The following is a 114,961-nucleotide window of genomic DNA, read 5'->3' as shown; positions in this document are numbered from 1 at the left end:
TATATAGACTGTTTCTTAGTGGACCACTAAAGACTTAGGAATCTATTTAATTTAGTTTTTTTTATACTGAGTTGTAAAAAAGTTTAGTTAGTTAATAAGTGTAATAGTTACACCTAATTTATTTTTCAAATCACAAAGCCGTCTCATTTTTCAGATATTAATCTAAAAATAGTTTTTCCTTTATCAGTATTTTATTCTAAAGCGTGAACGGACATGAAACATTCTAAGCCCTTTACATTGTGGTATTTGTATTGTAGTCATTGCTATGGTAACTGCTACTATAGTAACAGTTATCGCGGCAACTATTACGATAGCAACGGTTACCATAGACGTTGACGTGGTAAACGTTATGGAATAAATTATGTTCCAATAACGTAAGTTTTTTTAGATAATTTAATATATTTAAATAAATTCAGATTGTTTATATTAGTGTGTTCAATAAGTGTTTATATGAAAGGTAAGTATTTAAATGGATTTGCAGTATTCAAAGAAATTCATTCAAATTTAGTTTTCCACTAATGAAAAAGATGTTATTGCCAAGATAGTGATAAAATCTATGAAGATTATAATGGTATTTTTAACAGTTTTAAGACTGAACTTGAGGATGAATGTTAAAAATAAAGTTAGCAATCAAGTTCTGATTATGACTATTGACAGTCTTCTACCAGATCCGTAGATTAGTATTAGACATATCAATCTAGTGATTTTTCTTAAATTTGATGTTAGATGACAAGTGACATAATTCCACTCCCACTTATTGTCATAGGTTTATACTTTTATTATTTTTTTTAACACAACTGTTCCTTTTAATGTTTTTAAATTTTAATGATCATCATGGTTTATAATATGTCCGTCCAAAATTAGTGTTTTGTGGCGAATTATTATTTTATTTAGCAAAGAAAATAGAAAGTATGGAAGTTAAAAAAAACAAATTCATTTAAAAAAACAACAATACAATAATTATAACCTGCCCAGGCTTTTTAGTTTAAAAGTCGATCGTTTTTTATTGTATTTTTTTTGGATGTTTGTCGAAATCGTATATCGTATATAGGATAGACATTTGTTGTCTGTCATTTTAATTCACAGATATATGGTATTTTCTGTCATTTTTTAAATTTTAATGATAATCATGGTTTATAATATGCACGTCCAAAATTAGTGTTTTGTGGCGAATTATTATTTTATTTAGCAAAGAAAATAGAAAGTATGGAAGTTAAAAAAACAAATTCATTTAAAAAAACAACAATACAATAATTATAACCTGCCCAGGCTTTTTAGTTTAAAAGTCGATCGTTTTTTATTGTATTTTTTTTGGATGTTTGTCGAAATCGTATATCGTATATAGGATAGACATTTGTTGTCTGTCATTTTAATTCACAGATATATGGTATTTTCTGTCATTTTTTTCTGGATTAAAGTCGATAATCATGGTTTATTTATAATATGCACGTCCAAAATTAGTGTTTTGTGGCGAATTATTATTTTATTTAGCAAAGAAAATAGAAAGTATGGAAGTTAAAAAAAAACAAATTCATTTAAAAAAACAACAATACAATAATTATAACCTGCCCAGGCGTTTTAGTTCAAAAGTCGATCGTTTTTTATTGTATTTTTTTTGGATGTTTGTCGAAATCGTATATCGTATATAGGATAGACATTTGTTGTCTGTCATTTTAATTCACAGATATATGGTATTTTCTGTCATTTTTTTTCTGGATTAAAGTCGATAATCATGGTTTATAATATGCACGTCCAAAATTAATGTTTTGTGGCGAATTATTATTTTATTTAGCAAAGAAAATAGAAAGTATGGAAGTTAAAAAAAAACAAATTCATTTAAAAAAACAACACAATAATTATAACCTGCCCAGGCTTTTTAGTTCAAAAGTCGATCGTTTTTTATTGTATTCTTTTTGGATGTTTGTCGAAATCGTATATCGTATATAGGATAGACATTTGTTGTCTGTCGTTTTAATTCACAGATATATGGTATTTTCTGTCATTTTTTTCTGGACATACTTTAATCCGAATTTTAATGTAGGATTAATATCTGAAATATGAAACAGCCTTAAAATGTTTCACTTAAATGAGAATTAATAGGACTTCTCTGTATTAAACTAAAGCATATTTATATTATAATGTATAATGTAACCCCATAGTTTAGTAACCCCTGTTCTACTATTCACACTGCCACTTTTATATGCTGCTGTTCAGAATTAAAATACAATATCTTAATATTGTGTCTGTATTTATACTATAGGCCTAGGTCATTTAAAATACATGGTCTGTATTTTAACATATTAATCTTAATGGTATATTATAAAACGATCTTAATGGATAAAGCAAACATGATATAGGCTTGGTGCATTCTCCGCTGGTGCTGCCACCATTGGAGAATATCGTAAACAACTAGTATATACAAATACACGGGTGTAAACAGCGAGTATACGAAAAAATTATATAATTATTTTAAAAGTGCTAGGAAGTATAATTTGTGAAAATTCTAAAAATAAAAATAAAAAAAACTAAATATTTTGATATCTTCAGAAGGTCTAATTTGTATTATAATTTATTATTCCAGCTAAAAAAACTTTTTAGATGAGTTCAACTACGGTAGCGAGCATAGTTTTAATCACCGGTTTTACTAGTGGAGTCATAATTTCTATTATTTCTATTTCGGCTATAACGAAATTTTTTAAAGGCACGTAATTATAATTTTAGATGTTCATAAAACATTTAATCACAAGTTGATTAAAAAAAGTATGTCATTAATATTGCAAATTATATTTTATCCTCTCATAGTATATGTCTATTTAATTTTTTGATTATGTTACAAGCACTTTGTTTACTCACTTGTTTCATCGAACTGCTTGAATCGATTTTTACTTTTGACCAAATCGGTGTGAGAATCTATGAAGCTATAAAATGTTGTTTCGGGAGTTACTTGCCGCTTGTAGGAACCGGCAACCCCGCACCTCTTTGTGTCTTTGTCTCTCAACTGGTTATAAGTTAAATTCTTTATCTTACACTTTAAATACAGACCATAGATTTAGAATAACCTAGTCTTTATAGTTATAGACTTTTCTATAGAACATGATGTGTTCTTTGTGGGTTATGTTATGTATTAATAAAGGTATTAATACTTTAGATAAAATAGATTCAAGATGTTGTCACTTATCTCGCAGAAAATTCGTAATTTTGTACGTTTATAACATAAAAAATGTGTTTAATGCGAGTGATGAAATTATAACCAAAAGCAGTACAAATTTGTACCATCCTGAGCGTTTTATCAACACATACATCGAATTCGAATTCTAGTCCAAAATTTGAAAAGTAAAGCATTGTTACTATAAAAGGATTGCAATAAATAAAGTCTTAGCTTCTAAAGTATCTAGTCAATCAGTGTTTTTTTTTCTAAAAAGTAAATTATAATAAAAGGCATTAGACACTTTTTTCACAAGTACATAGCTACCAGTTTGTTTATAGTATTGAATATAAACACTAAGGAAGGAGTTGAATATGACCGACTTGACTGAAGGTTCAATATGGCTGACTTGTCTGAATGTACAGAGGGTACACTTTATAAATTGACATATCCGAATTATTCTTGACTTGGAATGATCCCACGCAAAATAATTATCTGTTTTTGCAACCCCTTTCTAAGATTTGCAATAGTTTGGTATAATTCAAGTCCTGACACAATGTGTCTACAGATTTATACACTTTGCATAAAACATTAAATTCAACAAAATACAAATGAACTTGCAAAAATTCAAATTTGTCAAAAAAGTCACATAAAAGGTGTTCCAATATGTCTAATATGACGTCTCTTCTGTCATTAATATGTGAATATATGAAAATAACAATGACTCCTTTAGTGTTTTTATTCCCAGCGGTTTTTAGGATAAGTATAAAAACATTAATTTAGAAGGCATTATAAGTTAAGCAACATTTTTATATATAAACTGTTAGTACTTAGGATGACTTTTATACCAGCCCTTTTAAGCGAAAAATATGCCAGCTTCTTTTAGTGGCAACTATCTTTAGCAGCTCAATTCTTGGTTTTTAAGATGTAAAGAAAAACATATTTCGGCAATGTAATTCTTACGGTAAATTCAAGAATTGAGAAAACAAAATCATAATATACCCTCTTAATGTAAAAAGGGTGTGATATTTATGTCAAGGTATTTTCCATTATAGTAAAAATTAATATAAATTTTTGTATATAATTGTTGTGTGCTTCGCTTGATTTTGATTTGTTTTTTTTTGTAAATGTGTGAGTGAGTATTTATTAACGCAGACGATGTACTAGTTTCACCCTTTACCTAAACTATATTTTATATACATTTGTAAACAATAATAGCAATACAAATATAGAATAGATGTTTTTCCAAAATAGTGTTTTATTTTACTTATTATATTTTTCCTTAAAAATTGTTTTTAAATTTATTAACCTTCCAATAAGGGGCTTGGACCCAGTGGCACCTCGTCAGGGTAGGCAAGGTAGGCGGCGCCTACCCTAAGATTTTGGCAGAATTTAAGCGATTTATTACATTACATTATTTACTGTTAATTTTGCCAATACATCAAAATACTGTTAATACACGGAAGTGTGTTTTAATAATCAATATTATTTTAATATTTATGGTCTTGTATATTAATATATTCACTACCTCTGGCGTACGCTGACCGCTGACTGTGCAGCTGCGTTAGAAAACAAAATAATTTTGACCGTTGGGGTGCCTTTGTTCGGCGATTTCTACATCGCCTGTCAGAGTCGATGCACGACGTACGGCAGTCTTCTGTCTCTGTCTAACTCAACGTGCGGTAGCTACGCGACGTAAGTCGGAGTTGTATCATATTAAGGCGGGGCTTAGGCGAAATCTCCGGTCGCCTGCGCATGAAGTCGTGGAGACTCGGTAGGCTTAGATGTTAAGGGGATATTCCGGATATTTGATAAGGAGATATTATATCACATTTCGTTAAGGGGATATTTCATATGATTCATTATACGTACCGGGTATATTATACGGGTCACGAGCCGCCACTGGGAACACCCCTAAAAAGAAAATTCCACTTCTCCAAGTCCCAGTGGATGACATACCTAGAATTTACAACTTTGACAAACACCTTACTGTATATTGAGTAATAAAAAGGTTTGAAAGGGAGAAACGTTTGCCCAGCATGTAAAAGACCATACCATAACGTGGTATACTGATGCTTCCAAAACCAAAGCAGGGACAGGGAGTATTTAGGCCGAAAACAATACTCCGAATTAATGGGCACAGCATCCTTCAGGCAGAAATCTATGCTATCGAAAGATGCGTACCATTTATCTTAGATAGGAACTATCGAAAACGAGAAATAGTCATCTTATCCGATAGTTAAGCAGCACTAAACGCAATCAACTCAGTAACCATCAATTCGAAATTGGTCAAAGAATGTCTAGAGAAGCTGAACAAATTCTTCTTCTTATCACGCCCTCTCCTGCCGAAGGTTGGCGATCCAAATGGCAATTGTGGCTCTGGAAACTGCAGCCCGGGAGATTTCCGTAGACGAGTGTTCAAACCATCTCCTGAAATCTTTTAGCCATCAGTTCTGGCGTCTTCCTACTGATCTTTTCCCTTGCATTTTGCCCTCTATTATGAGGCGCAGTATTTCGTATTTCTCACCTCTCATCACATGACCCAGGCATTTTTCTTTCCTTAATAGTGTTCAGTATCTCTTTTTGTTTCTGCATGCGCTGGAGTACTTCATCGTTGGTGATCCTTTGTACCCATGAGATTCGCAGCATCCGTCTGTACACATACATTTCGAAGGCTTCTATTCTCTTTTCGGTCTGTGAATTTAGTGCCCATCTCTCATATCCATAGAGTAACATAGAGAAGACGTAGCATCTGGCCATTCGAGTTCTGAGTTCAGCACGTCTTGTCTTGTAAAAAATGATTTCATACGAAGATTTTTCTCACTTGCTCAATTGTTGAAAATATTTCTCTTTTCGGGTCGCACTGACTATTGATGTTAGCTCCTAAATACTTTATTGAGGTCACTTGATCGATTGTTTGTCCCTTGACACGCAGATGTGCATTTATTGGAGTCTTAGAAAAGACCAATAGTTTGGTCTTGGAGGCATTGAGACGCAGTCCAAACATCTCACTATAGTGGACTACGGGATCTATGATGCTTTGCAGTTCTTGTATATCCTTGGCTATTATAACCGTATCATCGACATATCTGATATTGTTTATTGGGATTCCATTGAACTTGATTCCGCCCTGGATTCGATCCAGTGCTTCTCTAAATATACAGTCTCCGAGTATAGGTTTGAGACCAACTGAACAAATTAGGCAAAGAAAATAAAGTCCTCCAACTCTGGATGCCAATTTGTGTAATGCTAATCGGTGTAAAAACAATCTTCGGATTGTCACGGGGTTTCTAACACGACTCAACGAACACCTCAGTACGTTGAAGCTGAGAAACAACGTCGAATGCAGATTCTGTGGGGAAGATGGGTTGTAATACAAGAACCAGAACACCTTAATTATCACTGAGTGCGCAGAGACGACAACCGTTCGTGCCATAAACTTTGGTACGGCTGATGTCGAAGATGGAGAGCTGGCTTCTGTGGAGCCGTCTCAGATACTATCTTACGTCAAAGCTCTGAGACTGTATGATGAGTTATAACTCGTTATAACTCAAGAAAGGGGAATACACAATAAATCTGTAAGGTCGCGGTGATTAACTCCGATGCCTATAGTTTGGAGTTCTGAGCCTGAATAAGGCTCGGCAGGTAGGTGGTAATTTTTCCCTTGCTCCTCAGCAGAACGACCGTGATGTTTGCCTCTTTAAGGATGTTTTCTCCCTTCACTGCAACCAGTAAGTACCTATATCCTCGCTTGGAGTCCTCTATTATTAAGTAAGAAATATTCACATAATTTTTCATAGGTACATAAATAATACAAAATATTAGGTTTTAATTATTAAAGCTTTATTCTCATTTATCAAACAACAAATGTTAAAAGGTAACATACAAAAAGGCACGGTTTTAGTAAAATTAATGAAATGGCATGAAAGAATTTTAATGCCTATTAGAGATGAAAATGGCACATTACTTAATGCTTAAACTAACAAAAAACAGTTATAATTTTAAGCTTACGATTAAGATCTACCAATTAATTTTCTAATTCTAATACATCCATATAAATGTCATTCACCGGCTCATCAAAGTTTTCATGGCTTAAACAACGAAGTAAGTACGTTTCTCGGTAATACGCAGAACAAAAAAATAATAATACATAAGTAAAATTACACGTTTATGTACATCTTTAAGTATAGTATGTCCCTCATAACTCGTCGAACTTCCTAATGGCTAGCTCGAGTTTTTCTTCAAGACTCGCCACTCTCTTCCTGAGTCGTATCAACTCTTTATCGTGTTTTCCTTCACTTTCCGTGTTTCTTCTGCTTCTTGCGTTCAATCTGCTGATGGTGTTTAGTTGTCCGGTATATCTAGATATCAAAAAAAATTATTAGTATAATTCAGCACAGGATTAGCAGCGCCGCAAGAGCCTTCTGGAAATTAAAAGACAGGTTTCCTACAATCATGACTTGAGCACAAAAATGAAACTTGCAGTGTACCGAGCAATAATAATTCCCACCATGTTATATAGAAGCGAAAACTGGGTGCCGTACTGCCGACACATGAACGCATTAAACAAGTTGCAACAGAGACACCTAAGACAACTCTTAAGAATCAAATGATTTCATCATGTCTCAAACGTATCGGTCCTTGAAAAAGCTAACTATGATTACAAAATCCCGCTTAAGATGGGCTGGTCACGTATGCAGAATGCAAGATATCCGCATACCAAAATCTCTTCTTTACGGTGAGCTTGTGGACGGTAAGAGGAGGCCGGGTGGACAACTCAAAAGGTACAAGGATATTGTCCACGAAAATTTAAAGGGGTTGCATGCAGGATAAGTGGGAAGAAACAGCTCACAATAGAAAGCAGTGGAGAAGAATTGTAAACTCAGTTAACAGAGACAACCAGAGACAAAGTAAAGAGGCAACAAAGCAATGATATGTTTGAATGTCCGGAGTGCGGTAGGCAGATATCATCACGTATCAGGCTTTTCAGTCACAGAAAATACCCCAGTCAAAATAAACAAAAAAAGGGGGTTAAATAACAATAATTCACATAGAGCTGAAAATTGGTACAGGTCTTAAATACTCATATAATATCCCCACCCCTCCCCCACGTCTGCTAAAAAAATTATTTAAGGTCAAAAGTCAAAAATATGTTTTTTTGCTTTTTTCTCCTAAATGATAAGCGCTATCGCAAAAGTACCTTACACAAATGTTGTAGATCATTAAATTTTATACAATAATGGTTCTTATACTTTTTTCTTACGAACCACCATTCCTGAGAGATGGCGATTTTAAAAGTTGAAAAACTCGTATTTTTCATAATATGCACACATATCCGCACCCACAGGTGATGATGGCGCGTTTTTTTAACGTGGTTTCCCCTGTAGGGCCTAGTCCACGATCTATTGTGGTTAAGTTTTATTACACATTATACTATTAATTTTAAAAAACGGTGCTCTTGGTAATGATTATAGTCGAACGGATTATTGTTGATTTTGGGAGAATTTTAATCTGAGTGGTAATCTTCAAATGATACTTCAACAGTAATGTCTGCGCAGACGTATTCAAAAAGATTGACTCTTCTCCACAAGTCATCATCACAAGTGGAATTCACTTGCTTCTTGCTATATATTGTGCTCCAAAAAAATGATTCTATGTATAGACAAGTATAGATATTTAAGTTTTCTTAAAAATACTCGGAACAATAAAATGGTACAACTTCCTTGTACATTCACGTACTCCACATCATCTGCTTCTGCCTGTCAACACTTATATCGTGTATATACTATCAAGTTCAATTGTCGCTAGACAATCAACTGAACCCTGAAGACTGGGGTTATAGATAATACTTTGGAGCTGATTAAAACTTTACTTCCACCTGCTCCAGAAAAACCACTTAACACAATTTTTTGCAATTGCAAAAATGGTTGTAGAGCAAACTGTGGTTGTAAAAGAGTCGAATTGTTTTGTACACCAATATGTACTAATTGTCAAGATCAGTCTTGCTCCAATATTGACTTAAATACAGATGAGGATTTTAATGAGGAGACAACTGATGCATCTGTCATAGATCGATTTCCAGATATTCCGCAAGATGAGAAAGAAAAGAAGAAAGCGAAGAAGACATTACTGTTGAAGTATCATTTGAAGATTACTACTCAGATTAAAATTCTCCCAAAAGCAACAATAATCCGTTCGATTATAATCATTACCAAGAGTACCATTTTTAAAATTAATAGTATAATGTGTAATAAAACTTAACCAAAATAAATCGTGGACTAGGCCTACAGAGGAAACCACGTTAAAAAAATGCGCCAAGTACCTACACTACTTCACAGATGGTGCGGAAATGTGTGCATATTATGAAAAATACGAATTTTTCAACTTTAGAAATCGCCAAGGAATGGTGGTTAGTAAGAAAAAGTATAATAACCATTATTGTAGAAAATTTAATGATCTACAACATTTGTTTAAGGTACTTTTGCGATAACGCTTACCGTTTAGGAGAAAAAAGCAAAAAAACATATTTTTGACTTTTGACCTTGAATAATTTTTTTAGCAGACGTGGGAGGGGTGGGGATTTTTCAGATATCATTTATAATAGTGTATTTAAGACCTATACCAATTTTCAGCTCTATGCGAATTATTGTTAATTGAAATGTCTATTTTGACTGGGGTAAAAGCTCATGATAGAAAACGTCTTGCGTGACCATCTTCTGATGCGTGTCAAATACTCCCTCAGCGAGTAATTGCAGTATGTAGTACGACTGATTTCTCTGTAAAACCGCCTCAGACACTGGCTTTTGTCAAAGCTCTGAGACTGTATGATGAGTTATAACTCAAGAAAGGGGGGCACAATAGATAAGGTCGTGATGATTGACCTCCTCCTCCGTAGGTTGAATATTTAATTTATGTTAGGAAGAACGCATCACAATTATAAGAAAAATAAAATAAAATGCGCAAAAAATAGATATATTTACCTGCAATCAGAACAGCACTCACTCCACAGTCTTAAATCCACTTTCGGAACATCCTCACATCTTCCGATGCCTTCCTGCAATTCAGGTAATACAAAAACGTCCTTTGTGATTTTGGTGATATTATCTCCGTTATCACACAGTACTCGAGACAAGGAGTACTGTTTGATTTGTACCAACTGTTCTGGCTTAAAGACTGAAGGATTCTCGTACCTAGAGAAAGAAAAATGTTGTATTGGTATTATGAAAACAATTTTATTTATTGTTTAGTTAGTTTTAAATTTATATGACTATATATTTTATGGCTTATCTGCACCTCAAAAAAAACTAGTATCCTGATTACTACTAATAAAAAATAAAATAGCTAAAAACAAAATGATTGGGTCCAATACAGTAATAATAAAAAGAGATTAAACTATCAATTTTATACTGCCAATGGATCAAACTTGAATTGAACTGTGATTAAACTTACCAAAACCTGTCACCGTCTCTCAGTTTCTTAAACTGTTCCACAAGGAGACATCTAAACAAGGGTCCGACCCTGCCTCCTTCTACAGGGTCCTCCAAAATTCCTCCAACGAAGACGTCGATATTTTCTGGGTGACCGTACAGCTTCTCCATCTTTTCTCGGACTTCGTCGTCTGATATTTCGGAGGCTAGATCATCGAAGCTTGTGACTTTACGCATTCCGCAAAAATTGCGGAAAGCTACGTATCCTGGTAAGGCATGATCTCGAGACCTAAAGACGCCAACAAAATAGAAAAAATAAAATACATATCATTATACACAGCTATAAGAATTATTTTTAAATATTTTGAATTCAATCAATTCAAAATTACGTTACTTTAGAAAAATTAACGAGTGGAAGCAAAATGATAATAAAATTCGTATAAAATGGGTGGAGGTTTTCCATAATTTTTCTCTGCTTTAATATACAAAAGATTATTGCATTTTTTTTTTTCTCTAGGTGAAATTCTATAGGTACATCCCTAGATTCCTAGATTATGGTAGATCTGAGTCAAGACACACAAAATATTAATTTATGATAAAGCAATACATAGAACATAGTTTTACAACGCGGATAAAAAACGGTCAAAATTTAGTCAAAAGTAAAAATTCTCAGAAACTTAATATAAACTATTCTATATGTTTCCAGTTATCTTATTGAATACTCTGTATACTATCGATCTAATATACTACTACTATACTTATATGTGTATGATACTTATATGTATGTAGTAAATTACTCATCTGTACTATTTTTCAATTTTGTGTAATTGCAGTCAAAATTTTAAGGCTTCATTTCTCCAAGGGTATCAAAGTTTTTCATACTAAATATTTACTGAAGTTATTGTGTTGCAATAATACAAATTATACTACCTTATACAGAGTGTCTAAAATTTTATTTTAAATAATTACTAGCTTTAAACGGCAATAACTTGTTTAATTTAAATAGAACACCCTGTATATTTTATGAGACTCAGATGCACAATTTAATTGTCTATCAAATTGTATTACGCCATTTTTTACCTATCGCTTCAAGTTTCCGTAGAAAATGCATTTTCTTGTAATTTTAAATTCATTTATCAATATACCCATGGAATACTGATATTTTAGATTATTTTTAAAGATGTACCAAATTTTTAAAGAGTACAGATACTAATATTGTCGATATAGTTTGTTTATTTCATTAAAAAATAAAAAAAAACTGTTTAAATATTTGTTAAAGAGGACCAATTAATATGATTCCAGTATTCAAACTACATTAATTGACTGCGTTGATTAATAGTAATTGGTCCAAATACTAAAAAAAATAATTTTTTATGTGTATTAGACAGTGTGGTAAAAAGTAACACTTTAAAAATGATATTTCATATTTTGAAAAATGCTTATTTATAACAACAAAGACATCCATTTTTATAACTTATTATTATATTGATTTCTGATTCCAAATCCACATTTATTTAGAATCATTTATTAACGAACATAATTAAGTATGTAATTAATTAGTATTTGGGCGGAAATAATGGTGGTATATTTAATTAATGGTATATTCTTTTATAAAGATTTAAAGAGTTGTCTTTATAAATGGGCTAGTAATATTATCGTTTTTAGCAAAGCGAGCACTGCACATTTACAAGCCTGCACATTTTGTACATTTGTTGCTTTAAAAACAATCTAAAATGTCAATATTCCATGGGTATATTGATAAATGAGGTCTAAATTATAAGAAAATGCATTTTCTACGAAAACTTGAAGGGATGGGTAAAAAGTGGTATAATACAATTTGATAGACAATTAACTTATGCATCTGATTCTCCTAAAATATACAGGGCGTTCCATTTAAATTAAACAAGTTATTGCCGTTTAAAGCTAGTAATTATTTAAAATAAAATTTTAGACCCTCTGTATAAGGTAGTATAATTTTTATTATTGCAACACAATAACTGATCAATAAATAAACTTCAGTAAATATTTAGTATTAAAAACTTTGTTACCCTTGGAGAAATGAAGCCTTAAAATTTTGACTGCAATTTCACAAAATTGAAAATATTTCAAAAACGGTAAGGTTTAAGTGTAATAAACCTTAATCAAATTTACCTTTATTTTAATGGTAGAAACTAAAAATGTAATAATATACAGGGTGTTCCATTTAAAAAAATACAACTTTAATATTTTTTATTTATTTGGGACACTCTGTATCTTGTAAAAATATTTTTAAATTGTAGCTCTAATAGTCCTTCAACGAACCCAAAGCTTACAATTTGTAAAAATCTAATCATTTAGCTACAATACTCCGTGTCGTATGTGGTGAACAACCCTGTACAAAAGATTATTGCATTTTTTTTTTCTCTGGGTGAAATTCTCTAGGTACATCCCTAGATTCCTAGATTATGGTAGATCTGAGTCAAGACACACAAAATATTGATTTATGATAAAGCAATACATAGAACATAGTTTTACGCGGATAAAATAACGGTCAAAATTTAGTCAAAAGTAAAAATTTCTCAGAAACTTAATATAAACTATTCCCATATGTTTCCAGTTATCTTATTGAATACACTGTATACTATCGATCTAATATACTACTACTATACTTATATGTATGTAGTAAATTACTCATCTGTACTACCATCACTACTATCTACCTGTGTATATTCATTGCAGCTAAATCCAGAGCAACAGCATGGGCAGTATTGAATAACTTTTCGGTTAATTCGGTATTTAAGTTTTCTCTAGGCATTTTCTTCTTAGCAGCCGTAACAAACATGCCTCTGAGTAAAGGATCAATGCCTCCTTCTTCAACCAATCTCCAAGGAGAGAAGAATGCTTTGTGAAGCGGAAGATGTCCTTCTCTGATAGGATTAAAATTCGAGTCGTACCTAAAATGTTAATAAGCATATAATCGAACCTTATTAAGTAACGTTTATTACTTTAGTTATTGTGTGTACAGCGAAAGATTAATATATTATGTCATTTAAAGAACATTATTATTATGATTGCAAGTCAAAGTAGAATGAGAATATATCGCCACCTCAAAACTACAACTAGATAGCTCGAAAATTGGCTGTTTGTAGTTAACTCTACCAACCTTTGTTATTTTGGATTATCTTTCTATTTGAAACAACTATATAACTTAAAAGTCCCGCCATGCGCCATCCCCTTTATATTTGAAGTGTCAAACGTAGATATTTTCCCAATAAATTTGCAGGATATTACAAGAACTAGACAGCTCAAGTTGTCAAAACTATGATTTTATTGGATTTTATACAAGGATTTTATAGATATCTAGTTGTAGTTTTGAGGAGTTGTTATATACTTTTGCTGTACAAACTACAAATTATCATACACAAATACACCTACCTGTGTAAAATTGGGTTAATAAGAGTATGTCCAAATCTCAAAGCTGCCGTAGCAAATACATTAGATATGCTCGGGTTGATCAGGGGATCATATTCTTTATATTCTCCCAGCAGTTCCATACCTTTCGGTCCAACAACAAAAGGCAACCAATGTTTGTAAGTTATATGCTGAATGGCAGCTCCTACAATCTTTCTGGCTTCGTAGAATAGCATGTCTCCGTCCCAGTGAGGGTTTAAATATCTAGAGAAACAGTAAAAAGATAAATAAGAATATTTATTTCCAGCTACGTAATTTTTTTTATTATTAGGCAAGCTGCTTATGCTGCTTATCAATTATGCTTATTTTTTTCGTAAATTCGGCAATAGTTTTTCCATTTGTATTGTATGGCACACCCTGTACATAAAGTTGTACAGTGTTTGCAAAAAGTCGGCTTCATATAGGATTGTATTTTATTACCTATATTTATTACTAAAGACCACGCTAAAGAGAGATAAAAATTTGACACCAAAAGTAAAGTCGTGTAAAGGATACATATATGAAAGAGACTGTGTGATTATAAAAACTAAAACAAACCTTAATTCTTTGGCCAATCTATTGTGTTCTCTCATCCACAAGGTGTGCATAGCAGTGAGTCCGTTTTGTTCATTGACTCTAATATCACCAGCCAGGAAACAGTTAACGTCACTCTCTGACAAGTTTCTTCTACAATCCATTCCTTGTCCTCCTGCATAAGGTAGTAAAGGCTTTCTTCCCTCGAACACTGGACCTTCCTTTAGACGGCCTAAGGGTGCGTCTATGTCCCGGATTTCACGCGCTAGTTCATCAGAAAAACCATATATCTACCAGAAAAAAATATATGGCAGTGCTATCATAAATTAAAACAGGATAAATTCGTTCCTGGAATATTTAATAAAAACTAAATTATGGAAAATAGAATTAAAAATATACTATTGCAACCCCTATATACAGGGTGAGTCTTAAATATGTGCAAATATTTTCAGGGCCAGTAGATCTGGATAAAAGAAACGTATTTTCTCTTTACCGTTTTTCGGGTTATTTTACTTTGAAACTTTAAGAAATACAGGGTGGCGCACCTCATTCGCCTCGGTTGAGTATACGAGAACGGAAAGATGTAAAACAATTTTTTATGGGTATATCTAAAGAGGCAATATGCCATAATTTGCCAAGGCGACACCAGCCACATTGATTACAATTTTATTGCAAAATCGCTTTTTATTCAAAATCTGAGCCAGATAGGTATAGGAAACCCTAATATAGTTTGAAAGAACATTTAAATCTGCTTCGATTTATTTAAAAAAATGGAGGGTGTTGTATTTGAAATAGCGAAGTTTTTATTTAAAATAAATATTTAAAATAGACCAGCAATTTTTGATACCCCTGTATACATTTAAGGAAGCAATCAAATTTTTTAGTAAAGTTTATTTCTCTGGCTTGAAAGTCAGCACAAGAATTAATTCTGAAAAGAAATGTACAAGGTTTTGACAAACTTTTTTATTATAGCATGCATATTTAAATATCTTTAAATATCTCAAAAACCAAAACTTTTAAACATATTTAACCCTTATAATAAATGCTTTATTTTACGTCCAAGAATCTAAAAAAATATAAATTGTATGGATCTTAGATGTGACCATAGAGAAAAAGAATATAATTTGTATATTAAGATTTATGCACATTGCCTTCCCACATATACCCATAAAAATTTTTGTTTCTAAATCTTTCCGTTTCTTAGTAGATCATGTTTAAGGCAGCGAATGAGGTGCGCCACCCTGTATATATTTTTGTGTTTATATTTGATGAGAAAGGACTTGTTTTAAAGTTACTTGATATATTAGTATAACAGATTACCTATAATGAAACATTATGAAGAAATTACTGATACCGGATTTGTTCCACATTCTAATTACAATATTTGAACAAATAAATAAATTTATCTATCTATCTATCTATAAATTTTAGATGTTTCTGAGGTCGAAATATGACTGCCAAAGTAAAAGTAATTCGCACATATTTTATAAGACTTACCCTGTACAAATGTCACAGTGAATAAATATTTAAACTATTTAAACTATTATATTAGAAATTTAGATAGATAGAATATTAAAAACATACCGGTAATTGCAGACGCAGGCCCAAATTCAATAAAACTAAAATTTTTCCTGCGAAAATCGGGCTTTTTTCACATACAAGCACATTTTCTTGGCAGTCGCTGGCAGTCATTGGCATCAGTAGACTTTAATTATCAAGTTGACAATATACAGGGTCTTTTTTAAAGAAAATATATTTTCGCTTGGCAGTAAAATGACATTTTCAACAAAATTGATCTTTGAGTTTACCTTGTTGATCAAACTCTCGATTTTTTAAAAACCTAAATACAGGCAATTAAGAGAATTGTTTTATTGAGTTTTTAAAGTTCTTTTTATTTTTAGATATATGAAACACCCTGTATGATGCATATTCATAGGCAACCAAATAAACTAGTTACCTAAAAATTATTGTTCCTACCACTAGAGACACGGAATATTGTAGTAAACAAATTATTTTATCCAAATTGTCAGTTATAAGTTTCCAGGCAATGGATCTAATAGATCCTGTACATTTAAAAATATTTTTACAAGATACAGAGTGTCCCAAATACCTAAAAAATATCAAAGTTTCTACATCTTTCCGTTTTCGTATAATCAACCGAGGCGAATGAGGTACGCCACCCTGTATAAATGAGTTCTAAATTACAATAAAAATGCATTTTCTACGGAAACTTGAAGAGACAGGTAAAAATGGTATAATACAATTTGATAGTCAATTAAATTGTGCATCTGATTCTTATAAAATATACAGGGTTTACCATTTAAATTTAAACAAGTTATTGCCGTTTCTTTCTTGTAATTATTTAAACTATTAAATATGTTGACACTCTGTATTATGAGTAAAATTTTATTATTGCAACACAAAACTGATCAATAAATAAACTTCCAAATTAAATATTTAGTATTAAAAACTTTGATAAATGTGTTTCTGAAGTCGAAAAATTTATACTGCAATTTCACAAATTGAAGAATCACCAAAAATGTCAAAAGGTTCAAATGTAAAGCGTAAAGATAAATTGGTACCCTAGGCATTTTTTTTTAATCGTAGAAACTATAAGTAAATTTTATACAGTGGTGTTCCATTGATGGAATACAACTTTGATATTTTTTGGCAGTCGCTGGCAGTCATTGGCATCAGTAGACTTTAATTACATGGCAGACATAGGCAGTCTTCGTCTCAGTCATTGGCAGTCGCTTGGCAGTAAAATGACATTTTGACAGTACATGAACATTTTTTACCTAATTGAGACACTCTGTATCTTTTATACCTAATATTGTTAAATTGTAGCTCTAATAGTCCTTTAACGAACTCAAAACTTACAATTTGCGACAAATCTAATCGTTTGGCAAATTCATAGTTCCGTTCGTATGTGGTGAACAACCCTGTATAAAAAATTGTGTTAGGGGACCAAATATCGAAAAAGAGTCAAAGAGAAAAATTGTTTAGAGTATTATTGTAAGTAGTATACCCAAGTAGTGTTTTATAAATATACATGGACGCTAAAAGGGTAGCATTTATATATTTTTCGGCAATTTTTTCAAAAACTACAATTTTTCGCTAAAACATAAACAAAGTAATCCAAAAAAGAATTATTTCCAGCGTAATATTTTTTACTGTACTGGAAATAATCTTAAAAAATAAAATGTCAATTTTTATGATGTCAAAGTTCTTGCAATGGAATGAATCGATAGCTGGAAAATAGATGTCTATGAAAAGAAAGAGGGAACAGAAATATAGGAATCTACTTAAAATTGAATATTAATACCTCCGATTTGCACCTACTACAAGAATATATAGACAGACGTTATAGAAAAAAAATAATAGAGACCATTGATACATTCAGATAAGAAGTAAAGTTATGATTTATAATCTGTGTCCAACTTCGTTGAAAATATAGATTTTGATCGATAATTTCCAGATTGCGCATAGTCTTACAAAATCTATACTTATGACTTGAAAATGAAAAGATAGCAATAGAGCCTACACTACCACTGTTAAATTTAACCCTAAATATTTTTGGACTGTGTGAGTACCAAAGATATTTGTAACTACCTGTTGTTTTTTTGCTGGGCATAATATACATGCAGTGATTTTCTTTTTAAATCTAATTGATTATTTTTTCTATACCTATTGGTGATTCTTGGATCATCTTCTGGTACATCCATTGATAACAAGGAGCGGCATATTCGCAAGACTTCTTACAATCTATTCCATCCCAAGTTTCTGAACTGACACTAGGCAAAGCGTGGTCCAAATCGTGATCTAAGAACTGGCCCCACTGCATCACCATATGGGTTATTTCTTCGTCTTGGGTGATCTTTGACGTGGCAATCAAACTAGTAGATACCTAAACATTGTTTAAGAGCATTAACAACTAAGAAATGAAATCAATATAATCAATAAATTTCTCCTTCATACTCTATCTGTTTTGTACGAACCTTTCTAGATGCTGGTTTAGGATATCCATTGTAAAGTTTGTTCTTCTCCCATCCAACTGGTCTGGCAAATCCATCTTCGTAAATCGGTTTCAGTACTCTACGGAATCCTGTCAAACTAGCTCCCCAAGTGGGATGTTGGAGGTTGTTACAGGTACCGTCTATGCTGCGGTACTTCGAATGGAAGCACATGTCTGAACAATTTTTTGTGTGTCTGTGGGCGTTACAACCTTAAACAATACCAGAATCTTAGAATCACTGGATAATTTATACAGTATGTCCCCGGATTGTCTTTACAAGAGGAAAAACTTTTTTATTAATTTCATTTTGAGAAAAATGCATTCTTCATAAAAATTGTTGCTTGTTCTAAAATGGCTAATCCCGTTTATACTTTTCCAAATATCCATACCGTTTTAGAGAAAATTAAAAAAAACGTGAAAATATGTTTGAAGTCCTAAAAATAAAGAGGCGTTTCTATCATAATATAATTTCGATTTCATTCTTTAATAGATGGTTATTATTAATTTTGATTTATAAGTCTTTTATCTACTTTTTTTTTCTTACAGATTTTGATTAACGTCATATTTTTTGCCGTTGTTAAAGTATACAGGGTGTCCCAGAAATAAGTATTTTAAGGGGTAGTAGATCTCGATAAAAGAAACATATTTTCTCTCTATCGTTTTTCAAATAACGGAGTTATTTTACTTTGAAAATTTAAAAAAAAATATTTTTTGCTAAAATTTTGAGAACCACTGGATCTTTTCTGGATTTTCTTCTATGAGGAAAAAAACCTCATAGTCATAGACATATTTATATTTATATCATTGCAATTACCTATATATTACAAACGTTTGGGTACCCATATAGTACCCGCAAGCTCATAGTGCACGTGCGCATATGCATTTATTGTGTGAAACCGTAACTCACACTAGCTTAAGCGAATCAATTTCACATTTCCATCTACCAAAATAACCCATTAAAAATAACTCACCTGATAATCTAGCGATCAAATCCAGTTTTTCCTGAGACAGTATCTCCTTATAACTGAAATCTGTTGTATGAGTCATATTAACACTGCCTTTCTGAATATGCTTCCTGATATTCACCAGAGTTCTTTCATAAACCTCTGCAGCCCTGGCTAATTCCCTAGCTGGTGCATTGGGATACCGGATAATCCTGAACAACTCCGACGAAGAAGGATGTTTGTTGTGCAAGAAATTATCGATGGTGTTGTTGATGGCCTTGTCAATCTCGCTGGAAGCTTCGGTGAAGGCGATCTTGATGAACCTGTCGCTGATACTGCCCACCGCGCCTGTTGAAACTGTAGGGTCTTTGACGGTGATGTAGCCTGAAGCTGAGTCCCTGCCATGGTCGTTGTTGGCTATGCATTCGTATCGACCTTGGTCTTCAGCAGCAACCTGAAATAATTTTATTTATTTTAGTTACAAGTATTGTTGAAGTCTGTATATTTAAGTAGAGTTGTTCAGCAGTAGCACCCTTGTAGCATCATGGCAAAGAACAATCAATAGATTAATTAGTTAGAGAATGAGACTAGCCCAAGATATCGAGTACACACTCTGTATTAAAAGTAAAGAAAAATGATGGACTTGGCACTTAGCTGGACGAGTAGATAGATACATGGAACTTTGTCCATATATCTTCTTGTCTTGTCTAGCTAGAAACAGAATATTTTAAATTTTCAGCAAAACTGCTGGACATGAATCCTTGGACACATAATATTACCATCATTATACAGGTTGGTCTGAACTGTATTCCGGAAACTTCGGCAGCATATTCTGCAAATTAAAATATGTAAAAAAGTTCGTATAAATATATATGTCCTAAAATTCTTAGTTTCGGAAATACAGGGTGTAGAAGTTTCATTTTTATTTCGATTTTGTCCAAATAATTTCTCAAGCTACATCAATATTTGGAGGAAAATTGGCGTGTGGGAGTTTTTTGACATGAGAAATTTGATTTTGATGTCAATATGACTTCTACTTGCATATTTTTTTAATTGGTTTGAAGAGTAATAATCTTTCGTCCGTACATGTAGCGTATGTTCGAAAAAAAATGGCGTCCAGTTGGCTGGAAAATGACGATCCCATATAAATGACATTTCCCATATAAATTTACATATAAAATGACAGCGATCTTCATTTCATGGCCATCGCTGACACCGTTTTTATTCGATCATACGGTATAAAACTACTGAGTAAAGGAATATATATTTACGGCATTTTCTACGTAAAAAATGGTCTCTTGGTTTGAATCACTACAAGTAATGGTTCTCGAGATATTTGGAATCGAAATGATCAACACCCTGTCATTATTGACATAAATTAAACATGTTAACTAAATAGTTATTAGATTGAAATCAAAAAACATAAATTTGAAATGTTTGTTTGTGCCAAAACTTCAACAGAAACAGTTTTATCATAATTTTTTCGAAGGAAAAATTTTGATTATTTGAAAAAATTAAAAATTCCAAAATTTATTATTTCGGTCAAATAACTATATACTCAACGCATGTTTATTTTTTGTCAATAATGACATATATTGACTATTTCCATTCTTTCCAAATATCTTAGGAACGGTTGCTCCTAGGGATTTTTACCAAGAGATATTTTTTCCATAAAAAATCACGGAAATGTATATTTTTCACTCAAGTTACTATGTGAAAGTTATTACTCTTCAAAACAGTTAAGACACATGTAAGTGGCACCCTCTACAAATAGGAGTCATATTGACATCAAAATCAAAATTCTCATGTTAAAAACTCCCAACACCAATTTTCATCCAAATATATGAGAAATTATTTGGAAAAAATCTAAATGAAAATGAAACTTCTACACCCTGTATCTCTGAAACTAAGCATTTTTGGACATACATTTATACAAACTTTGTTACTTATTTTTATCTGCAGAATATGCTGCCAAAGTTTCCGGAATGCAGTTCGGACCACCCTGTGTATAACCACATATATTAAAAGCAAGGTTGAATGAAATAAGGATGAAATATAATAATTGTGAAACTCAATCCCATTAGGCAGTTGAGGCTGCACTGTAGAGTCTCAATCACGAAATTAAAATACAAACTTGAAAAAATCCGCCCCCATATGACCTTAATATCGCATTAAAGAATAGACACCGTAATGATTCATTCGAACTTTCGAGAACAATCGAGTTCCACTGAAATGGAGGAGTACATACGAGAACATTCTAAACCTTCTCTATGCACCTAATGATCTAATGGACTATTCGAGAACTGTTTAGCTGTGGGTATATAAGCCGACGCGACGCCTGGGGCCTGAGGAGGACAGAAACAAATAGAGGAGGACAGAAACAAAAATTTGCCGCGCTAAATTCAAAATAAATTCCTTCTAGATAAATAGTTATAAATAGTTTGTAAATAGTTCTTTGAGCATTTTATCGTTATTGTTTTGTTACTTAGTGTAAAATAAATTGTGTTTAGATAAATTAGACTTTCTATCCACCCGGAACCGATGAAAAACGTAACAATATATTGAAATTCACCTTATAAATATAGAGACCTCCTGTTAAGCTGATCTTATATCTCCCAGTTCTTTGCATACGAGCTCCGTCTTTCTGCCAAGTAATACCAGGATTGGGATCGCCCACTGCCTTGCAAGGTAGTTCAATAGTACTACCCACTAAAGCCTCGATATTGTACGGCTTATACACTAGCTTGGGTGGTTTGGTGTTAAAACCTGAAATCTATAACAGTTATGATGGATAAAGACATTTTTCAATTTGTGTAAATAGTGTTACCGTGATCCGTGCGCTGACTTCTCTGGTTCCTAGTGGATTTCTGGCTTCACAAATGTATAATCCAGAGTCAGATTCTATGGCATGTCTTATTTCTAAACGACTTCTGTCGCCGTTGTAAAATACTCTCTCGTCGTTGGGAAGAACCTTGAAAATGCCAAAGAAATAACTAAATTAATTGCACAAAGCCGAAACATATTAATATTTTCATTTATGATTCTTAAACATGATCTTTTTGACATTGCTGACTTGATTTTATTTTTCTTACTTTCTGTTGTTGCTTGTTGTTATTGTTAAACGACGGTAGGTAGATAACATTAGAGCAAAAATATTAACTTTTATAAAAATTACCTCCAAGTCATCTTTGAACCACGTGATTTCCGGGGTCGGAGTACCAGAAGCCGAACACTCCAGATTGATAGTACCACCTGTCAGTATTTCAGCATTCTCCGGTTGAATAGTAAAGATTGGCGCCACTGTAATAAATAGAAAATTGTGCAACTTATACTAAACAATTTTTTCAATTAATTTACCATTAATAAGTACATTGGCTTCAGCTGAAACTCTGCCATTGTCGTTGAAGGCTTCGCAGAGATAAGTACCATGATCTGAACCTTCGATGTTCCTAATCAGAAGAGTACCGCTGGGCAATATAACAGTTTTGGACGTTGAGGCTAGTTGACGTCCGTTATGGGACCAGATAATTTGAGGAACCGGATATCCTAACGCTTGGCATTCTAGTAGTACTTGTTGAGTACCAACGTTGACGCTGACGCTTTGGGGAACTTTAACAAGCTTTGGCATATCTAAGAATTCAAAATATAACAGAAAACACAATAAGAAGCTGCTAGCTTAAATGAATCAACACCAATGTTCCGAAGGATAGTACAGCACATTTTTATTATTGCTGCACAGCTCCTTAATGATTGACAATGTAAAACATGTTTTAAAAAAGAGAGTCGTAATACTTTCTCACCATAATCAATAGTATAGTAGTTCATTGACTACTTAGTTTAATAGAATAGAAGTTCATAGACTAATTTTCTACTTAGCAACGAAATATATGAAATAGAGAAAAAAATACATAAGGAATGTAGCTGACTGTGATAGCTATGTTCTTTCATTTGTTGCTGAAATAAAGAACTGAACTACTAAAATAATAGGAAAATAATAAAAAACATGGCCCAAATTATAGGCAATTACTGGTGTTGAGCAAATGAAAGACGAAGTTCAAAACCCATAATTATAGGGCCCAGTCTTTGTCTTGGTTTTGCTAAAAAACTCTTGGAATTATTGCATTTATTTCATAGATTTTTAACGAACGGTGTATGACTACTGTACGGTGTCTTACTACTGCAACTTGACTGCCCCACGTTGGGCGCCAAAAATTGCCGCACCTTGAAGTTTGTTTAACTGAGAGTGAGTCACACAAAGGTCGCTATATTCTTAGGTAAAAACTTCAACACTAACCTCGAACTGTTGAGTGTATCTACCCTGAACTTCAAATATTACTATAGCGGTAAATTAGTGTTTTATTATGCTCACCATAATCAATTCCTTCCTCGTTTTGACTGGGATAAACAACCATCCTGGCCGGTCTGGACCGAACTTCGCCCTCTGGATTCTTAGCCAGACACTCATAAAATCCATTATCACTCTCCTCGGTAAACTGTATCATCAGCGTTCCATTCTCCATCATTTTGTACTTGTTATCATCGGGCAAAATCTCTTTTTCACCCTTCATCCAAACTATGGTCGGTTCTTCTTCACTTTGAACCGCACAAGTAAATGTTGCTATTCCACCTAAAGTGATTTCCACATCCTCAGGGCTTTGAACTATTTTTGGTGGTTCTGGAAAAGCAAATAATTTCAAATAAACTAAAGTAGTTTGAGAGAATGTTACGCACGACAGTGAAAATGTCTGTGGTCCATTCCGACGATACTTTTCCCGTACATTTCGTTTGGTTGAGAGCAACTGGCTGATGCTTGTAGTACTGACTTGTCATTGGTCAGCATCTTGCTGAACCAGGCCATCTTGCAGTCGCATATCAGGGCGTTGTGGTCTAAGCGTAACCGTTGGAGTTTGGGTAGATTGTGGAAGGCACCTCTTGGTATTTCTTTAATGTGGTTGTTGTATAAATAGCTAAAAAGAAAAATATATTCAATTTGAAAGAGTGATAAAATCAAGATGGGTCGTAAGGTTATGCCTAAACTCTTACAGATTTTCGTACAGCCACTGACAAGCTGGAGACCGTTTGAATTCTAATTCCAAAATACCCAGACCTTTTGCAAGTGCAAGAAGTAAGTCAAAAATCTTTTAAAACAGATATTTTAAAAATAGAGCCATTATACAGTATTTTTAACAAGAACCGATGTATTGAATAAAAAAAAAGTAAGAAATTATTCAAATATAGTCTATAAAATGAATAACTTTGAATTTTGACCGTTATTTTTTACCAACATGGTAAATATAAAATCCCTCTGTCAAAAAAGTTACTGATATTCTTTAAATTGAGTGCCTGAACGAATCAGATAGGTAACTCTTTTTACTTTCGTGAAATAGAAAAGGAAAATAATAAAACAAGTGACAGTTCTTCCTCTTCTTGCAAAAAAAATCAACACAAAATGTCATAATTTCAAAAAGTAAAATGTCATCAGCTTTTTGACATTTCTATCAGATCAATGTTGAATAGATTTGAACATACAGTTAGATAATATGGATTAACAATACATGGAAAACATATTAGAGCTTGTTACCAAAAATGATATACAATATATATGCCTATTTATAGTAATAAATACTTTGGCAAATAAACTATGAACCATACAAATGTAGCAAATGTTTTACAATATACAAATAATGAATAGGGACATAAGATAATGGGTAAAATGTAAAATATATTTTAAATTTTGGGGCTGTTGACCAACCTTAACAAAAACATTCAATATTCATTTAATAGTGATGTATTATTTATTGCATTTCACAAATTTATATGTAGTTATTTTGCAAATATCAATGTTCGAAAAATTATATTTGCAAATAATACACTATCATAGAAAAAAGGCGTCAGTGATGGCCATGAAATAAAAGATTGCTGTCATTTTATATGTAAATTATTCTAAAATGTTTGAGGAAAATTTTGTGAATGCAAATAATAATACATCACTATTAGTAGATATTGAATGTTTTTTGTTAAATTAGATCGATTTTCAAACCCCAAAATTTAAAATATATTTTACATTTTACCCATTATCTTATGTACCTATTCATTATTTGTAGGCATACCTATTCATTATTATAAATATGTATATATATTGTATTTATTAACTGTATATTATGTATATTTCATGTAAACTATATCATTTTTAAAATACAAACCAAAAATACGAGGAATAATTATGTTTTCTATGTATTCGAAAACATATTTATTAATCCGTAGTATCTAACTAGTGTGACGTCAAAAATCTCGTTCCGAGACCGTTCTACTAGAGACGGCATTGCGTCAGCATGGCCGCAAGTTGCTAACCTAATAAAATTAACACTAGAAAAGCCCGCGGGAACTGTCAAATTCAAAGTTATTCGTTTCACAGACTATAGTTATTATTTTCATATTTATACATTAAAAACAGAAGCAACGTCAATGAAACTCTTTTTTTGTCAGTTTTGTTTAACTTTTCACTCGGCACTTTTGAAATTACGTGCATTTGAATTACGCAAATTGTGCTTTTCTCTGTTTATTTTTAATTATCTCTTGGTTATTTTAGAATTTGTTTTATGGAAAGTGTATAAATTTGACAATACAGGGTGGTCCGAACTGTATTCCGGAAACTTCGGCAGCATATTCTGCAGATAAAAATAAGTAAAAAAGTTCGTATAAATGTATGTCCTAAAATGCTTAGTTTCAGAGATACATTGTGTAGAAGTTTCATTTTCATTTAGATTTTTTCCAAATAATTTCTGAAATAACGTCAATATTTGGATGAAAATTGGTAGCGATTTTTACCAAGAGACATTTTTTACGTAAAAAATCACGGAAATGTATATTTTTTCACTCAATAGTTTTATTACAGGTACGGACGAAAAGTTATTACTCTTTAAAACAGTTAAAACACATGTAAGTGGCGCCCCCTACAGATAGGACTCATATTGACATCAAAAACAAATTTCTCATGTCAAAAAATTCCCAAACTCCAATTTTCATACAAATATTGACATTATTTGAGAAACTATTTGGAAAAAATCAAAATAAAAATGAAGCTTCTACACCCTAGTATGTCCGAAACTAAGCATTTTAGGACATACATATATACGACCTTTTTTACTTATTTTTATCTGCAGAATATGCTGTCAAAATTTCCGGAATACAGTTCGGACCACCCTGTATATGTATGTATATTTTTTATGTAAAGAAATGTCATTGTGTGGTATATTTTGAAATTGTAGTTTTAAAAGGCAAATACTCATAAACAAGCGAAAATGGCCAGCTGGTGCTGAAGAACCTGTGGTAATACAGAGTTATTCTTTTACAAAATGAAGTTACAAGTCTAAATAATTATTCTATCACGAGATACGCACTTATAAATTTATATTACATAATCAACTTGTAGGTATATTTTCTTTATTAATTATATACATTGACATAATGAACCATTACCAAAATCACGAGATTAACCTTTTGCCAAGAAATATGCCTCTGTATAAAGCTTCTTTTATTTATTGTTAACGATTCAAATTAATAATTTAAACAAGCAAAGTCTTGGTTTATTAAGTATAAGAAATACAATACAGTTCAGACAGGAAATTCATAGTATTATAAATTGTGATTCTCAGTAAACTACATACATATATAAATAAGTATTAAGTAATATGATAACTCATATTTCCTGTAACAAATTTTTGTTAACAACTATAAAATACATTTAAATTGAACGGTAATAACTCGCAAAATTAAGTCACACCAGACGTAATAAACGCCCCAAAAGAATTTTATTGTTTGTAAATCACAACAGCATTGATATTTTTGGATTATATGGCGCACTGAGTGCCAGCTTTTTTAACAATATTAAAATTCTCAGTATTTAGCTTTTCAATATGATTTTGGATATAAAAACTTTGGCACAGACTCCAAACATATAGGAGTTGTATATGGTTCTAAAACCATAGGTATAATAGATGATTACATAAAGATGTATTTACAAAATAAGAATTAACCTCATCAACAAGGATTTCCAGAAGTTTATTAGCAAATACAAAATCAAATTTTCCCTGCTTCAAATTTCAAATATGTTAATAGCAAATAAATTAATAAGATCTGAATAAATGATTTATTATCACTCCAAAAATAAAGTGTATTGCTGGTTTTACTGATGTACTTCTTATTTTGGTATTCTCAGTAAAATATATCTACTGAATTCACCTTGAAAACTGATATATAAAACAAAGTACAGACAACGGTACAGACAATAAAATCTATTGTTATGGTCGAATATATCCAACAATATTGTTGAAATCTCGCGGTCTGTTGCTTTAGCGCCTCAAACCATCAATGTTTTGTATCCTCGAATAGATGCAGTGCAATAGATTATGTAATGATTACATGCACTTATACAAATAGCCTTTATAGTTTTCTTTGTGTTAAAACAACTTATAGATTCTAAAATCAAAAAATATAGTGAGTGTTTTATTTAAGGAATATGGTTTTAGAAAGAAAGAACATGCACCTGGAAATGCCCACAACTTGAAACATTCATACTTGGATCTAGAAGACTAGATTCTAAAAAACTTTTAATAAGCTAGTTGCGTAAAAACCCTTTTGTAATATAGACGTAGATGCAGATTGTAATGGAGGGGGAAATCCCATCTCCGAGATCAGTTGTACCAAAATTTATGACACGAATTGTTGTGGTCTCGGCGCAGTCAGTGATAAAGTGTTCTGGTGTTTCCCCATTTTCCCACAGAATATGCATTCGCCGTTGTTTCTTAGATTCAATCTACTGACGTGTTCATTGGGATTCCGATTTTTCTTACTTAAATCAAGAAAATCTTTGATTTTTCTCGGTCGTTAGTTCTGAGAGATTTCTTCGAGTGTCTTTTTTTCATAACAAGGGGCCGTCCTCTGCCGTACACACTGCGACCTTTGAGGCCCACTGTATTTGTCCCCTTTCTATATCTGCACCCATTCTCCTATCCCTGTGCCCTGCACTAACTTATGCAGGTCCCTGATAGGATGGGAGCATAGTTCCTCCGGCTCTAGCCTAGCTTTCCTAAATAACAAGTGTCGCTTGCGATCCAGAGCCTCGCAATGACATATTATGCGCTCCGCTGTTTCAGGATCTTTATCGCAGAGTCTGCAATCGAGTGTCTTAGACCGTTGAATGATTCCCATTACAGGTCACGGATAGAATCTTCCAGGTTCTTGAGTTCCGATTTAAACTGGTTTCCATTGGAGAAGCAGATCGGTTCTGGTCCAGTTGGTGATGCTTTTTCATTACCTTCTATAGGTACCTTGGTGGCCTGACATCCAGAGTATTTTCTATATTTCTTTGCTTAATTTGTTCAGCTTCTCTAAGTATTCTTTGACCGACCAACGTTGAATTGATAATCCCTTGCATAATAAGAGTAACAAGCAAAAATCAGCAAGTATTGAAATATACTAATTAAATAGCAGTAATCTTCGCTAATAACAAAACGTCTTTTTATGAGATGCCGACAATACTTGTATTGCATTATCCGTATAAATTTCATCATAGATAATATAACTTATGCATACTAATATAATTAAATATAGACAATATAGTATATAATGTCATAATGGAACATAGATGTTTAAATATGCGTAACCTAATAATTAGAAATTACATACAGTTATTAAACTTCGTGTTTAATGGCTTTAAATAATATAGTAAATTAAATGAACAATATTTGTAAGCACACACACACACATTACAGGTATGTAGGTACTTCCATATTTTTCTTAAACAGATATTTCCAGATTTTTTTAACGGTGAATTAATATAATACAGAGCATACAGGTAAAGAACTATAAATATTTAAAATAGTATACTTACAGTCTATCAAGAAATGGCAGATTTGAAAATGTGGCAGCTTTAAATTCATGGAGATCATTGGCTTGCAGATATCTAGAAAAAAATTGAATTTATTAGAATACATCAAAGCTACATACATATACAGAGTGATCCACTGTCGACTTGTGCAAGTTTCACATTCCCATTGTTATCTACTTTTCTTTCTTTACAAGTTGATGTTATTAGAATTTCAATATTTTTTTCGTTTTCGAGAGATCATTCACTTTATTTTTAGCTGACCATATCAACAGGTACGCTATTAAGATCGACAAAAAAAGTTTTATTAATTTCACTCAAAATAAGTTATTTGGATCATAAATGACCTAAATACAAAATATTTTCATGGTGTCTGTCCGTCCGTCTGTCTGTAACACGATAACTCAAAAACCGCTTAACCGATTTTAACCAAATTTGGCACAAAATACTGTGGCACCCGAGAATCTGGTCATTAGTTTTTGGTGGGGGTGGGGAGTTGGTAAGAGGGTATGGGAGGGGGTTAAAAATTTTAAAAAATCGTATCTCCAAAATTACAGTAGCTAGTGAAACGCGGTTTTCAATTTAAGATTAGGAATAATGCAACAAAATTTGTAATAACATCAAAATCAGTCAACGTCGCAGTTCTTGCGATAAAAAAAATTGGAAAAATACCTTTACTTTGAAACTAAAAGAACTGCCTACCAACTTTTTGAAAGCATATAACTTCCCAAATACCATGATGGTTTCAGCCAAAAAATAGATAAAAATCCTTTATTATATCTTTGAGTGTGGAACTTAAATGTATTGGAGAGAGATGGATGTACGAATCACTTTATCTCATTTGAGAGATCATACACGTTATGTCTAAGCAGAGGTTAAGGCATCTGCAGAATTGTCGTCAGTTATCTAGAATCTAGATGGTCTTCCGTTTATTGTGACAGACAAAACTCACAGTTAAACTGTTATGTGTAGACTGGGCTTTAGTAACGATATTTTTTATAAGATTTAACTATATCAGTTTCGTTGTTTGACGCAAATAAATTGCACTTGAATAGGAAACTGGTCTTGAACAGTAGTTCTCTATCAAAGCGAAGTATTAAAAACCTATGCTATCGACATAGGTAAACAAATCTTCAATCGCCCGTCTGCCTGCAATACAGACACCGGATTATTTTCATTAGGGCATCTGTTGAGGTTCAACGCCGCGTCGGCAAGAGTTTTAAAAGTACCCCTTTAAAAAACAGACGGATATACAGGGTGTTCCACTGTTTCAAAAAAGCTACATACATATTTCAGATTTCAGTCCTAGTTAATGTTTTAATTCCAATGTTTTTAGCCGATCATACCAACAGGTACATCTGTAACACGATAACTCAAGAAACCGCTAAACCGAAGAAGTTTTTTTAATTTCACTCAAAATTTAGGTCATTTATGACCCAAATACAAAATATTTTCATGGTGTCTGTCCGTCTGTCTGTAACACGCTAATTCAAAAACAGCTAAACCGATTTTAACCAAATTTGGCACAAAAAATACTGTGGTACCGAGGAATTAGGCCATTAGTTTTTTGGTGGTGGTGGGGGTTGGTAAGGGTATGGGAGGGGTTAGAAATTTAAAAAATCCTAACTCCAAAATTACAGTAGCTAGCGAAACGCGGTTTTCAATTTAAGATTAGGAATAATATTTGCAACAAAATTTGTAATAACATCAAAATCTGCCTACCAACGTTTTATTAACATATTTTAGTATGGGAGGCTGCATTGGCGTAACTACAGGGGAGCCCGGGGGTGCCGGCCCCCCTCCCCATGTACTGCTGGCTTGGCTACGTATTAATTTTTATTTGCTTGTGATGCAGTAAAAATGACGTTTCTTAGTTTTGTTTAGTTAATATTATTTTGTTGTGTTCAAAAAATGTGTTAATTTTTTTTTAAATTTGTAGGTATTTAAATAATGTACGGGAACACGGTTTGATAACCAAGTCTATTTTGTCTATATCTATTTATTGATAGAGAAATTCATGTAACCGTTTGTAACATCCGAAAAACGTGTTTTTTAAAATTATTTTTCATTTAAAAAAACAAAAATCCTAGCCCCCCCTGGGCTCAACCCCAGGGCCCCCCCAGGCCCACCCCAGGATAAATTGCTAGTTACGCTAATGGGGAGGCTATACGTGCCTCCCGGCGCCAATTTTTTTAATAAAATATGAGGATAATGCGGTAGCATATAATTTAAAAATATATTTTTTTTAATTTGCAGATCGATTCAAGTATGTTATAAAAATGTTCTCTTGAGAATTAAACATAATTGGAAAAAAAATAAACATACACATCATTTTTTCGAAGAAAAATTTATGATTAATTTATAGAAATAAATAGTTCCCAATAAATTTATCATTTCAGTCAAATAACTATCTACTCGACATGATTATTTTTTGTTATAATAACATATGTATTGACTACTTCCATTCAATATCTTGAGAACGGTTGCTCGTAGCGATTTTTACCAAGAGACATTTTTTACGTAGAAAATCACGGAAATGTATATTTTTTTCACCCAGTAATTTTATACGGGTATGGACAAAAGTTATTACTTTTCAAAACAGTTAAAACTCAAATAGATGGCGCCCTTTATAAAGATGGGTTATATTGACATCAAAATCAAATTTCTCATGTCAAAATCTCCCAGACACCAATTTTTATCTAAATATTTATTTTTTTATCATCTTTTTTATTTGAAAAAAATCGAAATAAAAATGAAAGTTCTACACTCTGTATCTCCAAAACTAAGCATTTTAGGACATACATTTATACGCACTTTTTTATTTATTTTTGTCTGCAGATTATGCTGCCGTAGTTTCCGTAATACAGTTCGGACCACCCTGTATAGCTACAGCATTCCGATTAAAATACCACAAATTTATTGTAAAAAAAAATTTGAATCACTTTGTATACAAAAAAATCTTTTTAAATGTGGGATACCCTACTAGCACATTTTTCCAAAACAATATAGAAAAATATTCAAATATGAAATCTGATTTAAATTTAGTTTCTTTATTTTTATGGTTAACATTAGGACATTTTTGTAAGTTAATGTTAATTTTTGTTAAGTAAAATTAAAGGGATTAAGAGATTATTCCGATTGACTAATTAAAATAGTACCAATAGGATACTTACAGTCTTTCAAGACGAGTGAGATGTGTAAAAGTACCACTTTCAATGTCCCTGATGCGGTTCTTGTACAAATAGAGGTTCTGCAAGTTGTATAGCCCACGAAACGTTTCGTTCCTGAGCCGTTTGAGATCATTGTTGTTTAGCAACAAAGTAACCAAGCGATGGTTGTCTATAAAAGTTCCTTTGGTGATATCCCTAATGCGGTTGAAACGGAGATCTCTGAAAATTAAAGAAAAACAGGAGTTAAAAGAAGATTAAATTATTCAAAAACTTGTTGGGGTAATGTAAACAACTGTTGATAAACAGTATTTTTTACGTAAGTGATATGAGAAAGATCTGTTTGTTACAGTCACGATATACCTATTTCTTAAAGTTACATATTGAAGTGAATTAGTCTGTCTAACGAGAGGATCCATGAAACTGACAGTTGTGTCTGTCATTTTAATTTACAGATAATGGTATTTCTGTCATTTTTTGGATGTCTTCTGTCGAAATCTTCGACTAAGTCGTCTCTTCCTACTCTCAAAGATTATGACTATTAGTAGATATCCTTGTTTAAAATTGGTATGCCATAATTCAGCAACTAATAGAACCAAAACTAACGTTTTACATACATACACGGTGTCCCAGAAATAAGTGCGATTATTTTAAGGAGTGGTAGATCTCGATAAAAGAAACATATTTTCTCTTTATCGTTTTTCAAATAAGTCCAAAATAACGAAGTTATTTTATTTTGAAAATTTCCAAAAAAAATGTTTTTCTGGGTTTTCTTTCTTGTAAATTTAATCTACTACCTATGTTGCCATATTATCAAAAAATTATGTTTTTTAACTAAAAACTAAAAAAATTTCGAATTTGTAATTTTTTTTGCGAAAAAAAACCTCACAGGCTTGTTTCTGGGGTTGAACTATACTACCAGTTAAAATACTTGCACTTATTTCTGGGACACCCTGTATATACAATTTCTTTATTGGTATACAGGGTCTCCCAGGCTGATCGTGCATTAGAAGTTTCTAGAGAACCACAATATCAAGATAGGAGATTTTTTACACATCACTGTTTTGCAACGAGATCTATCGATTAAAAATATTTTCAATATGGCGGCACTTCCGGAAATACCGGAAGTTGACAGCAATTTTCTTATTTTAAACGGGTGCCCCCATATTTTATTACATACTTAAATTCTCTGTAAAATTCTATGAATATTGATGTTAAACACTCTATACCTAACATAACCATTTTTGAGAAAAAGAAAATATTTCAAATTTTTGGACGAAAAAAACTACCTGTCAAAAAAATTTTTATAGCCTAAAAGTCAAATTTAGTGATTACCACAGTAGTCTGTAACAAAAAGAGAAGACATAGCTATCTATTTCAAAAATTAAATTGTTCAAATGTCATATAATAATGGCGGTAGCTGTCATGGAATTGAGCGATTAAAAAATTATCATAAATCATTTTTTTTTCAAATGAAAACCCACTTTTTGTTATTTGATTAATGAAAAGGTTTTTCAATTCGTTACTTTTTAACTATACATGTTCCTATACCTAAAATAAATCATTTTTAAGTTATTTAACATTTAGTTTGAAAACGTATATTTTTCTTTATTTTATCTAGCTTCCTTTGACATTAAGTGTCAAACACTCAGAGTATTTATTTCCATCTGTCAGAAACGAATTATTTGAATTTCCTAGATTATAAATACTGCCTGCCTAAGAGTTTAAAAAGTTTATGTTTTAAAATATGTTCATTTTGGCTCTTTTAGGGTGATATCTAATAGTTTATATTATTAATAATATACCGCTAATCGGAAAAAAACAGCGCAAAGTTATTTGGAAATGATGATTCAGTTCTATTGTTTTATTGTATTTATGGCACAGTGGCTGTGGTAATCACTAAATTTGACGTTTAGACTATACACATATTTTGATAGGCAGTTTTTCTGCACAAAAATTTTAAATGTTTTTTTTTCAAATGTTGGGTATAGAGTGTTTGATATCAAAATTCATAAAATTTTACATAGAATTTAAGTATGTATTAAAAAAATGGGACACCCATTTAAAATAAGAAAGTTAGCTGTCAACTTCAGGTATTTCCGGAAGCTGCCTTATTGAAAATATTTTTAACTGATAGATCTCGTTGTAAACAGTGATGTGCAAAATCTCCACCTAAATATTGTAGTTCTCTAGAAACTTCTAATGCACACTAAGCCTGGGACACCCTGTATATAATCTGATAGTAACAACAGTGATATAAATAAGTTGAGAATATGCTAATATGTATTTTGAAATTCATAGCGTATAAAGAAATAAGATATGCGGGTAAAACTAGACAAGTACTCACGACTGAAATAATTTTATCCACTAGGAGAGCAATAAACAATATGGTTTATACAATATTAATTTTCCATCATGATAATAAGATTTAATAACAATTTTCATGCCGGCATCAATAGATTTGAAGTCATAAAATATTGAAATTAATATCGTGAGTTTAAAATTAACGGTAAAGTAGAAAATCGGAGATCATAGGCGTCCAAAAGATTTTAAAATAACAAAAAACTTATCAACAGATTATAGGTTACTGAAGCATACGGTTGGTATTAAAACCAAAGATATCAAAAATAAAATTTCTATATTACTGGGAATATGACGGCTTGACTACCTCGACCCAGCCTTTGGCACTCACTTTAAAATCTTAAATGGGAATACCCCACTTGTAGCGCCTTTTGGGAAAGCCCATGAAAAATGCTAAACGATGATCATAAAGTATTACAGTTGAGGGTTAAACCTTTGGTGTTGGTTACTTGTTAGGGGTTGTGCCTGATTAATCATACTGAATACACCAAAACACTTTTGTATGTATCAGTGTAAAAAGTAAAAGTTTTGGTGTATTGTAGGTGATTTAGTGTTTATTTTGATATAGATGGAATTGAAATTATTCCTTACACGAAATTTAGGACACGAAAAAGGTGATTTTTTCAAGTTACAAATTGGGACCCAAATGAGGCAAATGAGGTGTTTTTTAAACCACCCCGACTTACCTCTAGGTGCCACCCTCTCATTTCTAATCTCAAGATAGCGATACCCACTTGTGACACTTCTATGGAAAGCTAATTGAAATTGCTAAACGATGGTCATACAGATTTTAACTTAATTACTGGTAACTAGTGATAAGAAATGTAGGTGTGACAATTTGAAAGAAATTTAAAATGATAACGAAATTTAAAATAATTAACAATTGCTCAAAATGACAGCCGTTTTGTTCCATCCATACAAAAAATACAAACGATTTTCAAATTCTTTTCTCACTGTTTGGAAAGTCTCTCTTGGAATATTTCGACATGATTTAGTTCCCCTCTGCCGCAATTCTTGCAACAAACCTGGTTTTGTCTTGTAGACTATGAATTTAGTGTAAACCCACAAGAAAAAGTCTAAAAGAGTGAGATCAGGTGACCTTGGCGGTCACTCGATTAGACCCCTTCTGCCAATCCATTGCTTTGGATAATATTTGTCCAACCACCGCCTTGTGACAATAGAATAATGCGGAGGAGCTCCATCTTGCTGAAAGTGTATGAGGTTCATTAAGAGTTATAATAAATTTCTTTTGTACCAGTTTTTTTTCTCGCAATGGTACATGGATACAAAAATAATTTAATCTATTGATTTTGACACGTTTTGACATTTATTTTTATTTTTAACTACATTTTTTTCGTTCTTTTTATGACAGTCGTTCAGCATTTTTATACGCTTTCCAAAGAGGTGTCACAAGTGGGTATCGCTATCTTGAGGTTAAAAGTGAGGGTGTGGCACCTAGGGGTGGGTCGGGGTGGTTTAAAAATACCTCATTTAGCTGGGTCCCAATTTGTAACTTATGCTGAAAAATCACTTTTTTCATTAATCTCCACCTAATTTTGCGTGTAAGGGGTAGTTTTTCAATTTCACCCTAAAAAACTTTATGATCATCGTTTAGCATTTTTCATGGGCTTTTCAAAAGGCGCCACAAGCGGGGTGTTGCCACTTAAGATTTTCAAGTGAGTAGGGGTGCCGCCTTAGGGTAGGTCGGGGTGGTTAAAAAAATACGTCATGTATTCCCCCTCGATATTATAGAAACGGTATTTTTTATATTTTTGATATCTTTTTTGGTTTAAAAATTATAGCCATTGTAAGTTTTCAGTGGCCCACCCTGTATTAGAAATCACGGTATATATTTTTTTTATTTTTTGTTTCGTTTCCTTGACCTGTATACTATATATTTTTTGTTTTCACTCTTGGCTTTAGGTCGTTGGGGTTGCAAAGATGTTTCTAGATTTTGTTCATTATTTTTTTATTTTATGACGCCGTTTCGACAGTATATGTCTTTTCGACAGTATATGTCGTTTCGACAGTATACGTACGTGCTCTATAGTAAAGTGTAATGTCCAAAAACAATTAAAAACAATAGTTAATATGTGTTATTGTGTTGTCCAGTTTAACAAATTTTAACTCTGTAAGAATCTACGTTCAAGAGGCTTGAAAAAGACATATACTGTCGAAACTTCGTCATAAAATAAAAAAATAATGAACAAAATCTAGAAACATCTTTGCAACCCCAACGACCTAAAGCCAAGAGTAAAAACAAAAAAAAAAAATTCTTTATTTCGACAGTTATCTAAAATTTATATAGAAACTTTTTCTTTAATCTCCTGTAAATGTTAAACATTGTTGTATTTCAGTGTAATAATTATTTTAATCACCACAATTATATGGAATTAGACTGCATCACAGCTAAAGATGTATAAATTACTTGAGTAATTTTAAAGACAGGCATCCCTAATTATGTAGTTCTTAAATACGAGAAGGAAATACACAAAACATGTGTAACAGAAGTGTTATTTTTAGGTTTTACAAGAAACTGTAATCATTAACGTCAACTACTCAAATAATGAACTGCGTCTTTGTGCCAACGTCTTCCAACAACTCTTGTTGGTTATCGTAACGACTGTAAGTAAGCAGTAACTTTATTTTAAGATCTTCCCAATATAACAAGCATATCTATCATGTATCGCGCATCATTGTGTACTATATATTAAGGTGGAACGAAAAAAAAAAATTCCAAAATATTTTCATGCGAGCCTCAAAATGTGCCTTTAGATAAGTCTTTTTTTTCTCAAAACTGAGCGTCCTGCCTTTGTATCTTCAGGTTCCTCACGGGCCTTAAAAGCTGAGATTTTCCGGTTCCTCAATATATTTGAAACTGGTCCACCTGCACGATAAACTACCATCCGTGGCACTTGCCTGTGACAAAACTGGAGTTTCAGATCACGCTGCCGCTATAATCGCAAAAGCTGTTTTAGAGGATATTAGAGTAGTGTCTAAAAGCAGTTCTACACAGATAGTAGATAGAATGAAGATCAGGATGGCCAGAATGTCTCAACGTAACGTTTGTACTTGTACTAGTGTATTAGGTGAAATGTCGTTATTAGGCGTGTTTTTGGATGGTCGAAAGGACTCTACTATTATTTACGATAAGAATAAAAGGAATAGAAAACGCGTTGTGGAAGAACATATTTCTATTCTAAGCGAACCCGGTTCTAAGTATTTGGGCCATGTCACACCGGAAAGCGGATCTGCATGTCATATAAAACTGTCTTTGGTTAATTTCTTCAAAGAAAAGTTTGACTTGACCGGGAGTGAAAACTGGCGTTATTCGTTTGTTGGAAAAAGAATTAAAACGTTCCTTATAATGGTTAATTTGTTTATTCCATTTTAAATGAACTTCCTTTGCGACATTTAGTAAAAGAACTAGATGGTGAAACTTCGGGTCCCGGTGGACTCAAAGGTGTTATTGGACAGAAACTAGATAACTGTGAAACCCTAGCTGTTGTAAAATTCAGAAGAATTGAAACTGTCTAATATAACGTGAGTTTATTTTCCCAATAATATTTCTTTTAACATAGGTTTTAAAACGACACATATTAAGAGTTTGTGCCTGCTAAGTATTTCTGCGTCTCAAGCATATCACGCCATATCTGATTTATAGGCGTCTTGCGCTCCGATTTAGGGGTAAAAGTATTCCTAGAAAAGCGTTCAAAATCGAACGATTCCCTTAGCATCGCCATCTTACCCCAGTTTCCCCTACTATCATACAAAATCTTGTTTTTTTTAACTGAAAAAGTAAAATAGTTATAGGGGTGAGCCACTTTTGAGACGCACCCGGTATTATTAATACATTATTATTTATTTAAAACAAAAGAGGCGCATGAGAATCTAAATAAAATATTTCTACTTTATCAAAAATATATTTGATTTAGTGAAAAAAAGGTAAGTACCGCCTTTGGTACCGTTTAAAGTATTTCACCGTGACGACAATTTTTAATAGGATTATTGTGGTAAATCTTTTGTGATGCATATTATTCTCATAAGCTTTGGGATCAAAAAAGCCGTCTTACACGCCTACCATATACCTAGTTATAATATATGTCAACCATATTTTAAATAACACCTACTCAATAGTTTTGCCGTCTCTCATTTTTTTTTATTTAAATATGTAAATACGAGGAACGACAGAGGCATTTTTTATTCTTTCCTATTAAGTTTTTCCTTACAAGAAAAATATAATTTGTATTATTTTACTTCTGCGCCAGTAATTAATTTATATAGTTTAAACACAGTCTATTCACACCCAGCCTGCCGACTTATGTATCTGTTTGCATGGAAATCTGCTTACAAAACCAGTAATTCATTTATCTTAGACCAGTTGGTGAAATAAATATGCTGTGCTCAGGTAATTTATTATTTTTTATACTGTCACGTCACATAAAAAGTAAATTAAATAGGTAGGTATCTGGAGATTTTCAAGATTGATGAAACTAAAGACGGAATTACATTACTATCACGTCACGTGAATTCACGTGAACACACATGAGCAGTAAATTTGATGAGACCGATGTTTTGCATTTGTTTTATTAATCAACACATCAAGGGTGAACACATTATTATCACTTGGGGGATTCATGTGAAATCACGTGATATTGCGAGTTGTTTTGCTCTAAAATATTCTGTTTTAACATCAATTTCGTGAGGCGTGAAAACGTGAGGGTTGAGAAATGGAAGAAATTCTAATAGAAAAAGTGCGTTTACACGAGGTGCTTTACAATAACCGATCAACAAATTACTCTCTTTTCAAATTAATGTCATGAACTCATTGCCTAATTTTAATATTATCAGCAATCACAAGTAAACCACATGCGTTTTCAATCTTCTTCAAACTCAGAAAATGAAGATGAAGACCTATTTATTTGATTCATTATTACGTTAAGTAGAGGACCTAAGTTGTTAAACTTGAGAAGAACGCTGAACGAACGAGAAATGGCTTTCGGTTCATAATAAAATGTGCATAATATGAAAGAACGACGTGATACTAATGTGTATCCTTTAAACCACACGTGAACTCACTTTTACTGTGATAGCATGTGATGTTACAGTAATGTAATTCCGCCTTTTGAGGTACGTTAAAACTATCTATACCTATGTTGTTTATTGTGTTTATTATCAATTCATCTAAAAACAAAGTTACGAAAATAAATATATAACAGTCAAAATATATCTTTTAATCCTTTTTCTATAAGTTTTAAAAAGATATATAACTCAGTTCTAAAGAGTATCCATTGTATATATCTTCTGCTTTCGACACCTGTGCTTCCTTTTGTTTTGACAGCGCATCTCATGCTTATTTTTTATGATTCGTTGTAAATGTCTTAAAGGTATGTATTTACAAGAAACCTCAAAGCTCACTCTCTTCATCTCATCGTCCGTCTTAGTTGCTCCCACGCTTCTATAACGGGGCCCTGTTATTTTTATTTATCGAGTCAACGTGTTTAGAACTCGAGAGGAAGCTTTCGTAAACGCTTTTTTTTTCGTAATTTTACTTATTATTAGTATGTTTCTTTTGATCATTGAAGAGAGAAAAATCCAAAAGATACTATAGCACATAGGCTCCATTGGATCCTTTGCAGATACATCCTCCCGCGGGAGACATCGCCTAAACTACCAGCATCAAATTATGCCACCAGCCTGCATAATTTTGGGAAACGGGTTGTATATCGGCCACTACTGTCTTACATAGTAACCATTAATAAGGAGCCAGGGAAGATTTCGACAAACGACACCCAAAAAATGACCAAAAATACAATTTACGTATGAATAAAAATTGGAAACAACAGCTCACTATCAGGTGTTCCTCATGTTGATCATAGAATATATTTATTTATAGGATGCGTATCATTGTTCATTAACCTTATATTGGAGGGGAAGAGTTACTTTGTGGCTGGACTGTAAGAAGTGTTAAAGGAAGTAAAAAGGATAGTAAACACACTAGGAAAACCAGGCGTGCTTAAATATATAGTATTTGTTCACAGCCCTGTTGTTGACAAGTCCAAGCGTGTTGATCTGGTGCATCCCTCAGGCAGTGACAGACAACCTGCGGTACGATCACCATGTGCCTTGTTACTCTTAACATAAGCATAATTATTATTTGATAAAGTAACAGGTTATTAATATAGTCTAATTTCTAACATCAGAAGTGGGATATTACCCTATAATAAAGTGCTGCCTATTGATTTCTTGGGGCTATTTCTCTTATTACTATCGTTGAGACTTCATTGTGCTATATTTTGTGATAAATTCAATTTTATTCGTGAAAAAAAAACGTGAAAGAAGTTTGAGAAAAACGTTGAAGAAATTTGAGAAGATGATTGAACAATGGAGAATGGAGAAATGCTTGTGGTCTGCCGTTGTCGGATAAGTTAAATAACATTTATGGCGAAAATTTTTACTAATTTTGGTCGTCATCTAGTTACATGATTTCTATTTTTGTCACTCTTAAGCTTGACTTTCATGCGTCCGTTGATTCATTATGATTGGTCGTAGCATTTTCGCGCTACTTTTTATCCGTAATTTTTTTACTTCAGTTCGTCAACGGAGAAAGATCGACGGACCTTCTGACACTTTGGGCTTTCAATATTATTATTTTTACCACCTGTATATTTTGTACATATGTTGCTTTAACAAAAATCTAAAACGTCAATATTCCATGGGTATAGTAAGGGTATAGTGATAAATGAGGTCTAAATAATAAGAAAATGCATTTTCTACGAAAACTTGAAGAAATAGGTAAAACAATGGTATTATGGTATAATACATTTTGATAGACAATTAAATTGTGCATTTGATTCACGTAAAATATACAGGGTATTCTATTTAAATTAAACAAGTTATTTCCGTTGAAAGCTAGTAATTACTAGCTTTCAATTAAAAAATAATAATTAATTTATTTTAATAAAAAATTTATATTTTATTTCAAAAAATTATATTAAATAATTATTTAATATAATTTTTTGAACACTCTGTATAAGGCAGTATAATTTTTATTATTGCAACATAATATCTGATTAATAAACAATCTTCAATAAATATTTAGTATTAAAACCTTTAATATCCTTGGAGAAATAAAGCCTTAATTTTTTTACTGCAATTGCACAAAATTGAAAATATTTCAAAAACGGTAAGGTTTAAGTGCGATAAACCTTAATCAAATTTACATTTATTTCAGTCGTAGAATCTAAAAATAGAATAATATACAGGGTATTCCATTTAAAAAAATACAACTATAATGTTTTTTACTTATTTGGGACACTCTGTGTCTTGTAAAATTATTGCTATAATAGTCCTTCAACGAACTCAAAACTTACAATTTGTAAAAATCTAATCGTTTAGCTATAATAATACTCCGTGTCGTATGTGGTGAACAACCCTGTATTTTAGCGCGTTCCGCAAGTCGTAACTCTTTGGCTTGCGCTCGCAGCGCGCGTTATTTTCGCTTTCCAGAGTGGCTCTCCTGCTCCTGCCGCTTTTTCGTTTGTTTCTTACAACATTAACTCAGTCAGTTGGATCGCGCGGTTCAAGCTCTTTACTACGAGCACGTCACTAGCAGACCCGCCGCGATACCATAAATACGCGTTTTATAAGGTATCATCTCTTCGTGTCGCTCGTCGAAATGAACCCGTGAAAGCACCTCGATTTGAACCACGATGGTCCTGCTGAGGTCGCTGGGTCTGTTGTTGTTGTTGGCGGGATGTTTGCACGGGCAAAAGAGGGAGTATTCGGGACCGCGATGCCCCAGGGACTGTTACTGCTTCAGGAGGACGGTGCGGTGCATGAAGTTGGAGTTGAAGGAGGTGCCGAAGTTTCCCCAAACCACTGCCACTTTGTGAGTTTTTATGGGTTATTTTAGTTGATATATCTGCTAACACTGAAAACTATTTAACATACAAGGTGGTCTAAACTGTATTCGGAAACTTCGGCAGCATATTCTTTTACAGATAAAAATAAGTAAAAAGTTCTTATTATAAATGTATGGCCTAAAATGCTCAGTTTGGAGATACAGGGTGTAGAAATTTATTTTTTTTTGTTTATTTTCCAAATAATTTCTGAGGTAACGTCAATATTTGGATGAAAATTGTGTGAAAAAAATTATGATTAATTTAAAAAATAAAAAGTTCCCAAATTTATCATTTCAGTCAAATAACTATCTACTCAGAATGTTTATTTTTTGTCAATATTGACATGTATTGAGTACTTCCTTTCTGAATATTTTACTAATAACGATTTTACACATTCTTCACGTAAAAAATCACGGAAATGTATATTTTTTCACGTAGTAGTTTTATACAGGTCCTGATGAAAAGTTATTACTCTTCAAAATAATTAAAACACATGTAGGTGGCGCCCAGTGGCGGATACAGAGGGGGGGCCCATGGGGACCCCCCCCCCCAAAATCTGTAAATTGGGTTAAATATTAGCCTTTTGGGTTAAAAATGGCGCCCTAAAAAGCACATTCTACATAATTTTTTTTATTTAGGCCCCCCTAAAATAAATTCATGTATCCGCCCCTGGTGGCGCCTCTACAAATAGGAGTTATATTGACATTAAAATCAAATTTATCATGTCAAAAAATTCCTAGACACCAATTTTCATCCAAATATTCACGTTACTTCGAAAATTATTTGGAAAAAATCGAAATAACATTGAAACTTCCACACCCTGTATCTCCGAAACTAAACAATTTAGGACATACATTTAAACGAACTTTTTTACTTATTTTTATCTGCAGAATATGCTACCTAAGTTTCCGGAATACAGTTCGGACCACCCTGTATATGAAAAAAAAAAATCCCAGTTTACTATTAATATAGGATTATTTCTCCATATTTAGCTTCGACTAAGAAATATCGAAAAAAATATATTGACATTCTTGGACTGATTACCAACATGGAGATGTTTATTTCTTTCATAACAAAAATCTGGGGTGCCTTCATCTTATATTCTGACTCTCGGTTTTCAATGAAATAATAAAAATAGCGTCGTCTCACTCTTTTTTAAAATAAGCAAGAAGTCTTTAAAAAAGATTTAAATTACGTTTAGATTAATTATTGAATTATAAGATGAAATATTTAAAAAAATACTTGTATTGTGGTGTTCAACAAAGCATATTTTTATTATACAGCCTTTAAAATATTTCTTTCTCAAGTAGGGTTGTCAGATTGTTATAACTAAAATCCGGGCAAAAAAAGCGGAAGAATAAAAAACGACGACGAACGACGCTCTAAAAAGATACACATGGCCAACACACCATCCTCTTCCTATTCCACTTTTGCGGGAATAGTGTGGAAACTAAATAAAACAAATCATAGTTTTTATTTTATTGATACAAACACAAAGAATGTAAACGAAGGAGTCATGGAGCCATCCTCAGCTTATTCAACAATTTCCAATTATGGTGTAGCCTCCCTCACATCTGTAGACTATTTTTGTAGTTGGGTTCATTGTTGTCTATTGTTGGCTATGCGGGCCAAAGTTATCGCTGCTGATTTCCTAATATCGTGATCCCATCTCAGGTTTGGTTTTCCTCTAGGTTTCTTAATTCCTCGTCGGTACTATGCTGAGATTTTTGTGGTCCATCTGTTGTCCGTCCTTCTTGCCAGGTGTCCTGCCCAGGGCCGATCCTAGGGTATCTGCCGCCCGGGTGCAAGAATTAAATTTGCCACCCCCATTAATGTAAAAAAATAGGTTGCCGGTAAGGGAAGGAGTTCATAATTTATCATTCTCAATAAACAAATTTTATAGTAAAATAACAAAGTACTTATTAACAAATACATAAAAAAAAATAAAATAAAAATACATTCAGGAAAAAAACAAAAATAATTAAACGGGTTTAAATGCTAAAATCTACTTTTCTCGCTTTTTTTAGTAGCAAATTCCCTAATCAAGTCGCCTACATCCAAGTTGTTAAAATATCTTCTTCAATACTTATAATTCCTAATTTTAAAATCTTGATTTGACTCATATTGGATCTTAAATAGGTCGTGATTTTTAGAAAATTTTCGTAAAATTCAAGAATAAAAAAGCCACCTTTTTCTATTCTTGATAATATGATAAAAAAAATTGATGATGATATTTTGCCGCCCGGGTACCATGCACCCCTTGCACCCCCGGCACGGCTCGGCCCTGGTCCTGCCCATTACCACTTGAGGGATTTGATTCTATGGATGACATCTAGTACCTGGGTCTTTTGTCGTATCGAGTCTATTTTTTACGGTCTTTCTTGGTTATTCGCAGCATATTTCTTTCCATTGAGCGTTGTGCGACCTGCAGTTTTCTTATAATGTCCGTTTTAAGAGTTCATGTTTCGCATGCATAAGTCATGTCTGGTAGTACACATTGGTCGAATGTTTTCTTCTTTAGATAAAGTGGCATTTTAGATTTGAATATGATTGAGTTTCTTCCATAAGTACTCCATGCTAACTTAATTATTGTGTTGATTTCTGGCAGTAGAGATCCCGAGCTGTGTATTAGTTGCCTGAAAAATATATATTCTTCTACTATTTCCGTTACGTAAATTAGACATGTAAATAGAAGTATTATAAAAGTAATATTCTTTTAATTAAACATCAAACAACAGGTTCATTCACTCACTCCAAAGTAAAATTAACCCATATGTGGTGCAGACGTAGACTTTTTCTCACTATGTAATATAAGCAGAGATATTCTTGACCAAAATTTGTAATGTTTTAAACAGAAAAAACTTCGTTCAAAATAAAACATATTTGCATTTTGCCTAAACGAATGATGCCTAAAAATAAGTATGGCTAATTCAATTCGAAATAAATCACATGAATCCATTAAATTATTGCGAAATAACGGTGCGGTATACCGCACAACGTTTAATTTTAACGTTCAGTACCAGTACTAACTGAAAAGAGTTATTGTTAAATGTGATTATCACCTAAAGTACCTATTTCTTCACCTTTCTAATATCGTATTGTGGGATGTAATTATATTCAATCACACGTGAAGTGCGATGAATATGTATATACTGTGTGAAAAAAAAACGGCGTCCATATGACAGTGATCTTCACTTCATAGCCATCGCTGAGGCTGTTTTTTAGTTTTATAGTAAATATATCTGGGTTATATATGAAATACCTTATTGAGTATCTGTTCTTAATTGATTGCTGAGAGAAGGAAGAAAATCTGCAAAACTGCAAAACTTAAATCGCATTGAACCCCCTGAATAATGGTTCACCTTTTTTACCAGACTTTGGCAGTCATGTTGTCTACTAACACTTTATTGACTCAGATTCTTCAAACATGAAATACTTCTTACTCCAGGTCCCCTCAAGAGCTCAAATAATGCTGGATCAGCATATACCTGTTTTTTTTAACACCCCACTTTGAAAGCTCATTTAAACTTCCTACGACAACAGGAATTTTAGCTGTTGAATTCATGGTTATCTCCCTAAGGCAATGGACTGTATCTTATCCGCTGAAAAAATAAATTGGCTAGTTGCTACTGACTCCATGTGTGCAATAAATACAATAAATTCGTCCCAACCCAGTCATTCTTTCGACATAGAAATTAATGAAAAATTATATGTATGTATGTGTATAGATGCTTAGTTAGTTTGATGTGAATTCCTTCTCACAAGGGCATTCCTGGAAATGAAAAAGCTGACCTTTTAGAAAGAAGATTTGAACGCAAATTAGGTACAATTATTCAAAAGTCTGGATCAATTGGGCTGGGATCTAAATGACGATAATAAATTATATGGAATAAAGACAAATTCTATTAAAATTATTAGCTTACAGTTATATCCAGGAAAAAACTGAGCATAATGACTAGACTCCGCATAGGACATACTAAAGTTAACCAATAAGCACCTCCTAAAAAGGGAAAATTCTTCTAATTACCTTAACTATAATGTTGCGCTTCATTATCTTTCGTAATTTCATGCCCAATCTCTTTGTCCGTTTGTACCCTGTGTGCTTCAAACTTTGGACATACAAATAATGTGTATTCTGGAGTATCCACCTCTTCTGCCCAAAACCAAGCACATGCATCCTGCTGTTTTTTTTATTCTTTGCAGGTATGAGCCAAAGACCCCATGACCAGTCATAGCCTGTAAAGTATAAAAATTCATATCACCCCAGTTTCTTTCGCATCATATTATAATATATATATATATATATATATATATTGTCTTGATGAAAGTCTTTGCCCACCCTCGGTATTTATGCTACCTTGTTTACCACTGTGCGTAAGTAAATATTACAACATTAAAGAAAGTCTTATTACTACTAGAAACCTCCATAAGGGCTTGATGTTATTAAGTGTCAAATTACCAAATTCAAAATAACCAAACTGGATTTATTGTTACATATTATGTCGTTTTATCTCAACTACATCCGTTGGTTTCTCGTGGCTGGAGGAGTGACTCGTCTCAACCATTATGGAGATAACTTTTCTGGCTTAGAAACGTTCCCGGTTAAGTTACATGTATAGAAATGCTGTATGGCAGGTGTTAAGGATTACAGATTTTTGCATAAGTTGGTACTGGTATGGTATTAAGTCTATTGCCTTCAGCGATTCAATTAGTGTTTTTGGTATTACACCCATATTCGATAGTACTAATGGGATGACCCGGACTCGATCGTATTTCCACATATCCTCAATTTCAAAGCGTAAATCAATATATTTGGTAATCTTCTCTCTATATGTTTGTGTTAGGTTATTGTTGTTTGTCACCGCAAAATCTATTCTTCTTCACTACTATGCCTGGTCTATTGTGTTCTAGTCTTTTATCTGTTATTATAGTTCTGTCCCAGTACATTTCATATTCATTGTTTTCAAGGATTGTAGCAGGTTCGTACTGATAATAGTTAACTTTATGCTCTATGAGTTTATATTTCAATGCTAGTTCTTGGTGTATGATCTTTCCCACTTGGTCGTGTCTAAATTTGTAGTCACTCTATACTATAGCTTGGCATCCTCCTATGACGTGATGTATTGTCTCACTTGCTTTCTTACACCTTCGGCATAAGTCAGACTCAATTCCGTCCTTTAAGATGTATCTTCGGTAGTTTAATCACTTGATCTTGGATGGCTATAAAAACCCTTCAGTTTCCGGTTGTAGCTCTCCACATTTTAACCAATTGTACGACGCTTGTTTATCGAAAGTTACATATTATTATTATTATGAATTACCAGATCAGGACAGAAGCAAGTCTATATGCAATAAAGGGAAAATGTACAAGTTTAAAGGTACTTAGTTACAACATATGAGAGTTGCTATGGATGCCTATCGCTTAAAAAGTTAAGATGTTTTTGGTGTCTATACAAATTGTAGTAAATAGTTTTTGTTGTTGAATAAGTTTGTTGCTCCGTAGATTTTATACTTTAAAGTTATTTGTTTCAATGAACTTACTCTAAAGGTAAATTACTTACTTGATTGAAGAATTTTGACAAAGTTGCGATATGTATGACATTTGATATATCTATACCCTATTACATTCGGTTTATACTTAGAATATATTACTATATACAACTTTTATATTTATATGTTTTATCAACTGCTGCAAAATGTCAGCAAGTTTAATGTTCCCTTTTACTAAATTGCCTTAAAGGGTTTCTCAGTGAAATCGTTTATAGGAGGTATACAGACCGTGTTGCGTGGTAACTCGATATTTTCAATATGGAAAGTATTAATTTTCAATGCAAATCAACTTATTAACGGTTAATGCGAGAGCCACTTCAAAAAATGATTCAGATACGGAGATACTAATTGCATAAAAATATAATATACAGGGCGTCCTTAAATTATATGAGCCTTAATTTTTTAGAATGGGCTCTGCGATTTTTACCTATTCTATTATTGTGTCATTGCAAATTCAGTCATTGTAAATTTTAACTCATTGATTCAGGCAAGCTAATTATATTAAACCATTAAAATATTAGACAACTGCCATTGGTAGAGAAACTCTACTTCGACAGACTTTTCCGTAATTTTAACATTAAAGTCAGAAAATAATAGAAACCCGTTACTTTAAGCTGTTATATATAAATAACAGTAACAGTTTCAACTGTTATTTAAAAATAACGGTTTTGCCCAGCATTATGTTCTGGTGTTTCCCTATTTTCCCACAAAATCTGCATTCGCCGTTGTTTCTTAGCTTCAATCTACTTAGGTGTTCATTGAGGAGAGAGTGTCCTGTTAAGAACCCTGTGACAATCCTAAGATTGTTCTTACTCAGATCAAGAAAAGCCCTTGATTTTTCTTGGTCGTAAGTTCTGAGAAATTTCTTCAAGTGTCTTAGCCTGTTGGATGATTCCCATTCCAGGTTATGGATCGAGTCTTCAAGGTTCTTGAGTTACGCTTAAATGTTGATTCTCACTATACCTTCCGTTTCTATCCCATATCCATTCCATATCCGTTCCGTATTTTTTATTGTATTGACGCTATACGTAAGCTTCCGTTCCGTATCAGTTCTATACCTTTTATTGTACAATTTATATTATTACGAAAGGTTTTATTTTAAAAATTTGTATCTTTTGAAAAAAGGTAAATTGGATTTAATTAAGAGGTGAAAGAATAAATAAATATCAGAAAAAATTTAACAGAGCCGGTACAAATGTAAGAACTTAACAACGCTGTTTCTGATACGCTTTAGTCCGTTCGCCAAAAATATAGAAGTTCGCCAATGTATAGAAGGAAAGGATATGGAACGGCAGGGAAACGGAACGGATAGTGTGCATTGTCCTATTCATTTACACGATATAATATTTTACGGAAACAAATGAAAATAAATTCGTTCCAACCCCGTCATTCCTTCGGCATAGAAATTAATGAAAAGTTATACAGGATGACATCAAAGGGATGCTTGATGTGGATTCCTTCTCATAAGGGCATTCCTGGAAAGGAAAAGCTGACCAATACTCGCGAGAAACACAATGAATAACTTTCCTATTAACCAGACTTTTTGGAAAGAGGATTTGAACGCAGATTTGGTACAATTATTCAAAAGTCTGGATCAACTGGACTGGGATCTAAATGACGATGATAAATTATATGAAGTAAAGACAATTTATATTAAAAGAATAAGCTCTCAGATATATCCAGGAAAAAACTGACCATAATGACTAGACTTCGCATAGGACTTACTAAAGTTAACCCATGAGCATCTCCGAAAAGGAGAAAATCCTTCTAATTACCTTAACTGTAATGTTGCTCTCCGTTATCTTTCGTAATTTTATGCCCAATCTCTTTGCAAGGCAGCTGATATGGAAGGTATAGTGAGAATCAGGTTGATTTCAGGGTGTTCGCGCCTTTTCTAGGTAGATCTTTTGCTTTTTCTCATTACCTTCTATCCCTTGGTGGGCTGACAGTGCTGACACCCAGAGTAGGAGGACTTTATTTTCTTTGCCTTATTTGTTCAGCTTCTTTACGCATTCTTTCATCAACTTTGATTCAATTAATTTACAAGAAACGCACCACGCCGGGAAGCAGTATTTAATCTTACTCCTCTTTGTGGAGTGACGTCTCTATGGACTTGAGTAACCTGGATCATCAAGGATCCAGACACATTACTCAGATGACGATACACACTTAAAGTCTAGTACTAAATCATCTATAGGGCTGAAGCAAAAAAGCAGAATACCTGAAGCGATGGCGTGTTTCATCAAAACCTACCATTTGTGGCTAAAAGGCTACTCCAAGCTAAAAATCTCCCACGTTTGAAGATGAAGGATGAGCATTTAGATTGGAAGCACATAATTGGAAGCATTTACATTGCAAATAAAAATGTTGTACATACATTAATATTTTTACAACGGAATTTCTGCTGTTACTTTAGATAATGTAAGGCATAAATCATTCCACAAGTAAAGTAATAATAGCTTTGAATCTATCCGCGATTTCAACATACCTACAATAAACATTTTAACAAATCACTTCAAAAACGATCAAACATATAGTTATTTCATTTCTTGTTCAAGCAAATCATTTCTACATGACACTATGATTAGACGTTTTAAATTTAAATAATATACCATCGAAACCTATTATTTATTGATTTATTTACATTGGTAGGTACTATACAAATACTAAACATAGGTACATAATATATGTTACATAACATACATAGTTCGAATGTCAGAATTAAATAACAAAAAAAATCCTTTCAAATTTGTTTGTCCGTTATCGTTCTGACATACTTATCGGCGATGTTGTTTTAATAAATCACTGTGAGAGCGGTGGATGCAATTTCATTATCACTTTATATAATTTTTATTGGTCACTAAGTCCAAAATATTTTTAAGTAACACGAAAATACTCCGATAAATCTGCCGGTTTGTGCGTTTGATGATAATGCCGTTAAAACTTATTTGAAGTAATATTTTTTTGGGTAAAAGCTATATTATACGAGGATAATTTGAAAAGTTTCCCAACTCAATTACTCCTGAAAATGTGTTGGAATTTTTTAATCAACTTCGGAGTATATTATATTTGATATTCCTATCTCATTAACTTAGCGCCAAATAGTAGCTATCGTATTTGCCAACAAAATGGTGTATAGATAGACAGATCAATGTGTAAGGTTGTCTTTCAGTTATTTAGTTTTAATTGTTGTGCCTTTACAATTTTGTAGCGGTCGCCAAAAATGTTCGCTTCTAAGTTTTCGCATAGTTCTTCCTATTTCCTTTCCTTAAAAGGCTAGATGCATTTTTTGAGATTTCTTTTAGCTATATATTTAGTACAATACTTTTTCTTTCGTTCTTTTCTCTCTGAAACTTTCGTCTTTTCTTCCTGACTGCCAATATTTCATTACGTATTTCCTCTAACCACCAGTATGGCATGCTGTAATCATCGTTGTATCTAATTATTCTTGTAGTGCTTTTTTTGGATGCTTTCTGAACTAGCTTAGGCAAAAGACCATCACTTAATATATTTAGTTTCAGTGAATATACCCAGTCCCGTAGCTCTGTTCCTCTTTGTTTTGTTTTGTTTCCGCCCTAATATGTTTGCTTAGCAATCTTAGGATTAAAATTTCCTGTTACAATGATTTTTTTTGTATTCTTTCTACAATTCTGGGTATGTCATATACTAGTAGTTTGGTTTGAGTGGAAGTGAAATTTTTCTTTTGAGGATGTTTCAAGTTCCTGAGCTGGCAATTCTCTCAGTACTGTTTCCGTCAATGGCCATTCTAATCATTGTCGCATTGGCATATCTACAGATGACAATGTGTTAGGTGTAGAATGACATCCATTGCTGCTGTTGGGCAAGTTCTCATGGCTTTTATGATGCAGATGCATGTCAGTCTCTGCATTTTGCACAGGTTTTGCCTTGCTTATACGTTTTTCTAGTATTGTGTACCAAGAAATTGCTCCATAAGTAACTACCATGGTATACATCCAGCATAAAATGATAGGGGCGCAGTCCCATCTATTTCTTGCCAGTCTTCTGCACATCATGAAGCCTTTGTGGCTTTGCTGATAATGTTGTTAATATGCATTTTCCATAGAAGCTTAGTGTTTTGTGTCTGTTTAGTGTACTGTGTCTACATGCTGCAGTCGTATAGTTTTGTGATGAAAATACTCTATCTGTCGTTAGAAATTATATAAAACACCATGGTATATTTAGAATGGATGCCAAAAAAGTAATCATTTGAAATCTCCCGTAGTTTACGAAATACTGATGGTATCTTCGTAAAATTGTATAAATAGTATTAGAAATTTTCATCACTCTGTAGAAAATATTCATACAAATTATAGCTGTCGACAATTTCTATTTCAGCTGATTTCCTTTGACCGAAAAAGCCGACCGCCAGGAACTAAGTCAGGTAAAATGGGCGTCATGCCTGACAGCCTTGCATTCGTCTGGCATGAAAAAGGCCACTTGGGCACGGCCCTACAATACCTAATTTAGAACCACGAACCGAAATTGTCTATTATATATAGGCCGAGCATAGAGTAAGACCTTGAACATTCGGGTGTGGGCTCGACCCTACTTCTCCCTCAATCCAATTCTCTTTTATTTTAAATTGAAACGATTAGGTCTCATTTGCTAGAACTAATAGGTTTCTCTTAACTTGAAGGGTGTTGCAATTTGATTAATAGTTATAGACTTGTCTTATCATGAGGAAAATTAATTTATGGTAGAAAGGCCAACTTGGTTATAATACTTATAATAGATTGAAAAAAAGCAATAGCTTTTAACATATAAAGGCGTGTTGTAAAAAGTCAAGCTAAATGATCAAGTCACAGGAATTCAACTGACTTGAGAAAATATTCCTTTTTGACACAGTTGATATCAAAAAGTTTCTGCTAGTTGATTTAAAATGGCGAAAATATACATATTTACAGATGGCACGATGGCACGATGGATCAACATGTTTACTTAATCATATTAAGAGACCACTTACTTCCTAGCCTTCGAAAATTGGGACTGGATTCGAAAATTTATCGTTCATCGTCACGTTATAAGAATTATTTTGTCGAACTCTCTCAATTACTTGGCAACCAGATGAAAGAAATTGGTGATGTGATTACGGCATTTCGTAAATTACTGCGTATTCTTTTTAGTAATTGTCATTGTCATTTGATTTGTGGTTATAATTTAATTGACGGACATCGATCAATGTCAAAATTAAAAATCGATTGTTGCTGTCGAACAAAATTCAACTTTTTTCATTGCAAAAATGCTTCAAAGATTTAATCAAAATGAACATTGCTAAGTTTATAAATTATTTTTCTCCAGAAAGAGACGCTGGTAGAACACTCCCTCGGCCCGCGAACGCCCTATATAAGTAAATACAATGTAGAATGTAGAATGAGTAAGAGGGGGGGGGGGTTAATCACTGCGACCTTAAAGATCTATTGTGCCCCCCTTCCTTGAGTCATCACACAGTCTATATTATATTATACAGGGTTGTTCACCACATACGACACGGAGTATTGTAGCTGAACGATTAGATTTTTACAAATTTTAAGTTTTGGGTTCGTTGAAGGATTATTAGAGCTACAATTTAAAAATATTTTTACAAGATACAGAGTGTCCCAACTAAGTAAAAAATATTATAGTTGTATTTTTTTAAACGGAACTCCCTGTATATTATTCTATTTTTAGATTCTACGATTAAAATAAAGGTAAATTACTTAAACCTTACCGTTTTTGAAATATTTTCAATTTTATGAAATTGCAGTAAAAATTTTAAGGCTTCATTTCTCTCCAAGGGTATCAAAGTTTTTAATACTAAATATTTACTGAAGATTATTTATTGACCAGATATTGCGTTGCAATAATAAAAAATTTACTACCTTATACAGAGTGTCCAAAAATGTATATTAAATAATTACTAGCTTTAAACGGCAATAGCGTGTTTAATTTGAATGGAACACCCTATATATTTTGCGTGAATCAGATGCACAATGTAATTGTCTATCAAATTGTATTATACCATTTTTTATCTATCTCTTCAAGTTTTCGTAGAAAATGCATATTCTTATAATTTAGACCTCATTTATCACTATACCCATGGAATATTGACATTTTAGATTATTTTTAAAGATGTAACAAATTTTCCAAGAGTACAGATATTAATATTGTCGATATAGCTCGCTTATTTCATAAAAAAAATAAAAAAACTGTTTAAATATTTTTGTTAAAAAGGACCAATTAATATGATCCCAGTATTCAGACTACATTAATTGACTGTTTATGTTGATTAATAATAATTGCTCCAAATACTAAAAAACTGAATTTTGTGTGTGTATTAGACAGTGTGGTAAAAAGCAACGCCTTATAAATTTTATTTCATTTTTTGACGAATGCTGATTTATAAAACAGAGACGTTTATTTTCATAATTTATTATTATATTGATTTCTGAGCCAAATCCACATTTATTTAGAATACTTTATTAATTAAAACAATTTAAAAGTATGTAATTAACTAATTTTTGGTCGGAAATAATGGTGGTATATTTAATTCGTATACTCTTTTATAAAAATTTAAATAGTTTTTTTGGTATACCAATAGGCTTGCAATATTTACCACTTGTACATTTTCTGCATATATGTTGCTTAAAAAAAATTTGAAATGTCAATATTCCATGGGTATAGTGATAAATGAGGTCTAAATTATAAGAAAATGCATTTTCTACGAAAAGTTGCAGAGATAGGTAAAAAATGATATAATAAAATTTGATAGACAATTAAATTGTGCATATGATTCACGTAAAATATACAGGATGTTCCATTTAACTTAAACACGTTATTGCCGTTTAAAGCTAGTAATTATTTAATATAAATTTTATACCAAACCAAACACTCTGTATAAGGTAGTAAATTTTTTATTATTGCAACACAATATCTGATCAATAAATAATCTTCAGTAAATATTTAGTATTAAAAACTTTGATACCCTTGGAGAAATGAAACATTAAAATTTTTACTGCAATTTCTTAAAATTGAAAATATTTCTAAAACGGTAAGGTTTAAGTGTGATAAACCTTAATCAAATTTACCTTTATTTCAATCGTAGAATCCAAAAATAGAATAATATACAGGGTGTTCCATTTAAAAAAATACAACTATGATATTTCTTACTTATTTGGGACACTCTGTATCTTGTAAAATATTTTTAAATTGTAACTCTAATAGTCCTTCCCAACCGAACCCAAAACTTACAATTTGTAAAAATCTAATCGTTTAGATCTACAATACTCCGTGTCGTATGTGGTGAACAACCCTGTATATAAAATTCAAGAAAAAATTACTAAATGCAGAAAATAAAACTCGCTTAATCAATAATATAGGAACGAACCTACTTAACATTTTCTAAACAATATGAACTAATCTCAGACACACTAATATTTGACAAATAATGATGACCTAACGGTGAACGATGGCTGAACAGTCTCTATATACCGGGTGCGTCTCTAAAGTGGCTCACTCCTGTAACTCCTGTTATTTATATTTTCAGATAAAAAAAACGGGATTTGGTATGTTAGTATATTAGATAAATTAGGATTGATTTACGTATTCAATTGTTTTTAGTCACTTCCTGTTTCACCGGAAATGACTACAACTTTTGATGTTTAAATGGCACACTCGGTATTTTTTTACTTTATTCGATAGAAACTGACATTCCAAATAGAATGACATATCATATGTCAACTTTTGACATTCTCGCTTAACAAAAAATTGTATTTTAAATTTCAATCTAGAGTGCCATGGCTATGTTAAAAACACTAATTTTTAATCAAGGAGTCTTGGAAAAATAGATTTGATCGTATAATGTTTTTAGTGTCTTGTCCTGACTGGTTAAAAGATGCCCAAATCATATTTTTAATCATATCTCATTTTTTTTAATGGAACGAGGGTAGCTCATTAGCATAATTGGAAAAAACATTTTTTTACGAATAATTTGATACTACACACGAGTCAAATTTTTGTTATGAACCCCATGTTACAATTTTAAATAAACCATATGCGAAAATGTCAAAAGTTGACATATGATATGTCATTCTATTCAGAGTGTTATTTTCTATCAAATAACGAGGGGGCGATTTAAAAACAAAAGTTGTAGTCATTTCCGGTGACACAGGAAGTGACCATAAACAATTGAAAACGTCAATCAATCCTAATTTATGTTATATACTACTATACCAAATCTCGTTATTTTATCTGAACAATATAAAAAAGTTATAGGGGTGAGCCATTTTTGAGACGCACCCGATATATTTCAGCAGGATAATGATCAAACAGCTGAACTGGTACAAGTATGGTTGATACAAGGTTGATACATAACATTCGGCAACAACTACATACCCTCTCATAGGGACTTTTTTGTTTAGGTTAGGTTAGGTTGTAAAGGCAAATTAGCGTCGTTTTGAGGTAGCTAAGGTAAATTACGAGGTAGATAACTCGGCCTCCTATTATAGGCTATCTTATTCTCTCAGTTCTTTTTCTATTCTATGGCTATAGCTAAAACAATTGACGGTGTGGCACCCACGACCCCATCGACAAACAATGACGCATAATTGGATCACAAGCATCGTAAAAAAATCGCCAAACCGACGATGGCTAATTGCTCCGACTCTTTTAAATAGTTATTAATTTATGACTGCCCAATTTAAACGTCGTCTGTTACGCCGATGATTATTCATCGAGGGCAAGCAAACAACCGAAACGTTTCGGACACTGTACACAAACAAACATACAGAGCGATTTTTTATTGGCAGTCGAAATAAAGATGGTGTAAATAAAATAACAAGGAAAGTGAGGAGAGAAAATTCGTGGTACATGTCGAGAGAAAGCTTTCACTAATAAGAATCTTTTATCATTATTTTCTGTTGAATATGTTAAAAGAATTGTTATATCAACACTGTTCAACGTATTAGGGAAGATTTCGATAGACGGCATCCAAATAAAATGACAAATAGAATTGTCACTGTCATATTATGTGTTCCTCTCTTTGGACATACTTTTACTGTACATCTGTATTTCATATCAATTAAACTTTTGGTTACTTAATCGAGGGCGCGATTTCTAAAAACATTGTTGCCAACCATGGACATATTTGGCACCGTGCTGACTAACTGGAATTTAAATTTCGCGCTGCGGATTCAGGTGGTAGCTCTGCTGTAAAAAATGTCAAGTTGCCGCATTTGTTTATTTATTTCCTGACATTGTCATTCGTTTTGACACCTTAGTTTTGTACTACGAGTTTTTGGTTTGAATAAATAGTGTTGAGATATCTTAAACTTGAAAATGTTTACTAGCAGACCTTGCAGTAGAACGTTGTTCTTCTTAGAACCTTTTTTAGTGCGAAGTGTACAAGATTAGAGCTTAATAAATAAAGTAAAAATCGCAACTTTAATAGAATATTTTGAACGGGAAAGCGACAGTAATGGTCATTTATATCCCTTAAGTGCTGTTAAGAAGGTGAGTTTTATTGATGTAAATAATAACTGTTTATATATTTATAATTAATTTAATTTTATTTCCTAAAATATTTTGATTAAAATAAATATATAAAAGTGGACAACGCTGTGCCGGTCAAGCTTAATCACGTGACTAAAAATTTATTTGATACGAACTGTAGTACAGGATCTATTTGATAACTGAGAGTTGTATAGATAGTTGTATAAATAAGAGATATAAAGGCAATGGAAGTTCGACATAAAACAGATGTACATATTTCTAGACACTTGCCAAGTCGGTAGGCCATTGACCATGATATGGCCGAGGACCGCGGTTAGGATTCCGCGTAAACAAAGTAGGCCCCGTCCAGATTAGCACTGGCAGCAAAAAGGAGACGTTAATTGAAATCTTTACTTTACTTTTTTACAATATTCCAGAATATTACCTCTAACTGACAAATAAATTATATGCCGCAATTTTTTTTTCAATGAGCAGATTTTCTTTTGAAAACTCATATTATATAGAAAATAGGTCCGTGAAGGGTTTAAAAGATATAAAAACTTTTTCTTTGAATGTGAATGATTTAGTATTAACACTAAAACAATTTTGGACTTCATTGTCTTTATTCGTTTTAACTCAAAAGCTAGCTGCGAGAGCGCTGAAGTCATGATTGCTAAATCCAGCTTAAGATGGGTTTGGTTTGGTTGTAGCCATGGCCACGCACATTGGTCTAAATGGAAAAATTACGGGGACACTCAATTTAGTTTTTGAAATGAAGGAAATAATTGTTATTTATAATGTTTATAGGCATGCAAAATTCACAAATCAAAAATATTTTTTACATTTTTACCTTCCTATTTTATATACAGGGTGTTCAGTTAGTGCGATAAAGTCCAGTATCTCGTTTGCTATTAAGAATTTTAAAATAATGCTAATACAAAAGTTATAAGTAATAATGTATTGCTTCTTGTTAAAATATTTTTAATTATACGGGGTGTGTAAGAAAAGTGCTACAGACCAAACTTCAGTTTTTTTAAATAAAACACCCTATATATTTTTTAAGATTTCAATCCCTGGTACTTTTTCCAGCATTTTGATATAGGGGTAAATGGTTTATACTGTGTGTATCAAAAGTTACAGCCATTTTAATTTTTGACGCTCTATACCATTTACAGTACCTAATATTATTTTGTTTTATTGCGTCAGGATATTAACAAGATGGAATTTTGTCATTGTATTTGTTGAATTTACAAGTGAATATTACAACTTAAAACAATGTTGACAATGATATTGTCAACATTAGCTTCAAGGCTTTCTCTGGAGAAAATGGTCATCTCGTTGTTTAACCTTTCTAAATTTTTTATTTTTGCCAACTCTTGTGGACTAGAAATCGTAGCTTTTTTGATGGCAAAAGCAACATTTCTCTTTCCTTTTTTTGTATATCCAGTCTGAGTAGCAAACGCAAGTTCAGCAGGACATATTGAAAAACCAATTCTTGTGTACGTCTTCTCTTGGTTCTAGTACTAACAGCACTAAATTCTCTTGAGTTCTTTCGCGAAGGTGTTTTTGCATGTTGCTGAAAGGTACTTTGGCACTTAGATTTATAAACATATTCGTTAAGCGAAATTATATGTTTCTTTAAAAAGTGTTTCTTATTTCGGTAGCACCTTTTCCAACGTAAAGCAATTTGAGTTGAAAACCATGATATTTTGGTTAGGTCATCATCGTCAGCAGTAGGGATGCGTTGTTTGACAAAGTCGGCCATTTTTTTTCTCACAACTAAAGAAGTGGCACAAGTGTTTTCGACTCACGCCCGAAACTGTACATAATACAAAAAAAGATTAACATTTCACAAGACTGCACCTATCAGCAGCTCAGTATATTGTTACACGATAGGCAGATATACTAGCTTTAAAATAAATTGAGTTTGACGGTGAAGAAAAGGGTCGTTTTTTTTCTGAGCCTTCCATTCTTTAAACTTTAATAAAATTGTAAATACTTCTTTGACAACTAATTATATCAAAATTCGTGTTTCGAAATAAGTAACTAAACTTACCTAACAAATGAGCAGACATGTCTGAATTAAAAAACAAACCACAATATTCTAATCTCAACACAACTACCAAAACGAACTTCAAGATACTCGAGAACAAATTCTCTATAAATGAACATTTATATTTTTGTTTACTTTGTCCTCAATTTTATCGCATTCCGATCCACCAAATACAAAACTCTGATATACAAGTAAGATGGGACTTTATTCCATTTATAAAATTATACATACTATCAATCTTCAGTGAAGAAAAACTTGTCACCTAATGTCCCCGTAATTTTTACATTTAAAAAACTACTACTAGTAGTTTTAATTAAGTTAAGTAGTTTAGTTAACTTAATTAAAAAAATTTAGTAGGTTAGTTGTTAAGTAGTTTTTTAATTTACACCATTTTTCGGTCATATGTATGTATACTAAAGCAAGGCATCGGAATTCTATGTTGGTCCAGAGCCAGTATTGGGGATATTCAAATGTATGGAGAGACACGGGCACAGGCATAGCAAAGCCTTCATCCGAAGATCTAATTCAGTTCACAAATTGATAATGAAGCACAATGATATGTGAGAACACATAATAATCGGGTGAAAAAAATTGCAGACTTGCCTAGATTGTTCTGCATTAAAGAACGAACTTAATATGCTGCTAAAACGAAACAATAACATTTTTTATAAATATGTATATACCGGTTTCATTCTTAAAATGAATCACTGTTATAATTCGTTTGGTACCTGTCTGTTGTTATGATCGGTACCACGATCATAAAAATCCAAAAACGACGAGGCGTGCCGCCGAATAACCATAAAAAATCACTTGATTGTTACTACCATATGTTCGATCATAAAAAAGAACAACTAATTGATGAATGGGTCTTTTCATATTGTACCTGCCTGATTCTTTGACGTTCTGTCATCAGATTCTCTATTGTTTCTTTAGGAACTGTCTGTCATATACATTTAATAATACGTTTTTTTTTCATTTTGGATGATGCAAAATAAGGTATGAAATTTGCTTTGATTGATTATGACTGTTCTGTTGCTTGTGTCGGAGTTTCGCAAGGTCTGTTATACAGAGTAAAAAGACAATAAATAAAAACTCTCAGCTCAGATTGAGAATCATTTATTACCATAGAGTCATAACTCCCTTGGAACATTATTAACAGGAATTAAGATGCCATAAATTCCTACATTTTATAGGTAACAACCATGAAATACAATAGAGATTTTGAGCAATAATATAAAATTTAAATGGACACTTATCTAACTACTCACTCTCACTATAATGCAATACTTGTGTCGTTTTAAAATGGGACAAAATACAGGGTGTCGCAGTATTCCGTGGACATAGAACTATTACGTATTTTTGAAATCAAAATAATTTTACCTCTATACAAAAGTGCTTTGTTTGTCCGCTAGAGGGCATCAAACTTTAAAAATATAAACACATTTTTTCAGATATTTTAAGACGTTACACAGTGCTTCGTCCCATGGAGAAAAATCGAAAAAAAAAGTAAAAATTTACTAATATCTGAATATGTAATTTTATACCTATAGCAATGTTCAATCATCCTGTATATTATTTTTCATAAACAGCGTTTTTTTGTAAGCAAATATTTTCACTAAAAATAAATTTTGCGATCATTATCTTATATCAATGAAAAGAATAGCATTCATAGTAGTTCTGTATATGGAGTTAAACGTAAACGAGTTCGTACGTACTTAATTGAAAGCCACTATGGATATTGTTAAACAAGGTATGTACTTTAAATTTATTTCTAAACAAGTTCGTGATTGTTTAGTTTTTATTTATTTTTTAAGATTATTATTAAATGGGTATAAAAATTTTACATTTTCAAACTTCAAAAAGGCATTAAAAAAAAACATATCAAAACATATCGTATTTATTAAATATTTTTATTGTCATATTCATACACTTTTAATTTTTGTATAGTTAACCTGCGTCTGCTTACGACGAACTTTATTTTATAATACTTTTCAGATGGAGTAAAATTGATAAGCAATGCCGATCTGGTTAATACTTGGCTTGATCATAAAAAATAAGAACTCAAAATTATTTGTATTTCAAAAAATGTGTTCTTTATTAGATATTGGTGAACCTTCCAGTCCAATGAGACACCACTTGTGCCTGAAAAAGCCCACTATGTTGGAGCGAAACGTGACATATAAAAAGTTTCCATCTTTCAATTTATTATAAAACCTCATACCCAAGAAAAACAAAAACAACCAAAGTTTTTACCTTTCATTAAAACATCATTAGCCAGAAATGGTGAAGTTCCTGATCCTTGTTATCTGCCCCTTTTGTTAGACTATTTGGCAAGTTCGGCCAAGCCTTTTTCAAGTTTGAATAAATTGCCTACAATAAAAGAGAACTTTTGCATTTTTGTCCTCTAGAGCTATATGTTCGAAGCACTGTGCGTTAGTCCGATATGAATGAGATTTTGGATTTCTATGTTTTGCTAAGTGCTTTAACATTTGGCTTTCACAAAAATCAAGAAAATGTACGGGAAGGGTGGAAACTACCACGCCTACATAAATTTTAACACACGGTAGATTTTCTTTTCGTAAAATGGTTCCTGTCCCTGTAGTATTTACTACATTTTTTGTGCCTTGTAAAAAAAACGCTACATCGCGTAGTTTATGTGAAACAATTTTGTGGAGAATTTATTTTTCCAAAGCAGACATACAAAATATACAGGGTGTTCCGATACTCCGTGGACATAGAACAACTACGTATTTTTTGGATCAAAATAAGTTATTGCACATAATTTACCTTCATATAAATGTGCTTTCTTTGTCCGTTAGAGGGCATCAATCAAAAAATAACCCGAACGTTAATTAATTTAAAAATTATTCATTTTTTAAGCTTTTTATGAAGCTTATTGTCAAATACCGTATAATCGAAAAAAAATCGGCGTCCAGTTGGCTTGAAAATGACCATCGATGACATTTCCCATATAATTTTACATATAAAATGACAGCGATCTTAATTTCATAGCCGCATCACTGACGCCGTTTTTATTCGATCATACGGTATAATTTGTGATACTAACATAAAATTCCAGATTTTCGTCAACTAGATTATTGGAGCATAATAATAATATCCAAAGCTTGATGTGACAAAAACATTTTTTGGAAGTCAGCTTTGGAAAAATATTTTTTTTTCTTCAAAAATTATGCACGGGTATAGTCTGTGAAACGAATAACTTTGAATTTGACAGTTCCCGCGGGCTTTTCTAGTGTTAATTTTATTAGGTTAGCAACTTGTGGCCATGCTGACGCAATGCTGTCTCTAATAGAACAGCCTCGGAGCGAGATTTATGACGTCACGCTAGTTAAATACTACGGATTAATAAATATGTTGTAGAATACATGGAAAATATAATAATTCCTCGTATTTTTGGTTTGTATTTTATGATATAGTTTACATGAAATATACATAATATACAGTTAAAACATACAATATATATACCTACTTATTTATAGTAATAAAACTTTCGCAAATAAACTATGAACCATACAAATGCAGCAAATGTTTTACAATATACAAATAATGAATAGGTACATAAGATAATGGGTAAAATGTAAAATATATTTTTTTGAGGGGTTTGAAAATCAATCTAATTTAACAAATAACATTCAATATCTACTACTTACTATGGCTGAAATCGTACTCCATAGTCAATGTAGATTAGTGTTTATAATGTGTTTAAGTGTTAGTTTATAATAATTTTAAAAAATTCGTGGTCATCTTTTAACAAGTTTATATTAGTTTATTAATTGAAGTAAACATTATGTGGTATGTGGTGTGAATATTTTATATGTAATTTTTTACATATAATACTATTTTTTTCATATGACACAACACTGATGAAGGCTATAATGTTAGCCGAAACGTTTTTTTTTAAACCAAATAAAAATAATGAAAAACCAGTTGAAAACTTAATCAGCGTTTTTTCCGAACCTAAATCCCAAGAAAATAAAAAATTTTAGAATAATTTTACATATAAAATGACAGCAATCTTTATTTCATAGCCATCGCTGACGCCTTTTTTTCTATGATATTGTATTATCTGCAAATATAATTTTTCGAACATTGATACTTGCAAAATATACATACAAATTTTGTGAATGCAAATAATAATACATCACTATTAGTAGATATTGAATGTTTTTTGTTAAATTAGATCGATTTTCAAACCCCAAAATTTAAAATATATTTTACATTTTACCCATTATCTTATGTACCTATTCATTATTTGTATATTGCAAAACATTTGCTGCATTTGTATGATTCATAGTTTATTTGCCAAAGTATGTATATTATGTGTATTTCATGTAAACTATATCATTTTTAAAATGCAAACCAAACATACGAGGAATAATTATGTTTTCCATGTATTCTACAACATATTTATTAATCCGTAGTATCTAACTAGCGTGACGTCATAAATCTCGCTCCGAGGCTGTTCTATTAGAGACTGCATTGGTCTGATATTTAAAAATGTCAAAAGCTGATGACATTTTACTTTTGACAATTATAACATTTCGTGTTGATTTTTGCAAGAAGAGGAAGAACTGTCACTTGTTTTATTATTTTCCTTTTCTATTTCATGAAAGTAAAAAGAGTTATCTATCTGATTCGTTCAGGCATTCAATTTAAAGAATATCAGTAACTTTTTTGATAGAGGTATTTTATATTTGCCATGTTGGTAAAAAATAACGGTCAAAATTCAAAGTTATTCATTTTATAGACTATATAAAAGGGTTACTAATATTTTATAAAATAAAATATTAGTATATAAATAGCAATAGGATTGATAGAAATGGCTTGGAAAATTGATTAATTAAATTCTTAATTCATATTCTGTATTCTTTCTAGTATAATAATTTATACATTCCTCTGAAATATTAAACATTGAATTCCTTCACTTCAAAATACCATTTAAAAATATACAGTCTATTTCCAAACTGTATTGAAGCCATAGATTTGTGAAAAATTAAGTACACATGTTCTTTTATTAAACACATGAAAAGATATGATCCATATTTTGTTCTAGACACAGTCAGAAATGGTTAAGAGTATTGCGATGTCTATATTAGCGATGGGAACTATCGAATGAATTAGACTATCGAATGGTTACTGAATGAATGATTTCAACTATCGAATGGTTTTATTCGAATAAAATCATTCATTCATTTGTATACTAAAGCATATGTGACAACCTCGCTGTGCGACTAAATGGTTATCGTTGAGCCAGGACTATCGAATGCTTTTGATAAATGAAATTTAGTATTCGTTTGATTTTTGTGTGCGTCATGCATTAATAGTTCTTCCAAATTTTTATAACTTCGCCTTCTAAATACTGACTTATAAATATTTTTGCGTTTATTAAAATATTTAAAATACTAAAATAGTAGTTTTTTTTAATTGACGATTGTGGGCGTGTGCAGGTGTCAACATTTTTCCGAAAATTCGTGTGATTTTCCGTAGCCCGATCTTTCAATTATTTTATTTTATATGGTATATGGTCTATTTTTTAATGGGAAATTTTGAGAAGTAGCAATTTTTAAGAGAGATGAGATGAACTTAGAATTAATTTTAAAAATACATATGTATTATATGTGTATATATGTGTATTTTAGATGTTTTAATAATATGAATTAGTTGAACTTAATAATTATATTTAAGTAATGTGGTTAAGTAAATGGTTATCGAACTCAAACTATGGGGTGAGAAAATTAAATTGAAAGTTTTACACGTGCCAATTAAAAAAAAAGTTAACGATGTTTGTATTTTGTTTATGCTAATTCTCTTACATGTAGTTTTTTGCTCGGTTTTTTTGCGAAGAAATATTTCATTTATTTTTTAAAGTAAATGCCAGTAAAAGTAAATATTATTTTTAAATACTAATATAAAGTACCTAAGATAAATAATTTTGATTTCTAATTTTTTATTTATATTTTCCTTCCATTACACTGCATGCTTAGAAAATTAATAAATGTTTATATTTCGTGATTTTAAAGTTTGTTGTCAATATAACAAATTAGTTCTTTAATTATTATTATTTAATAAACCAACGTTGCCAAAAAATTTAAAGACTATATTATTTTTAAATAGGATCTAATATAAATAATTTTGACTTCTAATTTGTTGTTTATATTTTGCTACTACTTAAAAAAAATGTTTATATTAAATGATTTTAAATTTTGGTGTTAATAGGTATAACAAATTATGACTGTTATTATATTTTTTAAACCAGTTTTGCTTAAAAACATTAAAAATCATTTTCCTACATCCAAAATAAAAAGTATTATTGCAGTGTAACAACAGAATATTAATAAAAAAAAATGCAAAATATATAGTCATACTATTCCTAACAATAATACCAAATAATAATATTCTTTGCTAATACCAACTAATACGAATATATGGCAACAGCGCCGTTCATAATGTATTTTCTGTATAAATACTAGCACCTCAATAAAAAAATGTGTCCTTATCTTTATCTAACTCAGCAAAAAATCAAAGATGCCGGCCTCTTTCATAGCATTGCCACCGACCGCTGTCGGGTTTCTCGGAAAGAAACCTACGTCAACTAAAATCCAGTTTATATTTTATTATAATCGATCCTGACGAATAAATGAATTTTACAAATGAATGAATTTTATAAATGAATGGTTTTTGCTGCCGAATTACTAGAATACAATATTTCAAGGCAGATGACGCATCTATTCGATAATTTTTATTCGAATAGTTTTCGACGAATGTTTTCTTACCAGCTATCGAATTATTCGAATGAATTGCAACTATCGAATGTTTCGATAGTATTCATTCGATAGTTCCCACTACTAGTCTATATACAAGATATCCAGAATTATTATTAATATTATATTTTTATAAATATGCGTGCACTGGGTTCAGGCTTTTCATTAGCTTTTTACTTGTACACATTTTTTGCTAAAATAAGTGTATTCTCAATTCTCAATCTAGTTCCGTTGTACTACACTACTAAAATAAACTCAATGGAATTATCCTAAAATCTATATTTTTTCATTATTTTCATTTTAGTTAGCTTTAATATATCGTATTGTTTTTTGGTCTCTTATTTTGCTTTCGAGGACAAAACCGTCAAGTATTTTTGCTCGATTTTTTAGACATGAAAGCATTGAAATGTGCTAAAAAAGATAATGAGAAAACGAGAAAACACTGAAACGATAAGCATCTTCAACAACAATGTATGTTCAGTATTTCAAGCGTAGGTTTTCAGGCTCTGAGTTTGCTTATGCAAATCATTGAAAACCTTGTAGATATACAGGGTCCGGCAATAGTGCGTCGGGCATCTGTAGCTCCTAGAATAAAAAACTTGGAAATTTTGTATAGGTGCAAACCTAAAGTATGTACTAGGATGTATTTCAGGAAAATATTTTAACTTCTATAGGGTGGTTCAAAACAGTGTGAGTGGATCGGGATTTTTTTTCGGCATCTTTGGCTCCCTTCAGATCACTTTACATAATCATAAGATATGAGTAAATATATTTCGATAGTTTCAGAGATATTAATCAATAAATAAAAATTATATATTTTTCAGCCTTTCTTAAAAAAAAATATTAAAAATACAAAAACTATCGTGAAATCAAAACTATATTAGGTATTCACTTTGGATGGTCTGTACTTACTTTGTAATAAATATGGTAATCGTAAATTACACAGGATGTTCAAAATTCTACGCCAAACTTTCTAAAATATAAAATAATTTTTCTTCGTTTTTTCAAACGGAACCCCCTGTATATTATTTTTTCAATATATGGAGAATTAAAAGAAGAATATTTCTGTATTTAGAGTATTTCAAAATTTTTAACAGTTTCGCAGATATTCGCGGTTTTATATTTCTCATGTAACTTTTTATCAAAGCCACCCAATGGTTTTTCTCTCGTATTTTACCGTTGAAAGAGACATATATATATTTGGGATTAATCTTATAAAAATACAGTTACTGTACTATACAGATTATACAACTAAATGTTGCCTTCCCAGTCTCAATCGCCAGCCATCTCTGTCGTACACGAGATCTTCTTCGATATTCCGATCTCTCATCGCCTGTCGTATACCATCGTTCCAGGACCGACGCGGGCGTCCCCTTTGTTTTTCCAGTGGGCACCATTTGAATACACGTTTTGGCCATCTTGTGTCCTCCATCCTCATTAGATGACCAAACCATTCCCAAACCTCTTTTCTCTCTCTATTCTTTGACATTGCTTCTGTGCCGATGTTCTGTTTCTGATTTCCTCGTTTCTCACTCTTTGTAATCTGGACACTCTAGCGCTTCTACGTAAGTAATCCATCTCTACAGCCAATACTCTCCGTTTATGTTCTTCTCTTAGGGCCCATATCTCACTCCCATAGCATAAGACCGATTCTACCATTGTTTGGCCAATATGTTTTTTTTTCTTTATATTAATATGTTTGTCCCACCAGATTGAGTTGAGTGCCCCTACCACTCTCCTCGCGTTCTGAATTCTCTGTCGTATCTCTGTACCACCGATTCCATTTTATCAACTATAGCTCCTACATATTTGAATGTGTCTACCTGTTGTATTTCTGCCTTGTCGTCAATTAGAATATCAAATTTGGCGTCGGAATTTAATACCAAGTATTCTGTTTCTTCTAAACTGACTTCTAGACACCATTCCTGATACACAGTATATAGTCTCCTGAGCATAAACTCCATGTCAAAGGAATCTTGAGCAAATACTGCTTGATCGTCTGCAAAATTAAGTGTCAGAAGATGTTCCTCATTAATTGGAATACCCATTCCTTGACATGATCTCTTCCACCTCCTAAGAGCTATCTCCAGGTAAATATATCTATCTCCTTGTCTCAGACTTTTCGTTGTAAATATGGGTTCCGAGAGTATCTTTCCTTGTTTTATGTAACTGATGTTATCGGTGTACAGTGTGTCCCATTTTGGTTGAAATCATAGGGTATCTCCGTTATTAGTGAAGATAGAAGGGTGCGGTTTGCACAAACCTGTCCCACTTTTTCGTCAAACGGAAGATGCTGCAAAACAAAAATTTCATGGTTCTCTTCATTTCTGAACTACAGGGTCTTTTTCAAAAAATTTTGCCATTTGGGACACCCCCTGTATCTCTTATTGTTAAAGGTATCGAGAAGGCGAAACTGCTTATTGTAAACTTTTTACGTAGAATACAGTGGCGTAGTCTGTTTTTCTACCAAAAAAATATTTTTGAAAATATGAACTAAAGTTATGTTTTTTCAAACGGAACACCCTATATATTTATAAATCATATGATCTGTTTTGCTATGAGCTTCTCAAAAATATATATCACTCTATATTTATTTTTACTATTTACTGCAATATTTAAAATATATCATTTTCTTATTAGTAGGCCGTGATAAATAACAAAAAATCAAAATGGTATTTACTAAAATAGTCATACACATATTAAAATTTATCTGGGATTGATATATTTTACTTTCGAAATAACTGTTACCACTGAAACTGTGAATATATTTTTCTTTTTTTATAACGGGATGGGTTTGCAAATATCTAAATCTTGAATTATTAAAGCATTTTTCAGGTGTTCGAAATTGTTGTAGTGCCCACGATATATTTCGTATTTCGAAAATCCTCAAAATCAGAAATCGAGAACGACGAAATCCGGGAATCGAGGAGGCTATCAATATGTGTTCATTGGTTCCAATTCATTGATTTGAAAAATAATAATTTAACAGTATTCTAATATTTCCATAGTTATGTGGGGGAATGTTCCCCATCTTGCTGAAAGTATATTTGACGTAAATTAGCTAAAGGAATATCTAAAATTTCCGATACGATAGATTAGTCTTACGTATACACGTATTCCAAGATTTACAAATAGCGGTAGAGACTTAAGTTTCCCTAATATATAAAGAATTTATTAGCGGCTCCCAAAATAAAACAAAAGACAGATAGCAGTATACTTTTAATAATTCTTTAGATTCTTTTATTATCAATCATGGCCTACTAATAAATATGATCTTTTAATAAAAACTTTTAAATATTGCAGTAAATAGTGAAAATAAATATAGAGTGATATGTATTTTTGAGAAGCTTATGCCAAGACAGATCATATGATTTATAAATATACAGGGTGATCCATTTAAAAAAACATAACTTTAGTTCATATTTTCAAAAATATTTTTTTTGTAGAAAAACAGACTACGCCACTGTATTCTACGTAAAAAGTTCTACAATAAACAGTTTTCACCTTCTCGATAGCTTTAACAATAATAGAGATACAGGAGGTGTCCCAAATTGCAAAACTTTCAAAAAGACCCTGTAGCTCGGAAACGAAGAGGGCTATGAAAATTTTGTTTACGGCATCTTCCGTTTGACAAAAAAGTGAGACAGGTTTGTGCAAACCGCACCCTTCTATCTTCACTAATAACGGAGATACCGTATGATTTCAACCAAAATGGGACACCCTGTACAGTTCTTTGATACCTTCTATAAGATGTTGGCTAACCCCAATAGTTTCTAATGCCATCCATAGTTATTTCTCGGGACATTATCATATGCTTTCTTTATATCCACAAATGTTATATGTATTTCTTCATTTTTTCTTATCTTTTTTTCTGCTATTTGTTGTATGACAAGCTATTCTGCTATTTGTTGAAAGAGACATAAATATGAAATAATACTGTAGTCAACTACATGTTTACTACTCCTTATCTGTAGTCAACTGTATGTAGAATAAATGATCATTTTCCATCAGAAATATAATCAGCGATTGTAATATTTTTTAAAATAATATTTAACACCTGTGAAATATTCAGAAATGTTCAAATTTTTAATTTTTTAACCCTAAGAATATACTACTTAGATTCGAAACATTTAATTTGGGACACTCTATATACAAGTGCATTACTCCTGCTTCGAGATGTTTTTTTTTCACTTTCTCTTGCATTTTCCTTTTATGCAAATGCCACCTCTGATTTTTGCACCTTCTGTGCCAGTAGACAATAAATATTTAAATAGCCACTCCCATGAGGGTTAAAACCGGAGGTAACGCAACAACTGATGCATTAATATCTAATTATAAAGTTGAGCTGATTTCTAACGCATGCATTAACATTTTCAATTTTATTTGATTAAAATCTATTATTATTTTGTATAGATAATTAAATTTGAGAGAATTCACACAGTTGGTCTATTCATTGCTAATAATAGAAATTTATTTGCATAATTTGATGAAATTAGACAGAAATAGTTTGGGTAGACACAGTAATATGTTTGATTAATGTGGTGTTGTGTGGTGTCCATTCATATTTTTGCATTAATGAAGATAATTGATTTTTAATTTTGATTAATGGTATTATTAGCTTCTCTTTCGATCATATGCGTCGATTGTTTGTGCAAAAAGAAGTGCGAATTATACATGGAGTTATTTGAGAAGGTCTTAAAAAGCACTTATTCTTTTAGCTAAAGTCGTTGATTGAAGGAAAAAAATGTAAGCTAAAGGCCCCCATATACTTCGGTTATTTTGATCGGTTTTAACCGTGCAGTTATAACGCGCGAGTAGATAGACCGGACAAGCAACCTCCACGCACTGTCTTATTTTGTTCAGTTTATTTTTTTATCCGCGTCATAGAGGAGAATGATGGATTCGAGAAGGAACATGAGAGCAGTATAGAAGGGAAAACAAAATGTTATTTTGACGAACCTAATCTTAAAAATTGGCAAGGGCCGGAGCTGGTTGCAGTAAAGGGAGAAAACATCCCTAAAGGGGCGGTCATCATGGTCTTTCTACCGAGGAGCAAGGGGAAAGACACCACCTATCTGCTGAGCCTTGAATGTAAGGACATCGAGTTGGCGAGTCATCAACTCGAGGGAGGAGGATCATGGTCAGGTCCTCACAATAGGAATTGACCTCAAATCCAAGGAGGCAATAGAGAAAGAGGGACATATGCTCTATTATAGATACGGGACAACACCGGTATCAGGTCTAAGGAGAGACCAAGTTAAAGAGGTGGAGAAAATGGAGACAGATCCTCCAGCCTCCACCTCACGGGTTCCTCAGCCGGAGGCAGAGCTCATCGACTGTGAAGGGCGCTACGGAGGGCCAAACTCCAACCGTGGAAGCGTGTGTATCCTCGGAGAAAAAACTGTTGTCAGAGGAGGATAGGAAATACCCTGTCCCCTCTACAACAGGGGTATGATGGGTTATAGACTGTGTGATGACTCAAGGAAGTGGGGCACAATAAATCTTTAAGGTCGCAGTGATTAACCCCCCCCCCCTCTTAGTCCACGGCCACACAGAAAGCGTTTTTTGCGTTTTTAGCGTGAAGTGTCTTTAGCGACTAAAACAAAATAACAGGATTATATAGGAGTGGCCACACAAAAGCGTGTCTCGCAAAAAACGCAAATGAAAACAAATTAGTTTGTTTTCTGTAGCGTCTTTAGCGTTTTCTAAGATGAGACCTCGTCATAGGCGGACGTTATATTTAATGATACAATAAAGCTAAATTAAATAGTATGCATTTTTTTGCATTTTAGGGTATTATCAAAAATATTTTTATAAAGAACAGCTACTGTTTAGGAAGATTGTATTAAATTCAAAAATTTGAAGGAAATGTTTGAAAAAGTGTAGTTTGAAATGTTGAAAAAGTAATAAATTAAAGGAATATTTTCTTACGCGTGAAAAATAGTTTTTTTACACGTAAAAAATATTTTTTTTGCGTAACAAAATTTTTTTAACAGAAAACAATAAGTTTTTGACCCGTAGAAAAATATTTTTTACGTGTGACAAATAGTTTTTTACACGTTTGCGTAAAAAAATTTTATTTACCAGAAACAATAAGTTTTTGACGCGTAAAAGTTAGTTTTTACGTGTAACAAATAGTTTTTTACACGTGAAAAATATTTTTTTTTGTGTAAGAAAGGTTTTCTACCAGAAACAATAAGTTTTTGACGCGTAAAAAAAGATTTTTTTACGTGTAACAAATAGATTTTTACACATAACAAATAGTTTTACACACGTAAAAAATAGCTTTCTACCAGTAACATATAGTTTTATACGCGTAAAAAATAGTTTTCTACCAGTAACAAATAGTTTTATACGTATAAAAAATAGTTTTTTACGTGAAACAAATGTTTTTTACGCGTAATTATTTATTTCACTTTTACAAAATTTGTATTAAAATATCAATATTTTTGATAAACACGTGGACTGCTCACAAATACACCTCGCGTCACTACGTATTTCTAAGCCGTTAACACGTTTCGTTACAACGAACTCGTGTGTCAGGGCCGTCTCACTAGCTCGTATGTCACGGCCTTGAATTTTTACTCCCAGCGCGCGTAAAGAAATTTCACTCCAAACTGTGTCATAAATCATGTCCTAAAATTGCATTAGCAACTAGAGATATTTACTGTTCTATTTATATAATTATAATTATTTATTATATTATATTATAATTATTAACAAGTACTAACCCCCACACTACAACATAAAAAACTATATACATATAAACTAAAATTCCTAAAATAAATGGTAAATAATAATTATTATTTTTACACACACCACTGGCAGTAGATTGTGTTTGTTTCCGAATATATGCCCCGGCCCGTCCACAATTTAATCCCAGTTAATTTTATCTTTGTCTCTTCAACGCTAACGGCGCCGATCTCGCCTATCTCTTTCTCACAGAATTGATTGTTGAACGGGCCGGGAATACACGAGCTTGCGACGTTATTAATTGACATATTGATAGAAACTGCAGACCTGCCGCGTCTTTTGCGTGTTTTTAATGGACACAAATCGAAAAAAGCGCCTAAACGGTAAAATCGCAAAAAGCGCTTGAGACGCAAAAAAAGCAAAACGCTAAAAACGCTTTCTGTGTGGCCGTGGGCTTACTCATTCTACATTCTACATTCTACTACTTTGGCGAAACATTGAAACAACTTGTGGAATCGTTGAACAATCTACGGAATTTAAAAAGAATTTTATCGTCTCAAAAGACCAATTTCTTCTCGGAAGTTCTTTGGTTCATCTCAATAGATTTATTTTTATAGGAGATATTTTTTTTTAACTTAACTAATTGAAACTTCGAATATTCTGCAGATAAAAATAAGTAAAACAGTTCGTATCAACGTATGTGTTACGGTTAAGGTCCGATATTCGGTTAATATCGAAATTACCCGGTTAATCTCGAGAATAACACAAAACAAAACCTAAACATTAACCGGACATCGGACTTTAACCGTAACATATGTATTAAAATGCTTCTTTGTGCTACAGGGTGAAGAAGTTTCATTTTTAATTCGATTTTTTAAATTTTATTTCTATGTCAATATGATTCCTACTTCTAGGAGGCGAGACCTACATGTTTTTTAACTGTTTTGAGGAGTAATAACTTTTCTTCCCTACCTATATACAACTACTCAGTGAAAAAATATACATTTCCATATTTTTTTACGTACTAAATGACTCTCGGTAAAAATCGCTACAATCAACCGTTTTCAAGATATGTGGAATTGAAACAGTTAATACATGTCATTATTAATATTACATTATTATCAATAATGATATGTTGTATATTATTGCGATTTCAAATATCTTGAGAACCATTACTTGTAGTGTTTCTTTACCAAGAGGACTTTTTTTACGTAAAAAATGGAGAAAATGTATATTTTTTCACTCAGTGGTTTAATACAGGTACGGACGAAACGTTATTACTCTTCACAACTGTTCGAAAACATGTAGGTTGTGCCCCCTACAAGTAGGAGCGATATTGACATCGAAATCAAATTTCTTATGTCAAAAACACCCAGACATCAATTTTAATCCAAATATCGGCAGTAGTTCAGAAATTTATTTGGAAAACACGAAATAAAAATGAAACTTCTACACCCTGTATCTCCGAAACGAAGCATTTTACGACATACATTTATAGAGTTCATACCAAATAAACTTTTAGTTTGATCGGCACAACGTTGCCCACTTTTATATATTTTCTTTTAATCAAAATATTTTAGGAAACAAAAATAAATTAATTATAAATATATAAACGGTTATTATTTACATCAACAAAACTCATCTTCTTAACAGCACTGAAGGGACATAAAGGGCCATTACTACAACTTTCCCGCTCAAAATAATCTAAGTTGCGATAATTTTTTACGGCTATTAAGCTATCTTGTATACTTCGCACTAAAAGAGTTTCTAAAAAAATAACATTCGTCTACAAGGTCTGCTAGAAAACATTTTTAGGGTGAAAATATCACAACACTATTTATTTAAACCAAAAACTAGTAATAAAATAATTAGTAACTAATAATTAGTAATAATTAAATTCCAGTTAGTCAGCTCTGCGCCGAATATGTCCATGGTTGGCAACAATGAATTTAAAAATCGCGCCTTCGCGCGATTACGTAACTAAAAGTTTAATTGATATTAAACATAGACAGGTATTGGCAGGTTCTTTTGTGGTTCGAAATTACACGTATAAGAAGATACTTCATGTAGAATATTCGAATTTAATGCGGACGAAGTTGCGGGAAAAAATTAGGGTCTAATAAACATCTCACCAAGTATATATAACTCAACAAATCACACCTGTAAAAGTTGTGATTTACCAGACTTATAACGTAAATATCTATTTTACTAGTAATCGTTAGTTTAAATCGCGAGGGGGTTTACCATTTTACCAATACCTGAGAAACATTTGTTTAGAACATAAGCAAATTTCCTTTTAATATAAATGTAAAGTATGCGGTAATTTGATTATATTTCTAATTTTAGATTAATCGCAAACGCTAAGAATCCGGAACGGTTTATCCTAGATCGCCATTGGCGCCGCCATCGGGGGGGAATGGCCGGCGGACATTTTTTGGCCACCGTCCAGCAGCGACAAAAACCTTGTCGTTGCTGTTGCCGTAGCGCCGGGCGGCTCCTACACGTCCTTGGCACCGAATTGTTTATATACGTTTGTGTCTGTCAAAATGCGAACGAACATGCCCGCCATACCGCAATTGCAGAGTTGATGCCATCAATTATGTCGTCCGGCTAATTGCCCTCCAGATAACTTTTATCTGAATTTAATTGCCAGAAACCAGTCCACGTTACGTATATCGGACCGGAGAAAAAAACGATATGTATATTATGACGACAGCGCTCACGAGATATGTATATGTACTTGGTTGGAATACGAGAATGAATAATGAACCAAAACTCTATATAAAGTAAGAGTTCAGCGACAGAATCAGAATCTCTCGATATATACAGGATGGACCATTCTTTCGAAAAATGCAAACTTTTATATTATTTGACAAAATATGTAGCAATATAATAAATAAGGAAGACAGCAAAGAAGACATCAGAAACTATAGACCAATAAGCCTACTATCAATAACATACAATATATTCACAAAAATAATAAACAACAGAATACAAAACACGATAGACGCTGCACAACCACCAGAACAAGCTGGCTTTAGAAGAGGCTTCAGCACGATTAGCTTATATAGAAACTTTCGCCAATATACAGGGTGTCATTGAAATGGTGTAAAAATATCAGGGGGTGATAGTACTCCTAAAAATAGTAAAACAAGTTCCTTTAAGTATAGGGCGGAAAATGCATATTAAGGGAGTTAGGGGCACTGAAAGGGTGAATTTAAAAAAGGGTTGTTTTGAAATTGCAGGCTTAAAAAACGAGATAAAATTTCGAAAAAAAATCCTCTGCCATAAATTTTGACCCTAAATCAAATGGTGATACTGAAAAATTATTTGGAAAAGCGAAAAGGGTAGTTTTTGCAAGGGTAGGGGCTTATTTCGTGAATAACTTTTTTGAGGTTATTTTTTTGCAACGCGGCTTCATTTTTTGAAAACTACATACTTTTTCCTACAAAAAATGTACTCTTGTTGTACATCGCCCAGAGCGATGGTTTTCGAGAAAATTGAAGGCAAAGAGTTTGCTCTGCTGGGTTGCTAACTGGTTAATCAACATAAACTTATGAAAGTTATGGCGTTTCAAAAGTAACCAAGTAGTTATTAAATAATTAATTAGAAAATCAAAATTTCATGATTTCTAAAACATCTTATTGCTTTAAAAAACGAAATAAACCAATTACCAAAATTCCTTATTAAAATAATGCATTCCTTAATTCATTCACAGTAAATGTTTAAAGTGACCACCATTCATTTCAACGCAGACTCAACGAATCTGCTCCAAAATCTGATTTTTAGGAGTACTATCACGCCCTGATTTTTTTTTCACCATTTCAATGACACTCTGTATACAAAGAAGCCAAAGCAAGAGTAATGATATAAAACAACCTCAGAGTTCCCAATTGGCAAAGGAGTACGAAATGGAGACGCGATAGCCCCAAAGTGTTTACAGTAACACAAGAAGAAATCTTCCGTCAACATTTGGACACCGTCCGATTCAATATTATGAAGTTATTAGTTAGTAGGATATGAAATTTGTATTTTTTGTAATTGTGTTGCCATTTTGATTTTTTCTTGGTTTATTTTTATTATTTTACATAAAACCCACTAAAATAGGTAATATTGTGAGTATTGTAGTGGATTGTAATCTGTGTATAGTCCTATATTAATAAATAAATAAATAAATAAACTGGACTGGACCAACAAAGCAATACAAACTAGATGGAGAATATCGCTGATGACATAGTCCTAATTTCCAATAATCCTGAAGAACTACAAGCACAAATTAACGAACGAAATACAGCCAGTAATAAAATAGGTCTCACAATGAATTTAGCAAAAACTAAAGTATTACTAGTAGACAGAACAAACTAATAAATAACTAATAAACAAACTAGTAGACAGAAAAGACATTCTAATAATAACACAACACTGCAACTAGCAGAAGAATATATATATTTGGATAACTAAGACACAGCTCGGGATCTCTAGTACCAGAAATCAACAGAAGAATTAAGTTAGCATGGAATACTTATGGAAGATACCCAATCATATTCAAATCTAGAATGCCACTTATCTAAAGAAGAAAACATTTGACCAATGTGTACTACCAGTCATGACCTATGCATGCGAAACCTGGACACTTAAAACGGATATTATAAGGACACTGTAGGTCGCACAACGCTCAAGGGAACGAAATATGCTGGGAATAACCAAGAAAGACCGTAAAAGAATAGAGTGGATAACACAAAAGACCCAAATTATACCAATAGATGTCATCCACAGAATCAAATCCCTCAAGTGACAATGGGCAGGACACCCGGCAAGAAGGTGGAACAACATATGGCCAAAAAAATTACAGCACGGTACCCACGCGGAATTAAGAGACCTAGATGAAGACCTAGAGAAATTGAAATTGAAATTGATTTTAGACCCGGTAGATCTGTGCAGCACATGGAAAAGCTATGCACAATTATTATTTGAAGACCAAAGAGAACCTCTCAGTTGTGAAGACTGGTCGGGCCCGGAAATTCTTGAATCTGAAGTTCAGCATGCTATGAAAGCTATGAAAAATCGAAAAAGCCCCGGTCATGACAACGTGCATGCAGAAGTTCTTAAAATATTTGACTCAAAGCATCTCACATATCTATTCAATCGAATATACGATACGGGTAAAATTCCAAACGACTGGCTAAAATCAACTTTTATAACAATTCCCAAAAGGCATCTCCAAAAGACTGTAGTGACTACAGACTTATAAGTCTAATGAGTCATGCTCTGAAACTTTTTCTTCGAGTCATGCATGCTCGTATATACTCGAAATGTGAAGAAAAAAGCGGAGAGACACAGTTCGGCTTCATCAAGGGGCTGGGTATCAGAGAGGCTTTGTTTTCAATCAAGCTACTAATCCAGAAATGTTATGATCAACGCCAAGGTGTCTTTGTGTGCTTCATAGATTATCAGAAGGCTTTCGACAACGTTAAACACGATATTCTCCTAAACAGACTGCTCGAGATAGGAATAGACGCCAAAGCCATTAGAATCATACAGGAACTATATTGGAACCAAACCGCGGAGATAAGAGTTAACAAAAATTTATCCACAGACACCTTCAGTGTGTGTCAAGGAGTCCGCCAGGGCTGTATACTGTCACCAATACTTTTTAATATATACGTCGAAAAAATATTTCAAATGGCCCTGGAAGGAGAAAGTGGAGGAAGTAAGATTAGCGGAGTTCCAATTAACAATATAAGATATGCAGATGATACGGCAATACTAGCACCAACTTTAGAGGATTTCCAGCAAATAATAAATAAGATAGGGGACATTGGAAATCGTTTCGGTCTTAAAATCAATGCTGCCAAGACCAAACTTATGGTAATAGGACGCCAGCCTGCAATCAACACCGCTTTGACCGTGGATGGAAATATTATAGAGCGAGTTCCACAATTTAAATATCTGGGTGCCATGATCAATGAACGATGGGACTGCGATGAGGAAGTTAAACTTAGAACGAATTATGCAAAGTCAACATTTTTTAAACTTAAAAACTTCCTATTAGCACGCAGTCTCCCGCTAACACTTAGACTACGGGTAGTAGAATGCTACATATGACCTATCTTACTATATAGCGCAGAAACCTGGTCTCTCAAAGCTAGAACCCTGAACCGCATCGAGGCTTTCGAAATGTGGACTCTCCGGAGACTCTTACGTGTGCCATGGACCGCACATGCCACCAACGAAGAAGTTTTAAGAACTGCAGGCTATGAACGAGAAATGCTTAACATAGTTAAAGAAAGGAAAGTCTCATACCTCAGCTATATCCTTAGAGGAGACAAATATTACATTCCTAAGCTGATTCTACAAGGAAAAATAGAAGGACGGCGAGGCCCAGGAAAAAAACAACATTCCTGGCTAAGAAACATACGGGATTGGTGTAACATCAGCGACGCAGCCACCATATTTAGAAGAGCCGAAAACGGCAGTCTACACATTGTATGAAGAGTACAGACAATCGCCAACGTGCGGCTAAGCACAAGGCACAGGAAGAAGAAGAAGATGAAGACCAAACTTGGGATGGGGGATGGGACCATGATATTAGAAAATTATCAGGTGTAACTTTGGATCGCCGAGCCAACAATAGACAACAATGGCTCCAACTAAAAAGAGAGTATCTAAATATGCGAGGGCGGCTACATCATAATTAGAAATGGTTGAAAATGATGATGATGCAAATAAATAAAATAAAAAAAACATGAATTAGGAATTTCGGCAGAAAGGATAAATTATACTGGGTTCCTGGCTATAGCGGCATCCAAAGCAACAAAAAAGCCATCGAATTAGCAAAGCAATGATCATTAACTTTATTTTTTAAATGGAAACCTGGATTTTTTCCCTTTTTTAAAAGATGACCTCCCAAATATATGATGTACCTAAGTTACCCAAAATTTTTTTTTATTTTTCTTATTATACAGTTTTTAGCAGGGTTGGAAAAAATCATGATTTTCTAAAAAAATCAAAAATATCAGATTTATTTGATTTAAATCAGATTTTTTTATTTAAATCAGATTTTTTTGATTTTAATTCAAAACAATATTTAAATGGGATTTCCAAATGACTAGGACTTATTTCCAATTAAAGTCCTATCCTAAATGACTAAATCTTTATCATTATTAATTTTATTTATAAATCTTATGGCTATATTCCGCAAAAAAAATCGCTCGCTTCAAATCAAAAGGATTTTTTTTTTCAAACATCTCAAAACTATTAACTTTTGTCATTTTAACGCCTAGACATAAAAGTAAAGCACTTTTACGCCTAAGCACAAAAGTACAAAAATATATTATTAAACTGATATTAAGTGTCAAATTCAACGAGTGTATAAATTGTTGCTCGATTACTGTTCCTATTATTTGCAATGTTTGAAATTGATTAAAAAAAACATTTGTAATGTTTTAAAAGAAATACTATGTTCTATTCGTAGTAAAAATGTGCTTTTTGTGCCTCCCTGTAACATCGGAATAGCTTTACGATGGTCCTTCAAAGCTGCAGCATCGTCAAAAAAAGTATAATTTTTACTCCTAATAAAACAATACACTTGTTCGGAAATAGTCTTAAGTCGAGAATGAAATTAGTATGTATTATCTAAGGTCAAAGTGTAAAGTACTTACTGCAGATAAAAATGTCGGTATGAATTTGGAAACATACAACCGTTTCAAAAAAAATATAAAAAACATTTTCTGACAACTACTATAGAATCTCGGGAATGAAGATATAGTCTCTATAGTCTCTATATCAGAAGAACCTAGTTCTGGCACTAGACTTTGTGAATGATATGTATTCGAACAGCGAATTTTTGTCAATTATACATAAATTTTAAAATAAATCCCTGCGTTTAGCGGTCTATGGATTCACACGAAATTACTTCAAAAATCGGTCCAACATTTAAATTTTGATGAATAGAAATTTTTATATAGTTTTATATACATTTTATATACATTTACAATTATTTTTCGATTTATTATCTGTTATATCTGTTATAGAAATATTGTTTCTAGTTTTCTAGGACACAATTTTATAACTTTTACAGTTATTTTTTGATTTATTATAAAGTTTCAATAAAATTATTTCTTTTTGATTTAAATCACATGATTAAAATTAAAAAAATCACTTGATTTAAATCACGATTTAAATCATGATTTAAATCATTTGATTTAAATCATGCCAACCCTGGTTTTTAGGCAAGTGGACTTCATTATAGTATTTGGGAGGTCGTAAGCTTTTAAAAAATAAACTGATAGTAATTTAGTATTATAAGATTGACTTTTCATTAAATATAAATCTCCGTATATGTAACAATAAGTCATTAACGTCCTTATGGGATGCGTTATCTACACTATTTGACATAAACTACGTGATAAATAATGTTAAGTATACAATAATAAGATAAAGATTTAGAAAAAAAAACATAAATAATGACCTGAAAGCGTTAAAGATATTAATTTTATAACAGGACACCTCCAATCAATGATTGAAAACGCCTATATAATTTTCAATATAAGGAGATAACCCGTTAAAAAGAATATACAAGTTAGACAATAAAAATAAACTACAAGAAATATTACAGATAAATATTAGAAACGTACCACAATGTGATTAAATACTTTTGTGATCCAGCTTACTGTGATGATGATAGAAAAACAACTTTTTTGAGGAACGATAAATGAATTAAAAAAGTTAAGAAAATGAGGAACCTAAATATTTATTGAAATAGATAATTTAAAAAAGGTCAAACTAATAACGCCAATTAAAATTCTTTTGTTATTGATGTGATAACTACACACAACCAAACTTATATGGAATCACTCTTTATTTCTGACTAAATTTCTTGCAAGGATAAAAATTGGTATACAACTTTAAGATAAGGCATTTTGTTGTAATTAGACATGATAATAAAGAATAAACGACTGCTACGATTTATTTTCTTTTGAATTTTGTGTTCAGTAGTAAAATCACGATTGTCCGGTAATTTTCATTCAATCCAAAAAAATTAAAAAATGCCTTATGTTTGGTTAACAGATGTACAGAGGGGAAGAATTATTGCTCTCACAGAATAAGAAATGCTCCAGAGAGACGTAGCAGAGATAATAGGCGTTACCCAGGGTGTTGTATCGAAAACATATGTAAGATACTTGAAATTAGGAACACGCAAGGATAGGCCCATACAAAGTCGTCAAAGAGTCACATCTGAACAACAAGACCGCCTTGTGTGCTAAATTGCTAGAATAAATCCCAATGTTTCTCATCCAGTGCTACAAAGACAACTTCTGGCAGCTACAAGTGTGAACATTTCAGTTGAAACCATAAGAAAAAGGATTCGTGCACGAGGGTTTTACAGTAGGACAGAGTTACGGATCCCACAGTTATCTCGGCAAAATAAAATTGACCGGCTAAATTTATACCTTCAACATCAAAACTGGACAACTGAGAATTGGCAAAATATTCTTTTTTCGGATGAGACCAGAATTGGCCTAAGATCAGATAACCATCGAATTCGGGTTCTCAGAGCTCCAGGAAGACGAGAGATACTTCAGGCTGCCAAATCTGTACCAAGATATAAAGGAGGAACTGTAATGTTCTGGGGAGGTATTATACTAGGAGGAAAAACTCCATTGTTACCACTTCAACAAATTTAAACGGGTCGGAGATATGTTGATTTGGTGCTGGAACCAATCGTTAGTCTTTGGAGAGCTGCAATTGGGGATAATTTTAACTTCTTGCACGATAGTGCACCTCCCCATACCACCAGAGTGACTAGAGAATGTCTTGAAACGGAGGGTGTTATACTTTTGGGTTGGCCTGCCTATTTACCAGATCTAAACCCTATCGAACACTTGTGGGACTAGCTCAAAAGAAGGGTTAGAGCTCGTCGAAACAATCCAGGAAATCTCGCATAGCTTATTGATGCAGCATTAGCATAATGGCAAAACATACCCCAAGACAACGTGGATAATTTAATAAGAAGCATACCAGCGCGGATAGAAGCTTGCATAAGGGCTAGAGGTGGCAACAAGGAATATTAAAATTATCAATTTTCTTCAATTGCTTTTTGACCATTAAAAATTTAAATCTTAATTTCGTTTCAGAAACCAAAAACATACCATTTTGTTTATTTTGGGAACTAATTTTTTTTTATTCCTATATGAATTATTTTTCATTAAAAGTCGGTAAGGACTGAGTTTTATTCATAAACAGAAAATTTTCATACAACTCAAAAATCATGAAAAATAATAGATGATTCCATATAAGTTTGGTTGTGTGTATTCTAACGTAGTAAAAACAGTGTTAAAGTAATGAATGGGCTCGTAAAACGATAATTGAAAAAAGTCATATTGTAGTAACTCGCTTAACAAAGACAAAGCTTTGTTTACACACTATAATTGGTTAAACTAGGTTGTACAACTAAAACTACGCTGTTCTATTAAACAGCTAGCGGTACTCCTTTTAGCGCTTTATTACTTTTAAATTATAGCAATAATGACAGTAAGTATTTTTCTTTATTTTAACAGCCTCATAAAAAATGTTAAAAAATAATACTAAGAATGAAAAATGCAGATGCAGATGAGATAAATAAAAATAATACATAATAGGATTTTCTGTATACATATTTTAACTCAATGTTACCTTTCACTGTGTATTTGAAATACATAGATCGTTGAGTATAATCCTTGTATCATTTTTATCCCGTAAATTAACCAGATGCACGCTTATATTCTTTAAAGTGGCTCTCTTGAGATTTATACACACGCATTCAAAGGCTCACTTCATTGATTCTTCTTTCTTGAATTACTAATACCGTAGAATCGTATTAAATTTCATTTAATTTAATTTTACGAAACCGACAACTGTTATATTTAAAAAAAAAATTAAATAATTATTAGCACTATACACAAGTTTATAAATTAACTTGTTGTTCTAAGTTATAAACTTCTGTATAGTGCTAATAATAAATTACAACAATTATTAGGTAATCCAAAGGATAAAATACCTCCACTGGAAAGGTCGGGTATTTAAGAAATTTCTTGTAAAGATTGTAATCAGAAATATGTTGGGAAAACTAGAAGATTAACTAGATAACTAGATTTAAAGAACATTTAGCTCAGATAAGATATGGTAGACCGGATAAAACTTGCGTTGCCGAACATATTGTTGATAAAGAATATTGTATAGATCTTAATAATTTAAAATTAATTAAACAAGTCTCAAATTACAGGCAATTAGATGCATATGAAAGCATCAGAATTAATAAATGTAAAGATAGTATGAACAGAGACAACGGTCCAATTCCTTCAAGTTCTTTGTTCCTACTACTCTAGTGGCGGAAATCTAACTGTTACGCTCGGTGGGCTAGATCTTGCCACGCCCACTCGGTGCCCACTGAGCGAATATATAAACGCTCTAATTGTAGATTGTAGTTTAGTTTTTAATCATCTGCTGATGATGCTAACAGGGTTAGCGAAACGCGCGTCCAGTGTAAAAGTAAAAGTGTTTTGGTGTATCGTGTGGTGATAAATGTGCTTGAAGGGAAACCAAATAAAGTAAACTGACTTGGTTTTACATGGGAGTTCACAAAGTGGAAGAATTGTGTTACATTTTTTACATTCTATGTTTTAGATGAGATAATACTTATTTCTTCAAAAAATCCTATATTGGTATTTCTCCACTGCAAGAAAATCTACAAAATAAAATAGTTATTTTTTTGTAAACACTTCTGCGTTAATCCAAACAGAAACTACTTTTCAGAAATTAGGTTTACAGATATACAAATTTGCCTAACGAACAAAAAAATGCTTAACGTTTCGGAAAGTTTATCTCCTTCCGTCGTCGGAAGCTAAAAAAATACAAAGAATAAAGAAAAAAACTATTTCAAATATTTAAATTCAACTAACCAAACACTTTAGTTTTTTTAAAACAGATACGTCTACAAAAACCGTTGACGTTCTGTTAAAATGGCATTATATTAAGTTAAACTTCGTTTAACTTAAAAAAAAAATAAGGTAAAAGCAAAAAGCCCCAAACTTTCTGTATGATTATTTTTAATTTTTACGTAGGATATGTTCTTTAAAATCAAAAAAGCGATTGCCATACATTACAAACATCTATAGGTGCATGAGGAATACATTTATTTTTATTAGATTGAATTAAAAAAGCCTCTTTTATTTTTCTTTTAGAGGCTATCGCTTCTTTCATTATAGTTTTGGCGTTGTTAAAATTTATTCTGTACCCTGTCTCCCATGAATGCTGACAAATCTTAGATTTGTGAAAATCTCCCTTTAATAATAATAAATATAATATAATTTTTTTATAATAATTATTACATCACAATCCCACGGTAATATGTTTATTTTAGCAAGTTTCGTTTGTGTTATTCTCCTGTGACTGAAATATCATGAATGTCTATTGGTATAATACATTAAGTTTATTATAGGTGAACGTTTCACCATAAATCCTGCAAAAAACACGCTAATCGACGATAATAGCAATAATCTCATGGCATAATTAAACCGTACAGGATGGAACGAATATATAAATAGTTTATAAATAGTATTAGCGGTGTATGTGTTATTTATAGGCCGGGCGGATTGTTTCTCATTCATCACTTTAAATCAAATTCATTAAACCGCTGAAACGCGGAAAATGATGTTACTTAACAGATAATTACCAGGATTTCGCGGTTAATTGAATTAGGTTTTTTTCTACATGCAGGCGATGCAGGTTTATTTTCACCAGGCTCTCATGTTATATACTTATTCTAAAAATACTCTAAAACGCAGAATGCATTTATATTAGCATAAGAACAGAATTACCAAATAAAAATTTAATTGAAATATCATCAACAAGTGTAACAAGTTTTACTTTCAACAAAAATCAGACGTTTAAATATTTTTTCCATAGCAACTGTTAAAATCACCTTATATCTAACAAAAATAGTAGATAAAATAGTACTTTAACCGCAAGGTTTAACAGCGAGGATAGGTTAAAAACTTTATTTCTTCTCGCACGTTTTTTAATTCCTTCCATTTTTGAAAATTTTTGTATTCCTTTTCATAAGTTATTCGGGATTTAAATGGAAGTAGTTTAGAAATGAACTGAATCACTTAAATTATTGTTTTCCGATTCCTCAATATATTTGAAACTTGTCCACCTGTATGATAAACTACCATCCGTAGCACTTGCCTGTGACAAAACTGGAGTTTCCTGTTTTAGAGGATATTGGAGTAGTGTTTAAAAGCAGTTCTACACAAATAGAAGATAGAATGAAGACCAGGAGGGCCTGAATGTCTCAACGTAACGTTTGTACTAGTGTATTAGGTGAAATGTCGTTATTAGGCGTGTTCTATTAGACAGTTTCAATTCTGTGTTATTAGTGTAAGATTTTTTTCATGTTTACTTTCTTTATAAAATAATAAACAATCTAAACAACTAACAAAACCATAACTCGTGACAGGATAATTAAAATGTTTTAAAGTATTATATTGTCAGGAAAACAAATATATAATAAATCACAGACTCACCAAATAATCCCTGAAGCATTGACCCTGAGCGGAGGCGTACTTTAATACCTGTCACAATTAAAAGTAAGGATAAGTGTCCAGTTCATAATTCCGACCTACTTAACTGCTATATGCCGATATTGTTTTGCCCTAACTACCTATTATTTATTTTTATTTATCTTACTAGATGGACTAATTTATCTCTGTCTCTCTCAATACAAGATTTACAAACATATCTATGCAAATGCACTGCTTGGCCTTCCGCCCACGCACCCCCTGATGGCGCGGACTCCAGAGTAATCAGCCGCACGGGCAACAGAATAAACACAACATATCGATCCCGAGATTCGAGGACCCTGGGGGCCTGTTCCCGCCGCTGAAGACCCGGAGGTACCGTCCCAGACATAATAATAATGTCCGTTGTCACACGGCGTACGGAATCCCAGATCCCTGCCGTGTGCGACGTTGCGACATTACGAGGATTCGCGTCCCTGCTACTATGACATTACGGGATCCCAGATCCTGCCAAGCAACATTAACGGGCCTATCCTTGCGCTTCCTCAAGCTAAGCAGTACTAACTCTACTGAGAACAGAAATTCACTAATCCACCTAAAGCTTACGTGGCTATCATATTAACTAATTAGGTACTTTATAAAAGAACTATCCAATCTCTCTCTCTCTCTTGATTACAAATTTACTTATCTCATCAAATACTAACGTACTGTCTTGCCCCCGTCCACGCCCCCCCGTGGCACGGTCTAGACGAACCAGAAGACCCGGATACAGCGGCTGAATCTCTCGGGGTCCCGCTCCCGCATCTGGTTACGCCCAGAGGCACAATATAAAAACCGGTGATAACCAGGATTTTACTCCCTACACCGTTGCGACATTACGAGGAATCGCGTCCTGCTACTATGACATTACGGGATCCCAGATCCTGCCAAGCAACATTAACGGGCCTATCCTTGCGCTCCTCCTGACTAGACAGCACCGACTCTACAGAGTAAAGAGATTCAATAGCCTATCTAAACAAAGCTCACGTAGCTGCCGCATCGGCATACCGCCGCATTACTTAATAGCTAACCCTATCTAACTTTCATGTTCTATATTTTGACCTAGCATGTATACGGCGCAGTTATTTAATGTAATATTTATTAATATGTGTACGCAAATGATATCTATCTAAAACGTATCAATATATTTATCAAAATATGCATGATCTAATTAATTAATAAACTACGACACTTGGTGAGATGTACTCACCCTGCTTTCTGCTTATATCACTGCACTAACTAACTAATTAACTTTACTTTAACCGACACACTATTCACGCCACCGCACTCAAAACTGTACTGTGCGTCGGAATATGTGTATTTTTCTGCATTAGGTAATATTCTCAAACTTTCTTTTTCGAAACAGAATTGTTTCGACCAATCATCGTTCCATTTTGAACGCTTTACTAGAAATACTTTTACCCCTAAATCGGAGCGCAGGACGCCTATAAAAATCAGATATGGCGTGATATGCTTGAGACGCAGAAATACTTAGCAGGCACAAACTCTTAATATGTGTCGTTTTAAAACCTATGTTAAAAGAAATATTATTGGGAAAATAAACTCACGTTATATTAGACAGTTTCAATTCTTCTGAATTTTACAACAGCTAGGGTTTCACAGTTATCTAGTTTCTGTCCAATAACACCTTTGAGTCCACCGGGACCCGAAGTTTCACCATCTAGTTCTTTTACTAAATGTCGCAAAGGAAGTTCATTTAAATGGAATAAACAAATTAACCATTATAAGGAACGTTTTAATTCTTTTTCCAACAAACGAATAACGACAGTTTTCACTCCCGGTCAAGTCAAACTTTTCTTTGAAGAAATTAACCAAAGACCGTTTTATATGACATGCAGATCCGCTTTCCGGTGTGACATGGCCCAAATACTTAGAACCGGGTTCGCTTAGAATAGAAATATGTTCTTCCACAACGCGTTTTCTCTTCCTTTTATTCTTATCGTAAATAATAGTAGAGTCCTTTCGACCATCCAAAAACACGCCTAATAACGACATTTCACCTAATACACTAGTACAAGTACAAACGTTACGTTGAGACATTCTGGCCATCCTGATCTTCATTCTATCTACTATCTGTGTAGAACTGCTTTTAGACACTACTCCAATATCCTCTAAAACAGCTTTTGCGATTAAAGTGGCAGCGTGATCTGAAACTCCAGTTTTGTCACAGGCAAGTGCCACGGATGGTAGTTTATCGTGCAGGTGGACAAGTTTCAAATATATTGAGGAACCGGAAAATCTCAGCTTTTAAGGCCCGCGAGGAACCTGAAGCTACATAGGCAGGGCGCTCAGCTTTTGAGAAAAAAAATACTTATCTAAAGGCACATTTTGAGGCTTGTATGAAAATATTTTGAAAATTCTTTTTTTCGTTCCACCCTAATATATAGTAGTCAATGATGCGCGATATATGATAGATATGCTTGTTATATTGGGAAGATCTTAAAATAAAGTTACTGCTTACTTACAGTCGTTACGATAACCAACAAGAGTTGTTGGAAGACGTTGGCACAAAGACGCAGTTCATTATTTGAGTAGTTGACGTTAATGATTACAGTTTCTTGTAAAACCTAAAAATAACACTTCTGTTACACATGTTTTGTGTATTTCCATGTTTTGTGTATTCTCGTATTTAAGAACTACATAATTAGGGATGCCTGTCTTTAAAATTACTCAAGTAATTTATACATCTTTAGCTGTGATGCAGTCTAATTCCATATAATTGTGGTGATTAAAATAATTATTACACTGAAATACAACAATGTTTAACATTTACAGAAGATTAAAGAAAAAGTTTCTATATAAATTTTAGATAACTGTCGAAATAAAGAATTTTTTTTTTTTTTGTTTTCACTCTTGGCTTTAGGTCGTTGGGGTTGCAAAGATGTTTCTAGATTTTGTTCATTATTTTTTTATTTTATGACGACGTTTCGACAGTATATGACTTTTTCAAGCCTCTTGAACGTAGATTCTTACAGAGTTAAAATTTGTTAAACTGGACAACACAATAACACATATTAACTATTGTTTTTAATTGTTTTTGGACATTACACTTTACTATAGAGCACGTACGTATACTGTCGAAACGTCGTCATATACTGTCGAAACGACATATACTGTCGAAAAGACATATACTGTCGAAACGTCGTCATAAAATAAAAACATAATGAACAAAATCTAGAAACATCTTTGCAACCCCAATGACCTAAAGCCAAGAGTGAAAACAAAAAATATATAGTATACAGGTCAAAGAAACGAAACAAAAAATAAAGAAAATATATACCGTGATTTCTAAAACAGGGTGGGCCACTGAAAACTTACAATGGCTATAATTTTTAAACCAAAAAAGATATCAAAAATATAAAAAATACCGTTTCTATAATATCGAGGGGGAATACATATGACGTATTTTTGAACAACCCCGACCTACCCCTAAGGCGGCACCCCTACTCACTTGAAAATCTTAAACGGCAACACCCCACTTGTGGCGCCTTTTTGAAAAGCCCATGAAAAATGCTAAACGATGATCATAAAGTTTTTAGGGTGAAATTGAAAAACTACCCCTTACACGCAAAATTTGGTGGAGATTAATGAAAAAAGTGATTTCTGCAGCATAAGTTACAAATTGGGACCCAGCTAAATGAGGTATTTTTTAACCCACCCCGACCCACCCCTAGGTGCCACACCCTCACTTCTAACCTCAAGATAGCGATACCCCACTTGTGACACCTCTTTGGAAAGCGTATAAAAAATGCTGAACGACTGTCATAAAAAAGAACGAAAAAAATGTAGCTAAAAATAAAAATAAATGTCAAAACGTGTCAAAATCAATAGATTAAATTATTTTTGTATCCATGTACCATTGCGAGAAAAAAAACTGGTACAAAGAAATTTATTATAACTCTTAATGAAGACCTCATACACTTTCAGCAAGATGGAGCTCCTCCGCATTATTCTATTGTCACAAGGCGGTGGTTGGACAAATATTATCCAAAGCAATGGATTGGCAGAAGGGGTCCAATCGAGTGACCGCCAAGGTCACCTGATCTCACTCCTTTAAACTTTTTCTTGTGGGTTTACACTAAATTCATAGTCTACAAGACAAAACCAGGTTTGTTGCAAGAATTGCGGCAGAGGGGAACTAAATCATGTCGAAATATTCCAAGAGAGACTTTCCAAACAGTGAGAAAAGAATTTGAAAATCGTTTGTATTTTTGTATGGAACAAAACGGCTGTCATTTTGAGCAATTGTTAATTATTTTAAATTTCGTTATCATTTTAAATTTCTTTCAAATTGTCACACCTACATTTCTTATCACTAGTTACCAGTAATTAAGTTAAAATCTGTATGACCATCGTTTAGCAATTTCAATTAGCTTTCCAAAGAAGTGTCACAAGTGGGGTATCGCTATCTTGAGATTAGAAGTGAGGGGGTGGCACCTAGAAGTGGGTTGGGGTGGTTTGAAAAATACCTCATCTGCCTCATTTAGCTGGGTCCCAATTTGTAACTTATGCTGAAAAAATCACCTTTTTCATTAATGTCCACCTAATTTTTCGTGTAAGGGGTAGTTTTTCAATTTCACCTTAAATACTTTATGATCAAAATAAAAACACTAAATCACCACAATACACCAAAACACTTTTACTTTTACACTGATACATACAAAAAGTGTTTTGGTGTATTGTGGTGATTTAGTGTTTTTATTTTGCTGTGTAACACCAAAGGTTCCAACCCTCAACTGTAATACTTTATGATCATCGTTTAGCATTTTTCATGGGCTTTCCAAAAAAGCGCCACAAGTGGGGTGTTGCCATTTAAGATTTTCAAGTGAGTAGGGGTGCCGCCTAAGGGGTAGGTCGGGGTGGTTCAAAAAATACGTCATATGTATTCCCCCTCGATATTATAGAAACGGTATTTTGTATTTTTTTGATATCTTTTTTGGTTTGAAAATTATAGCCATTGTAAGTTTTCAGTGGCCCACCATGTATAGTCTGTTGATAAGTTTTTGTTATTTTAAAATCTTTTTGGACGCCTATGATCTCCGATTTTCTACTTTACCGTTAATTTTAAACTCACGATATTAATTTCAATATTTTATGACTTCAAATCTATTGATGCCGGCATGAAAATTGTTATTAAAATCTTATTATCCTTGATGGAAAATTAATATTGTATAAACCATATTGTTTATTGCTCTCTTAGTGGATAACATTATTTCAGTCGTGAGTACTTGTCTAGTTTTACCCGCATATCTTATTTCTTTATACACTATGAATTTCAAAATACATATTAGCATATTCTCAACTTATTTATATCACTGTTGTTACTATCAGATTATATACAGGGTGTCCCAGGCTGAGTGTGCATTAGAAGTTTCTAGAGAAATACAATATTTAGATTGGAGATTTTTTGCACATCACTGTTTTACAACGAGATCTATCGGTTAAAAATATTTTCAATAAGGCGGCACTTCCGGAAATACCTGAAGTTGACAGCAACTTTCTTATTTTAAATGGGTGTCCCCATTTTTTAATACATACTTAAATTCTATGTAAAATTTTATGAATTTTGATATCAAACACTCTATACCCAACATTTGAAAAAAAAACATTTAAAATTTTTGTACGAAAAAACTGCCTATCAAAAATATGTGTATAGTCTAAACGTCAAATTTAGTGATTACCACAGCCACTGTGCCATAAAGAAAATAAAACAATAGAACTGAATCATCATTTCCAAGCCAACTTTGCGCTGTTTTTTTTTTCGATTATACGGTATATTATTAATAATATAAACTATTAGATATCACTAAAGAGCCAAAATACGAGACATATTTTTAAAATAAACTTTTTAAACTCTTAGGCAGGCAGTATTTATAATCTACGAAATTCAAATAATTCGTTTTCTGACAGATGGAAATAAATACTCTGAGTGTTTGACACTTAATGTCAAAGGAAGCTAGATAAAATAAAGAAAAATATACGTTTTCAAACTAAATGTTAAATAACTTAAAAATTATTTATTTTAGGTATAGGAACATGTATAGTTAAAAAGTAACGAATTGAAAAACCTTTTCATTAGTCAAATAAAAAAGTGGGTTTGAAAAAAATGTCAATTTCATGACAGCTACCGCCATTATTATATGGCATTTGAACAACAAAATCAATATTCATAGAATTTTACAGAGAATTTAAGTATGTAATAAAAAATGGGGACGCCTATTTAAAATAAGAAAATTGCTGTCAACTTCCGGTATTTCCGGAAGTGCTGCCATATTGAAAATATTTTTAATCGATAGATCTCGTTTTAAAACAATGATTTGCAAAAAATCTCCGATCTAGATATTGTGATTCTCTAGAAACTTCTTATGCACGCTCAGCCTGGGATACCCTGTATATACAGGGTCATCATTTTTCCAATTCAAAATTTTGCCTTTATATGATGAACATAATAATCATCTGTGAATTAAAATGACAGACACAACTGTCAGTTTCATGGATCCTCTCGTTAAACAGAGAATTTGCTTCAATATGCAACTTTAAGAGTCCATTTCACTAGTCCGAAAAAGTAGCAAAATAAGCGTTCGGCATTTAACGTTTTATGTCAAACTGGCTAGGTATTTTTACACAAATGAAGAAGGAAATTACCTGGGTGCTACTATCAACAACGAGGGTTTGGGCAAAGAAGAAATACAAACCCGAATTCAGAAGAGCAAACAAGTTATGGGATGTCTTAACAGCCTCTGGTGGGACCGAAACTTATCTGCAACAACTAAAAAGAGACTTGGAAGAACATTGGTGGAGTCAGTTCTTTGCTATGGTTCAGAGCTATGGACTCTGAGTGCAGACGCGAAGGGCAAAATCCAAGTTGTTGAAATGGACTACCTTAGATGAAGTGCAGGTATATCTAGGATGAAAAAAAAGACAAACACCGAGGTCCGGCGTATCATGAATGCATCGGAGGAGACAGTGCTAGATCGAATCGGAAAATCCAGCTTAAAATGGTTTGGACATGTTCTGCGTATGCCGGAGAACAGGTGGCCAAAAAGAGTTTTTCAATGGGCTCCCCAGGGCAGAAGAAAGAGAGGTAGACCTAGAAAATCCTGGAACGGAACGGTTACGGAAGCAATGGAAGCTCGTAACCTAGAAGCTGATGACGCTCTAAATCGAGATGTGTGGCGTAGGGTAACGGGAAGGCAGCAATAGGCTGTAGTTGGAAATGAGTATTAAATACTTAAACCAAATCCCGTTTATATATATAAGAAGGAAATTGAAAATAAAGGATTATACTATATCCGTATTGTAGCACATTTTTAAACAACTTCTTTATTTTTAAGATTTTGATGGTCAAACATCAACAAAATATTCCTCATGTTTGGACTAAATTTTCTCGAAAACAAAGACATAATTTAAAATTCCGTTACAATACGGAAATAGATTGAAGTTTTGTGATTACAGTGATATATAATTTATATGGTTTTGTAACAAATTGCTCGCGATTTTATGGCAAATGCTGAAGCTCTGCAAACCTTAATCAAGCCTTAATCAAAGCACGTGTGTTTGGAATTTTGGGTGTGGACACGACAGGATCGGGCTAAGCCTTAGGCAGATTTTTGAAATATAATATATATATATATATATATATATATATATATATATATATATATATATATATATATATATATATATATATATATATATATATATATATATTTCCTTCGGCCACACACCCACTTTACCCGAACCTTGAGACCCGAAAATACAGCGTAATAGACTCTTAAGAAATAGGTATATCGTGACTGTAATGAACAGATCTTCCTCATATCACTTACGTAAAAAAATATTGTTTATCAACAATTGTTTACATTATAATCCAAACAAGTTTTTGAATAATTTAATCCTCTTCTAACTCTTGGTTTCCTTTAATTTTCAGAGATCTCCGTTTCAACCGCATTAGGGATATCACCAAAGGAACTTTTATAGACAACCATCGCCTGGTTACTTTGTTGCTGAACAACAATGATCTCAAACGGCTCAGAAACGAAACGTTTCGTGGGCTATACAACTTGCAGAACCTCTATTTGTACAAGAACCGCATCAGGGACATTGAAAGTGGTACTTTTACACATCTCACTCGTCTTGAAAGACTGTAAGTATCCTATTGGTACTATTTTAATTAGTCAATCGGAATAATCTCTTAATCCCTTTAATTTTACTTAACAAAAATTAACATTAACTTACAAAAATGTCCTAATGTTAACCATAAAAATAAAGAAACTAAATTTAAATCAGATTTCATATTTGAATATTTTTCTATATTTTTTTGGAAAAATGTGCTAGTAGGGTATCCCACATTTAAAAAGATTTTTTTGTATACAAAGTGATTCAAATATTTATTTACAATAAATTTGTGGTATTTTAATCGGAATGCTGTAGCCATACAGGGTGGTCCGAACTGTATTACGGAAACATCGGCAGCATATTCTGCAGACAAAAATAAGTAAAAAAGTGCGTATAAATGTATCTCCTAAAATGCTTAGTTTTGGAGATACAGAGTGTAGAACTTTCATTTTTATTTCGATTTTTTTCAAATAAAAATAAATATTTAGATAAAAATTGGTGTCTGGGAGATTTTGACATGAGAAATTTGATTTTGATGTCAATATAACCCATCTTTATAAAGGGCGCCACCTATTTGAGTTTTAACTGTTTTGAAAAGTAATAACTTCTGTCCATACCCGTATAAAATTACTGGGTGAAAAAAATATACATTTCCGTGATTTTCAACGTAAAAAATGTCTCTTGGTAAAAATCGCTACGAGCAACCGTTCTCAAGATATTGAATGGAAGTAGTCAATACATATGTTATTATAACAAAAAATAATCATGTCGAGTAGATAGTTATTTGACTGAAATGATAAATTTATTGGGAACTATTTATTTCTATAAATTAATCATAAATTTTTGTTCGAAAAAATGATGTGTATGTTTTTTTTTCTAATTATGTTTAATTCTCAAGAGAACATTTTTATAACATACTTGAATCGATCTGCAAATTAAAAAAAATGTATTTTTAAATTATATGCTACCGCATTATCCTCATATTTTATTAAAAAAATTGACGCCGGGAGGCACGTATAGCCTCCCATACTAAAATATGTTAATAAAAGTTGGTAGGCAGTTCTTTTAGTTTCAAAGTAAAGGAATTTTTCCAATTTTGGTCCGCGGTTATTTCCCCTATCCACCACCTGGGGTCGCGCCCGATGGTAGTATGGAGTTCTCCACACGGATTTTCTCAAAAACGGACTACGGAAACACGGAATATCTCAAAAACTGCGACTTTGGCTGATTTTGATGTTATTACAAATTTTGTTGCAAATATTATTCCTAATCTTAAATTGAAAACCGCGTTTCGCAAGCTACTGTAATTTTGGAGTTACGATTTTTTAAATTTCTAACCCCCTCCCATACCCCCTTACCAACCCCCACCACCACCAAAAACTAATAGCCTAATTCCTCTGTACCACAGTATTTTTGTGCCAAATTTGGTTAAAATCGGTTTAGCTGTTTTTGAATTAGCGTGTTACAGACAGACGGACAGACACCATGAAAATATTTTGTATTTGGGTCATAAATGACCTAAATTTTGAGTGAAATTAAAAAACCTTTTTCGGTTTAGCGGTTTCTTGAGTTATCGTGTTACAGATGTACCTGTTGGTATGATCGGCTAAAAACATTGGAATTAAAACATTAACTAGGACTGAAATCTGAAATATGTATGTAACTTTTTTGAAACAGTGGCACACCCTGTATATCCGTCTGTTTTTTAAAGGGGTACTTTTTAAAACTCTTGCCGACGCGGCGTTGAACCTCAACAGATGCCCTAATGAAAATAATCCGGTGTCTGCATTGCAGGCAGACGGGCGATTGAAGATTTGTTTACCTATGTCGATAGCATAGGTTTTTAATACTTCGCTTTGATAGAGAACTACTGTTCAAGACCCGTTTCCTATTCAAGTGCAATTTATTTGCGTCAAACAACGAAACTGATATAGTTAAATCTTATAAAAAATATCGTTACTAAAGCCCAGTCTACACATAACATTTTAACTGTCAGTTTTGTCTGTCAGTTCAAACGGAAGACCGTCTAGACTCTGGAGAACTGACGGCAATTCTGCAGATGTCTTGGCCTCTGCTTAGACATAACGTGTATGATCTATCAAATGAGATAAAGTAATTCGTACATCCATCTCTCTCCAAGACATTCAAGTTCCACACTTAAAGATATAATAAAGAATTTTTATCTATTTTTTGGCTGAAACTATCATGGTATTTGGGAAGTTATATGCTTTCAAAAAGTTGGTAGGCAATTCTTTTAGTTTCAAAGTAAAGGTATTTCTCCAATTTTTTTTTATCTCAAAAACTGCCACTTTGACTGATTTTGATGTTATTACAAATTTTGTTGCAAATATTATTCCTAATCTTAAATTGAGAACCGCGTTTCGCTAGCTACTGTAATTTTGGAGTTACGATTTTTTAAAATTTTTAACCCCCTCCCATACCCCCTTACCAACCCCCCACCCCCACCAAAAACTAATGGCCGGATTCTCGGGTGCCACTGTATTTTTGTGCCAAATTTGGTTAAAATCGGTTTAGCAATTTTTGAGTTATCGTCTTACAGACAGATGGACAGACAGACAGACATCCTGAAAATATTTTGTATTTAGGTCATTTATGTCCTAAATAACTCATTTTGAGTGAAATTGAAAAAACTTTTTTTTGCCGATCTTAATAGCCTACCATATCTGTTGGTATGGTCAGCTAAAAATAAAGTGAATGATCTCTCGAAAACGAAAAAAATATTGAAATTCTAATTACATCAACTTGTAAAGAAAGAAAAGTAGATAACAATGGGAATGTGAAACTTGCACAAGTCGACACTCTGTATATGTATGTAGCTTTGATGTATTCTAATAAATTCAATTTTTTTCTAGATATCTGCAAGCCAATGATCTCCATGAATTTAAAGCTGCCACATTTTCAAATCTGCCATTTCTTGATAGACTGTAAGTATACTATTTTAAATATTTATAGTTCTTTACCTGTATGCTCTGTATATTATATTAATTCACCGTTAAAAAAATCTGGAAATATCTGTTTAAGAAAAATATGGAAGTACCTACATACCTGTAATGTGTGTGTGTGTGCTTACAAATATTGTTCATTTAATTTACTATATTATTTAAAGCCATTAAACACGAAGTTTAATAACTGTATGTAATTTCTAATTATTAGGTTACGCATATTTACACATCTATGTTCCATTATGACATTATATACTATATTGTCTATATTTAATTATATTAGTATGCATAAGTTATATTATCTATGATGAAATTTATACGGATAATGCAATACAAGTATTGTCGGCATCTCTTAAAAACACGTTTTGTTATTAGTGAAGATTACTGCCATTTAATTAGTATATTTTGATACTTGCTGATTTTTGTTTGTTACTCTTATTATGCAAGGGATTATCAATTCAACGTTGGTCGGTCAAAGAATACTTAAAGAAGCTGAACAAATTAGGCAAAGAAATGTGGAAAATACTCTGGATGTCAGGCCACCAAGGTATAGAAGGTAATGAAAAAGCATCACCAACTGGACCAGAACCGATCTTCTTCTCCAGTGGAAACCAATTTAAAGCGGAACTCAAGAACCTGGACGATTCTATCCATAACCTGGAATGGGAATCATTCAACAGTCTAAGACACTCGATTGCAGATTCTGCGATAAAGATCCTGAAACAGCGGAACACATAATATGTCATTGCGAGGCTCTGGATCGCAAGCGACACTTGTTATTTAGGAAAGCTAGGCTAGAACCGGAGGAACTATGCTCCCATCCTATCAGGGACCTGCATAAGTTAGTGCAGGGCACAGGGATAGGAGAATGGGTGCAGATATAGAAAGGGGACAAACACAATAGGCCTCAAAGGTCGCAGTGTTTACGGCAGAGGACGGCCCTTTGTTATGAAAAAAGATAGGTACTCGAAGAAATCTCTCAGAACTAACGACCGAGAAAAATCAAAGATTTTCTTGATTTAAGTAAGAAAAATCGGAATCCCAATGAACACGTCAGTAGATTGAATCTAAGAAACAACGGCGAATGCAGATTCTGTGGGAAAATGGGGAAACACCAGAACACTTTATCACTGACTGCGCCGAGACCACAACAATTCGTGTCATAAATTTTGGTACAACTGATCTCGGAGATGGGATTTCCCCCTCCATTACAATCTGCATCTACGTCTATTACAAAAGGGTTTTTACGCAACTAGCTTATTAAAAGTTTTTTAGAATCTAGTCTTCTAGATCCAAGTATGAATGTTTCAAGTTGTGGGCATTTCCAGGTGCATGTTCTTTCTTTCTAAAACCATATTCCTTAAATAAAACACTCACTATATTTTTTGATTCTAGAATCTATAAGTTGTTTTAACACAAAGAAAACTATAAAGGCTATTTGTATAAGTGCATGTAATCATTACATAATCTATTGCACTGCATCTATTCGAGGATACAAAACAGCGAGATTTCAACAATATTGTTGGATATATTCGACCATAACAATAGATTTTATTGTCTGTACCGTTGTCTGTACTTTGTTTTATATATCAGTTTTCAAGGTGAATTCAGTAGATATATTTTACTGAGAATACCAAAATAGAAGTACATCAGTAAAACCAGCAATACACTTTATTTTTGGAGTGATAATAAATCATTTATTCAGATCTTATTAATTTATTTGCTATCAAACATATTTGAAACTTGAAGCGGGAAAAATTTGATTTTGTATTTGCTAATAAACTTCTGGAAATCCTTGTTGATGAGGTTAATTCTTATTTTGTAAATACATCTTTATGTAATCATCTATTATACCTATGGTTTTAGAACCATATACAACTCCTATATATTTGGAGTCTGTGCCAAAGTTTTCATATCCAAAATCATATTGAAAAGCTAAACACTGAGAATTTTAATATTGTTAAAAAAGCTGGCACTCAGTGCGCCATATAATCCAAAAATATCAATGCTGTTGTGATTTACAAACAATAAAAATTCCTTTGGGGCGTTTATTACGTCTGGTGTGACTTAATTTTGCGAGTTACTGTTAATTTTAAATGTATTTTACAGTTGTTAACAAAATTCTTACAGGAAATATAAGTTATCATATTACTAAATACTTATTTATATGTATGTAGTTTACTGAGAATCACAATTTATAATACTATGAATTTCCTGTCTGAACTGTATTGTATTTCTTATACTTAATAAACCAAATAAATAAAAAAATTGTTTAAATTATTAATTTGAATCGTTAACACTAAATAAAAGAAGCTTTATACAGAGGCGTATTTCTTTGCAAAAGGTTAATCTCGTGATTTTGGTAATGGTTCATTATGTCAATGTATATAATTAATAAAGAAAATATACCTACAAGTTGATTATGTAATATAAATTTATAAGTGCGTACCTCGTGATAGAATAATAATTATTTGGACTTGTAACTGCATTTTGTAAAAGAATAACTCTGTATTACCACAGCTTCTTCAGCACCAGCTGGCCATTTTCGCTTGTTTATGAGTATTTGCGTTTTAAAACTACAATTTCAAAATATATTTAAATAAAAAAAAAAAAAAAACTTTTACATAAAAAATATACATACATATTTTTTTTTTTTGTATTTTTTTTGTATTCCGGAAACTTTTGGCAGCATATTCTGCAGATAAAATATAAAAAAGGTTCTGATAAATGTATGTCCTAAAATGCTTCGCTTCGGAGAGACACAGGGTGTAGAAGTTTCATTTTTATTTTGATTTTTTTCAAATAGTTTTTCTCAAATAATGTCAATATTTGTGGCGGAAAATTGGTGTCTGGGAATTTTTTTGACATGAAATTTGATTTTGATGTCAATATGAGTCCCATCTGTAGGGGGGCGCCACTTACATGTGCTTTAACTGTTTTAAAAGAGCAATAACTTTTCGTCCGTACCTGTAATAAAACTATTGAGTGAAAAATATACATTTCCGTGATTTTTACAAAAAATGTCTTGGTAAAAATCGCTACCAATTTTCATCCAAATTTGGATTGTTGGCTTCAGAAATTATTTGGAAAAAATCTAAATGAAAATAAAAAAAAACTTCTACACCCTGTATCTCTGAAACTAAGCATTTTAGGACATACATTTATACGAACTTTTTTATTTATTTTCTCTCAGAAAGTTTCCGAATACAGTTCGGACCATCTCTGTATTGTCAAATTTATACACTTTCCATAAAAACAAATTCTAAAATAACCAAGAGATAATTAAAAATAAACAGAGAAAAGCACAATTTGCGTAATTCAAATGCACGTAATTTCAAAAGTGCCGAGTGAAAAGTTAAACAAAACTGACAAAAAAAGAGTTTCATTGACGTTGCTTCTGTTTTTAATGTATAAATATGAAAATAATAACTATTTGAATCATTTCTTAGTTTTTTTTATTCAGTACATGGGTTCTTTTTAAAAATCCTGTATAATGGCTCTAATTTGAAAATATCTGTTTATAGGACTTTTAATTTTATGTGCTTGCAAAAGGTCCAGGTATTTCGTCCCTAAAATGTCACAGTTTTTTGAAATCCAAACGGGAACCAGCTTGCCAGTGAACTTTTACTTGTAAACAAATTTGCTTTTGGCTGTATGACAATCTGTAACAGTTTAGGCCCAACCTTACGACCCATCTTGATTTCATCACTCTTTCGAATTGAATATATTTTTCTTTTTAGCTATTTATACAACAACCACATTAAAGAAATACCAAGAGGTGCCTTCCACAATCTACCCAAACTCCAACGGTTACGCTTAGACCACAACGCCCTGATATGCGACTGTAAGATGGCCTGGTTCAGCAAAATGCTGACCAACGACAAGTCAGTGCTACAAGCATCGGCCAGTTGCTCTCAGCCAAACGAAATGTACGGGAAAAGTATCGTCGGAATGGACCACAGACACTTTCACTGTCGTGCGTAACATTCTAAGAAACTATTTTAGTTTATTTGAAGTTATTTGCTTTTCCAGAACCACCAAAAATAGTTCAAAGCCCTGAGGATGTGGAAATCACTTTAGGTGGAATAGCAACATTTACTTGTGCGGTTCAAAGTGAAGAAGAACCGACCATAGTTTGGATGAAGGGTGAAAAAGAGATTTTGCCCGATGATAACAAGTACAAAATGATGGAGAATGGAACGCTGATGATACAGTTTACCGAGGAGAGTGATAATGGATTTTATGAGTGTCTGGCTAAGAATCCAGAGGGCGAAGTTCGGTCCAGACCGGCCAGGATGGTTGTTTATCCCAGTCAAAACGAGGAAGGAATTGATTATGGTGAGCATAATGAAACACCACTTCACGCTATAGCAATATATTGTGAAGTTCAGGTAGATACACTCAAAAGTTCGAGGTTAGTGTTGAAGTTTTTACCTAAGAATATAGCGACCTTTGTGTAACTCACTCTCAGTTAAACAAACTTCAAGGTGCGGCAATTTTTGGCGCCCAACGTGGGGCAGTCAAGTTGCAGTAGTAAGACACCGTACAGTAGTCATACACCGTTCGTTAAAAATCTATGAAATAAATGCAATAATTCCAAGAGTTTTTTAGCAAAACCAAGACAAAGACTGGGCCCTATAATTAAGGGTTTTGAACTTCGTCTTTCATTTGCTCAACACCAGTAATTGCCTATAATTTGGGCCATGTTTTTTATTATTTTCCTATTATTTTAGTAGTTCAGTTCTTTATTTCAGCAACAAATGAAAGAACATAGCTATCACAGTCAGCTACATTCCTTATGTATTTTTTTCTCTATTTCATATATTTCGTTGCTAAGTAGAAAATTAGTCTATGAACTTCTATTCTATTAAACTAAGTAGTCAATGAACTACTATACTATTGATTATGGTGAGAAAGTATTACGACTCTCTCTTTTAAAACATGTTTTACATTGTCAATCATTAAGGAGCTGTGCAGCAATAATAAAATGTGCTGTACTATCCTTCGGAACATTGGTGTTGATTCATTTAAGCTAGCAGCTTCTTATTGTGTTTTCTGTTATATTTTGAATTCTTAGATATGCCAAAGCTTGTTAAAGTTCCCCAAAGCGTCAGCGTCAACGTTGGTACTCAACAAGTACTACTAGAATGCCAAGCGTTAGGATATCCGGTTCCTCAAATTATCTGGTCCCATAACGGACGTCAACTAGCCTCAACGTCCAAAACTGTTATATTGCCCAGCGGTACTCTTCTGATTAGGAACATCGAAGGTTCAGATCATGGTACTTATCTCTGCGAAGCCTTCAACTACAATGGCAGAGTTTCAGCTGAAGCCAATGTACTTATTAATGGTAATTAATTGAAAAAAAATTGTTTAGTATAAGTTGCACAATTTTCTATTTATTACAGTGGCGCCAATATTTACTATTCAACCGGAGAATGCTGAAATACTGACAGGTGGTACTATCAATCTGGAGTGTTCAGCTTCTGGTACTCCGACCCCGGAAATCACGTGGTTCAAAGATGACTTGGAGGTAATTTTATAAAAAGTTAATGTTTTTGCTCTAAAGTTATCTACCTACCGTCGTTTAACAATAACAACAAGCAACAACAGAAAGTAAGAAAAAAAACCCAAGTCACAATGTCAAAAAAGATGATGTTTAAGAATCATTAATGAAAAATATTAATATGTTTCGGCTTTGTGCAATTAATTTTAGTTGGTTTTCATTTTCAAGTTCTTCCCCAACGAGAGAGTATTTTACAACGGCGACAGAAGTCGTTTAGAACTAAGACATGCCATAGAATCTGACTCTGGATTATACATTTGTGAAGCCAGAAATCCACTAGGAACCAGAGAAGTCAGCGCCCGGATCACGGTAACACTATTTACACAAATTGAAAAATGTCTTTATCCATCATAACTGTTATAGATTTCAGGTTTTAACACCAAACCACCCAAGCTAGTGTATAAGCCGTACAATATCGAGGCTTTAGTGGGTAGTACTATTGAACTACCTTGCAAGGCAGTGGGCGATCCCAATCCTGGTATTACTTGGCAGAAAGACGGAGCTCGTATGCAAAGAACTGGGAGATATAAGATCAGCTTAACAGGAAATCTCTATATTTATAAGGTGAATTTCAATATATTGTTACGTTTTTCATCGGTTCCGGGTCGATAGAAAGTCTAATTTATCTAAACACAATTTATTTTACACTAAGTAACAAAACAATAACGATAAAATGCTCAAAGAACTATTTACAAACTATTTATAACTATTTATCTAGAAGGAATTAATTTTGAAATAGACGCGTACAGTTGCACGCGTCTATTTGTTTCTGTCCTCCTCAGGCCCCAGGCGGCGGCTTATATGCCCACAGCTAAACAGTTAAGTCCATTAGATCATTAGGTGCATAGAGAAGGTTTAGAATGTTCTCGTATGTACTCCTCCATTCCAGTGGAACTCGATTGTTTTCGAAGTTCGAATGAATCATTACGGTGTCTAATTCTTTAATACGATATTAAGGTCATATGGGGGCGGATTTTTTCAGGTTTGTATTTTAATTTCGTGATTGAGACTCTACAGTGCAGCCTCAACTGTCTAATGTGATTGAGTTTCACAATTATTATATTTCATCCTCATTTCATTCAACCTTGCTTTTAATATATGTGGTTATACACAGGGTGGTCCGAACTGCATTCCGGAAACTTTGGCAGCATATTCTACAGTCCAAAAATGCTTAGTTTAAGATATACAGGGTGTAGAAGTTTCATTTTCATTTAGATTTTTTCCAAATAATTTCTCATATATTTGGATGAAAATTGGTGTTGGGAGTTTTTAACATGAGAATTTTGATTTTGATGTCAATATGACTTATTTGTAGGAGGCGCCACTTAAGCATAAAGTCTTAACTGTTTTGAAGTATAATAACTTTTCATCCATACCTGTGTAAAACTGCTGAGTGAAAATATACATTTCCGTGATTTTTTATGGAAAAATAACTTTGGTAAAACCTATGAGCAACCGTTCCTAAGATATTTGGAAAGAATGGAAATAGTCAATATATGTCATTATTGACAAAAATAAACATGCGTTGAGTATATAGTTATTTGACCGAAATAATAAATTTTGGAATTTTTAATTTTTTCAATAATCAAAATTTTTCCTTCGAAAAAATTATGATAAACTGTTTCTGTTGAAGTTTTGGCACAAACAAACATTTCAAATTTATGTTTTTAAAAAAAAAAAAAAAACTATTTAGTTAACATGTTTAATTTATGTCAATAATGACAGGGTGTTGATCATTTCGATTCCAAATATCTCGAGAACCATTAGTTGTAGTGATTTTTACTAAGAGACCTTTTTTTACGTAGAAAATGCCGTAAATATATATTCCTTTACTCAGTAGTTTTATACCGTATGATCGAATAAAAACGGCGTCAGCGATGGCCATGAAATGAAGATCGCTGTCATTTTATATGTAAATTTATATGGGAAATGGCATCGATCGTCATTTTCCAGCCAACTGGACGCCATTTTCTTTCGAACATACGCTACATGTACGGACGAAAATTTACTACTCTTCAAACCAATTAAACAAATATGCAAGTAGGAGTCATATTGACATCAAAATCAAATTTTTCATGTCAAAAAACTCCCAGACACCAAGTTTCCTCCAAATATTGATGTAGCTTGAGAAATTATTTGGACAAAATCGAAATAAAAATGAAAATTCTACACCCTGTATTTCCGAAACTAAGAATTTTAGGGCATATATTTATACGAACTTTTTTACATATTTTAATTTGCAGAATATGCTGCCGAAGTTTCCGGAATACAGTTCGGACCAACCTGTATAATGATGGTAATATTATGTGTCCAAGGATTCATGTCCAGCAGTTTTGCTGAAAATTTAAAATATTCTGTTTCTAGCTAGACAAGACAAGAAGATATATGGACAAAGTTGCATGTATCTATCTACTTGTCCAGCTAAGTATATAGGGTGTTTCAAAACAAATGCGAAAAACTTTAGGGGGTGATTCCTTGTTCAAAATAAAGGGTAGTTTGCTTTATAAACGTTGGGTCAAAAGTCAACCATTAGGGAGATATCGCGGTACAAAGATGGCGGAAAAATAATGTTTTTATTTTTTATCTTGAAAACGAAAAGATATTTCAGGTTGCTGCTGAAGACCAAGGTCGATACGAATGCATAGCCAACAACGACCATGGCAGGGACTCAGCTTCAGGCTACATCACCGTCAAAGACCCTACAGTTTCAACAGGCGCGGTGGGCAGTATCAGTGACAGGTTCATCAAGATCGCCTTCACCGAAGCTTCGAGCGAGATTGACAAGGCCATCAACAACACCATCGATAATTTCTTGCACAACAAACATCCTTCTTCGTCGGAGTTGTTCAGGATTATCCGGTATCCCAATGCACCAGCTAGGGAATTAGCCAGGGCTGCAGAGGTTTATGAAAGAACTCTGGTGAATATCAGGAAACATATTCAGAAAGGCAGTGTTAACATGACGCATACTACAGATTTCAGTTATAAGGAGATACTGTCTCAGGAGAAACTGGATTTGATCGCTAGATTATCAGGTGAGTTATTTTTAATGGGTTACTTTGGTAGATGGAAATGTGAAATTGAGTCATTGTGGGAGCTACGGTTTCACACAATAAATGCATATGCGCACGTGAACTATGAGCTTGGGTACAATATTATGAGTACTCAAACGTTTGTAATATAGGTAATTGCAATGATATAAATATAGATCAGTTATTATTTTTTAGCTGACCATACCAATAGGTATGGTAGGCTATTAAGATCGGCAAAAAAAAAGTTTTTTTAATTTCACTCACAATGATCTAAATACAAAATATTTTCATGGTGTCTGTCTGTCTGTCCGTCTATAACACGATCACTCAAAAACCGCTGAACCGATTTTAACCAAATTTGGCACAAAAATACTGAGGCACCCGAAAATCTGGCCATTAGTTTTTGATGGGAGTGGTGGGTTGGTAAGGGGGTATGGGAGGGGGTTAAAAATTTTAAAAAATCGTAACTCCAAAATTACAGTAGTTAGCGAAACGCGATTTTCAAATTAAGATTAGGAATAATATTTGCAACAAAATTTGTAATAACATCAAAATCAGTCAAAGTGGCAGTTTTCGAGATATTAACATATTTTTAGTATGGGCGGCTCTACGTGCCTCCCAGCGCCAATTTTTTAGTAATCAAATGGTATGTTTTATTATACCAATTTTATGTATTAATAATAAAATATACTATAATTTAACGCCGTCTTCATAATTATGAAGAATGAGTATTTATGTAGTAGGGTATCAATAGACTCGAAATAAAGCCTTAAACAAACATCATGGATATAAAATGAAAACGATATGAAAGCTATTTACAAAAAAATATCTATTTTATACTGTCATATGCAAAATGTGTTTGTAGTTTGTTCAAATGAACGAATCCTGAGAGTCGATTCATTATGAGAAATTGAATCGTATGATTAGATTCACCAAAAAGAATCGTAATGCTCATTACTATTTCAGTGTGCTTAGACTTTCTATGAACAATTCTAATCTACAGTATGTCCCCGGATTGTCTTTACAAGAGGAAAAACTTTTTTATTATTGAGATTTTGAGAAAAATGTATCCTTCATAAAAAAGTTTGCTTGTTCTAAAATGGTTAATCCCTTTTATACTTTTCCAAATTTCCATACCATTTTAGAGAAAATTAGAAAAAACATGAAAATTAGTTGAATTTTTTCTAAGTCCTAAAAATCAAAACGCGTTTCCATTTTCTATGATAATATAATTTCGTTTATTTCATTCTTTGATAGATTATTGTTGATAGTTTTTCTCGATAGCTCTGTAAAACTGTATGGATATTTGGAAAAGTTTAAACGGGATTAACCATTTTAGAAAAAGCAAAAATTTTTATGAAGAATGCATTTTTCTCAAAATGTCAATTATAAAAAAGTTTTTCTTCTTGTAAAGACAATCCGGGGACATACTGTATAAATTATCCAGTGATTCTAAGAGTCTGGTATTGTTTAAGGTTGTAACGCCCACAGGCACACGAAAAATTGTTCGGATATGTGTTTCCATTCGAAGTACCGCAGCATAGACGGTACCTGTAACAACCTCCAACATCCCACTTGGGGAGCTAGTTTGACAGGATTCCGTAGAGTACTGAAACCGATTTACGAAGATGGATTTGCCAGACCAGTTGGATGGGAGAAGAACAAACTTTACAATGGATATCCTAAACCAGCATCTAGAAAGGTTCGTACAAAACAGATAGAGTATGAAGGAGAAATTTATTGATTATATTGATTTCATTTCTTAGTTGTTAATGCTCTTAAACAATGTTTAGGTATCTACTAGTTTGATTGCCACGTCAAAGATCACCCAAGACGAAGAAATAACCCATATGGTGATGCAGTGGGGCCAGTTCTTAGATCACGATTTGGACCACGCTTTGCCTAGTGTCAGTTCAGAAACTTGGGATGGAATAGATTGTAAGAAGTCTTGCGAATATGCCGCTCCTTGTTATCCAATGGATGTACCAGAAGATGATCCAAGAATCACCAATAGGTATAGAAAAAATAATCAATTAGATTTAAAAAGAAAACCACTGCATGTATATTATGCCCAGCAAAAAAAAACAGGTAGTTACAAATGTCTTTGGTACTCACACAGTCCAAAAATATTTAGGGTTAAATTTAACAGTGGTAAGAGTAGGCAGTTGCTTTCTGTCATTTTCAAGTCATAAGTATAGTGTTTTTTGCTACTATGCTTTGGAAATTATCGATCAAAATCATGTATTCTGTTGTTGGACAGATTATAAATATATTTAATGTTATCTGAATGTATGTGGTCTCTATTATATATTTTCTATTGCAGGCGTTGTATAGATTTTGTAAGAACAAGCGCAATCTGCGGATCTGGAATGACATCTATATTTTTCAACGAAGTTCAACACAGAGAACAAATCAACCAACTTACTTCTTATATTGATGCTTCAATGGTAAGTTTATTTTTTTTAAATAATGTCTGTCTATATATTCTTGTAATAGGTGCAAATCGGAGGTATTAATATTCAATTTTAAGTAGATTCCTATATTTCTGTTCCCTTTTTCTTTTTCATAGACATCTATTTTCCAGCTATCGATTCATTCCATTGCAAGAGCTTTGACATCATAAAAATTGACATTTTATTTTTTTAAGATTATTTCCAGTACAGTAAAAAATATTACGCTGGAAATAATTCGTTTTGGATTTACTTTGTTTATGTTTTAGCGAAAAATTGTAATTTTTTGAAAAAATTGCCGAAAAATATATAAAATGCTACCCTTTTAGCGTCCATGTATATTTATGAAACATTACTTGGGTATACTACTTACAATAATACTCTAAACAATTTTTCTCTTTGTCTCTTTTCGATATTTGGTCCCCTAACACAATTTTTAATATATGTAAGGGTGTAAACGGAACTTTATGAATTTGCCATCATTGACACTTGTCGCATATATCATAAATCACAATTTTAAAACTCAATAAAACAATTCTATTTGTTGCCTGTATTAGGTATAAAAAATTGAGAGGTGTCTCAATTAGGTAAAAAATGTTCATGTACTGTCAAAATGTCATTTTACTGCCAAGCGACTGCCAATGACTGAGACGAAGACTGCCTATGTCTGCCATGTAATTAAAGTCTACTGATGCCAATGACTGCCAGCGACTGCCAAGAAAATGTGCTTGTAATTCCATCAGTCAGACACCACTTGAAAAAAATTTACTGGAATTTTAGTGAGAGGATGCGGCAAAAAAAATGCCTAGGGTACCAATTTATCTTAACGCTTTAAATATGATCTTTTGACATTTGTACAGGGTGAGTCTTAAATATGTGCAAATATTTTAGGGGCAGTATATTTCGACCTCAGAAACACATTTATGAGTTTTTTTTAGCAAAAAAATGGAAAATTTGGAATTTTTTTGATATTTTTTTCAGTTTTATAGTGAAACAACATAATTTCTTCATAATATGTCAACATAAGTAATAGTTTAAATATACAAGAAAGAAAACCCAGTGGTTCTCAAAATTTAGAACTCATATATACAATATGGCGTACCTCATTCAGCCTGTTTGATTTAAAACGTAAAGATGTAGAAACAAAATTTATAGGTTTATGTGGGAGGCAATATGCATCTTGTAAAATATTTTTTAAATGTACAGGATCTGTCAGATCCATTGCCTGGAAACTTATATGGTTACAATTTGGATAAAATAATTTAGTACTCACTAAAAATTCGGTGTCTCTAGTGGTAGGAAAAACCCTTTTTAGGTTACTAGTTTATTTGGAACTTTATGATATGCATATACAGGGTGTTTCTAATTAATCTAAAAATAAAACTTTAGAAAACGGCTTAAGGCGGGCTCTTAATAAGTATATTTATTTTTTCTCGGCAACCGTTTGATGAACAAGAAAAACTCAAAAGATAAATTTTGTTGAAAAGGATGGCCAGTCAAAAAAAATATATTTTCTTTAAAAAACACCCTGTATATTGTCAACTTGACATTTTACTGCCAAGCAAAAATGCCTTTTCTGTGACAAAAAGCCCGATGTTTCGCAGGAAAAATTTACTTTTATTGAATTTGGGCCAGCGTCTGCCATTACCGGTATGTTTTTAATATTCTATCTATCTAAATTTTAAATATCATAGTACTGAAATTTTATTATTTATTCACAAAAAAAAATGCCTAGGGTACCAATTTTTATAAAATATTGTGATTTACTTTCTACTTTGTAGTCAAAATTTATATTTAATAAACTCTAAAATATATAGATAGATAGATAGATAGATTTATTTATTGTTCAAATATTTTAGGGGCAGTATATTTCGACCTCAGAAACACATTTATGAGTTTTTAGCAAAAAAAATGGAAAATTTGGAATTTTTTTGATATTTTTTAGTTTTATAGTGAAACAACGGTATCAGTATATATTCTTATGTTTTATTAAAGTTACTCTGATATACTAATATATCAGTGTAACTTTAAAACAAATCCTTGAAATCAAATATAAACATAAAAATATTTACAGCAGAAAAGGCAGAGGCGCTGGGTTAAACATAGTCTCTACTAAAGGCAATGTGCATAACTTACAAAAATTTTTTACTATACAAGTTTCATATCTATCTTAATAGAAGATTATTTTCTTTTATCTATGGTCAGATCTAAGATCCATACAAAGTTATATTGTTTTTTAGATTCTTGGACGTAAAATAAAGCATTTATTATAAGGGTTAAATATGTTTAAAAGTTTTGGTTTTTGAGATATTTAAAGATATTTAAATATGCATGCTATAATAAAAAAGTTTGTCAACACCTTGTACATTTCTTTTCAGAATTAATTCTTGTGCTGACTTTCAAGCCGGAGAAATAAACTTTACTAAAAAATTTCATTGCTTCCTTAAATGTATACAGGGGTATCAAAAATTGCTGGTCTATTTTAAATATTTATTTTAAATAAAAACTTCGCTATTTCAAATACAACACCCTCCATTTTTTTAAATAAATCGAAGCAGATTTAAATGCTCTTTCAAACTATATTAGGGTTTCCTATACCTATCTGGCTCAGATTTTGAATAAAAAGCGATTTTTCAATAAAATTGTAATCAATGTGGCTGGTGTCACCTTGGCAAATTATGGCATATTGCCTCTTTAGATATACCCATAAAAATTGTTTTACATCTTTCCGTTTTCGTATACTCAACCGAGGCAAATGAGGTGCGCCACCCTGTATTTCTTAAAGTTTCAAAGTAAAATAACCCGAAAAACGGTAAAGAGAAAAATACGTTTCTTTTATCCAGATCTACTGGCCCTGAAAATATTTGCACATATTTAAGACTCACCCTGTATATAGGGGTTGCAATAGTATATTTTAATTCTATTTTCCATAATTTAGTTTTTTATTAAATATTCCAGGAACGAATTTATCCTGTTTTGATTTATGATAGCACTGCCATGTATTTTTTTGCTGGTAGATATATGGTTTTCTGATGAACTAGCGCGTGAAATCCGGGACATAGACGCACCCTTAGGCCGTCTAAAGGAAGGTCCAGTGTTCGAGGGAAGAAAGCCTTTACTACCTTATGCAGGAGGACAAAGGAATGGATTGTAGAAGAAACTTATCAGAGAGTGACGTTAACTGTTTCCTGGCTGGTGATATTAGAGTCAATGAACAAAACGGACTCACTGCTATGCACACCTTGTGGATGAGAGAACACAATAGATTGGCCAAAGAATTAAGGTTTGTTTTAGTTTTTATAATCACACAGTCTCTTTCATATGTATCCTTTACACGACTTAACTTTTGGTGTCAAATTTTTATCTCTCTTTAGCGTGGTCTTTAGTAATAAATATAGGTAATAAAATACAATCCTATATGAAGCCGACTTTTTGCAAACACTGTACAACTTTATGTACAGGGTGTGCCATACAATACAAATGGAAAAACTATTGCCGAATTTACGAAAAAAATAAGCATAATTGATAAGCAGCATAAGCAGCTTGCCTAATAACAAAAAAATTTACGTAGCTGGAAATAAATATTCTTATTTATCTTTTTACTGTTTCTCTAGATATTTAAACCCTCACTGGGACGGAGATATGCTATTCTACGAAGCTAGAAAAATTGTAGGAGCTGCCATTCAGCATATAACTTACAAACATTGGTTGCCTTTTGTTGTTGGACCGAAAGGTATGGAACTGCTGGGCGAATATAAAGAATATGATCCCCTGATCAACCCGAGCATATCTAATGTGTTTGCTACGGCAGCTTTGAGATTTGGACATACTCTTATTAACCCAATTTTACACAGGTAGGTATATTTAGTATATGATAATTTGTAGTTTGTACAGCAAAAGTATATAACACTCCTCAAAACTACAACTAGATATCTCTAAAATCATAGTTTTGACAACTTGAGCTGTCTAGTTCTTGTAATATCCTGCAAATTTATTGGGAAAATATCTACGTTTGACACTTCAAATATAAAGGGGATGGCGCATGGCGGGACTTTTAAGTTATATAGTTGTTGCAAGTAGAAAGATATTCCAAAATAACAAAGGTTGGTAGAGTTAACTACAAACAGCCAATTTTCGAGTTATCTAGTTGTAGTTTTGAGGTGGCGATATATTCTCATTCTACTTTGACTTGCAATCATAATAATAATGTTCTTTAAATGACATAATATATTATTCTTTCGCTGTACATATTATAACTAAAGTAATAAACGTTACTTAATAAGGTTCGATTAAATGCTTATTAACATTTTAGGTACGACTCGAGTTTTAATCCTATCAGAGAAGGACATCTTCCGCTTCACAAAGCATTCTTCTCTCCTTGGAGATTGGTTGAAGAAGGAGGCATTGATCCTTTACTCAGGGGCATGTTTGTTACGGCTGCTAAGAAGAAAATGCCTAGGGAAAACTTAAATACCGAACTAACCGAAAAGTTATTTAATACTGCCCATGCGGTTGCTTTGGATTTAGCTGCAATGAATATACACAGGTAGATAGTAGTGAGAGTAGTACAGATGAGTAATTTACTACATACATATAAGTATCATACACATATAAGTATAGTAGTAGTATATTAGATCGATAGTATACAGAGTATTCAATAAGATAACTGGAAACATATGGGAATAGTTTATATTAAGTTTCTGAGAAATTTTTACTTTTGACTAAATTTTGACCGTTTTTTTATCCGCGTAAAACTATGTTCTATGTATTGCTTTATCATAAATTAATATTTTGTGTGTCTTGACTCAGATCTACCATAATCTAGGAATCTAGGGATGTACCTATAGAATTTCACCTAGAGAAAAAAAAAATGCAATAATCTTTTGTATATTAAAGCAGAGAAAAATTATGGAAAACCTCCACCCATTTTATACGAATTTTATTATCATTTTGCTTCCACTCGTTAATTTTTTCTAAAGTAACGTAATTTTGAATTGATTGAATTCAAAATATTTAAAAATAATTCTTATAGCTGTGTATAATGATATGTATTTTATTTTTTCTATTTTGTTGGCGTCTTTAGGTCTCGAGATCATGCCTTACCAGGATACGTAGCTTTCCGCAATTTTTGCGGAATGCGTAAAGTGACAAGCTTCGATGATCTAGCCTCCGAAATATCAGACGACGAAGTCAGAGAAAAGATGGAGAAGCTGTACGGTCACCCTGAAAATATCGACGTCTTCGTTGGAGGAATTTTGGAGGACCCAGTAGAAGGAGGCAGGGTCGGACCCTTGTTTAGATGTCTCCTTGTGGAGCAGTTTAAGAAACTGAGAGACGGTGACAGGTTTTGGTAAGTTTATCACAGTTCAATTCAAGTTTGATCCATTGGCAGTATAAAATTGATACTTTAATCTGTTTTTATTATTACTGTATTGGACCCAATCATTTTGTTTTTAGCTATTTTATTTTTTATTAGTAGTAATCAGGATACTAGTTTTTTTTGAGCTTCAGATAAGCCATAAAATATATAGTCATATAAATTTAAAACTAACTAAACAATAAATAAAATTGTTTTCATAATACCAATACAACATTTTTCTTTCTCTAGGTACGAGAATCCTTCAGTGTTTAAGCCAGAACAGTTGGTACAAATCAAGCAGTACTCCTTGTCTCGAGTACTGTGTGATAACGGAGATAATATCACCAAAATCACAAAGGACGTTTTTGTATTACCTGAATTGCAGGAAGGCATCGGAAGATGTGAGGATGTTCCGAAAGTGGATTTAAGACTGTGGAGTGAGTGCTGTTCTGATTGCAGGTAAATATATCTATTTTTT

At 32.7% G+C, this 114,961-nt stretch overlaps 2 protein-coding genes across 2 annotated transcripts; one reads left to right on the top strand and one right to left on the bottom strand.

The window, feature by feature from the left end:
- Positions 1 to 6,966: 6,966 nt before the first annotated feature.
- LOC115885850 (peroxidasin-like) lies at positions 6,967 to 32,990 on the bottom strand. Its single transcript, XM_030904873.1, has 19 exons — positions 32,911 to 32,990; positions 32,554 to 32,769; positions 29,387 to 29,458; positions 24,226 to 24,461; positions 23,864 to 24,169; positions 22,852 to 23,124; positions 22,670 to 22,794; positions 22,322 to 22,465; positions 22,067 to 22,267; positions 19,522 to 19,948; positions 18,534 to 18,760; positions 18,223 to 18,442; positions 17,416 to 17,477; positions 14,560 to 14,825; positions 13,987 to 14,226; positions 13,272 to 13,505; positions 10,595 to 10,861; positions 10,126 to 10,335; positions 6,967 to 7,506 (listed from the first exon to the last, which is right to left on the bottom strand). The coding sequence occupies exons 1-19, from the start codon at positions 32,988 to 32,990 to the stop codon at positions 7,344 to 7,346; spliced, it is 3,969 nt and encodes a 1,322-aa protein (XP_030760733.1). The 3' UTR covers positions 6,967 to 7,343.
- Positions 32,991 to 42,462: 9,472 nt separating this feature from the next.
- On the top strand, positions 42,463 to 114,946 carry LOC115885846 (peroxidasin-like). Its single transcript, XM_030904868.1, is given in 19 exon segments — positions 42,463 to 42,799; positions 94,926 to 95,141; positions 97,987 to 98,058; positions 101,817 to 102,052; positions 102,109 to 102,414; positions 103,154 to 103,426; positions 103,485 to 103,609; positions 103,811 to 103,951; positions 104,006 to 104,206; positions 106,251 to 106,677; positions 108,150 to 108,376; positions 108,468 to 108,688; positions 108,998 to 109,125; positions 112,142 to 112,263; positions 112,265 to 112,407; positions 112,739 to 112,978; positions 113,437 to 113,670; positions 114,208 to 114,474; positions 114,733 to 114,946. Coding segments are annotated over 19 exon segments (3,972 nt in total). The 5' UTR covers positions 42,463 to 42,620.
- Positions 114,947 to 114,961: the final 15 nt, after the last annotated feature.

This window comes from Sitophilus oryzae, unplaced genomic scaffold (assembly GCF_002938485.1).
Source record: "Sitophilus oryzae breed Bouriz unplaced genomic scaffold, Soryzae_2.0 scaffold_430_pilon_pilon, whole genome shotgun sequence".
Lineage (NCBI taxonomy): Eukaryota > Metazoa > Arthropoda > Insecta > Coleoptera > Curculionidae > Sitophilus > Sitophilus oryzae.
Note: the sequence above shows the minus strand (reverse complement) of the source record. Positions and strands in the feature narration are given on the sequence as shown.

Coding starts and splice junctions, on each gene's coding strand:
- LOC115885850 (XM_030904873.1), bottom strand. CDS start 32,990: ATGACAGACACAACTGTCAGTTTCATGGATCCTCTCGTTAGACAGACT. Junction 29,459..32,553: donor CTCACTCGTCTTGAAAGACT/GTAAGTATCCTA, acceptor ATTTTTTTCTAG/ATATCTGCAAGCCAATGATC. Junction 17,478..18,222: donor GATCCAAGAATCACCAATAG/GTATAGAAAAAA, acceptor TTTTTTATACAG/GGTTGTTCACCACATACGAA.